Source organism: Xenopus tropicalis, chromosome 8 (genome assembly GCF_000004195.4).
Source record: "Xenopus tropicalis strain Nigerian chromosome 8, UCB_Xtro_10.0, whole genome shotgun sequence".
In the NCBI taxonomy this organism is placed as follows: domain Eukaryota; kingdom Metazoa; phylum Chordata; class Amphibia; order Anura; family Pipidae; genus Xenopus; species Xenopus tropicalis.
In genome coordinates, this window is record NC_030684.2 from 17,297,059 (window position 1) to 17,441,237 (window position 144,179).

At 43.5% G+C, this 144,179-nt stretch overlaps 1 long non-coding RNA gene across 3 annotated transcripts; it reads left to right on the plus strand.

Moving 5' to 3' along the window:
* Positions 1-12,788: 12,788 nt before the first annotated feature.
* On the plus strand, positions 12,789-14,670 carry LOC116406608. 3 transcript variants are annotated; one of them, XR_004219683.1, is made up of 7 exons: positions 12,789-12,813; positions 12,932-12,979; positions 13,855-13,890; positions 14,005-14,049; positions 14,160-14,198; positions 14,465-14,500; positions 14,631-14,670. It is a non-coding gene; the product is annotated as an uncharacterized LOC116406608 (long non-coding RNA). The 3 variants fall into 3 exon arrangements; XR_004219684.1 differs by lacking the exon at positions 13,855-13,890; XR_004219682.1 differs by having other exon boundaries at positions 12,796-12,979.
* Positions 14,671-144,179: the final 129,509 nt, after the last annotated feature.

Below are 144,179 nucleotides of genomic sequence, written 5' to 3' on the forward strand. Positions count from 1 at the left end.
AAGACGAGTGTTTAGGAATAATATTAGGGATTAATATCTATATAATAACATGGACTCTTGATCTTCTGCTTTTAAGGAGCTCAGAGGGGTTGTCTGCCTTGTGTCCCCAATAATAGTACTAAATATTTGTGACATATTTGCAATATATAAACTAGGGGTGTCCAGTCTGCAGCCCCCCTGATTTGTATAGAACTAGAACTGCCCTGGAGGGTTACAGGCTGGGGGGCATCAGCCAATTACCCCTTGATCAAGGATGAGCCTTGCAGGTGCCTCTTGCCTGTTTTTACTTGATGAAACGAGTAATTCTGCAGCTTTGCCAACCCGAGCTCCTACATGTACAGCGACACCTCCCAGATACCGACTATCCCTCCATTCCCAGGCACCGTCACTGGTTTCATTTCCCTCCTGTTTCTCTCTTTGTTCAATACTTCCCAGTAATATATCGTTACATATAAGGTGTAAGTAACTGAAATAACAGCACCCATTTAGTATGTGATGTATGGAGAGCCAGGTTTCCCTGGGAAATGATTTTCAGTCCCATTAAAGAAATATGGCCTATTCTCATAGCAGTAACCCTTCAGCATATAGTAACTTTTTATCAATATTGTTCCTTTGCTTTCTGGAACTTAAGAAAAACTATCCCAATGCTAAGTAAGAAATCAAATTGTTCCTTCCTAGGGAGGCAATTGGGATAGGCTGAGTACTGCAACCGCTAATACCCATAGGGCCAAGCCACCTTAGGAGACTTTTTGTGACCCTGTAGTATTGGCCACTTTTTGTGACCCTGTAGTATTGGCCACTTTTTGTGACCCTGTAGTATTGGCCAGTATTGGCCACTTTTTGTTTTTTGTGACCCTGCGGTCTCCACCCAACCCATGGCTTCCAACTCCTCCATCTCTATAACATGTACAGAAATGATTTACTAGTGAGGAATTGTGCCCAACACATACTAATATATGCAATATAAATGATACAAACAATTGCATTTTAAGATTTATTTGAACACTTTTTAATACAACTACATTTGGTGTAGGTTAAGGGGAATGGGAACGGGTGGGAAAGGGTGAGGGTTATATTAACTATTTTGTTTAACTACTGATTTAATAGATCTCCCACTCTTCAAGCAGACTGCACAAACCAAGGACTCGGGTGCCGTTTCTGGACATTTCTGAATTTTTTATGTTAATAATTATTATTAAGTGAGGACATGAATAGGTATGGGGTGGGGGTGGGAAAGGGTGATGGGGAGTCTATATTTGTATTTAGCAATATTTTTCAATTCTAACTGCCTTCTGCCTCAAAACATGTGCCATCCTGGAGACGGCATTGCCAAAATCCAGGTCTCAGTTGCTGGCGAGGTCAAGTTCTTCACATTGGCCCGACCCTACAAAGAGATAAAGTACGGTGAGTGACATTTTGGTTGGCGTACCCACTGTGGCCTCATCCTCTGCCTCTGTTTAACTATTTAAACTTATGTAAAACCAATGTTTGATATATTGATCATATGTTAAATACAACAATCTACAACGAACATTCAGACTGAAATTGTAGAATAACGGGGCCTGGAAATCATACAAAACTGTCTGACTGATCGAATAAATGGCCGATCGCCATAGAACGAATGTTATTGGAACGATAATTCGGAGCCCACACACGGTCTGAAAATGGTACAATTTTATTGGTGCGTGTACAGCCAGCTTTACATGTTTACATACTGTATGTACATATTGAGTAAAAAAAAATAAAAAATAAGGGGGGGTTTTATACAGAGGGACCAATCTTGGGGTCCAGACACAGAGAATCCCCTGTATAAAGCAATTCTTTTAGGCATCTTGAATGATCCCGGGACCAGAAGTACCTACACCTCAACGTATATACTTCATCAAATGTTAGCTGAATTAGGAGAAAAGTTTTAATATACAGGTAGGGGATCCGTTATCCAGAAACCCGTTATCCAGAAAGCTCCAAATTATGGAAAGTCTGTCTCCCATAGACTCCATTTTAATCAAATATTTCAGAATTTATCTCTGTAATAATAAAACAGTACCTGTACTTGATCCCAACTAAGATATAATTACCCCTTATTGGGGCAGAACAGCCCTATTGGGTTTATTTCATGGTTAAATGATTCCCTTTTCTCTGTAATAATAAAACAGTACCTGTACTTGATCCCAACTAAGATATAATTACCCCTTATTGGGGCAGAACAGTCCTATTGGGTTTATTTAATGGTTAAATGATTCCCTTTTCTCTGTAATAATAAAACAGTACCTGTACTTGATCCCAACTAAGATATAATTACCCCTTATTGGGGGCAGAACAGTCCTATTGGGTTTATTTAATGGTTAAAACATTCCCTTTTCTCTGTAATAATAAAACAGTACCTGTACTTGATCCCAACTAAGATATAATTACCCCTTATTGGCAGGCCCGAATTTGTGGCGAGGCCACAAAGGCCCGGGTCTAGGGCGGCACATACACAGGGGCGGCATGCCGCCCCGCCGCAAGCAAATTTTAACATTTTGCTCCAATACGGAGCAATGGGGACATCTCCCCACTGCTCCGTATGGGAGTTCTGAATTAGGCGCTTGTGCATGCGCATTAGCGGTCACGGGGGGGGGCTTGTTCACGTATGCGCAAGTTAGGCGCTTGCGCATGCGCATTCGCGTTTTCGCGGCAGGGGTGGGGGGGCGCCCCAAGTACAAATCCGGCCCTGCTTATTGGGGCAGAACAGTCCTATTGGGTTTATTTAATGGTTAAATGATTCCCTTTTCTCTGTAATAATAAAACAGTACCTGTACTTGATCCCAACTAAGATATAATTACCCCTTATTGGGGGCAGAACAGTCCTATTGGGTTTATTTAATGGTTAAATGATTCCCTTTTCTCTGTAATAATAAAACAGTACCTGTACTTGATCCCAACTAAGATATAATTACCCCTTATTGGGGCAGAACAGCCCTATTGGGTTTATTTAATGGGGATGTTCTTTTTTCCCATAAAAACAATCAGAGCACCAGAGGCCCCCCCTTTAGAGGAACAGAACTTTCATTTGAAGCAGCCTAGGGGGGTCCCCAATGTGGGGCCTTTCTGGTACTGGGGGCCTTGGGCAAATGCCGTCTGTACTGGGAAGCTACCACTGGCCCCAGCAGGGCATTTGGCTCTAAGGCTGCCTATCAGTTCTGTAATATGAGCCATAACATTACATGTATGGATTCCGTGTGCAGCAGGTACTTGGGGTTTCCAGTCGCGGGGCCCCGTCTCAAGCTTTGGGGGACAACAAAACTTTCACTAGATTCATCAAAGGGTTCATGGAGGATGATAATGTGTGGGGGCAACAGTGAGAGTGAGGGGCAGGGGGGGGATGTACAGGAGTTTGGTGGAGGGATAAGGATCATGGCTCCCAGCACAGAGTTTTGTTAAGGTTTAAAAACCCAGAGAAACCATTTTTATACCCAATTCTGCCTATTCCTACTAGAAGTCCCAACCTATTTGGGGGGGTTTACTGCCGTGTCCATTCTGGCCCGTTACTGCCGCAGGGCCCCTAACAGCACCATAGTTTATCCCTCAGTTCCTTGGGGATAGGGATGAAGGGATTTAGGCAGCAGAGGGCTGTTCATTTGCCAGTCTCTGGCTGCTCAGGGTCAGTAATACAATATATAATCACTTTATGGCAGGGAATGTAGAATTTCCTCTTTAGTTATAAAATGCTGTGCTGGCAGGCCTGCCTTGAGGAATCATGGGGTCCCATACGATTTAGCTAGCAGGCCCCTCCCACCCTGGGTACTCCAGCTATTGCTCCGCCTTTTTTCTGTGTCCCCTGGGACCCCAAATAAATAAAATGGCTTATTAATCAAATACCATGCTTACTGTGCCCCATAATGTATTAACTAGAGAACACACTAACCCTCTGCCTGTGAGATCCTGCCCCCCTGCCTCAGGGCCTCTGATTGAACTGCCCCAATGTCTCACTGCAATGGCAATCCTGCCTGCTATCTACTGCCCCCTAGAGGAACTAGATAGCAGGTAATGGTAAACAACAATTTTGATTTGTTATGGTGGTGCAAGAAATACTCTCCCATTGGCTGCAGGTTGCTCGTTTGTGTACAAGTGTGTATGAGTGTGTATATGTGTGTTTATGGGTGTGTATGAGTGTGTATGGGTGTGTGTATGGGTGTGTATATGTGTATATTGGTGTGGTGGGTGTGTATATCTGTGTGGGTGTGTATGGGTGTGTATATATGTGTATGGGTGTGTACATGTGTGTATGAGTGTGTATATGTGTGTATGAGTGTGTGTATGAGTGTGTATATGTGTGTATGGGTGTGTATATGTGTGTGTGTGTATGTGTGTGTATATGTGTGTATGAGTGTGTATATGTGTGTATGGGTGTGTATATGTGTGTATGAGTGTGTATATGTGTGTATGGGTGTGTATATGTGTGTGTATGGTGTGTGTGTGTGTATGGGTGTGTATATGTATGAGTATGGGTGTGTATATGTGTGTATGAGTGTGTATGTGTGTGTATATGTGTGTATGTGTGTATATGTGTGTGTGTGTGTGTGTGTGTGTGTGTGTATGGGTGTGTATATGTATGATGTGGTGTGTATATTGTGTGTATGGTGTGTATATGTATGAGTATGGGTGTGTATATGTGTGTATGGGTGTGTATATGTGTGTATGAGTGTGTATATGTGTGTATGAGTGTGTGTATGAGTGTGTATGTGTGTATGAGTGTGTATATGTGTGTGTATATGTGTGTATGAGTGTGTATATGTGTGTATGGGTGTGTATATGTGTGTGTATGGGTGTGTATATGTATGAGTATGGTGTGTATATGTGAGTATGGGTGTGTATGTGTGTGTATGTGTGTATATGTATGAGTATGGGTGTGTATATGTGTGTATGGGTGTGTATATGAGTGTGTATATGTGTGTATGGGTGTGTATATGTGTGTGTATATATGTGTATAGGTGTGTATATGTGTGTATGGGTGTGTATATGTGTATATGTGTGTGTATATGTATGAGTGTGGGTGTGTGTATATGTGTGTATGGGTGTGTATATGTATGAGTGTGGGAGTACTTATAGCATCATATAACCCATGTATATAAAGGTTTATGTAAATGCCCTGTAATTTGGGAAGGTCTTTAATGAACCTTTTAGAATTAAACCCTTTTGAACCTCTGCCAACACCACCTTTATCCTGCATTGGCCTCATACCTGCCCCCATGTTACCCTCTCCCTTTGCTGGGTGGAGCTGCCATACCACTTGCCTCTTCCATGTTTCATTGACACCAGGAAAGCAGAGCGATTTATATAAAGACACCCAGAATGATCCAGTGAATGAACACTCAGATGTGGCAGCAATATGGCAATTTACACTAATATGTCAGATGTGAGTGTGTTGCACAGTGTGAGCTTAATGCAGTTGGTCTGTTTAATAGGAAAATAAATCATGATCAAATTGAGGAATATTGGCCTAGAACATAATATTTGTAATTGGATAGAGAACTGGCTGAAGGATAGAGTACAAAGAGTGGTGGTAAATGGAACATTTTCTAATTGGGCCAGTGTGGTTAGTGGGAGTACCGCAGGGGTCAGTCCTTGGCCTTTGCTTTTTAACTTGTTTATTAATGACCTGGAGGTGGGCATAGACCAGTACTGTTCTATTTTGCTGATGACACAAAATTGTGCAAAACTATAAGTTCCATGCAGGATGCTGCCGCTTTGCAGAGCGATTTGACAAAATTTGGAAAACGGGGCAGCAAACTGGAAAATGAGGTTCAATGTTGACAAGTGCAAAGTTATGCACTTTGGTAAAAATAATATAAACGCAAACTATCTACTGAATGGTAGTGTGTTGGGGGCATCCTTAATGGAGAAGGATCTAGGGGTTTTGTTGATAACAAGTTGTCTAATTCCAGGCAGTGTCATTCTGTGGCTACTAAGCAATAAAGTGCTGTCTTGTATAAAAAAGGGCATTGACTCAAGGGATGAGAACATATTTTTGCCTCTTTATAGGTCCCTGGTAAGGCCTCACCGTGAGTATGCAGTGCAGTTTTTGGGCTCCAGTCCTTAAGAAGGATATTAATGAGCTGGAGAGAGTGCAGAGACTGCAACTAAACTGGTTAGGGGATGGAAGATTTAAACTATGAGGTGAGACCTGTCAGGGTTGGGGTTGTTTTCTCTGGAAAAGAGGCGCTTGCGAGGGGACATGATTACTCTGTACAAGTACATTAGAGGGGATTATAGGCAGTTGGGGGATGTACTTTTTTCCCATAAAAACAATCAGCGCACCAGAGTCACCCCTTTAGATTAGAGGAACAGAGCTTCCATTTGAAGCAGCGTAGGTGGTTTTTCACGGTGAGGGCAGTGAGGTATGGAATGCCCTTCCTAGTGATGTGGTAATGGCAGACTCTGTTAAGGCCTTTAAGAGGGGCCTGGATGAGTTTTTGGAAAAAGCAGAATATCCAAGGCTATTGTGATACTAATATCTACAGTTAGTATTACTGTTGTATATATATAGTTTATGTATGTGAGTGTATAGATTGGTTAGTATAGGTTGTGTGCTGGGTTTACTCGGATGGGTTGAACTTGATGGACAATGGTCTTTTTTGAACCCTATGTAACTATGTAACTACTATGAACACAACCATAATTCTAAATGGGATTATTTCTCATTATTGTAAGTCTAATATCCCCGTGACTCAAACAGGGCTATCCAATGGTGTCTGAACTTTTATGTTACCCCTCGGCAAGTCAGGGGTACGGGAATGATGGGAATGTTCAGCTGGAGGGGTGCAGCACTGATACACTGGGGGGGGGGGCATTAAGGAAATAATGGCAGAAATGGAGAAATCACTGGGTGGGACTCTGGGCCAGCACTTGGGGGTATCAGTCTTGGGTTTGTACTTATTCTAATATAAATGTCATTATGGGAGAGTTGGGGTTGGTGGGAGGAATGGGGAGCAGGGAGACTGCAACCTCTCGGGATAAATACACAGAAGGATAGAAAGGGATTTGGTACCAGATTCCTTCATATTCTTATTTCTCTCCTGTAAGTTACACTGTATGTAAGTGTCAGGGCTAAAGGGTATAGAGATACAAGTCTCAGAGCTGCCCTATTCCCAGCCTCCAACTGTCACTGCCATAAGTCTGATGGCTGCCAGTTGGTACCTGCCTGGGAGAGACCACGGGCTGAAGTAAGGGAGACAGTAATGACTGTGTCTTTTGGTTGCTAGGGTCCCACTTACTTTAGCAACATATACATGTGTGGCAAAACTTGCAGCCAATCACAGTAGGAACTAGAAAGGGAAGTTTGAGAACAAACTTCATGTTGGGTTGAAAAACATGAAGTCACTGATTGGGCTCCGCCCACTTTTTCTAACCTTGGACCCACAGTTATACCAGTAAAACAAACTGTGCAAAGTTTGGGGACCCTGTTTTAATAGTGTCTGAATGGCAGCAATTTAAATTTCCCCACTGAAAGTCAACGACATGCTATTGGCGGTTGGTGACTCCACCCCCTTTTTTCTAACCTGGAACTGCAGTTACCCAGTGACTAACTCTGCGAAGTTTAGGGGCCCTGGGATTTATAGTTTAAAGAACGGCAGCAATTAAAATTTAAACCAATAAAAGTCAATAGGTGAATTGTGATTGGTGGTTGGTGGCTCCGCCCCACTTTTTCTAACTTTGAATGGCAAATACCCAGTGACTAACTCTGGAAACTTTAACAACCCTGGAATTAATATTTAAAAATGGCATCAGTTTAAATATAAACCAATGAAATCTAATGGGTGGGAAAATGGATTGGCTGTTGGTGGCTCCTCCCACTTGTTTGGGAACCCTGACATAAATAGTGTGAGCAAGCAACATTTTAAATATAAACCAAAAAACTTTTCAAAACTAAAATTGCAGTCCCCTAGTGACCAACTGTGAAAACTGTGGGGACCCTGGTGTTAATACTGTGAGACTGGCAGCAGGCTGGATTTCCCCCATTGAAAGTCAATAGGTAAATCTGATTGGCTGTTGGTGGCTCTGCCCACTTTTTCTTACCTTGAACCGCAGTCACCTGGAGCCTAACCCTGCAAAGTTTGGGGACCCCAGTGTTATTAGTGTGAGGACTGGCAGCAGGTTGGATTTTCTGCCAAGTCAATAGGTAAAATCTGATTGGCTGTTCACATCTCCGCCCACTTTTGGGCATCCAATAATCATCCTATTTTCATTCAGCTGAGCCCATGACTGTGTGATTCAAGTTTGGGGGGTGTGGCCGTCACAGCTGTAAGATTGGCAGCAGTTTCAATTTCCCCATAAAAGTCAATTATTAAATTTGATTGGCTGTTGTTGGGCCCCTCCACTTTGGGTCATCCAACAAATGTTGCTGCTTCATTCGGGCAACCCCATGATTATGTTATTCAAGTTTGGGGGGGTGCAGCTTCAAGCTGTAAGTGTGGCAAGCAGTTTGAAAATCTTCCCTGTCAAAGTCAATGGGAAAATTGAGGGGTTCGGAGCGGCGCCACAGAAAAAAGACGGGGGGCGGGATCACTTAGAAAGCACAAGCAACCTGCTCCGCCTATAGGGCGAAGAAGTTGTGGGGAGTTTGGGTGTTGTACCCCTAAACCTGTAGGAGGAGAAGCATTTAGAAAATGGGGGGCGCTAAGAATAAGAAGAAGCGGAAGAATAAGCTAAAGTCGAAGAACAGTCTGTTGGGGTCAACAAAAGTCATAGCACCCCAATTCCGAATAAGCCGCATGGTTTGACACCTCATTCATGGGTCTACGACAGATGGTGGTTAATTGCCGCCTGCTGGCAACTCCTATAACTGTCACTGGCCTACGTGTCCCAGCATCCCCTATCAGAGCTGCAGACTGTAGCCCTATAACTGTCACTAGCCTACATGTCCCAGCATCCCCTATCAGAGCTGCAGCTGTAGCCCTATAACTGTCACTGGCCTACATGTCCCAGCATCCCTATCAGAGCTGCAGCCTGTAGCCCTATAACTGTCACTAGCCTACATGTCCCAGCATCCCTATCAGAGCTGCAGCCTGTAGCCCTATAACTGTCACTGGCCTACATGTCCCAGCATCCCCTATCAGGCTGCAGTCTGTAGCCCTATAACTGTCCACTAGGCCTACATTGTCCCAGCATCCCCTATCAGAGACTGGCAGCCATGGTAGCCCTATAACTTGTCACTGGGCCTACATGTCCCGGCATCCCCTATTCAGAGCTGGCCTGTAGGCCCTATAACTTGTCACTGGCCTACATGTCCCAGCATCCCCTATCAGAGCTGCAGCTGTAGCCCTATAACTGTCACTGGCCTACCTATGTCCCAGCAATCCCCTATCCAGAGCTGCAGCCTGTAAGCCCGGTATAACTGTCACTGGCCTACATATGCCCAGGCCATTTCCCCCTATCAGAGCTTGCAGCCTGTAGTCCCTATAACTGTCACTGGCCTACTGTGGTCCCCCAAGGCAATTCCCCCCCTAATCAAAGGAAGGCTGGGCCAAGGTCTTGGTTTAGTCCTATAACTGTCACTGGGCCACATGTTCCCCAGCATCCCCTATCAGAGCTGCAGCCCTGTAGTCCTATAACTGTCACTGGGCCTACGGTCCCAGCATCCCGCTATCACGCAGCTGCCAGCCTGGTAGTCCTATAACTGTCACTGCCTACATGTCCAGCATCCCCTATCAGAGCTGCAGCCTGTAGTCCTATAACTGTCACTGGCCTACATGTCCCAGCATCCCCTATCAGAGCTGCAGCCTGTAGTCCTATAACTGTCAACTGGCCTACGTGTCCCAGCATCCCCTATCAGGCTGCAGCCTGTAGTCCTATAACTGTCACTGGCCGACGATTTCCCAGCATCCCTATCAGAGCTGCAGCCTGTAGGTCCTATAACTGTCACTGGCCTACGTGTCCAGGCATCCCCTATCAGAGCTGCAGCCTGTAGTCCTATAACTGTCACTGGCCTACCATGTCCCAGCATCCCCTATCAGAGCTGCAGCCTGTAGTCCTATAACTGTCACTGGTCTACATGTCCCAGCATCCCCTATCAGAGCTGCAGCCTGTAGTCCTATAACTGTCACTGGCCTACATGTCCCAGCATCCCCCTATCAGAGCTGCAGTCTGTGTCCCTTGCCATCTGGTTGTCAGCGCCCCATTTACCTTAGTACCATTTAGTGAGGTGATCCAGCAGCCAATTACAGTTGGGCTACTGTGATTGGCTTGTAACCCATACAGCTAATCTGTACCATACAGACACTCAACAGGGGATACAGTTAAGGCAGCCCCATCATTCCCAACCCATTGCCCTTTATATTCCATGAAATCCAAATAAGTGCTGTAACCCTCCCCTTGCTTTCTATGGGATCCCCTCTATTTGGAGCTGCATTCTTGCTACTCCCCCCTATGTGCAGATTGATACCCCCGGCCCATGTATTGGTACATTCTGTCTAACAGTCAGGCTCTCAGTATCTCTTGCTAGTAATGATGGCATCAACATGGGCTGGAGCAAGGGATTGTGGGAGTTCTAGTAACAGAGCTCGGAATTACAGGCCGTCTCTCATAGACTCCATTATAAGAAAATAATTCAAATTTTTAAAAATGATTCCTTAAGATATAATTACCCTTATTGGGGGCAGAACAGCCCTATTGGGTTTATTTAATGGTTAAATGATTCCCTTTTCTCTGTAATAATAAAACAGTACCTGTACTTGATCCCAACTAAGATATAATTACCCTTATTGGGGGCAGAACAGCCCTATGGGTTTAATTACAGTTGAAATAATTTTTGTAGCAGACTTAGGTAGGAGATCCCAATTACAGAAAGACCGCTTATCTGGAAACCCAGATCCCGAGCATTCTGGATAATAGATCCTATACCTGTACATATACATACTGTATTAGCTCAATATAAACAGCACAATAATGCCCTGTATTGTTAGTTATTATATTATACATCCATATATCAATATCAACTGCCCAATAACCTTACCCCTGCCATTATTAGTATCAGTATTACAGCCCCCCCAGTGCCCATAACTCCTGTCAGTAATCGCATTGCTTGAGCCATTGTGATGTCACAGTGCAGGCAGCTGTATTGTGATGTCACAATGCAGAAAGCTGAGGTTGTTGCTAAGCAGCCTGGGATCGGCACATTCTTTCTTACGCGAGCAAGGTGAGTGGAGCTCCGTTACAAGGGGGGACATTATGGAAATAAAGGTTTAGGGACAGATTTATCAGTGTAACAAGTGGGGGAAGGATACACCCGCGCGACTGTATTTAATTCCCTACTACAGAGTGTAACATAGTGGGGGGGATATTTATTATAGAGAGCAATTTGGGAATAAGCCATATTTAAAAAGCTTTTCATGACATTCGCACTGTGAATAAAATTCGCTATTACGTTTGTACATTAAATGCGCCAGTCGCGTCCGGCTTTATACATATAAACAGGGGCGGGGCAAATATGTTCCCTGTGCCAATCATTTCCATTGTAAGATCCCAGGGGGAGGGGCCAATATAAATACAATACAGTATATACTATACATACAGTTTCCTTTCCCTACGGGGATTTATCACCCTACCAATTCTAATATATTTTATTGGATTCCACACCGTGTTTTCTTCCTTTTATTTATCTATATTGGTCGTCTTTTATCATTCGTAAATAGTATTATTTTTTTTTTTAAATTCAGAGGTTTACCCCTTATGTAATAAAAGCCACTAAGCACTGTGTGCAGTAACTCATAGCAACCAATACATTGTTTTGGCTTTGTGACCAGTAAATGCTGCTGATTGGTTGCTATGGGTTGCTATGGGGAAACGTAATTATGTTGGTTAGCGCCCCCCATTTTCTAAACGCTACTCCTCCTATAACTTTAGGGGTACAACACCCAAACTCCCCACACTTCTTCGCCTTATAGCAGAGCAGTTTGCTTGTGTTTTTCTAAGCGATCCCGCCCCCCGTCTTTTTGTGGCGCCGCTCCGAACCCCCCAATTTTCCCATTGACTTTGACGGGGAAGATTTTCAAAACTGCTGCCAATCTTACAGCTTTGAAGCTGCACCCCCCAAACTTGAATGGCATAGTCATGGGGTCAGCTTGAATGAAAAGATGATATATGTGGATGCCCAAAAGTGGGCAGGGCTATGAACATCCAATCAGATTTTATCTATTGACTTTCAATGGGGAAATCCAACCTGCTGCCATTCTCACAGTATTAACCCCGGGGACCCCAAACTCTTCACAGTTGGTCACTAGGGGATTGCAGTTTTATTTGTAGAAAAAGGGGGCGGAGCCACCAACAGCCAATCCGATTTCACCTATTGAATTTTGTTGGCTTAATTCCAGGGTTCCCATTGGGTGACTATGTATTCACGGTTACAAAAAGCCGACAGCCAATCACATCTCATTCAGTGGCTTCACTGTTTTTCAAACCGACATTAAAACACTATTAAAGAAAAGGGTTTGGTACAAGGCTCAAAAGTGGGGCCAAACTGTTTAATGTCTCTATATAAATAATAAATATAAATAAAAGCAACCAATCGGATTACTACCGTTTGCACCAATGATGTTTCTCTCTCTCCGCAGAAAGAATGGCAGCGAAAATGGCGAGGCGCATACTTCGAAAAGTATTTTGTTGCCTCCCACTTTTTAGAAAAGTAAGGGCCTTTGTTTGACTCTAATATCTCTGATTTGGGTTTGCGAATAAAAGTTACCGATTTCCCAACGCGATCGTTACCATTTATAATCCGACTTTATTCTCTTTGTTTTCAGAAACGAATTGTGAAAAGATAAAGAAGTTGTTATTCTGGTAAGGAGGGAACTGCCAAGCAAATATATTGTACCCATCCCAGTTTGCATTTCAGTATAATATCAAATACTTGGCTCTTTATTTCTATTAAATAAACTCTTTTCTTTATGTGAAACAGGTTCAACCAGAAGAACAACAACATCAACCCACTGAAACCATCTGCGAGGTAGCAAAACGGAGAAGCTGCAAAATATCTCTTTCCTCTTCTGTCTTCTTTCCTATCTATCTATCTATCTATCTATCTATCTATCATCTATCTATCTATCTCTCTATCATATATCTATCTATCTCTCTATCATATATCTATCATCTATCTATCTATCTATCTATCTATCTATCTATCATCTATCATCTATCTCTCTCTATCTATCTCTTCTCTCATCCATCCATCTATCTACCTCTATCTATCTATCATCTATCTATCTCTCTATCTATCTATCTACCTACCTATCTATCATCTATCTCTCTATCTATCTATCTATCTATCTATCTATCTATCTATCTTCTATCTCTACTATCTATCTATCTATCTATCTATCTATCTAATCTATCTCTCTATCTATCTATCTATCTTTATCTATCTATCTCCCTATCTATCATCTATCTCTCTATCTCTCTATCTTTCTATCTATCTACCTACCTACCTATCTATCATCTATCATCCATCGCTCTATCTATCTGCCCACCTGTCTCTTTCCTCTTCTTCCCTTTGGACACAGACAGGCGCATACACAGTAAAGGGAAAAAGCAGCTTTTCATGTGTAATTGGCTTTTACCCTACTGCGCCTGTACCTGCCAGTGTATGTAGGCTCCCATAGTTGTACTGCCCCCCTACATTATATATATCCGCTTTGCACCCCTATACTGGCACACACAGTCGGCTCTAGCCATGTGCCCTGCCACATACAATTAATAATCCATTTTAAATACAGATTAATGCAACTGCCAAACCCATAAGGTCACTAGAAATAGTTTTGAGCTTTTCCAGCAAAGAGCCGACTTGATCTCCCTGATCTCATTATTCTCTTTTCTCTTAACCAGCAACCAGTTCCACCTACTGGGAATGTTGTCTCTCAAGTAGCGAGAAATAAATTGTTTACAACTGATAAAAATATGAAGTAAAGTTGCTTGTTTTTGTATTATGAAAGATAAATACCGTATAGAGGCCTGATATCTCTGTCTCTTACGCAGGACAACCCGGAGCAGATTGTGGGGCTTGGAGATAACACCTTCCAAGTAAGTGGGAAAGGCAATAGTGGAAAGTAACTGGTTATTTTGCCCTTTATCAAATACATCATTACAGTAGTGAATGAGTTAATCACACTTTTTTTTAATTCTTTAACCAGGAACAAACAGAAGATGAAACTGGCGTGGATATTCACCAGGTAAGTTAAAATAGACAAAAAAAAAGTTCTTTAAAAAACCTTCCTTTGTATAAAGAATAATTTCTCTTTGGCTAAATAGGAGTATTCACCTGAGCCATCTGACTTTTCCAAATTCACATTTATTGATCTAACAAAGTTATCTATCTATCTATCTATCTATCGCAACTGCCAAACCCATAAGGTCACAAGAAATAGGTTTTAGCTTTTCCAGCAAAGAGCCGAGTTGATCTCCCTGATCTCATTATTCTCTTTTTTTCCTGAACCAGGAACCAGTTGCACCTACTAGTAATGTTGTCGCTCAAGTAAGTCGCAAGAAATACATAATATAAAACTGATAAAAATATGAACTAAAGTTGCTTGTTTTTGTATCATGAAAGATACGTTAAATACCGTATAGAGGGGTGAGGCCTGATATCTCTGTCTCTTACGCAGGAACCCCCAGAGCAGAACAGACAACAAACTTACATCTTTGATGAAGAACCTGAAGAATTTCATGGTTCTAATGAATCAGAGGAAGAGATAGAAAATGACGTAAGTGGAAAATAACTAAATCAGCAACAAATATAATAAGAATAATCCCGATATTGAATGACTTTGAATGTAAAATGTGTTTTTGTGTAATTGTATTTGTCTTTTTCTCTTAACAAGGAGGAACCTGATGAAGAACCTGAAGAATTTCATGGTTCTAATGAATCAGAGGAAGAGGTAGAAAATGACGTAAGTGGAAAATAACTAAATCAGCAACAAATATAATAAGAATAATCCCGATATTGAATGACTTTGAATGTAAAATGTGTTTTTGTGTAATTGTATTTGTCTTTTTCTCTTAACAAGGAGGAACCTGATGAAGAACCTGAAGAATTTCATGGTTCTAATGAATCAGAGGAAGAGCTAGATTATGACGTAAGTGGAAAAGAACTAAATCTGCAACAAATATAATAAGAAAATCCCGATATTGATTGACTTTGAATGTAAAATGTGTTTTTGTGTAATTGTATTTGTCTTTTTCTCTTACCAAGGAGGAACCTGATGAAGAACCTGAAGAATTTCAAGGTTCTAATGAATCAGAGGAAGAGGTAGATTATGACGTAAGTGGAAAAGAACTAAATCTGCAACAAATATATTAAAAAAAATCCCGATATTGATTGACTTTGAATGTAAAATGTGTTTTTGTGTAATTGTATTTGTCTTTTTCTCTTAACAAGGAGGAACCTGATGAAGAACCTGAAGAATTTCATGGTTCTAATGAATCAGAGGAAGAGTTAGATTATGACGTAAGTGGAAAAGAACTAAATCTGCAACAAATATATTAAGAAAATCCCGATATTGATTGACTTTGAACGTAAAATGTGTTTTTGTGTAATTGTATTTGTCTTTTTCTCTTAACAAGGAGGAACCTGATGAAGAACCTGAAGAATTTTATGGTTCTAATGAATCAGAGGAAGAGTTAGATTATGACGTAAGTGGAAAAGAACTAAATCTGCAACAAATATATTAAGAAAATCCCGATATTGATTGACTTTGAACGTAAAATGTGTTTTTGTGTAATTGTTTTTGTCTTTTTCTCTTACCAAGGAGGAATCTGATGAAGAAGAACTTGTTTATGAAGAAATTTATGAAGAAGTTTATGAAGAACTGTATGAAGAAGTTTATGGTTCTTATGAACTAGAGGAAGACTGTGACGTAAGTGGAAAAGAACTGAATCAGCAACAAATATATTAAGAAAATCCCGATAATGAATGCCTTTGAATGTAAAATGTGTTTTTGTGTAATTGTATTTGTCTTTTTCTCTCAACAAGGAGGAACCTGAGGAAGTAGAACTGTATGAAGAATTTTATGGTTCTTATGAATTAGAGGAAGAGGTCGATTATGACGTAAGTGGAAAAGAACTAAATCTGCAACAAATATAATAAGAAAATCCCGATATTGATTGACTTTGAATGTAAAATGTGTTTTTGTGTAATTGTATTTGTCTTTTTCTCTTAACAAGGAGGAATCTGATGAAGAACTTGTTTATGAAGAAGTTTATGAAGAAGTTTATGAAGAAGTTTATGAAGAAGAAGTTTATGGTTCTGATGAATCAGAGGAAGACTATGGCGTAAGTTGAAAAGAACTAAATCTGCAACAAATGTAATAAGAAAATCCCTTAGGATTTTCAATCAGACTCTTTTAACAAGGAAGCTCAAGGGGAAATAACGGCCAAGTGGCTGTGATGATGGCCACATTTGAGATTTCAGGTTTTTTGGGGATTTAAAAAATTCAAATGCTAATAAATCTGCCCCTCAGGGTGCTTTTAGGGCATTTTAATATCCAGGTGTAGGTGTTTAATTACTAGGGGTAATTACTACATAAATGTGGAGATATGCTAAATGGCTAGCTGAAATTACACCTATTATCTCACATTCATTTGTAGTTTCCTAGAATTGACTTTGTTAAACCAAAGATCTGCTCCGTAGCTAATATTATAACATTCTTCCCTTAGGTGCAAAACAACTGCATAAGACGAGTTATTAGAGACTAAGACCAACAATCTGCCCAAAGGAATTTCTATGATAGAATATTAACAGATCCAATGAAGAACGTATAAGCGCCAAAAAGGAATCTACCCCAGGCAGGATCTGTTACCAACCTGAAACTTGGCTCCTTCGATATGTTCCCAAAAGAAAAGGGAAGGGATGGAAAGGGTTGGGAACATCTGGAGCCAAAATGCATCTACTTAATGCTATGAACCAGTTGTGTTCAGAGAGGAGTTCCAGTGACAACTCTCAAACACTTATCTGCCTGATATTTTTGGATGTATATGTACTGTACATGTATATTATATTTTGCTTGAGAAAATGTATATTTTATAATAAAAGTTTTATAAAAAGAGAAACAAACTACAAAAATAAGGGTTTCTTTTTAATGAGAATTTTAATTTGGTGGCAGTGGACGAGTGTGGATATAATAGTGCAAATAGGGAAAGGAGGGATCTCTTTCTCTCTGTAACATAGTAATAGGTAACTTAAAGGTCCCCTTTATGCAAAAATTGGGATATGGTTAATGTTTTGGTAAATGCATATTCTTAAAATGTGAGCTCAGAAATCACCCAAATCTTAATAAAGTAAATTGCTGGTGGGAAAGCATACGTGGGTCTTGCTTTTCCAAAGTCGCCCGCAGTTTCCTTGTAAACAAAATGCTGCGTATGGTTTCCCACTAGTGGGTTACTTTATTGTCGATGGGAAACAGTCTGGGGTGGATTTGTTGCCCCAGTAGCCCAGATTTAACCCCGGATGACAAATCTCCCCACATGCCATTAGCCTTAAGTGCCGGGCATTCTATGTGGGGCAATTTGTGCTAGTGGTGTAACAACAACAGGGCTGCAAAATGCTCCTCAGAGGGGCCCGGCACGCACACAGCAGCCCCTGCCCGGCCCTCCATCCCCCCACGCTCATGCTGGCTGGGGATGGGGGATTTCTAACAACTATAGAGAAAACAGACCCCTATCCCACAGGCCCCCCCACATGCATGGGGTCTGCATCCTCTATAGCAGGGATCCTCAAACTATGGCCTGGTTAATTTACCCGGCCCCCTGCTGCATCCTCACCCCTGGCAGCGGAGAGAGAGGACTCAGCGGGGAGCGGGACAGGGGAGCTGAGAGGGAGGACAGACGGTGCTGGCAGAGAGAGGACTCATCATTGAGTGGGAGGGGGAGCTGGGAAGACAGACGGAGCGGAGGGAGCTGGAAGAGGGAGGACTCAGTGGGCAGCGAGAGGGAGTGCGGGGGCAGTGGGGGGGGGGTGGGGAGTGGTCTGTGGAAGAGAGAGGACGCAGCGGGTAGCGGGAGGGGGGAGCTGGAAGAGAGAGAATGCAGGAGTGGCCCATAGTTTGCCCCCAACAGTCTGAGGGACCATGGACTTGCCCCTTGCTTAAGAAGTTTGAGGACCCCTGTTCTATAGTTACCCCACTGGCTCGATGCCTCTGTATTTTTTTCAGAGGGTCTAAAGTTCAATAAAAATCGAGAAAACTTCCTAAACCCTCTCCCAAGCACTTGGATTGTTTTGTATTGAGCAGTGACTGCTAATGCAAAGCTGAAATTTCTATTTGGCCTTATACCCCCTTTACTTATACTGAGAGGAACAACTCACTTAGCAACTTAGGGACGTCTTATACTTAGCACTAGCCAATGGGGCAGTTATGTTGAATGAGCAAAATGATTGATATAGAACAATTTGCTTCCTCCATCTATTGCAGTTGTGGAACAACAGTTCCAAGGTGCATACCTCTGTTGTGGATGTGAGCGAGTTGCCACTTTAGAGGCTCGCGTTAGAGCTCTAGAGGAACAAGTTGCAACACTGCGTTCTATTGACAATCTTGAAAGAAGTCTCTTGCTAACTGAACAAGAACTAGCGGGGTCAGATAGTATGGGGGGAGGGGAGCAAGGAAAGGATGATAGGGCAGTAAGCTGGGTGACAGTTAGGAAATCGAGTGTGGGGAAAAGAAAAAGGGAGGCTGCTCCAGGGTTTGCGCATCCCAACAGATTTGCCAGATTGTGTGAAGAAGATGGGAGTGTGAACTCTGGACTGGCGGTTCTAGATGAGGCTGATCTCTCTAACAGCCGGGAGACCAGTTTCTCTAGTAGTGGTGGGGAGGAGAGCAGAGCTAGGCCTAAACAGATGGTGGTTATAGGGGATTCGATCATTAGGAAAGTGGACAGGGTAATCTGTCGAGCGGATCGCTTCAACCGGACAGTTTGCTGTCTTCCTGGTGCCAGGGTTCGGCATGTGGTTGATCGGGTCGACACATTATTGGGAGGGGCTGGGCATGACCCGGCTGTCTTGGTACATATCGGTACTAACGACAAAATGAACGGTAGGTGGGGGACCTTAAAGAGTGAGTTCAGGGATCTAGGCTCTAAAATTAAGCAAAGGTCCTCCAATGTCATTTTTTCGGAAATTTTGCCGGTGCCGCGTGCTAGTTTAGGGAGACAGCGGGAGCTTAGGGAGCTAAATCCGTGGCTAAAGTCTTGGTGTAGGAAGGAAGGGTTTGGGTTCCTAGAGCACTGGGCTGACTTTTCTTTGGGGTACAATCTATACAGCCCTGACGGATTGCACCTCAATGGAAGGGGGTCTACTGTGCTAGGGGAGAGAATGGTTAAGAGGCTGGAGGAGTGTTTAAACTAGACAAGGGGGGGGGTGGGTGAGCTAGATTCTTATGGGAGAGCTAGTGTAGATGGGGCAGTGGGACCAGTAAAGGGTTGTGGGGGAGGAGTGAGGGGGGCATATAGTTTATCAGATAAGGAGCTTCCATTGTTACAAGGGAAACAGACTAATTTTCACCTTAGCTCTAACTGTCCTTTAGCTAATGTAAGCATCAGAGGGAGAAGTAATAATCTCCGCTGCATGCTGGCTAATGCGCGTAGCTTGTCGGGAAAAATAGGGGAGTTGCAGGCTATTGCATGTATTGAAAATTATGATTTAATTGGTATCACTGAGACCTGGTGGGATGATAAATGTGACTGGGCTGTGAATTTAAATGGTTATACGCTTTTTAGGAGGGACAGAGGGATTAAAAAGGGTGGAGGGGTTTGTCTTTATGTAAAGTCAGATTTAAAGCCATGTAATAAAGACATTACCAATGAAAACGTTGAATCTCTTTGGGTAGAAATTTCAGTAGGGCTGAAGGTCACAAAGAAAATGATCATTGGTGTATGTTATAAACCACCCCGTATAGATGAGGGGGATGAGTCCCAGCTACTTTTGCAAATGGAGGAGGCTTCAAAATTGGGTCAAGTTGTTATTATGGGGGACTTTAATTATCCGGACATTGACTGGAGTAATGGGGTGGCTAAGTCAGAAACAGCTAGTAGGTTTGTAAATATGCTAAATGACAACTTTTTATTTCAGGTGGTTCAAGAACCTACTCGGAATGAGTCTATTTTGGACCTGGTAATATCTAATAATACTGAACTCATCTCTAACATTTGTGTGGGTGAGCATTTGGGACAGTGATCACAACATGGTTTCCTTTGAGATAATGCTGCAGAGACACCTCTATAAGGGAGTAACTAAACACTCAATTTTAGACGTGCAGACTTTGCCAGTATAAGGGCATCTCTGCAATGTGTCAACTGGGAAAGGCTTTTCATGGGGTTAGACACAGAAGGAAAATGGAACATCTTTAAAACATTGCTTTGCAAGTATACACAACAGTATATCCCCCTTGTAAGCAAGGAGAGGCATCGCAAAGCAAAACCTTTATGGCTGAATAAAAGAGTTAAGGTCGAGGTTGGTAAGAAAAAACGTGCTTTTAGGGCATTCAAGTTAGCTGGGACAGCGGAAACTTTCATCAGGTACAAGGAAGCAAATAAAGCAGCAAAAAAGCTATCAGGCAAGCTAAAATAGAGATGGAAAGGGATATTGCAGCTAGGAGTAAAAAGAATCCAAAATTATTTTTTAATTATGTGAATAGTAAAAAAATGAAGCAAGAAGGGGTGGGAACTTTATTATCACGGGGGGGTACGTTGGTTGATGAGAACGGGGAAAAAGCAGAAATTTTGAACTCTTATTTTTCATCTGTCTATACATCTGAGGAGCCAGATAATGAAGGCTTCCCTTGTAATATGCCCACTTCTAGTAATTTAGCTACTGACGCATGGGTCACTCAGGAGGAAATTCAAAATAGACTTGAACATGTAAAGGTAAACAAAGGTCCAGGGCCGGATGGGATTCATCCCAGGGTATTAAATGAGCTGAGCGCTGTGATTGCCAAGCCTCTTCACTTAATTTTTCAGGATTCGTTGAGGTCTGGCATGGTGCCGAGAGACTGGCGGATTGCTAATGTGGTGCCATTATTTAAAAAGAGATCTCGTTCTCAGCCTGAAAACTATAGGCCTGTTAGTCTGACATCAGAAGTAGGAAAGCTTCTGGAAGGGGTAATAAGGGATAGGATAGTTGAATACATTGCAGTTCACAATACTATTAGTTTGTGCCAGCATGGTTTTATGCGTAACAGATCTTGCCAGACTAATTTAGTCGCCTTTTATGAGGAGGTGAGCAGGAACCTTGATGCTGGAATGGCAGTTGATGTCATCTACTTAGATTTTGCTAAAGCGTTTGATACAGTACCTCACAGAAGGTTAATGATCAAATTGAGGAATACTGGCCTAGGACATAATATTTGTAATTGGATAGAGAACTGGCTGAAGGATAGAGTACAAAGAGTGGTGGTAAATGGAACATTTTCTAATTGGGCCAGTGTGGTTAGTGGAGTACCGCAGGGGTCAGTCCTTGGGCCTTTGCTTTTTAACTTGTTTATTAATGACCTGGAGGTGGGCATAGACAGTACTGTTTCTATTTTTGCTGATGACACTAAATTGTGCAAAACTATAAGTTCCATGCAGGATGCTGCCGCTTTGCAGAGCAATTTGACAAAATTGGAAAACTGGGCAGCAAACTGGAAAATGAGGTTCAATGTTGATAAGTGCAAATTTAAGCACTTTGGTAGAAATAATATAAACGCAAACTATCTACTGAATGGTAGTGTGTTGGGGGTTTCCTTAATGGAGAAGGATCTAGGGGTTTTTGTAGATCACAAGTTGTCCAATTCCAGGCAGTGTCATTCTGTGGCTACTACAGCAAATAAAGTGCTGTCTTGTATAAAAAAGGGCATTGACTCAAGGGATGAGATAATTTTGCCCCTTTATAGGTCCCTGGTAAGGCCTCACCTTGAGTATGCAGTGCAGTTTTGGGCTCCAGTCCTTAAGAAGGATATTAATGAGCTGGAGAGAGTGCAGAGACTGCAACTAAACTGGTAAAGGGGATGGAAGGGTTAAACTATGAGGTGAGACTGTCGAGGTTGGGGTTGTTTTCTCTGGAAAAGAGGCGCTTGCGAGGGGACATGATTACTCTGTACAAGTACATTAGAGGGGATTATAGGCAGTTGGGGGATGTTCTTTTTTCCCATAAAAACAATCAGCGCACCAGAGGTCACCCCTATAGATTAGAGGAACGGAGCTTCCATTTGAAGCAGCGTAGGGGGTTCCTCACGGTGAGGGCAGTGAGGTTGGGGAATGCCCTTCCTAGTGATGTGGTAATGGCAGATTCTGTTAATGCCTTTAAGAGGGGCCTGGATGAGTTTTTGAACAATCAGAATATCCAAGGCTATTGTGATACTAATATCTACAGTTAGTATTACTGGTTGTATATATATAGTTTATGTATGTGAGTGTATAGATTGGTTAGTATAGGTTGTGTGCTGGGTTTACTCGGATGGGTTGAACTTGATGGACAATGGTCTTTTTTCAACCCTATGTAACTATGTAACTATGTAACAGTTACACTCTGTACCCCTGATACCATCTTGCCTTACTATACTCACTATCCCACAGTTACACTCTGTACCCCTGATACCATCTTGCCTTACTATACTCACTATCCCACGGTTACACTCTGTACCCCTGATACCATCTTGCCTTACTATACTCATTATTCCTCAGTTACACTCTGTACACCTGATACCATCTTGCCTTACTATACTCACTATCCCACGGTTACACTCTGTACCCCTGATACCATCTTGCCTTACTATACTCACTATCCCACAGTTACACTCTGTACCCCTGATACCATCTTGCCTTACTATACTCATTATTCCTCAGTTACACTCTGTACACCTGATACCATCTTGCCTTACTATACTCACTATCCGACAGTTACACTCTGTACCCCTGATACCATCTTGCCTTACTATACTCACTATCCTACAGTTACACTCTGTACCTCTGTACCCCTGTACCATCTTGCCTTACTATACTCACTATCCCAGTTACACTCTGTACCCCTGATACCATCTTGCCTTACTATACTCACTATCCCACAGTTACACTCTGTACCGCTGATACCATCTTGCCTTACTATACTCACTATCCTACAGTTACACTCTGTACCTCTGTACCCCTGTACCATCTTGCCTTACTATACTCACTATCCCACAGATACACTCTGTACCCCTGATACCATCTTGCCTTACTATACTCACTATCCCACAGTTACACTCTGTACCCCTGATACCATCTTGCCTTACTATACTCACTATCCCACAGTTATACTCTGTACCCCTGATACCATCTTGCCTTACTATACTCACTATCCCACAGTTACACTCTGTACCCCTGATACCATCTTGCCTTACTATACTCACTATCCCACAGTTATACTATGTAACCCTGACATCATCTTGTCTTACTATACTTAAGAGGTCATATGACTTAATTGGTACCTAATGTGGTTAATATGTACCTAATGGGGCTATAAAACATACAGGGAGCCATAGATACAGAAATGAGGGCAACCAACCTACTATATACTGTAAGTATCTACTGTACTGTAATGATTGGAAGGAAGTAGAATATTGCTTTGCTCCAAAGGCCACAATGCAACAGCATGGCTAAAGCCCCTTCAGCAGCTCCGTATTATAATTATTCTTATTCTCTATAGCCGAACAGTCCCTCACTCTGCTGTGCTGTAACTATGCTAACTGTTCAGCAATAGCAACTAAGGATAATGAGAATACGGAGCTGCTGAAGCACAGATGGGTCAGTGAGCTCTAAAGAGAAATATGTGAGCCATAATGCGTCCCGCTCCCACTTTAATATGCCTTTCCCAGTGCCCCCTGTTTCTCACTCCAATGGGCTATGTGCCCAAAACCCCATAGCCAGTTTATCTGCAGTGCCAACATCATGTATAATGCCCACAGGGCACACAGCCAGTATTTATGCAGTGCAAACATTATGTATAATGCCCATAGGACACACAGCCAGTATATATGCAGCGCCAACATCATGTATAATGCCCACAGGACACATAGCCAGAATATATGCAGTGCCAACATCATGTATAATGCCCACAGGACACACAGCTGGTATATATGCAGCGCCAACATCATGTATAATGCACACAAGGCACAAAGCCAGTATATATGCAGTGCCAACAGCATGTATAATGCCCACAGGGCACACAGCTAGTATATATGCAGCATCAACATCATGTATAATGCCCACAGGGCACACAGCCAGTATATATGCAGTGCCAACATCATGTATAATGCCCACAGGGCACACAGCCAGTATATATTCAGCGCCAACATCATGTATAATGCACACAGGGCACAAAGCCAGTATATATGAAGAGCCAACATCATGTATAATGCCCACAGGGCACACAGTTAGTATATATGCAAAGCCAACACCATCTATAATGCCCACATGGCACACAGCCAGTATATATGCAGTGCCAACATCATGTATAATGCCCACAGGGCACACAGCCAGTATATATGCAGTGCCAACATCATGTATAATGCCCACAGGGCACACAGCCAGTATAAATGCAGTGCCAACATCATGTATAATGCCCACATGGCACACAGCCAGTATATATGCAGTGCCAACATCATGTATAATGCCCACAGGGCACACAGCCAGTATATATGCAGTGCCAACATCATGTATAATGCCCACCGGGCACAAAGCCTGTATATATGCAGCGCCAACATTATGTATAATGCCCACAGGGAACACAGCCAGTGTAAATATGCAGTGCTAACACCATCTATAATGCCCACAGGGCACACAGCCAGTATATATGCAGCGCCAACATCATGTATAATGCCCACAGGGCACACAGCCAGTATATATGCAGCATCAACATCATGTATAAAGCCCACAGGGAACACAGCCAGTGTAAATATGCAGTGCTAACACCATCTATAATGCCCACAGGGAACACAGCCAGTATATATGCAGTGCCAACATCATGTATAATTCCCACAGGGCACACAGCCAGTATTTATGTAGTGCAAACATTATGTATAATGCCCACAGAGCACACAGCCAGTATATATGCAGCGCCAACATCATGTATAATGCCCACAGGACACATAGCCAGTATATATGCAGTGCCAACATCATGTATAATGCCCACAGGACACACAGCTGGTATATATGCAGTGCCAACATCATGTATAATGCCCAAAGGGCACACAGCCAGTATATATGCAGCGCCAACATCATGTATAATGCCCACAGGGAACACAGCCAGTGTAAATATGCAGCGTCAACACCCTGTATAATGCCCACAGGGCACACAGCCAGTATATATGCAGCGCCAACATCATGTATAATACCCACAGGGAACACAGCCAGTATATATGCAGCGCCAACATCATGTATAATGCCCACAGGGAACACAACCTGTATATATGCAGTGCCAACATCATGTATAATGCCCACAGGGCACACAACCTGTATATATGCAGCGCCAACATTATGTATAATGCCCAAAGGGAACACAGCCAGTATATATGCAGTGCCAACATCATGTATAATGCCCACAGGGCACACAGCCAGAATATATGCAGTGCCAACATCATGTAAAATGCCCACAGGGCACACAGCCAGAATATATGCAGCACCAACATCATGTATAATGCCCACAGGGCACACAGCCAGTATATATGCAGCGCCAACATCATGTATAATGCCCACAGGGCACACAGCCAGTATATATTCAGCGCCAACATCATGTATAATGCCCACAGGGCACACAGCCAGTATATATGCAGCACCAACATCATGTATAATGCCCACAGGGAACACAGCCAGTATATATGCAGTGCCAACATCATGTATAATGCCCACAGGGAACACAGCCAGAATATATGCAGCACCAACATCATGTATAATGCCCACAGGGCACACAGCCAGTATATATGCAGCGCCAACATCATGTATAATGCCCACAGGGCACACAGCCAGTATATATGCAGCGCCAACATCATGTATAATGCCCACAGGGAACACAGCCAGTATATATGCAGTGCCAACATCATGTATAATGCCCACAGGGAACACAGCCAGTGTAAATATGCAGTGCTAAAACCATTTATAATGCCCACAGGGCACACAGCCAGTATATATGCAGCGCCAACATCATGTATAATGCCCACAGGGCAAACAGCCAGAATATAAGCAGCGTAAACACCATGTATAATGCCCACAGGGCATACAGCCAGTATACAGTATATGCAGCATCAACATCATGTATAATGCCCACAGGGCACACAGCCAGTATATATGCAGTGCTAACACCATGTATAATGCCCACAGGGAACACAGCCAGTATATATGCAGTGCCAACATCATGTATAATGCCCACAGGGCACACAGCCAGTATATATGCAGCACCAACATCATGTATAATGCCCACAGGGCACACAGCCAGTATATATGCAGTGCCAACATCATGTATATTGCCCACAGGGCACACAGCCTGTATATATGCAGCACCAACATCATGTATAATGCCCACAGGGAACACAGCCAGTGTAAATACGCAGTGCTAACACCATGTATAATGCCCACAGGGCACACAGCCAGTATATATGCAATGCCAACATCATGTATAATGCCCACAGGGAACACAGCCAGTATATATGGAGCACCAACATCATGTATAATGCCCACAGGGAACACAGCCAGTGTAAATAAGCAGTGCTAACACCATGTATAATGCCCACAGGGCACACAGCCAGTATATATGCAGTGCCAACATCATGTATAATGCCCACAGGGCACAAAGCCTGTATATATGCAGTGCCAACATAATGTATAATGCCCACAGGGCAAACAACCTGTATATATGCAGCGCCAACATTATGTATATTGCCCACAGGGCACACAGCCAGTATATATGCAGCGCCAACATCATGTATAATGCCCACAGGGCACACAGCCGGTATATATGCAGCGCCAACATCAAGTATAATGCCTACAGGGCACACAGTCAGTATATATGCAGTGCCAACATCATGTATAATGCCTACAGGGCACACAGCCGGTATATATGCAGCGCCAACATCAAGTATAATGCCTACAGGGCACACAGTCAGTATATATGCAGTGCCAACATCAAGTATAATGCCTACAGGGCACACAGCCAGTATATATGCAGTGCCAGCATCATATAATATAATAAGTATAATAATAAAGTATAATGCCCAAATAATACATTATGCCAACAGAAAGCAAAGTAAAAACACATGTACATTTCATGGCTGATGCCCTTGAATATATAGTGAAGGGAAAAGAAGAGCAAGTTGGTGGCACAGTGGCACTTTGGGGCTGGGAAAGAAGTGTGACAGAGAAAGAAGGTTACGTTTGGTGGGAGAGGTGGAAAGGAGTTATCAGAATAGCGGTCAGGGAAACAGTGAGTTTATAGGGAGGGCACTGGAGATTTAGAGAGAAGGTGGCATCAAGGGGTTAATAGTGCCATGTCTGGGGGCAGAGGCAAAAGAGGCTTTGTAAATGTGTAGCAGGAAATGATAAACTATTAATGGGTTAGGGCACCGGCACACAGGGCGTTTTCTTACCCACGATAAACTGAGATACCGCGGGCGAAGAAACGTCCCTAGTTCCCTTCTCACAGGCAATAATGGAAATCGCCGGTGGGGAAAACTACAATGCGCTTCCGCTTTCCTAAGTTGCCTCGCGGGGAATCTTTGGGCGACTTGAGAAACCGGAAGCAGCGCGTACGTTTCCCCCCAGTGATTTACATTATTGCCAATGGGAAAAGCATTTTCAGGAGAGCAGTAGCCGGCGGTAGCGCAGATTTACTGCGGGCGACTAATCTCCTAGTGTGCCATCATCCTTACCAGGGAGTTGGTAGGGGGCAGAGGCAGAGGGGGCTGAAGAGAGACAGCAGGGAGCAAACACACTGCTAAGGGTTAATATAGAGGGATTTCTCTCCATACTCACCCCTGCAGCTCCTCTCTGATCCTCCTTCTCTCCTGCTCATGGTATGTGCCCCCACCTGTATAGTCTGGCCAGAAATGGGCCCCTACCCTGATGTACCGCTCCATTAACTCCACACATGCTGGAAAGATCCTTGGAAAATGGGCAATAAACATTCCATTAACTCCACACATGCCGGTACGATCCTTGGAAAAAGGGCAATAAACATTCCATTAACTCCACACATGCCGGTACGATCTTGATCCTTGGAAAAAGGGCAATAAGCATTCCATTAACTCCACACATGCCGGTACGATCCTTGGAAAAAGGGCAATAAACATTCCATTAACTCCACACATGCCGGTACGATCCTTGGAAAAAGGGCAATTAGCATTCCATTAACTCCACACATGCCGGTACAATCCTTGGAAAAAGGGCAATAAGCATTCCATTAACTCCACACATGCCGGTACGATCCTTGGAAAAAGGGCAATAAGCATTCCATTAACTCCACACATGCCAAATTGTTGCTGGAAAATGGGGAATACGCAGTCCATTAACTCCAGAAATGCCTGAAAGACTGGGGAAATGGGAAATGAACACTTTGTTAACACCACACAAAATACACTAATTATACACACAGTGAGAAGCAGTGAGAACCATAGCTTCAAATCCATTAAATACACTGATCTCTGAAACCCCAGACCCCTTACCCTTCCAAAAAGCAGGTCTCCTGTAGGCTGCCTTATGTTTTACCTGAAGATCTCAGCATGATAGAGTTCAGAAAGAGTTCAGAAATCTTTTGTGTTGCCAAATGTTCTCAGTAGCCCCTCCTTGTGGTAGGCATGAGAATAGCACCCAAGCAGTAGAAACCCTGTTCCCTACACACCAATATTACAACTAAAAAATTAAAAATTTGTCAAATGCTAATTCTTGACATGCAGACGTGATGTTTTTTCGCATACAACTATTTTTTATTCTCATTCCAAACACATTAAAGTCAATGAGTGGTTTTTCGGATTCCTACCGCCAACTTTTTTTGCTGTGCAACTTTTTTCACACTCAAATCAGTCAATGGGCATTTTTTTCTCAATTTTACTATCGTGCCTTTTTTTTCACGCACTTTATTTTTAACACAACTATTTTCTCCAAATATATCAAAATCATTGTTATTTTTGTTGTGGTCAGTTTTTTCCCCAGTTTAACGAAAAATTTTACCAATTACGAAATGTATAATTTCACTGTGAATCCATGCCTAACGAATACATTTGCTCATCACTAGTGCCAATACCTTTCTTTAGATGGGAGCTCCTTTGGGTCGGGCCCTCTATAGCTATTGTACTTGTTATAGGTCGGTTTGTATGGTTTCTTGTATGTTTAATGTATACATGCATTTATTGTACAACCCTGCAGATATATTGGCGGTTTACAAATACATGTTAATAATACTTAATGCCCCCAAAACATGTAGGGTTAAGAAAAACAGAGCTATTTCCCATTTGCTCTGTTGCCAGGGTGCAGCAGCCAGCAGAATGAAGGGTCCCATTACACACCTTTACTTTAGGCGCTGTAACGAAATTGTTTCCCCGCCGCCTAGTATCACATTATAACAGAGTTCATTTATGAAAAACCGCCACGACAACTGACCCCTCCCCGACAGCAAAGTTTAATGCCTACCTACACCAGTGCCGGGCACCTCGCCCCTCCCCTGCGTGTGTTAATTTGCACATTTTTGTTCATTTACGGTGCGTGAATAAACCAGTATGTGCATAGGTGCAGTCACAGGGCCCAGGGGTAAAGGGGCGACAAAAGAGATACATTCCTAGTGCCCCCACACCATTGCACCCTCGGCACGTGCCTCTCTGCCTACCCCTAGTTCCAGCCCTGATCTGTTTCATCTACAGGGGTCCTACACATGGTGACAGGCACATTACAATGCCTTCAGTGTCCACCCCACCATCTCAGTGTGTATGACCCCCATATAAACAAACTTTGGCCACCTGAGGGCCACAGCAGATGGAAACACAATGTACTGGGGCTACCTCAGTCAACACCATAGTCCCGGCAATTACCAACTGGTAAGGCAGGGAGAAAAAGCTGAGCAAATTCCGACAACTAAAGTTGGAGGCAGACTCAGTGGGAGGGGGGTGCACAAATAGATATTGGGATAAAAGTCATAGTGAAGAGACTGACCAACAAGATAAAGAAAAGAGGGAAATGACACAAGGGACAATTAATACAAGGTATGTAGAATGGTTGGGGGTAGAGGCAGACTGGGCCAGCGAGGCACTGGGAGAAAACTCTGTGGGCCCCGCCACAGTGGACCTATTGCTTGGTCTGTGAGTAGATCTAATTGTAGGAGGTGCTGCAGCGGCAAAGAAGGAAGCGGTGCAACTGGGAGGAATGGGGGTATACGCAGGTACAAGTCCCTCTAACGTGCCGGGCTAAACGGAAGTGCTGTGCGCCTATAGAACCAAGGTAAATTAAGCCTGAATCCCCTAAAATATGAATGCCAGGGCGCTACTGGGCAGTTTGATACCCGGTATGCATAGCATTACATAAGGATCTGGCTTGTAGAGACTTAAATATCACAAAAGTGCATACAAATAGCCATGTAATAGTCACAACAGCAACAGCAAAATCAACACATTTTCAGAATATTATGCTGGGTAAAACCACAAATAAAATGTTGACTCAAGAAAACCTTGTATTTTAGGACAGTAAATCCTAAATGGGGTAAATAGTAAAAAAAAAACAAAAAAAAAAAAACTAAGAATTAATGAGTCGCAAGGTTTCCCTAAAATTAACAGCTTTGACAAAATACCTGAAAATCACCACAAAGCTTGCATGTTCCAGCACCCTATCTCCCTCATCATCAGGTGCCAAGATAAACCATCCTAAAACCAATGCCAGGGGGAAACCGAACAATGTGATGCCCAGTGTGCATAGAATTACCAAAGTATCAGATCTATAGAAACTCCAAAATCAAAATAGCGCAGTCCTTCTGTCCTTCTCCCCATCATCCACACACTTTGTATCCCACCTGAGTAACACTTTACTAACTGCCCCAACCAAATACTCCTCCCCATCACCCACACAATTTGTATCAGGGCTATAGAGCTAAAGACAGAAATACATGCACTACTGATTGTAACTCTTGTAACTATTGACTGTAACACATGCAACGGCTTATTGTAACTCCTGAGATACTATCAGACCGGCACTGCTGATTCTAACCTCTCAGTTAGTGACAGAATACCTGCACTGCTGATTAAAAAACTCCAGAGCTACTGACAGTAATACCTGCACTGCTAGTTGTGACTCTTGAGCTACTCACAGTAACATATGCACTGCTTATTTTAACTCACGAGCTACTAACAACAATACCTGCACTGCTGATTGTAACTTCTGAGCAACTGAGAGAAATACCTGCACTGCTGATTGTAATTCCTCAGCTACTGACAGAAATTCCTGCACTGTTGATTGTAACTCCTGAGTAAGTGGCATTAAAAGCTGCACTGCTGATTGTAACTCCTGAGCAAATGATTGTAATGCACTGCAGAGCGTAACTTTTGGGCTACTGACATGACTAAATGCACTGCTGATTACTACTGAGATGCACTGCTGGTTGTAACTCTTGAGCTACTGAACTTTATACCATTTTAAATAAATCTACTTTACAGATTTTGGATTTTACATCTACTACGCATCTGTGAGTCTGATGCCAAATGGACAATCTGGGCCAAATAGGGCTGATCTGACCATTGAGCCTTTCATTGGACCCCAGATACTGGAAGAAGAACAAGACCTTCCTCTTGTGCCACCATCTTACCTTAGGGCAGTGCTTTTCAGCAAGTCAGAATTATCAGTTCAAGCTCCTCTCAAAAGGTTCAACCTTTGACCGAGTCTCTCCATGAAGGTCCAACTTCTGGTCATTGCCCCGCCTCAGCTAAGGAAATAAGTACAGATATTGGAAAACATTAGAGTAATGTGAATACAATCACTGGGGGGCACCATCCAGTGATTCCACCTTTCCTTTTCTTTTAAGGGTATATATAACTTGATCTCTTTTTTAGGGAACAAGGGTGTCAGGTTAGTGATCCACAAACAAAAAATAATGGCATCTAAATGAAATAATATCCTATTAAATAAGTAATAAAGTCTGGGTTTCCTTGTCCTGTATACTTACCAATGCTGCCCCAGAAGCAAGGTTCTCACGCCTCATGGAGCTCTAGGAGATTCCTATCTTCCCCCTGTGTCTGAGTTGCTTTTTACCTGAGAGAACAATTCACTGACGTTATATACTCGGCTCATTACGGCCAGAACAGTAGAAGGGGAATACAGAATGTGAGCGCTAGAGTACGGTAAGGATCTGACTGATCCACTGCACAGCGCTACAGATCCCACAGGAAACGTATTTCCCAAAATACAAAGTAAATCAGAGACCCAGTCTAAGGGTAATGGCACAGGGGGAGACCCCTGCGGTACCTACAGTCCCCACCGTATTGGCCACTCACTGTAGCACCCAGGCATTTCCACGTGCTCACACTACAGAGCAAACTGCCATATCCTTTATGTTTCATCCATGTTGGCCTTTATATCATTTAGTTCTGTTAGCCCAGAGCAGGGGTCCTCACACTTTTTAAACAGGGGACCAGTTCACGGGCCCTCAGACTGTTGGGGGGCGGAATACAGTGTGCATCAGCGCGTCACACCGGCCCAAGTGTCTAAGGACCACGCTGAGGCAGACAGGTAGTAGTCAGGGGTGAGGACGCAGCGGGAGCCGGTAAATGACCTTGGCAGGCCGTATCTGGCCCACGGCCTATGGTTTGAGGAGCCCTGGGCTAGAGTCTTACTCGTGTCCTACTAAACTGTGTGCGGAACTAAAAACTTGCAGTCTTGAACTTTTTGCAGTTTCTATTCTAATAATTGCTTTGTCTGTTGTTACTTTATAATACAAAGAGCAATGAATATCCTAAAAAGTATATCCTTATAACTCCACACAAATTTTAACATTAAGTCCAGTGGATCTCAGGTGTCCAGGGTACATATAATTCATGTACATTGAGTATAATATATATATATAAAATCAGTAAAGTTTATTAATATGCCTCTTGCTCTAAAATACCCTACAGGGGGCCCTACAACAACAGTAACTCCTGTATAGACAAATACATTTTACACCAAACGAGAACCATTCCCAAAGAAATAAAATAATAAGTCACACAAATCAATCGGTTGGGATTGGGAGTCGCACCACTCAATAGATTTAATATCAACAGGTTGATATATTTTCTTTAAGACAAGTCACAGAGTCTCAGCGGGGGTATGTGAATCCACATGACATTCAATGATTATTAATAAGACTCCAAATTGATAATGCTTGTATTTGATGGTAACTAAATGGTTTTGTCAGACTTAAGGCATGGTGATCCAAATTACAGAAAGATCCCTTATCCAGAAAATCCCAAAGCATTGGATAATAGATCCTATCCCTGTGCTTCAGAATATGTGCGCTGGTATTTCCCCACTCTTTGAAGGTTTGAACTTCAAACTTAGTGACATCTAGTGGGAAAATAAGGGTAGTGCACAAATTGACTAACAGTCAATATTCTGCTAACACAATTAGAATACATGGGCATACTGCACTTAGGGGCCCATTCATTAAAGTATGATTTTTTTTTTTCAGAAAAAAATCATATTTTTTCCAATGTTTAATAACCATTCGTACCACAATAATATTGTTAAAATAATAAGACGTTCCGTAGGTACGTTCATTCTTCCACGAAAAAGTCGTATTTTTCGTACTTTTTCGTTACCCCATTCCAGCTTTGGTATCGTACTGTTTTTTTTAATGTTGTTTTTTTAAAATACATTACATTGGAACAGCCAGTAGAAGAAACCCCTGTAGTGCCCTGACACACTCTAAATTGCCATAGGTTTGTGTTCCTGCCACTGGTTAGGCTCATGTCACACAAGGCAACTTTGTCTCCCTGGGATATTTTAACCAAAAAGTGCACATGATCTTCTTCCACATCTACCAGTCACTTAACCCTTTCACCAACAGCCCGATTTGGTCACTTTGCAGGTATTTTCAATTGCCAACAGATTTTGAACATTTGTACACTCTTTAATTTTAGGGGGCCTTTCCTGGGGGGCATTTAAATTTAGCCAGGGTAAAAAACTATATAAATTTTTTTCAGGACAACTTCAAGGGAACGTAAAGGCAAAAATGAATAATTGCTAAACACATTCATTGCGCAGCGGGGAGCAATTTTGGCAGTACAACACTGATTCAACCTTTGAACATTGAAGCTCTGGAATTTTGTTTGTTGGGCATATCCCCCCTGCTTGAGCTCTGGTGTGCCCCCCACTAAGGGGCCACTGGCCGACCAGAACTTTCTGTTACTGGCCACCATAAGATTTGAGCGGGCCTATAGGCGCACACAGTAAGAGGCACGTCAGCACTATTCTTATTGGCAATTGGGAACAGCAGGGAACAGGGACTGCCTGCTAATTCACTTTGGCGCTGATATGCAACCACCAAATTTTTTCCCAAACGAGGGCAATTTGAGTGCTTCAGTCTTGTAAATGGTGGATACGTTTTAATCAGTATATATTGCAAAATTGTTCCTTATGGACTAAAGAATGCATATAGTAGTTATTATTATTTGCCTTTACATACACTTTAATATTAAAATAGGCTAGCATTTGGTGTAATTCCCCTTCTGCAACAAGAAATTGGCTTTAAAACGCCTAAACATAATTGTTATAGATCACAAACTCCCAGCAGCACACTGACCCATTCCTACAGCACTGCTCCAGTAAGCTGCACACTTCTGATTTCAAGGCCAAATGTTCCTCTAACAGTAGGTTTCCCCTAGCAAACCATACATTTCTGGAAAGAACACATTCTGACAAATCCAATATAGGTAATTGTGCATTTCTACTCCAATTTACCAAACTGCAATGCTTTCCTAAAATTATTGTTTTTGTTAATAAAAATGTGTGAACTTTTTTAAAAATGGTTTCAGTCTACAGCATCTTATCTCCCACAGGTCATTAGGTACCAAAATAAAACACCCTAAATATGAATGCCAGGGGTCCAATAAACAGTTTGATGTCCAATGTAGGTACATGGATAAATATGTGCCATTTAGGGGCCCCAAAATAAAAATAATTTTAGCTACTGGAAAAATAACACATTTATTGCATTTCATATACGCTCACCCCAGAAAGTCATATAGTTTTGAAAAGTACACATTCCCCCAAAACCAAAACAAGCGCACCTCTTTCAACTCCAACTATCAAAGCTTTCCTAGAGTTGGTGATTTTGATGACATTTCCAAAAATCCCCTCAAGGCTTCCACTCTGCAGCTTCTTATATCCCACATATTATTAGGTACCAAGATTAAATACCCGAAGTATGAATGCCAGGGGTCCTCTGAACAGTTTGTAAAGGCCCCAAGATGAAAACAAACTATATTTTTATATATTTATATATTATTCCCTCAAATCCATCCATCCAAATGTCTTTCTACTCCAAAGTACCAAGCCGCAAAGCTTTGCTAAAATCACCATAAAACTTCCACTCTGCAGAATCTTATCTGCTACATATCATTAGGTACCAAGATAAAACACTCTATATATGAATGCCAGGGGTCCTCTGAACAGTTTAATGCCCAACGTACAAAGGTTTATGAAAGTACAAGGCATAAAGAGACCCCAAAATATACCTTGGGCATACAAATTTCATGTTTTACATTTACACTAATTTGTAAACACACCACCAGGAAGATTAGCCGCCCGAGATAAATCTTCACTACCTCAGATCTCCCTGAAACACTTTCCCACCGGTTTCCTCACAAGGAAACTTAGAATGCTTCAAAAACCTCAGATGGCAGCACCCCCGGAATTATCAGGGGCGGCAAAAAACAGTTCCTGATAACTTTAAGAGCCAAATTTCCATTTCTTAATATGGAATTTCAGCTCTGCTAGTGTAGAGAGCTCTATTACACTCTCTACACCAGCGCTGCGCCCCCCTCTGGCGCTGTAAATGTAAGCGCAGGGGGGGCGAGAGGGGCAGCATCGGAGGCAAGAAACGCCCATGAGCAACATGTATGTTTTCCCACCAGAGAGTAACATTATCGGCAGTGGGAAAGCATTTTAAAGAAAGCGTTTGCCCGCAGTAGGTAAGATTTATTGCGGACAACTAATCTCCCCGTGTGCAGTCACCCTTAAATAATCTCTCCAAAATCGCAGACCTGTATCTGTAAGAGACCTGCTGTATGTACCCACATGTATAGCAGCCCCATGCAATAAACAGTAACGCCCCCCATGTTCCTTACTATACACTCTATCCAAATACTGTCTCACTGCAGTTTTCAACGGAAAAAGAGAAGGAAAAAGTGAAAGAAGGGAAATCTGCCAAAACACAGCAAATGTCATTTAGAAAAGTCTATTGTGGTTCAGCTATAAAATATGTCAATATAAAAAAATATAAATTTTAGATGGCTTTAGTTGAAAACTATTACAGACCAAATTGTTTTTTTTTATCTGTGAAAGGGTCACAATCCACAATGTGCAAACAAAAAACGCATTAATAATAAAACATGTAAAATAATAATAATTTTAAACATTTTCAGGAAACTTTGACACATTGCTCCCTGACACGTTTGGTCTCTTCAGCTTTATCCTGAGCATAAAAACATCGCTAATTCTTATTTCCAAATGATATAAAAATCCCTGAGCAAATGCCCTAAGCCGGACGTTGCAGGAAGTTGGTGCTAAAAGAAAAACCCTTCTGTGCCAATGTGCCACACACCCATGTGGTTTCCTCCTTGGTAGAGCAAACACGGCTGTAATAGCTATATGGGCCATACTAGGGAACCATAACTATAAATAACATTTTTTTTTTTGTGTAAATTGAATTACTCTCATCAGTTTCCTACCATCTCCTAATTGTTTCCCCCACCCCACATGAGAGACTTTACCTTTTCTGGTAACTGTATTTTTCTGGTTTTCTGCCCAAGGTTGTTAGGATGAATGTGGGGCGGTGGCTAAAGCAGAGGCCAGAGAACCCCCTCCAATCTGACCCTCTTTCTTCTTTTTCACAATACAAGGCAGAGGCCGGAACTTGGAACCAACAGAGAAAGCTTCCGGAAGTCTCCCTGCTGCAGTAATAAAAGTGAGTGAATGAAAGAGCAGCGCCCCCTGCTGTCCAAACCTGCTTCAGCTCTCCAGCGCTCCATAGAACTCAGTCGGGTGTGAAAGGCTTTCAGTGACTCTCATTCTGGGTTAAGCCCCGCCCCTCTGCTTGGGAATGTGAAATGGAACAGCCGGAAGCAGGAAGCGGAACTGGATTTGTGCTAAGAGGAGACTGATTTCAATTACCTGGGGGAGGTTACTAAATGGAGTAATGCATATTGGCAAATGAACCAAAGTGTATAATAATGTGTAATGCCTCAAACACCCAAAGCAAAATCAACTACAAAAAGCCCAAGATTGTAAAAATACATATATAATAAATTACAAAAATGTATTAAAGAAAACTGCTACTGGGTTTTATTGTGATGTGCTGCTATGTGAGTCTATAGGCCGGCACATGGGATGCCACTGAAGGAGGGGCGTATGATAGGCAGCACTGTCCCAGAGTACATTGGGGGCGGATAAATGTCTCTCCACAAGAGAAAGGGTAAATTAGACCAAATGTGTTTGTGGGAAACACACAGTCATTTAAAACAAATTGCACATAGGCTGCTCCTCTGCCCAACAGGTACAACTTCCACTCCCACTTAAAGGGGAGGCATGTCTCGTCACAAAATAATACAAAATCAGTTTATATATTATTTCCCCTAAATATTTCTTTGCAGGCAGGGATTAGTCTGTGGTTCTCCTTTAAGAGGAGAGGCTACCCATATAATTCATGTATATAATCTCTGGGTTTGGAAAATGATCCTCCCCTTTTCCCTCACTAGGGTTGTTCCCAATACACTGCTTACTAATGTTGCAAAGTCCTCAGAGAACTTCAAGAGAATATCAAAGTGCGTGTTATGTCTCCTCCAGACCCTGCAGACCAGTCAGGGTTCTCCTTTTTAGAATTTAGTTAATAACAATTTGGATAAGAAATGAGATTTTATCCGAGAGGCATTGCAGATACAAAGCGGCCATGTTACTAAGGTTCTGTTCCAAAGACCCACAGTAGGAGACCATTGCTTCTCCTCCACTCCTTGACCTTCAGATAAATCATTTGGAGGACAATTTTCATTGTTACCAAACTTGCCATAAATAAAGCCATTTCCTGAATTTAACATGCTGATTTGATGCGTTCCTTCTTCCTGGAAATGATGAGAGAAAAGTCTAAAATTGAATGAAGCTGCTGATCCCTGGAACGAGCACTGTACTTTGTAGCACTTTGAGGTAAAGGGAATCGTGAAGGAGAAGGTCTTTCTGGCGATGGCCACCCGATGATTGCAGGGTACATGGAGCTGTACTCAGTTTAGTTGGTAAGGCATTAGTACATCCAGCAGACTGGAGAGCTTCCTTGGTCTTATTCGGTGTAGGGTGGGAAAATGACTTGCCATTACGTGTAAATATCAATTTCAAGGGAAACCCCAGTGATAGCAGATCTTGTGAGATCTGGGGAACTGATCGATGTGCAGAAACTGAGATGGTAAATGGTAAAGCATTCTTGCAATTCTGACTCCAAGTGCTTATAAGATTCTGGAATTCCTCGTTTTCTTATCTCGACAAAACCTGTTCTCCAGGTATTCTAATTTCAATTGGAGGTTCAGAACCTGTTGTTTAATTCAATTACTTAATTAAGTCCATTTCCTGGGCCTCTAAAACCATTTTTGTATTGTCCATCCTTGATTCGAGTGTATCTGTGTGTCTTGCCAATTCTTTATCTTTCTCAGAAACAGTAGTGATTTGTGCAGTAGCCTTGTCCATTAATGACTGGAACACCCCTAGAACACTGTCAGATTGGTCCAAAGTTAGAGGACTTGTTTGAGTAGTTTGGGAAGTGGGAATTGCAGATTCCGTTTCCGCCCCATCCGAGTTGTGTGCAGATTGTATCAAACAACCAATTTGTTGCTTCAAGAAAGCGACAATTGGTTTTGTGGATCAAGGAAGGGAGAGGTTTGCTTTTTCTTTGATCATTAAAGATAAATGAAATTGTAATCCAGGAGAAAGTTAAGTGGCACAGTAATGTGGAGGAAAATACTTGTAAAGAGAAATATTTAGCTGCACAGTAATAAAACATCACCTTTCCAAGATTATTTGGTGTTATGGTGCCATCTTATGGTGAAGGAGTTGAACTACAAAAGTATTTGACAATACAGTCCACAACCTCACAGTCCCAAAATTACTGAATATAACAGTGCATTTTTAAAGTGTTGAGAAAAAGCTGAAAGCCAGTGATAGGTTCTCCAATATCATAGAGCGATTTGAGATATAAACCTTTCAAAGTGTTGTAGGAGATCTTAACGCCAATACGTCAGGTTATTAAACTCTTTATGCAGTTGTATTAGTCCAAGGGGCATATTCATTATAGTGTGGAAGCCAACATCACCAGTCATGTTGCCAATAAAACCAATTAGCAATTAGAATTTGAACGGTCAACTACAAAAACAAAGATCTTATTGGCTGCTATGGGCAACATCACCAGTAATATTTGTCTCCAATGTTAATAATTACTGCCCCAAGTGTAAGACTAATAACCTTATGACTTACAATAACCTTATGAATGCCATGGTCAGAACATAAAGTAAATCAGCCTATGCTTTCCCAAGTAGAAGCAACAAGGTCAATAAATTCATTCCAAGGCTTAATAGTTGCTATAGTTGCCTGGAGCTAAAACAAAAACAATTATGCCTCCATATAACTATAGAAAAAAGTCCAGAAAAATGGTAGAGAGGTTTTCCAAATGTCAATCAAATATACTTAAATTTGCATGTAGTTGACCGCTTAAAAGCTACAATGCTCAAAAAAGAGATAGGTATGTGGCAAAGCTAACTGGGCGGCCAGGGTGAGAGATTCAACAAGAATAATTAGAAGCCAAAACTCACAATTTCCCTGTGAGCTGAAAAGCCTTAAGTACGTCACACCAAGCCCTCCTGCCGGATACCGCGACTCACCATCCACACTGTAGGAGCAGAGTCAGGCAGAGATTTGCAGCCTCCAAATGGGCAGCAGGCGTCTCGCTCAGGAGTACTCCAAGTCCATCTCTGTAAAAGAAAAGGGACAGCTAGCGGGGGAAAAGGCATCCCTAATTTCACAAGAGAGACAGCAAACAGTCAACTCCAGTCAAGATTAACTGGCGCTCCGAGATCTGCGGCCTGCTTGCTGGGCGATGGCCATGCTCAGAAATACTTAGTACAAGTATTAAGTGAAGGGCTGTCATGTTCACTTACTAGAGTTTTTAATATCTTCGAAACAATTGTTGTTGTTTACTGCTTTGTTCAAAAAATAGCCTTAAGAAATATTTTTCTATATATATTTTTCATGCAGGGGAACTGGAGTTGTGAGAGTTGTGGGAGGATGTTCCCTTGCAAGAACAATGTAATAAGGAACTGATAGATACTACCAAGTTTAAGCATAAGAGCAACTTTATCCTGGGCAATATGGAGGGACACTTCTAGATCCAGTTGTTCTGACCCAGTACAATAAGGCACTGGGAAGGTTAATAACAGAAGCTGCTGACACAGCAAATAAGTTTCTCTTTGATGCTGTTCAGATTCCCAAAGCTTGCTATTGAACCGTATAAACGCACACTGATTTGCAGAATGCAGTACGCTAGACTCAGGGATAAACATTCCCCGTGTTGCTGCTGTTCAGTGCGTAACTGCATCTCCCACAGAGGCTTCTGGGAATCATAGTCGAACAACAGAAAGGCCAGTGACTGCTTGAGACCTGTGCCTGGGGAGAAACCTGTGTATCTGCCGGAAGGATGAAGAAGGCCTGCACAGAATGATGAGCACCATATAAAAACAATAAAAAAAATCTTACCTGACAACAATCTGCTTTCTGATTCCCAGCGTCCCTAAGTATATGTAGGGACCCATAGGGTTAAGCTCCCTATGGTGTTATCCCCTATCTTTAGTAATCTGTTTTGTTATAAGGCAGAGCCCTCTGATCTCAGGTTACTGTTATTAGGCTGCCCTCTATAGGTTTAGCCCAGGTTGACCACTCCCCTTGTGCAGACTATATAGTGTCTGGCACAAGGAAGTGTCTTCCTCTTTGGCTGCTGTTCTCTCAGGCTGCATGTCATCGGGCCTGAGACACACGGTCTCAGTAAAGAGAACTGCCAGTTTTGTAAGTCGGGGACAGGGCCCCGTGAATGAGAACTAGCCAGCACAGACAGGTTTACTTATAGCACCCTCTAGGAGTGGTGAGAGTAGTCAGATTATTTAGTAAGGGCAGTTAATAGCCCCAACCAGGAGTTGTAAAAGGGTTTAGTCCACCCCGGCTCTGTAGTCGTTCTTTAGGGACCGGTTTTATTAGACGCCAGGTACCAGTGTTAGGAGCTCTCCCCTGGACCACAGTCGGACGGAACACTCCCTTCTGAAAGGTCTATATCTCAGGTGTCAACTAATCCTCTGTGCATCCTCCAAGTGGGTTATTCTGTGCCTAAGTGTCACCTTTGTATTATCCACGGTGATCATACATTCTATACCAGGGGTCTCAAACTCGCGGCCCGCGGGCCATTTGCGGCCCTCGTTACAGTATTTTGTGGCCCGCACCAACACCTTCTCAAAAGCAATGAATGGATTGCGATTTTTATTGCGATTCAAGGGATAATGCAAGGCACGACGGGTGGGAGCTGCTGATTGTGGAAATGACGTTATGCCATCATAACAGTTATTATGGGAAGACGTTCTGTGTGCACAATTAGCTGCTAAGGAGCTAATTGTGCACACAGAACGTCTTCCATAATAACTGTTATGATGGCATAACGTCATTTCCGCAATCAGCAGCTCCCGCCCGCCGTGCCTTGCATTATCCCTTGAAAGCCAATTTTTTGTGAAATCCCTTATGCGGCCCAGCCTCATCCTGACTTTGCCTCCTGCGGCCCCCAGGTAAATTGAGTTTGAGCCCCCTGTTCTATACTGCTGTGTCTGTGAGTATACCCTGCTGCACTATTAAGCTACTACACCCTCAGCTCCATCTAATTCTCCCATATAGCGGAGGCTCACCCCTTTGTATTAAGTGTCGCAATGTAACCCATGCTCATACTATCACTACTAGCCTGGGTTTGGTAAATTGGGTCAGAAAAGCGTTACATATAGATGACAAGAAGCATTTTATGTTTAACTGTGGAGAGAGGCAAAACAGGTGTAAGAACAACATAGAAACTGGTTGGCATAGTTCTATCTGCAACATGTAGGCAGTTAACTTATGGGCAAACTTTGTCTTTAAGTGATAGAGCTCCTAATTTGTGTATGGCCACTCGGGAATTATTGGCCCTGCAAATTCATAGAACTGGGCAGCACTGCAACTAAAGCTCTGCAGCACCACTTGCCAATTCTTTAATACACATTGGGGCACATTCATCAAAGTACGAGTTCGAATCCCGAAATGGTAAAAATTTGGATTAAATACGATAATTTCTGATGATCGCAAATCGGAACAGTCATGGTAATATATTGTAAAATATTGTACATAAAATTTTCGTATCGAACGATCGTAAACGGCGGGAAAACCTTTCTGAATTTGATCCTTCAGTGCATGATTTTGGAAGCCTCCCATAGGACTCAATGGCACTCTGCAGCTCCAACCCGGCCCAAGGAAAGTCTCCCATAGGGCTCAATGGCACTCTGCAGCTCCAACCTGGCCCAAGGAAAGTCTCCCATAGGGCTCAATGGCACTCTGCAGCTCCAACCCGGCGGCACTCTGCAAAGGAAAGCCTCCCATAGGACTCAATGGCACTCTGCAGCTCCAACCCGGCCCAAGGAAAGTCTCCCAATGGCACTCTGCAGCTCCAACCAACCCAAGGAACGTCTCCCATAGGGCTCAATGGCACTCTGCAGCTCCAACCCGGCCCAAGGAAGTCTCCCATAGGGCTCAATGGCACTCTGCAGCTCCAACCTGGCCCAAGGAAAGTCTCCCATAGGGCTCAATGGCACTCTGTAGCTCCAACCCGGCCCAAGGAAAGTCTCCCATAGGGCTCAATGGCACTCTGCAGCTCCAACCCGGCCCAAGGAAAGTCTCCCATAGGGCTCAATGGCACTCTGCAGCTCCAACCTGGCCCAAGGAAAGTCTCCCATAGGACTCAATGGCACTCTGCAGCTCCAACCTGGCCCAAGGAAAGTCTCCCATAGGACTCAATGGCACTCTGCAGCTGCAACCCGGCCCAAGGAAAGTCTCCCATAGGGCTCAATGGCACTCTGCAGCTCCAACCCGGCCCAAGGAAAGTCTCCCATAGGGCTCAATGGCACTCTGCAGCTCCAACCCGGCCCAAGGAAAGTCTCCCATAGGGCTCAATGGCACTCTGCAACTCCAACCTGGCCCAAGGAAAGTCATGATACCGAAGCTTGAATGAATCCGAAACTTTTGTACTCTGCGCAACAATACGATTTTGTCGCACAAATTTTGTTGCAAAGTACAAAAAAGTCACGCAAATGTGCGAAAAAGTCGTGTAAAGTATGAAAAAGTCGCAGAAAATACCCACAGTACGAACCAATATGAATTTTTTGGATTCGGAGTCAATGGTACTTTGATAAATGTGCCCCATAATGTAAGTTTACGTTGAATAATTAATGCATACGTTGCCCCTGTCCCTATCTGGGAAGGACATGCCATGTGTGGGAATATTACAGAGAGGGCAGGTTTGGGGGCTGATTGGGGCATGCCAGGGTATGTAAGAATAAATAGTGCAGTGTAAGTGTCATTGCGCAGGACATACACTATACCTACATAGAGAATGACATGAACATATTTACCAAAGAAAGGATTTAAAGAGAGAAGTTGCACAAATTGAAGTAACACGTGTTAAAGGAAAACAAAGGGTTTAACCCCGGGGGCGCCAATTTGTCAGCATCACCCTCTGGCTTATTGACACAACCTTTATTATATTGCGGCTACACTTAATCATCATCATTTATTGGTTGATCAAATTTACCCTCGCTTCTCTGTGGAAACGCACTAGCAGAATGTCTTGACCATTTGGGGGCCTCCTCTCCTTATACAATAATCTCCTTTTCTGTCATACATACAATATAAAAGCTTCTCCCGGCTGTCTCACTACAGCATGTAGGTTCCCTACTAACCAACACCTGAACGCTCAGTCCCTAACTGCTGCACAATAGCCCAGGTTACTAACTCCAAATGCTACCTGCTTGTTGGGGCAAAAGACTGCCCTTGATACCCTAACAGCTACCTAACCAGCCCCAAGGTGGCACTGGCACACTGTGCTCCTACTTCCCCTGGTCTTGGCTAAGTGCAGCCCTCCTTACAGTCTCACAGCTGTCAAACTGACAGCACTGGCACAATGGGGGTATAGCATCTTATCCCAATAACCAGAAGTGACCTCACACACAAACACATTTCCAGAAGTGTCATCACGCGTATCCACAAAATCGCTGCTGAAGCGGAAATATTGTACCCCCATATGTGCAAATGCATCAAATGCCGCCACCAAATGCTTACTGCACATGCGTGCCCGAAATTCCCCAAAGGACATTGTGAGATAAATCGGGAGAATGCTGCTTGGGGACGGGAGAACGGGAGAGAGCCACCAAAATCTGGAAACTCCAGAAGAGTGACAGCTCTGCAGTCTAGACTAGACACTTCCTTATATAAGCTCCTATGGGAGGGGGTTCCCTACAGGCCAACCCTAAAGTGATACTGACATAAAAAAAAAAACAACTCTTCATAATATGAATTTATACTAAAACATAGCTCCCAACATTTGAAAAATGAAAAGAGGGACAAAAAGATTTGGCACAAGTAGCGCAGCAATTTTTTGACCACGCCCACTTTTGTGACCACGCCCCAATTGACACACCCCATTTTTTTTAAAAATACTCCTTTTATATAGTTGAAATGGTGGGCTATAGCAAATGTGCTATACCCTCATACTGTACTACCTAAGGAAAACAATATAGCAACTCCTACACATAAAATACAAATATAGAGAGAAGGCAGTCAGTTATAAGTGAGTTATAACTATGTATCAGTTTTGCCCCCATACACAGTGCCCCCTATGGCCTAATAGGCAGTACCCTTTTATAAGGCTGCGCCCCATGTGTACGTGTGACATCAGTAAAAGGGCCTGTCGCCGCCGCACAAGGATCCATACAAGAAGCTGAGCCGAACAAGGAGCAGGAGCGCCCGGCTCAAATCAGCGCATCCCTCCGTCCAGGCTAGTTCAATGAATGTCTATTACGTAAATGCGGGACATTCCTGGAACTATCAGAGACAGCGGGATGCGCTATTAAAAGCGGGACAGTCCTGCGCAAAGCGGGACAGTTGGGGGGTATGCTAAAAGTTATTTATAGGTCATGCAGATTATTTTCTACTGATATGTCCAGTCCTAAACCTGACTGTTCCTTCTCAATCTGTCAGTTATAGCGTCTAATGCTAACGGACTGGGAACATGGGTGATCAGATACAGTAATGAAAAGACAATCTTATTTCAAATGCAATGACTGCAGAAGTAGGACATGGAACTATTTAAGCCAAAGCTTAGGAACAAAGGTGCAGCACTCATAGGGCACATTTACTAAACCTCTAGCATAATGTCTGACATTGAAAGCAGACTTTTTCAAACTGTGGACCGAAAGCTCGAATTTATCAAATTGTCACACAAAAACCAGCATCAAAAATGGAAGGGACATCTGCCATTGACTTCTACAAGATATCAGATATAAATTTAAGCTGTCAAACTGTCAGATTTGGATTTTTAGCCATTTGCAAAAGTCACAACTTTTTTTTTCTGTGACTTTTAACCCTAAAAATCTGAAAGAAAAAAAAAATTGGGAAAAAAAAATCCCCCATATATCCCCCATAGAGACAGCAGAATTAGGAGAATGAGCCTTGGGTACAACTCGCAGTCTTGCACAGTGTCAGTATATGAATCCGGGACAGATCATCCCTCAACAAACAGCAGGTTTTTGCTGTGAGATTATTTATGGGGCATAGTGGTTTTATTAGGACCTTTTCCCTAGTCTATATTAATCAGATTAAACTACAAACTTTACTGGTACTATTTGCCATTAAACCTCTTTTTACCCCACCATGGGTACATACTAGTGCAACAAGTTATCAGTTTCAGCTCCATATAGCCCCTAAATGTCCAATGTCAAATGTTGAGATTTTCAGGGATCAAAATTAATTTCTTCTTTACAAAATGTATTCTCACCCTACAACACCCACAGGTTCCTGAAAATCTTACTCCGTTCTGCGGAGTTTAATGGGGTTATGTACTGCCCAGTAGCTGATTGCTTATGTTTCCCATGCAACCGGCTTATAAGGCACCGTCATTTTGCCATAAGAATGTCAAATAAGGGTAAAGGCACACCAGGAGATTTGTGCTGTAACATTTAAATGCTTTAGGTGGAGGCCATTATAGTCAAGGCCTTTGGCACTGTAGGCCATGGGTAAGCAGGCCCGGATTTGTGGCAAGGCCACAAAGGCCCGGGCCTAGGGCGGCAGAAGTTTAGGGGCGGCATGCCGCCCCGCCGCAAGAACATTTTTAAATTTATCTCCCATACGGAGCAGTCGGGACCTCTCCCCACAGCTCAGTATGGGAGTTAAAAAGAGCGCACTCGCGGCTGCGGGGGGGGGGGGGAGGGGGGGGCGGGTGGTTGTCGTGCACAGGTGGAGGGGGGGCACCAACAGGGGCGGTCTCGGGGTGCCCAGAAGAGAAATCCGGCCCTGTGGGTAAGAGCACTAGCAAAGCGCCACGCGTGACATTATCCGTACTCCTTTGTGCTATATTGGGCATATATTGGGCATTGCTCTGCCTTTTATGTCTCATCAAGGGAAGAGGGAGAATTTTAGGAACTAAAAAATAACGTAAAATGTCTTTTTCCCTCAAAAACATTTAATAAAAATTGATAGTACTGGGGAAGCAACAGTTACAGTGACTCCACAACAAAAAAGATGTGTCCTTTCCTCACAAGTAAAATAATATAATAGTCTCACTTGAAAGAAAAATAACATACACAAAAATCCTTTTATTAATCCCTAAGGGGCTGGACAGCTGGTTATTACCAATAAATAATTACAAATAATTGACATTTCTGTTTGGTACTAAATAACTGCACTTGGGCTGCAGCTCTGTGCGTTATTCCTGCTTCGGAAACAAAGCCACCTGTATTAGAACCGAGATGCCTCATTAGATCATTTACTGAGTTCCACATCATAGACACTCTAAGCTAAGTCTAGACCTTCAGATCTTGCTCGGGCATTCCGGATAAGGGGTCTTTCCGTAATTTGGATCTCCATACCTTAAATCTACTAAAAAATCAATCAAACATTAATTAAACCCAATAGGATTATTTTGCATCCAATAAGGATTATTTATATCTTAGTTGGGATCAGTTACAAGGTACTGTTTTATTAAAATAGGCAATCATTTTTAAAATTCTGAATTATTTGATTAAAATGGAGTCTATGGGAAACGGGGTTTCCGTAATTCGGAGCTTTCTGGATAGCGGGTTTCTGGATAAGGGATCCCATACCTGTACTATCTGCCATTGATATCACCATGCACCCACACAGTAGCAAATGCTTACCAGTTCTCAGTTTCTGACCCATTTTTTTATATTTTAACATATAAATGGTTTATTGGCGTGCTTCCTGTGGCTGTGTCTAACGGGTTGATTCCCTTTCAGGCTAACATTTAGTATGTTATAGAATGGCTTCTTCTTAGCAGCTTTGGATTGGTCTCCTTTATTTTTTTTCAATGTAATTTAATTGATTTTATTTAATGAAGAACAATATGCAGGGTAGTTCGGTGTCTGGTGTTTACGGTGTCTATTTCTTCTTCTGTTCTGTACTTTCATGGTGTTCGTATTGTGCAGTAAGCTTTTGTAGGGTGATCCCTAGCTTAGGAGAAGATAGTATTCTAGAGAAAACCCTGGTCTAGGGTGCTGAGTGAATTCCTCTAGATGTTTTGTCCTGTTTCATTTAATAATAGCGTATACTCCTTGGTGAGGTTCCCTAATAGTGCTGCTTGGGGTGGTGGGGTTGCTTATTTATCTGCCTGAAGCTACCAGTTTGTCCCAAGTTTGTAGCGCGTACATTAACTTTCTGTCATTTCTGTCTCTAAATACTCGTTCTTTCATTGGTAGCCACTGAATCGCCCAGAGTGGGGAGTGTGTTATTATGTCCCTTACAATCCCTTACATTCCCACTCAATCATTTCCCAGCAGGCCTAAACGGTGCGTTATAAGAGAACAGGGCTGTTAAATGAATAATACATGTACCGTGAGTGCAATAATATATATTATATATCTACAAGTTGCATAGCAATAGCTATCAAAATGTAGCCAAATCTGAATGCAATGGGCTATAGGCAGGAGAGGCAAACAGCTTATCTCTAACGTTCCTGTCTAATATCAATATTGTCTTTATTAGGTGCCTTGTCACAAAGAAATATGGATTTCATCAGATGCTCTATTTGTTGTCTCTTTATATATTTATTCTGCCACTCGCTATCACCATGTATTTAGCAGTAACATTAAAGGGAAGCCCCACTCAGAAACTCTTTTGTAGTGTTACAAAAACCCAATGGTTTTAAAGTTGTCTGTAAATGTTATGACAAAAAAACATTTCATGACATGTGACCAGAGATGACTTCACACACAGCAATGTGACAGTTGGGTTTGTCCGTTGGTTGACTTTGTGGCGAGAGGTAAGTCTGAATCCCCTCTGAGAGATTTTTTGCCAAATAACCCTTATTTTAGCTAAAAAAAGATGGGAAATAGTTGGGTGATGCCCCCCTAGACTAGCGGATGTTACTCCTCTCACAGATTTTAGTGAATTTGGAGAATTTTAGAGATGACATTAATCTTAGCGCTGGTTGGGAGACACAGACCAGGGTTTGGCAGTTTTGCAGGCAGCAAATATATTTTTTTTTTGACTGGGGACCCCATAAACATTTGGAGGCCATACAATACATACATTTTTCCTCCCAGTATTGACAGGCTCCTTAGAGTTCTGCCCCTTTGCCCCGGGTATCTGCCCTGCTCTCATGTAGCAACCTTAACATTTAACTGAATACGTTTCGATCACATCAAAGGCTCCTACCATAGAGCTTCTCTCCTTTGAAATAGAGCGATTTGAGAGATTGCGATTTTTTGCAGCGACTCTACGATCCTTGCGGAAGAAGATACAGAAGAAGACAACAAAAGTCTTTATAAAGACTACAACCCTCCACAGCAGAAGAACAAGAAGAAGAAGAGAAGGAACCAGAAAGTATTACAAGTAGATGAGGAAACAAGAGGCACATCCATGGAGTTCTACCCTAACTCTGATCTTTACTTGTTTATTTGGGGTCTCATCTTTAGATTAACCTAACCTTCCCAAATCTCTATTTTATATGACAGAGGCAGCAGAGATGGGCATGAGTGCCAGCAGCCGGCAGTACTACGAGTACCGCTATGGAAGGTAAGGCCCCTAGTGCTAATAAATACACATTGCTGTGGTATGTGGTAAGAAATTCAATTATTATTACTGAGGATTAAAGAAAACTGCTTAGACCTTAATGTCTTCTTGTTTCCTTTTCTGTAGATCTCATCATTAGATCAGGCTCCCTATTTGCATTAGAACAGATAAGAGGAGACATCAATGGCACTCTATGATCCCCACAACAATTTCGCTGACCGACTTCTACAGGTACATCAAAGCCCACCTAAAGGTCTATAGAGGCTAGGTCAAAATATTAAGGTGCAGTATAGAATCATCCTTCTTTCCCTTTCTTCTTTCTATGAACCCTAAATGATGGCTATTTAATGGAAAGGGCTGATGGATTGAAATCAATTGCAATTCTCAGATTTTGTGCAATGTGTGAAGCCCATGTAAGATGCCAACGCCACTTGTTCAGTGTGCTTCAGCGCCCGAGATATTAATGTGCACTCCAGGGATAAAGGTATAAATAAGTTCCAAACTAAAAGGCAAAAGGGATCAGATCACCTTCTCTCCTATCAACCGCAATTCTGCCTGGTAATTCCACCAGCGGTGCCTGCACTCCCTCCACCCACCAATCTAAATATGGTTCATACACAGAGCACCTTAAGGTGCTTGGTAAAAACTGCATTCCCTTTCATCCATCCCAGACTGCAGAGCCGGGGTCTGCAGGCTGCCTGGGGCCCAATGGAATGGTGGTATGCAGAATTCCCTAGTTTCCCTCACCCTGCTATCCCTTGATTATGGCAACATGAAGGCATTGATTCTGGGAGCAAATCCGATTGCCGTTAAGGAGTCAGGAAGGAATTTTTCCCTCTAATGAAGCAGATTGGCCAAAGCTTCTCAGAGGTTTTTTTGCCTTCCTCAGAATCAATGAAAAACACAATTTATTATTTGTATTATTAATAAAACTGTGATTTTCACAGATGAACCATCAAGCCGTGTGTGTGTCTTTATTCTGGGTATTGGGCTCATTTGGAAGGGGAAACACATAGAGGGGGAGAGACTGTGAGAATAGAACAAATCAGCAAAGTAGAGACCTGAAAAGTGAAAGAAGAAAGAAAGAGAAATGTACACATGTTGCTGCTTTATAAGAAACCCTGCTTTCCACTGTATGTGTCAGTCTGATTCCTTACACCCCCCAGCACTTCAGTACCTGTGAGTGACACACACCAGTCCTCCAGCGGGTATGGCTGCTCCACCAAGCATTCTCACACCGGGCTAACGGGCTGAGCTTCTGTTTATAATGGCCATTCTTGGCATCCTCCCATCATTCCCCATCATGGCATCCAGCCCTGAGACCAAATCACTGAAGGGTAAAATGCACAACACAAATTCATTGGGCAGATGAGAAGGTGCCTGTGGGTACAAAAACCTGCTCCTGTAGGGTTACTATGCAGCCATATTCCCTGGATACACATAATATTGCCAGGTGAGCAGTAAAGCACAGAACCCACCCATGTTATGGAACCCCCATACTGAGGGGAAGGGAAATCCTTCTGATTTCCGAAAAACAGGTAACTCTTTTGTATGTATCAAATCCATTCCCTTTTCAAAATATATGGACCCCTAGTCCTGCCGGTGCCATCTGAACCAGGTGCAACTGAATGAGGCACCGGGAAGCAGCAGCGGGCAGAACCCCTGTGGCACCGCGCCGTATACAAGAGCAGAATAAAGACCTTCCTAGCATTGCTGGAACAAACACCAGCATGGGGTAACATTAACATTTCCCTTTACCCCCTAAAGCTTTAAGCTACTGCCAGATGGGACTTATTACCCGCTGTGTGTGGCACCCAGGCCCATGCCAGCGGATTGGCTGATATTTGGCCTGCGTTTATTATACACCGGCTGAGAATCAGCCCCCCTAGCAATAGCTTCAATGGACAGCGATACAACCCAAACCCAACTCTTTCACTTTAATGTGCCAGCGTTGCCCCCCTGTCCCATCTCTGCCCCAAACTGACACACAATTCTGTTACCTTACTAACTCAGTTTTATAGAAGAGTAACACAATTACTGCTAGAAGTAAAGCTACAGAGGAGAAAGGGTTAATACTGTGCCCCGCGTGTGTATCCCAGTTTGTTACATGCTATTATTCCCCTCATTTAGTTATGAAGAATAGCCCCCAGTAATGTACAGAGGGGTAACAGCACAGAGTGGGATCCGCTCTCTGCTTGCCAATAGCGTGCCAGGAATCCGCACCACTGCCAGATATTTGCAGCAATGGAAACGATATTAAACCCCAACGCTGCTCATATTCAGACAAAATCGCCGGTGCTGCTACCTATGGGATTCCCATTACTAGCCGGGCAGAGCAGTTTATATACGGCAGTACAAGCAGACAAACAAGTGCCCGTGCCCTGGGCCGAGCATAGATGGAGCACACAAGTAGCAGCGTAGCGTGTTTTGGGGAGACCTGCACCTTTTTCAAGCATCCTGGCAACACTAAAATAAAGTCTAAGCAAGCAGCATTCACTTGCTCTGTGTGTGCTCCTTCCCATTAATACTATGTACTATGTATATAAAACATTGCCTTAAGGTGGATGCAGGGTACTGGGAGTTGTAGCACCAAAGCCACTGGAGCTGCAGGACCATTCATGCGAGTTCCCCCAAGCACAGAAGGTTCCTGCACAGCAGCAGCGGAAGGTAACATAGGTTCAGCAGAACAAGATGGCGTCAGTAGGGCAAGATGTTACCCACCTGCGTACCCACCCCATGTACAGCTTTGTTTGGGTAGCGCCATTGTACCCTGTGCAGGAGCTGAAGTAGGGTTTGACTGTACTACTAATATTTCTCTCCTATTCATTTTCCTTTCTCTCTTTCAAACCAAAATTGGGTTGCTAGGGAAAACTGGACCTAGCTATCTGTTGAAACTCCAAGACGCTCAGCTGAACAAAAAGCTAAATAGGAAAGCTAGAAAATAAAGACTAACTGCAAACTGTTTTGGAATATCCCTGTGTACATCACACTTAATGCTAATTTAAAGGTCAACTTCCCCCTTAATAACAGTGGAACAAATCTACAAGCGAAACCAAGAATGCCGCAGGGGTCATTTATAAGCGGCATACAAAGTGCCATTTTAATTTTAAGTAACCATGTTGTATTTTAGCCAAACACAGCATTTTTACCCCCTTACAATTCCACATGAGCCGGAGACACAACTGCGGCCCAATGGCGCCACCATCTGGAGAAAGCAGGTATGCGCTCAAACTGAGGTGCAAGTCCCGCTAACGTGCCGGGCTAAAGGGAAGTGCTGTGCCCCTACAGGGTACGGTACCACTGGAACCAGGAGCCAATACTTATAGCTGATAGGAACGTGTCACTATTACTTTTATCAGTGTGAATCCCCTAAATATGAATGCCAGGGCGCTACTGGGCAGTTTGGTGCCGGTATGTACAGCATTACATAAGGGTCCGGCCTACAGAGACTCCATCACAATAGCGCATACAATTATCCCATAGGTCACTTTAGCTACTGCAAAATCAATGCACTTACTGCATTTTATGTAGAGTAAAGTGACAAAAATATCCCCAAGTTTACCCAAGAAAGCCATGTATTTTTGGACACTACACGTTAGGGTGAATCTGAACGGGGTAACCATGTCTCTCTACTCCAAACTACTAAGTTGCAAAACTCTTCGTAAATTAGCGTTTTGAAGCAGCACCTAAACATCACGTTACAGCTTACATTTTACATCATTTCTCCTTAAAAATGAATGGCAGCGCCACGGGGCCCCGAACAGTTTAATGCCTAATGTGCTTAGGATTACAACTATACTCACTATCCCACAGTTACACTCTGTACCCCTGATACCATCTTGCCTTACTATACTCACTATCCCACAGTTACACTCTGTACCCCTGATACCATCTTGCCTTACTATACTCACTATCCCACAGTTACACTCTGTACCCCTGATACCATCTTGCCTTACTATACTCACTATCCCACAGTTACACTCTGTACCCCTGATACCATCTTGCCTTACTATACTCACTATCCCACAGTTACACCCCTCCATCTACACTCTGTACCCCTGATACCATCTTGCCTTACTATACTCACTATCCCACAGTTACACTCTGTACCCCTGATACCATCTTGCTTACTATACTCACTATCCACAGTTACACTCTGTACCCTGATACCATCTTGCCTTACTATACTCACTATCCCACAGTTTCTGTACCCCTGATACCATCTTGCTTTACTATACTCACTATCCCACAGTTACACTCTGTACCCCTGATACCATCTTGCCTTACTATACTACTACTACTATCCCACAGTTACTCTGTACCCCTGATACATCTTGCCTTACTATACTCACTATCCCACAGTTACACTCTGTACCCCTGAGGGGGTAAGGGGAAGTTTAAAAGAAAATTTAAAAATACTCAGTGGGGGGGGGGGGGCTCCTATGCCTCATTCTGCTAAAGGTGACTGACCAATTGTGTAACGGAGAAATTAACACTGCTGGGGGCTGATAAAAATGGGTAGGTAAGGTAAAGGTAGGGTGAGGTAAAACTCAGTGGTGTTGCTGACAGAGGCGTTAGTTGAAAAATGAATAGGTTAAAATCTGTGCAAGAGTTGAGTGGGTTCTGCGGCAGGACTTAATTGGTTAATATATTCCTAATGGGGCTAAAAAACATACAGGGAGCATAGATACAGATATGAGGGCAACCAACCTACTATATAAGTATCTACTGTACTGTAATGATTGGAAGGAAGTAGAATATTGCTTTGCTCCAAAGGCCACAATGTAACAGCATGGCTAAAGCCCCTTCAGCAGCTCCGTATTATAATTATTCTTATTCTCTATAGCCGAACAGTCCCTCACTCTGCTGTGCTGTAACTATGCTAACTGTTCAGCAATAGCGACTAAGGATAATGAGAATACGGAGCTGCTGAAGCACAGATGGGTCAGTGAGCTCTAATCTTATCAAGGGGTTAATAGTGCCATGTCTGGGGGCAGAGGCAAAAGAGGCTTTGTAAATGTGTAGCAGGAAATGATAAACTATTAATGGGTTAGGGCACCGGCACACAGGCGTTTTCTTACCCACGATAAACTGAGATACCGCGGGCGAAGAAACGTCCCTAGTTCCCTTCTCACAGGCAATAATGGAAATCGCCGGTGGGGAAACCTACAATGCGCTTCCGCTTTCCAAGTTGCCTCGCGGGGAATCTTTGGGCGACTTGAGAAACCGGAAGCAGCGCGTACGTTTCCCCCCAGTGATTTACATTATTGCCAATGGGAAAGCATTTTCAGGAGAGCAGTCGCCGGCGGTAGCGCAGATTTACTGCGGCGACTAATCTCCTAGTGTGCCATCATCCTTACCAGGGAGTTGGTAGGGGGCAGAGGCAGAGGGGGCTGAAGAGAGACAGCAGGGAGCAAACACACTGCTAAGGGTTAATATAGAGGGATTTCTCTCCATACTCACCCCCTGCAGCTCCTCTCTGATCCTCCTTCTCTCCTGCTCATGGTATGTGCCCCCACCTGTATAGTCTGGCCAGAAATGGGCCCCTACCCTGATGTACCGCTCCATTAACTCCACACATGCTGGAAAGATCCTCAGAAAATGGACAATAAAATTCCATAACTCCACATGCGTTGTTGGAAAATCCATTAACTTCTCACATGCCGGTACGATCCTTGGAAAATGGGGAATAAGCAGTCCATTAACTCCAGAAATGCCTGGAAGATTGGAAATGGGAAATGAACACTTTGTTAACACCACACAAAATACACTAATTATACACACAGTGAGAAGCAGTGAGAACCATAGCTTCAAATCCATTAAATACACTGATCTCTGAAACCCCAGACCCCTTACCCTTCCAAAAAGCAGGTCTCCTGTAGGCTGCCTTATGTTGTACCTGAAGATCTCAGCATGATAGAGTTCAGAAAGGGTCAGAAATCTTTTTTTGCCAAATGTTCTCAGTAGCCCCACCTTGTGGTAGGCAGGAGAATAGCACCCAAGCAGGAGAAACCCCTTTAGCTCTTATGAGACTTGGGCCCTTTTGGCTATTGGTGCCTACACACCAATATTACAACTAAAAAAATATATATTAGTTGGTCCAAGAATAAAAATTGAAATGGTAGAGTGAATTATTTGCAATGTAAAAAGTGTAATTCAGAAATAAAGTACCCCATACCTATCAAGTCGGAATCCTTTAGTAGTATAAATGAGGTGCCAACTAGTGATGAGCGAATATGTCCTGTTTCACCAAAATTAGCAAACCGGTAATTCTTGACATGCAGACGTGATGTATTTTTACGCGGGCACAATTTTTTTCCTACAGCACAACTTTTTTGTTGTGCAACTTATTTTTTCTCACTCAAAAAACATTTAACACTTTTACTGTTGTTTGGCAGATAAAGATTCTCTCTGGAGAGGCGCTGCAGAGGGTTTCTAGCGATGACAGCTCCCTGGGCAACGAGCCAGGCGGGCTGTCATGTCGGCTCTGACGTGATCGTCGCACGATCGCATCGCGTCTGCTGCTTGGTTCCGCTTCCTTCTTCCCCCAGCGCCGGCCCACTGACTTCCTGCACATGGAGGACTAGGACTGTAGCACAGAGGACCAGGCACGCTTCAGGACAGGACACTTACACACACTTACATACATTTACACACACATACAGCACACAATTTAGATATTCAAATATTCTGACTCATACTAATTACGCTGTCATGTGACTTATTTTGTTGTTTCACTGATTTGCACAATTTTTTTTTCTGTTGCATTTTTATCCCTTATTAGTGTTCCTGATCTGTTTTTAGCATGCTTTGCCGTGTTAGGGGGGTTACAGCACATAATACGCTGACAGGGGGCTCTGTGTGCAAAAGCTGGGTTGGCAGGCGAGAAATCCATATGCACAAAAATACAACTGATTTGGAAAGTCCCATGTCTCCTGAACGTGCCAATACCAAATACCAAAAAGAAATGCAACGAACAACAGTGCAAGTGTAAAACTGCAATAAAATCACAAAAATGAAAGACAATTGGGCAAATCAATGAAATAACAAAATGAATTATTTCCCAGCGTGGTTAGTGGTCAGAATACGTGCCTGCTAAGGGAAGACCCTCAGGTGCCTATATGGGGAATTAAATAACTTTCTGTTAAATCTGGCGGCAGAACAAAGGGCAGAACATTTCTCTGCAGGGATCGGCGCAGGCCAGGACAGCCGGACCCTCGGCACCTGAACCAATTGCTGTGGCTAAGTAATAATACAGCACAATGTAATGTAAAGGGTAAGTTCACCTTCAAAGCAGAACAAAAGCTAGTCCATCTTTAAGTTAACTTTCGTGGGTCATAAAATCTTCTGTTCTCATCAAGTTCTAGAGCAAAACACGGGAGCAGGGTCTGGGGGCCTCGGCACAGGAGCGGAAACCACGAGGGAGCGAATTTAAATTCATGTGGGCATAAAATCACAGCATTACACATTTAATATTATCCCCCTGTCCAATGGCTGTGCCTGTAATTCTGGTAACATCAAAGCTTTTTGTACCCTCATACAGTAGCGCCTCGGCCACACACCTCCTGCACAATGTCCAATTGCACTGCCCCGCCATGTACAGCTTTGTCTGCGTAGCGCGTTGTGACATTGTGCAGGAGTTGCGCGGCGTAGGCAGAACTGTATGAATTGCAGCACCAACTAAATCGGAAGGTACAAAAAGCTTTTATATCAGCAGAGTTGTGCAGCCGTTGGGCAGGGGGATACATCTCATTGGGTAACGCTGTGCTGATGTCCCTGCGTATTTACACTCGCTCCCTCCAGGTTTCAGTTTGGGGATTTTGGTGGTGTGTACTGGGCTCTCCTGAATAGCTGCGAATTGGGCACAAGCTACACGGGGCTGGTAAAAATGGGCCTGCAAAAATGAAAGGTGAGAGCTTAAGAGGCCAAAGGCAAGAGGAGAGGCACTAACATAGGGGGAGATGGAAAAAATAATACCAGCAAGAAATGGGCCGCTGACGCCCATATGCATAGGATTGCCAAAGTATCTGGCCTATAGCATCACAATAGTGCATACAAGTTGTCCCGCAGGGCACTACAGCTACTGCAAAATCAATACATTTACTGTATTTTATGTGGCGCAAAATGACAAAATATACATTTACCTTAAAATGGGGCACTTATGGGTAGTTATGTCTTACAACTCAAAACTTACATTTTACAGCACCCTGTCTCCCATATGTCATTAGGTAACAAGGATAAAAAAAGGGAATAAAAAAACAGCACATTTTTTGCTCGCCCAGTGAGATCAGCGGGCAGAAATGCAGTTAAAGTGAGGGAACACGGAGTGTTTGCTCCACTGCTCTGTTTTTTTTTGCAGGCTAAGAAAGCGGATCCACACCCTTACGCACCTCTGTAAAACTGCATTGAGAAGTACAGAATCCTCCTTCCCCGAGCAGGGATCGGCCTGAAAACACCAAAGCAGGAGTTTTTGGGCAGATGCAGTTTTACTGAGGTGCAGAAATACGGAAGGGATTCTCACCCTGCAGAAAAAACGCAGACTAAGAGCAAACGCTCCGTGTACCTTCGGCCTAAATTGTTTCACTGAGAATAAAATCTATTGTAATGAATTGGCCGTCTCAATACCCACCCATCTCTGTGCATTCAGTGCCAACACTCTATTGTATAGAGCCGCCGCAGTAAGAGAAGCGGTTGATGTAAATACGTACCAGCTAGGCTCACTGCTTGGGAAAGATTTTGCCCCATTCTGATTTCGGCACATTTGCTGCAGGCAGTTGTTTATTCAGATGGCGCGAGCGCCCCTCAGTGCCATACACAGAGCTTGATACGGCTGCCTGATGCACTTTTACTCAGTTGCCAAATACTGGGCTCTGTAGCTCCTTCCAAGTCATTGTTGGTCTCGGTGGTTTCTCTCGTTTTTTTTTGTTTCCATGATAAGAAGTCAGTGCTTTAAAGAAATAAAATTTCAGAAAACAACTTCAATGTAGGACTTGTGGGTCAGTAATGAAGAGAATAGGGCAGGGGTTTGAAGACTTGGGCAAGTTACTAGAACTAAATGACCTTAGCAACCAGTGAGTAGTTTGAATGAGAGGCTGGAATATGAATAGGAGAGGACCAGAATAGAAAAAGAAGTTAGGAAAAGTAACAATAACAATAAAACTTCAGCTTACAGAGCAACCAGTTGTTGGACGCTGGGGTACGTGATCCCCATTTGAAAGCTGCAAAGAGTTGGAAGAAGAAAAAGACAAATAGAATATAAAAAAAATGAATAATTAAGACCAATTGGAAAGTTGCTTAGAATAGGCCATTCATAACATACTAGAAGATAACGTTAACTGAATGCAGTGCAAAAAAAGTTGGGGGAGCACAGAGACCAGCGTACTCCCCATGAATACATTCTTCATTCCTGTCTTCAGCGGCACTGAGGGGGGTGGGGGACTTTATGTAATTAGATGACATAATTACTCTTGGAATGGGCCTAAGTACTGGGCTATTAACACATTTTTGAGAGTGAGTGCACACGTATTAATGTCATGGGGTGGGAAGCGCAGCAGCAAGAAGGGGGTAGGCAGAGGTACCTGCTTAGCACCCCCCCACACACACACATAGTTGCGCCCTAGGCAGGTACCACTTCTGCCTACCCCTGGTTCCGGCCCTAAAACATAGTAAATATGGAAAATCCGAAATGGGCAAATATGTCTTTCTACTCCAAACTAACCAGACTGTAAAGCTTTTCTAAGTTATTGGTTTTTATAAATATGAAATTAGTTAAAAAAACACCTCAAAGCTTCCAGTTTACAGGATCCTATCTCCTACAGGTCATTTGGTACCAAGATAAAAACAATCCTAATATGAATGCCCAGTGGGGTTGTGGTCAGATGGCAAATAAAACATATCAATATAAATGCCAGCGGGGGTGTGGCCAAGATGGCAAATAAAACATAGTAAATATAATGCCAGCAGGGGTGTGGCCAAGATGGCAAATAAAACATAGTAAATATAAATGAAAACATACTAACAGGAACCCAAACATTTCCCAAAGCGCTGACCAGGCTTGCAGACCAAGAAGACTATTCACCCTCCCTGGACTCAGTGCAAAGCATCGCGACTAAAACAATACCTGATCCTGAACACTCGGAGATTCTCTTAGTGATTAAATGGATTTACCCATCAATGACCGCCCCACTTGAAACTGTTTAAAGTGGACTCATCGTTTCAGCGTCAGGATTTTCAAATTCTCTGTGAACGCATGTCCAATGTAGCCCACAGACTGTCCATTGCTGAAGACATTATATAAGTTTATCACTGACACATCATTTACACTTTTTTATTGAGGAATTATCTATATATTGGCGCGGGTTTAGTTAACACAACACAACTACAGCAAAATACACTCATTTATGTGGATAAAGAGACACAAATCTGTTTACCCCAGAAAGCCACATATGTTGGGAAAGTACCTGTACATATTCAGGGAAATACAAAGGGGTAAACAACATGGTAGAATGCAATAAAACCAACCCAAGGAGAGCAGCAGCCAGAACCCAAGTTTCACTTGTTTCCCCAATTCGGTTTTACAGGCAACAAATATGCAGAGCTGAAAATGCAATAAAATGGCTAAAAACTGAATAACGCTAAAAATCCAATTGACATGAAATACAAAAGATACTGCATTAGTATTAGGGCAGTTTTTGAAGGCAAAATAACCACACAATAGTAAAATAAATAAAGCTAAACAATAGTAAAAGTGTGTGCATGTGGCAAATTGCACAGTGTGTGTATGTACAAGTGCTGTAAGTGTGCGACCCCCTCGACCCCCCAGAAATATATGTATACGTGTGTGTCACTAACTTGTATACAGGCTGGAGAGGCAGGAGGGCTGCTGAAACCAGAGGAGGGCCGCCATGATGCAGAGAATTGCAGGGGGGGCAAAGGCTGAAGGAACAGGAAGGTCCCTGCTGCCCAACGGCCCACTCTTTCCCCCAAAGGGAACTGTGATTTGGTGGGTTCCCTCAGTGCAGCAGCCACAGAGCAGGTAGCCATGCCCTCCCCACTCACTGCACAATCATGCCTCACACTCACACTCAGTCACACACTCACACACAGAAAAAAGCAGAATTAGCATCTCACCCTCCTGGAAGCAGCACCATTTTGTAGGATAATGTCTCACACACACACAGCATCATGTGACCAGGGTGGGGCTCAGAAAAGATACAAAGTAAAAAGTATGGGGGGGGGGCTGGTGCCTGGCAGAGAGAGAGCTGCAATGTTATCAGGAGACAGAGGCACAGAATCAGCACTTACTGCTGTCATTACTGCTCTCCAGTTGGGCATTTGCCCCGTCCCCCCCCCCCTATTTTCTCCCTCAAACAGGGCAAAAGCCTCAGGTCCCCATAATGGTGTTTAGGGTTCCTGCCACACAAGGCGCTTTCCTGGCTTGTGTATAAGCGCAGGCTGAGAAACCGCCCCTCCAGTTCTATCTGCTTCATGGCGCGTCTGTGCAGATTTTGGCGCAGTCAGTATCTACTTTCCTGCCGAAATCCGCTCCATGTGCCAGATATGGGTTCAGACACACCATAAAGCAGATCGTAGAAATTTTAGGAACAAGATTTAGAGCTCAAAATACAAACTGATTTGAAAAGCCTCATGTCTCCCAAACGTGCCAATACCCCAGGAAACCATATATTTTTGAACAGTACACATTCTGCCAAATCCAATGGGTAACCATGTGTTTCTACTCCTAAGTACCAAACAGCAATGCTTTTCTAAGTTTAGCAGTTTCCAAAAAAAAAAATGAAAATTCTAAAACATTGTCTCAAAGCTTCCACTTTCAAGCATCATATCTCCCCACATAACATTAGGTACCAAGAAAACACACCCTAAATATGAAAGCCAAGGGCCCACTGAACAGTTTGATGCCAATTGTGCATAGGATCACCGATGTATCTGGCATTTAGAGACCCCAAAAGTAAGTTAGTGCATAGATATTGCCCCTGAGATCACTTTAGCAGAGTGGGGGGGCAGGGCAGACCGGGGATCCTACCCCAGGGGCCCTGCAGGGTGCGTGTCCCGTAATCCCCCCCACAGGGTCCCCCACCAGACGTCCTCCCCTGAGCTCGCGTAAGTTTAATGCGTCGGGGAGGAACGGTCGGACAGGGGAGCACCAGGAAAGGGTCGGGTCTAGGCCAATAAACCATCCGATCCTTAAAAGAAATTGTTACCCCAGTCAAATTATAACAAAGCCATGGTAAGTAATCAGAGCAGCTGAACCCCCTCCGAAAGCAAACTAGAACGTTTATGTACCCAGTGTTCCCCTTTCCGACAACAGACTAGAATGTTTATGTACCCCAGTGTCCCCTCTCCGACAGCAAACTAGAATGTTTATGTTACCCAGTGTCCCCTCTCCGACAGCAAACTAGAATGTTTATGTACCCCAGTGTCCCCTCTCCGACAGCAAACTAGAATGTTTATGTACCCCAGTGTCCCCTCTCCGACAGCAAACTAGAATGTTTATGTACCCCAGTGTCCCCTCTCTGACAGCAAACTAGAATGTTTATGTACCCAGTGTCCCCTCTCCGACAGCAAACTAGAATGTTTATGTACCCCAGTGTCCCCTCTCCGACAGCAAACTAGAATGTTTATGTTACTCAGTGTCCCCTCTCCGACAGCAAACTAGAATGTTTATGTACCCCAGTGTCCCCTCTCCGACAGCAAACTAGAATGTTTATGTACCCCGGTGTCCCCTCTCTGACAGCAAATTAGAATGTTTATGTACCCCAGTGTCCCCTCTCTGACAGCAAATTAGAATGTTTATGTACCCCAGTGTCCCCTCTCTGACAGCAAATTAGAATGTTTATGTACCCCAGTGTCCTCTCTCCGACAGCAAACTAGAATGTTTATGTACCCCAGTGTCCCCTCTCCGACAGCAAACTAGAATGTTTGTGTAACCCAGTGTACCCTCTCCGACAGCAATCTAGAATGTTTATGTACCCCAGTGTCCCCTCTCCGACAGCAAACTAGAATGTTTATGTACCCCAGTATCCCCTCTCCGACAGCAAACTAGACATTTCAAGGGGGTGGGCCAGTGACATCAGGGTGTGGCCGGTGATATTTTGGGGCAGGTCTGTGCTATCAGGGGGCATTTGGAAATCCAAACAGGCAATGTTTACCTGGATAGCGCTTCTGAAAACAGGGCTGTCCAAGTAAAAATGAAACTGATGTCAACACTAGCGCTTGTTGGGGGTGTGAGGATATGAAGCCTGTAAAACAACCCATTTCCCCCATATACACAGAGCCCCTATGTAACCACCCACACACACAAGGGAAACTAACAGGAAAAAATGCCAGCATCATATTTCATACCCACAGAACAATTGCGAATATAATATTCTGCTCCGACATCATGAATTATGCCCACAAAGCTCAGAAATTGGAAATACTGTGTCAACGTCATATTTAAACCTCACACCGACATCATGAATTATGATTATTGAACAGTATAAATGCAATGCCAGCCTTAAATGTAATGCCCACAGGGTGCATAGTCAGTATATATGCAATGCCAATATCATGTATAATGCCCACAGGGCGCATAGAAATTATATATAAAGCGCCAACATCATGTATAATGCCCACAGGGCACACAACCAGTATATATGCAGCGCCAACATCATGTATAATGCCCACAGGGCACACAGCCAGTATATATGCAGCACCAACATCATGTATAATGCCCACAGGGCACACAGCCAGTATATATGCAGTGCCAACATCATGTATAATGCCCACAGTGCACACAGCCTGTATACATGCAGCGCCAACATTATGTATAATGCCCACAGGGAACTCAGCCAGTGTAAATATGCAGTGCTAACACCATGTATAATGCCCACAGGGCACACAGCCAGTATATATGCAGTGCCAACATCATGTATAATGCCCACATGGCACACAGCCAGTATATATGCAGCACCAACATCATGTATAATGCCCACAGGGAACACAGCCAGTATATATGCAGCGCCAACATTATGTATAATGCCCACAGGGCACACAGCCAGTATATATGCAGCACCAACATCATGTATAATGCCCACAGGGAACACAGCCAGTATATATGCAGCGCCAACATCATGTATAATGCCCACAGGGCACACAGCCAGTGAATATGCAGCGCCAACATCATGTATAATGCCCACAGGGAACACAGACAGTATATATGCAGCGCCAACATCATGTATAATGCCCACAGGGAACACAGCCAGTATATATGCAGTGCCAACACCATCTATAATGCACACAGGGCACACAACCTGTATATATGCAGTGCCAACATCATGTATAATGCCCACAGGGCACACAACCTGTATATATGCAGCGCCAAAATTATGTATAATGCCCAAAGGGAACACAGCCAGTGTAAATATGCAGTGCTAACACCATGTATAATGCCCACAGGGCACACAGCCAGTATATATGCAGTGCCAACATCATGTATAATGCCCACAGGGCACACAGCCAGTATATATGCAGCACCAACATCATGTATAATGCCCACAGGGCACACAGCCAGTATATATGCAGCACCAACATCATGTATAATGCCCACAGGGCACACAGCCAGTATATATGCAGCACCAACATCATGTATAATGCCCACAGGGCACACAGCCAGTATATATGCTGCACCAACATCATGTATAATGCCCACAGGGCACACAGCCAGTATATATGCATTGGTAACACCATGTATAATGCCCACAGGGCACACAGCCAGTATATATGCAGTGCCAACACCATATATAATGCCCACAGGGCACACAGCCAGTATATATGCATTGCTAACACCATGTATAATGCCCACAGGGCACACAGCCAGTATATATGCAGTGCCAACATCATATATAATGCCCACAGGGAACACAGCCAGTATATATGCAGTGCCAACATCATGTATAATGCCCACAGGGCACACAGCCAGTATATATGCAGCACTAACACCATGTATAATGCCCACAGGGCACACAGCCAGTATATATGCAGTGCCAACATTATGTATAATGCCCACAGGGAACACAGCCAGTGTAAATATGCAGTGCTAACTCCATGTATAATGCCCACAGGGCACACAGCCAGTGTATATATGCAGCGCCAACATTATGTATATTGCCCACAGGGCACACAGCCAGTATATATGCAGTGCCAACATCATGTATAATGCCCACAGGGAACACAACCTGTATATATGCAGCGCCAACCTGATCTGGAAACTGGCACTTATACTGTAATGTCACCCACTGTGACCTATAGCACTTATATTTGCCTATTTGTGTCTGTTAGTTACCCCTCCCATATAGATTGTAAGCTCTACGGGGCAGGGACCTCCTTCATCTTGTGGTTCTGACTCTTATTGCAACTGTACCTTGTATTTATTTGTATTTATTGTTGTACTTTGTATTTATCCATTATCTTTAACCCCCCTGTCTGTATTAATGAATTCTACTGTACAGCGCTGCGTACATAAGTAGCGCTTTATAAATAAAGATATAAATACATACATATATGCAGCACCAACATCATGTATAATGCCCACAGGGAACACAGCCAGTATATATGCAGTGCCAACATCATGTATAATGCCCACAGGGAACACAGCCAGTGTAAATATGCAGTGCTAACACCATGTATAATGCCCACAGGGCACACAGCCAGTATATATGCAGCACCAACATCATGTATAATGCCCACAGGGAACACAGCCAGTGTAAATATGCAGTGCCAACATTATGTATATTGCCCACAGGGCACAAAGCCAGTATATATGCAGTGCCAACATCATGTATAATGCCCACAGGGAACACAGCCAGTTTAATATGCAGTGCTAACACCATGTATAATGCCCACAGGGCACACAGCCAGTATATATGCAGCACCAACATCATGTATAATGCCCACAGGGCACACAGCCAGTATATATGCAGTGCTAACACCATGTATAATGCCCACAGGGCACACAGCCAGTATATATGCAGCGCCAACATCATGTATAATGCCCACAGGGAACACAGCCAGTATATATGCAGTGCCAACATCATGTATAATGCCCACAGGGAACACAGCCAGTGTAAATATGCAGTGCTAACACCATGTATAATGCCCACAGGGCACACAGCCAGTATATATGCAGCACCAACATCATGTATAATGCCCACAGGGCACACAGCCAGTATATATGCAGTGCCAACATCATATATAATGCCCACAGGGCACACAGCCAGTATATATGCAGTGCCAACATCATGTATAATGCCCACAGGGCACACAGCCAGTATATATGCAGCACCAACATCATGTATAATGCCCACAGGGAACACAGCCAGTATATATGCAGCGCCAACATCATGTATAATGCCCACAGGGCACACAGCCAGTATATATGCAGCGCCAACATCATATATAATGCCCACAGGGCACACAGCCAGTGTAAATATGCAGTGCTAACACCATGCATAATGCCCACAGGGCACACAGCCAGTATATATGCAGCGCCAACAACCGCGGGCGAAGAAACGTCCCTAGTTCCCTTCTCACAGGCAATAATGGAAATCGCCGGTGGGGAAACCTACAATGCGCTTCCGCTTTCCTAAGTTGCCTCGCGGGGAATCTTTGGGCGACTTGAGAAACCGGAAGCAGCGCATACGTTTCCCCCCAGTGATTTACATTATTGCCAATGGGAAAGCATTTTCAGGAGAGCAGTCACCGGCGGTAGCGCAGATTTACTGTGGGCGACTAATCTCCTAGTGTGCCATCATCCTTACCAGGGAGTTGGAACTCCAGAAATGCCTGAAAGACTGGGAAATGAACACTTTGTTAACACCACACAAAATACACTAATTATACACACAGTGAGAAGCAGTGAGAACCATAGCTTAAAACCCATTACATACAATGATCTCTGAAACCCCAGACCCCTTACCCTTCCAAAAAGCAGGTCTCCTGTAGGCTGCCTTATGTTGTACCTGAAGATCTCAGCATGATAGAGTTCAGAAAGGGCTCAGAAATCTTTTGTGTTGCCAAATGTTCTCAGTAGCCCCACCTTGTGGTAGGCAGGAGAATAGCACCCAAGCAGTAGAAACCCTGTTCCCTACACACCAATATTACAACTAAAAAAGTAAAAATTTGTCAAATGCTAATTCTTGACATGCAGACGTGATGTTTTTTCGCATACAACTATTTTTTATTCTCATTCCAAACACATTAAAGTCAATGAGTGGTTTTTTCTGATTCTTACCGCCAACTTTTTTTGCTGTGCAACTTTTTTCACACTCAAATCAGTCAATGGGCATTTTTTTCTCAATTTTACTATCGTGCCTTTTTTTTTCACGCACTTTATTTTTCAACACAACTATTTTCACCAAATATATCAAAATCATTGTTATTTTTGTTGTGGTCAGTTTTTGCCCCAGTTTAACGAAAAATTTTACCAATTACGAAATGTATAATTTCACTGTGAATCCATGCCTAGCGAATAAATTTGCTCATCACTAGTGCCAATACCTTTCTTTAGATGGGAGCTCCTTTGGGTCGGGCCCTCTATAGCTATTGTACTTGTTATAGGTTGGTTTGTATGGTTTCTTGTATGTTTAATGTATACATGGATTTATTGTACAACCCTGCAGAATATGTTGGCGGTTTACAAATACATGTTAATAATACTTAATGTCCGCAAAACATGTAGGGTTAAGAAAAAACAGAGCTATTTCCCATTTGCTCTGTTGCCAGGGTGCAGCAGCCAGCAGTATGAAGGTTCCCATTACACACCTTTACTTTAGGCGTTCTAACTATATTGTTTCCCCGCCGCCTAGTGTCATATTATAACAGAGTTCATTTATGAAAAACCGCCACGACAACTGACCCCTCCCCAACAGCAAAGTTTAATGCCTACCTACACCAGTGCTGGGCACCTCGCCCCTCCCCTGCGTGTGTTAATTTGCACATTTTTGTTCATTTACGGTGCGTGAATAAACCAGTATGTGCATAGGTGCAGTCACAGGGCCCAGGGGTAAAGGGGCGACAAAAGAGATACATTCCTAGTGCCCCCACACCATTGCACCCTCGGCACGTGCCTCTCTGCCTACCCCTAGTTCCAGCCCTGATCTGTTTCATCTACAGGGGTCCTACACATGGTGACAGGCACATTACAATGCCTTCAGTGTCCACCCCACCATCTCAGTGTGTATGACCCCCATATAAACAAACTTTGGCCATCTGAGGGCCACAGCAGATGGAAACACAATGTACTGGGGCTACCTCAGTCAACACAATAGTCCGGCAATTACCAACTGGTAAGGCAGGGAGAAAAAGCTGAGCAAATTCCGACAACTAGAGTTGGAGGCAGACTCGGTGGGAGTGGGGTGCACAAATAGATATTGGGATAAAAGCCATAGTGAAGAGACTGACCAACAAGATAAAGAAAAGAGGGAAATAACACAAGGGACAATTTAATACAAGGTATGTAAAATGGTTGGGGGTAGAGGCAGACTGGGCCAGCGAGGCACTGGGAGAAAACTCTGTGGGCCCCGCCACAGCGGACCCATTGCTTGGTCTGTGAGTAGATCTAATTGTAGGAGGTGCTGCAGCGGCAAAGAAGGAAGCGGTGCAACTGGGAGGAATGGGGGTATACGCAGGTACAAGTCCCTCTAACGGGCCGGGCTAAAGGGAAGTGCTGTGCTCCTATAGAACCAAGGTAAATCAGCCTGAATCCCCTAAATATGAATGCCAGGGCGCTACTGGGCAGTTTGATACCCGGTATGCATAGCATTACATAAGGATCTGGCTTGTAGAGACTTAAATATCACAAAAGTGCATACAAATAGCCATGTAATAGTCACATTTTCAGCATATTATGCTGGGTAAAACCACAAATAAAATGTTGACTCAAGAAAACCTTGTATTTTAGGACAGTAAATCCTAAATGGGTAAAAATTTTTTTTTTTTTTTTTACTAAGAATTAATGAGTCGCAAGGTTTCCCTAAAATTAACAGCTTTGACAAAATACCTGAAAATCACCACAAAGCTTGCATGTTCCAGCATCCTATCTCCCTCATCATCAGGTGCCAAGATAAACCATCCTAAAAACCAATGCCAGGGGGAAACCGAACAATGTGATGCCCAGTGTGCATAGAATTACCAAAGTATCAGATCTATAGAAACTCCAAAATCAAAATAGCGCAGTCCTTCTGTCCTTCTCCCCATCATCCACACACTTTGTATCCCACCTGAGTAACACTTTACTAACTGCCCCAACCAAATACTCCTCCCCATCCCCCCACACACTTTGTATCCCACCTGAGTAACACTTTACTAACTGCCCCAACCAAATACTCCTCCCCATCCCCCCACACACTTTGTATCCCACCTGAGTAACTCTTTACTCTCTGCTCCGACCAAATACTCCTCCCCATCCCCCCACACACTTTGTATCCCACCTGAGTAACTCTTTACTCTCTGCTCCAACCAAATACTCCTCCCCATCCCCCCACACACTTTGTATCCCACCTGAGTAACTCTTTACTCTCTGCTCCGACCAAATACTCCTCCCCATCCCCCCACACACTTTGTATCCCACCTGAGTAACACTTTACTAACTGCCCCAACCAAATACTCCTCCCCATCATCCACACACTTTGTATCCCACATGAGTAACACTTTACTAACTGCCCCAACCAAATACTCCTCATCATCACCCACACACTGTGTATCCCACCTGAGTAACACTTTACTCTCTGCCCCAACCAAATACTCCTTCCCATCATCCACACACTTTGTATCCCACATGAGTAACACTTTACCCTCTGCCCCGACCAAATACTCCTTTCTATCACCCACACACTTTGTATCCCACCTGAGTAACTCTCTACCCTTTACTCGTGCCAAAAACTCCTTCTCCCCCATCGCCCACACACTTTCTATCCAACCTGAGGAACTCTTTACCCTCTACCAAAACCGAATACTCATTTTCTCATTTTTACCCTCTGCACCGGCCAAATACTCCTTCTCCCCATCACCCATACACTTTGTATCCCACCTGAGTAACACATTACCCTCTGCTCCAACCAAATACTCCTTCCCATCACCCACACACTTTGTATCCCACCAAAGTAACTCTTTACCCTCTGCCCCAACCAAATACTCCTTCCTATCACCCACACACTTTGTATCCCACCTAAGTAACTCTCTACCCTTTACTCGCACCAAAAACTTCTTCTCCCCATCGCCCACACACTTTCTATCCAACCTGAGTAACACATTACCCTCTGCCCCTACCAAATACTACTTCCCATCACTCACACACTGTGTATCCCACCTGAGAGACACTTTACCATCTGCCCCAACCAAATACTCCTCCCCATCACCCACACAATTTGTATCAGGGCTATAGAGCTAAGGACAGTTAAACCTTCACTGATGATTGTAAATCCTGAACTAAAGACAGAAATACATGCACTACTGATTGTAACTCTTGTAACTATTGACTGTAACACATGCATGGCTTATTGTAACTCCTGAGCTACTATCAGACCGGCACTGCTGATTCTAACCTCTCAGTTAGTGACAGAATACCTGCACTGCTGATTAAAAACTCCAGAGCTACTGACAGTAATACCTGCACTGCTAGTTGTGACTCTTGAGCTACTCACAGTAACATATGCACTGCTTATTTTAACTCACGAGCTACTAACAACAATACCTGCACTGCTGATTGTAACTTCTGAGCAACTGAAAGAAATACCTGCACTGCTGATTGTAATTCCTCAGCTACTGACAGAAATTCCTGCACTGTTGATTGTAACTCCTGAGTAAGTGGCATTAAAAGCTGCACTGCTGATTGTAACTCCTGAGCAAATGATTGTAATGCACTGCAGAGCGTAACTTTTGGGCTACTGACAGAAATTTCTACACTGCTGATTTGTAACTCCTGAGCTACTGACATGACTAAATGCACTGCTGATTACTACTGAGATGCACTGCTGGTTGTAACTCTTGAGCTACTGAACTTTATACCATTTTAAATAAATCTACTTTACAGATTTTGGATTTTACATCTACTACGCATCTGTGAGTCTGATGCCAAACGGACAATCTGGGCCAAATAGGGCTGATCTGACCATTGAGCCTTTCATTGGACCCAGATACTGGAAGAAGAACAAGACCTTCCTCTTGTGCCACCATCTTACCTTAGGGCAGTGCTTTTCAGCCAGTCAGAATTATCAGTTCAAGCTCCTCTCAAAAGGTTCAACCTTTGACCGAGTCGCTCCATGAAGGTCCAACGTCTGGTCATTGCCCCGCCTCAGCTAAGGAAATAAGTAGATATTGGAAAACATTAGAGTAATGTGAATACAATCACTGGGGGGCACCATCCAGTGATTCCACCTTTCCTTTTCTTTTAAGGGTATATATAACTTGATCTCTTTTTTAGGGAACCAAGGGTGTCAGGTTAGTGATCCACAAACAAAAAATAATGGCATCTAAATGAAATAATATCCTAATAAATAAGTAATAAAGTCTGGGTTTCCGTCTCCTGTATACTTACCAATGCTGCCCCAGAAGCAAGGTTCTCACGCCTCATGGAGCTCTAGGAGATTCTATCTTCCCCCTGTGTCTGAGTTGCTTTTTACCTGAGAGAACAATTCACTGACGTTAATATACTCGGCTCATTACGGCAGAACAGTAGAAGGGAATACAGAATGTGAGCGCTAGAGTACGGTAAGGATCTGACTGATCACTGCGCAGCCCTACAGATCCCACAGGAAATGTATCTCCCAAAATACAAAGTAAAACAGAGACCCAGTCTAAGGGTAATGGCACAGGGGGAGACGCCTGCGGTACCTACAGTCCCCACCGTATTGGCCACTCACTGTAGCACAGAGGCATTTCCATGTGCTCACACTACAGAGGCAAACTGCCATATCCTTTATGTTCCATCCCATGTTGGCCTTTAATCATTTAGTCTGTTAGCCCTAGAGCAGGGGTCCCTCAAAACTTTTAAACAGGGGACCAGTTCACGGGCCCTCAGACTGTTGGGGGGCGGAATACAGTGTGCTATCAGCGCGTCACACCACCCAGCCCAATGTCTTAAGGGGCTAAGGACCACGCTGAGGTAGGCCAGGTCAGTAGTCAGGGGTGAGGACGCAAGCGGGAGCCGGTAAATGACCTTGGCGGGCCGTAATCTGGCCGCATGGCCTATGGTTTTGAGGAGCCCTGGCCCTAGAGTCTTACTCGTGTCCTACCTAAACAGTGTGCGGAACTAAAACTGCAGTCTTGAACTTTTTTGCAGTTCTTTCATAAATAATTGCTTTGTCTGTTGTTACTTTATAATACAAAAGAGCAATGAATATCCTAAAAAGTATATCCTTATAACTCCACACAAATTTAACATTAAGTCCAGTGGATCTCAGGTGTCCAGGGTACATATAATTCATGTACAGTATAATATATATATAAAATCAATAAAGTTTATTAATATGCCTCTTGCTCTAAAATACCCTACAGGGGGCCCTACAACAACAGTAACTCCTGTATAGACAAATACATTTTACCCAAACGAGAACCATTCCCAAAAGAAATAAAATAATAAGTCACACAAATCAATCGTTTGGGATTGGGAGTCGCACCACTCAATAGATTTAATATCAACAGGTTGATATATTTTCTTTAAGTCACAGAGTCTCAGTGGGGGTATGTGAATCCACATGACATTCAATGATTATATAATAAGGCTCCAAATTGATAATGCCTTGTATTTGATGTTAACTAAGCGGACTAGGATCCATATTAGTGGCAAAACAATCCTACTGGGTTTATTAAAACCTAAATAGTTATTTATTGGGTTTATTTAACGCTTAAATGGTTTTAATCAGACTTAAGGCATGGTGATCCAAATTACAGAAAGATCCCTTATCCAGAAAACCCCAAAGCATTGGATAATAGATCCTATCCCTGTGCTTCAGAATATGTGCGCTGGTATTTCCCCACTCTTTGAAGGTTTGAACTTCAAAACGTAGTGACATCTAGTGGGAAAATAAGGGTAGTGCACAAATTGACTAACAGTCAATATTCTGATAACACAATTAGAATACATGGGCATACTGCACTTAGGGGCCCATTCATTAAAGTATGATTTTTTAAAATAATAAGACTTTCCGTGGTACATTCATTCTTCCACGAAAAAGTCATATTTTTCGTACTTTTTCGTTACCCATTCCAGCTTTGGTATCGTACTGTTTTTTTAATGCTGTTATTTTAAAATACATTACATTGGAACAGCCAGTAGAAGAAACCCCTGTAGTGCCCTGACACACTCTAATTGCCATAGGTTTGTGTTCCTGCCACTGGTTAGGCTCATGTCACACAAGGCACTTTGTCTCCCTGGGATATTTTACCAAAAAGTGCACATGATCTTCTTCCACATCTACCAGTCACTTAACCCTTTCACCAACAGCCGATTTGGTCACTTTGCAGGTATTTTCATTGCCCAACAGATTTTGAACATTTGTATACTCTTTAATTTTAGGGGGCCTTTCCTGGGGGGGCATTTAAATTTAGCCAGGGCAAAAAAAACTATATAATTTTTTTCAGGACAACTTCAAGGGAACGTAAAGGCAAAGATGAATAATTGCTAAACACATTCACTGCGCCGCGGGGAGCAATTTTGCAGTACACACTGATTCAAACCCTTTGCACATTGAAGCTCTGGAATTTTGTTTGTTGGGCATATCCCCCCTGCTTGAGCTCTGCGTGCCCCCCACTAAGGGCCACTGGCCGACCAGAACTTTCTGTTACTGGCCACCAATAAGATTTGAGCGGGCCTATAGGCGCACACAGTAAGAGGCACGTCAGCACTATTCTTATTGGCAATTGGGAACAGCAGGGAACAGGGAAATATTTTCCCCGACGAGGGCAATTTGAGTGCTTCAGTCTTGTAAATAGTGGATACGTTTTAATCAGTATATATTGCAAAATTGTTCCTTATGGACTAAAGAATGCATATAGTAGTTATTATTATTTGCCTTTACATACACTTTAATATTAAAATAGGCTAGCATTTGGTGTAATTTCCCTTCTGCAACAAGAAAGTGGCTTCAAACTGCCTAAACATAATTGTTATAGATCACAAACTCCCAGCAGCACACTGACCCATTCCTACAGCACTGCTCCAGTAAGCTGCACACTTCTGATTTCAAGGCCAAATGTTCCTCTAACAGTAGGTTTCCCCTAGCAAACCATACATTTCTGGAAAGAACAGAATCTGACAAATCCAATATAGGTAATTGTGCCTTTCTACTCCAAATCACCAAACTGCAATGCTTTACTAAAATTATTGTTTTTGTTAATAAAAATGTGTGAACTTTTTAAAAAATGGTTTCAGTCTACAGCATCTTATCTCCCACAGGTCATTAGGTACCAAAATAAAACACCCTAAATATGAATGCCAGGGGTCCAATAAACAGTTTGATGTCCAATGTAGGTACATGGATAAATATGTGCCATTTAGGGGCCCCAAAATAAAAATAATTTTAGCTACTGGAAAAATAACACATTTATTGCATTTCATATACGCTCACCCCAGAAAGTCATATAGTTTTGAAAAGTACACATTCCCCCAAGACCAAAACAAGCGCACTTCTTTCAACTCCAACTATCAAAGCTTTCCTAGAGTTGGTGATTTTCATGACATTTCCAAAAATCCCCTCAAGGCTTCCACTCTGCAGCTTCTTATATCCCACATATTATTAGGTACCAAGATTAAACACCCGGAGTATGAATGCCAGGGGTCCTCTGAACAGTTTGTAAAGGCCCCAAGATGAAAACAAACTATATTTTTATATATTTTTATATTATTTCCTCAAATCCATCCATCCAAATGTCTTTCTACTCCAAACTACCAAGCCGCAAAGCTTTGCTGAAATCACCATAAAACTTCCACTCTGCAGAATCTTATCTGCTACATATCATTAGGTACCAAGATAAAACACTCTATATATGAATGCCAGGGGTCCTCTGAACAGTTTAATGCCCAACGTACAAAGGTTTATGAAAGTACAAGGCATAAAGAGACCCTAAAATATACCTTGGGCATACAAATTTCATGTTTTACATTTACACTAATTCGTAAACACACCACCAGTTTCAGGGTATTAGCACATAGGGAGATTAGCCGCCCGAGATAAATCTTCACTACCTCAGATCTCCCTGAAACACTTTCCCACCGGTTTCCTCACAAGGAAACTTAGAATGTCTTCAAAAACCTCAGACGGAAGCGCCCCCGGAGTTACCAGGGGCGGCAAAAAGCCGTTCCTGGTAACTTTAAGAGCCAAATTTCCATTTCTTAATATGGAATTTTGGCTCTGCTAGTGTAGAGAGCTCTATTACACTCTCTACACCAGCGCTGCGCCCCCCTCTGGCGCTGTAAATGTAAGCGCAGGGGGGGCGAGAGGGGCAGCATCGGAGGCCAGAAACACCCCTGAGCGACATGTATGTTTTCCCACCAGAGAGTAACATTATCGGCAGTGGGAAAGCATTTTAAAGAGAGCGTTTGCCCGCAGTAGGTAAGATTTATTGCGGGCGACTAATCTCCCCGTGTGCAGTCACCCTTAAATAATCTCTCCAAAATCGCAGACCTGTATCTGTAAGAGACCTGCTGTATGTACCCACATGTATAGCAGCCCCATGCAATAAACAGTAACGCCCCCAATGTTCCTTACTATACACTCTATCCAAATACTGTCTCACTGCAGTTTTCAACGGAAAAAAAGAAGGAAAAAGTGAAAGAAGGGAAATCTGCCAAAACACAGCAAATGTCATTTAGAAAAGTCTATTGTGGTTCAGCTATAAAATATGTCAATATAAAAAAATATAAATTTTAGATGGCTTTAGTTGAAAACTATTACAGACCAAATTGTTTTTTTTTATCTGTGAAAGGGTCACAATCCACAATGTGCAAACAAAAAACGCATTAATAATAAAACATGTAAAATAATAATAATTTTAAACATTTTCAGGAAACTTTGACACATTGCTCCCTGACACGTTTGGTCTCTTCAGCTTTATCCTGAGCATAAAAACATTGCTAATTCTTATTTCCAAATGATATAAAAATCCCTGAGCAAATGCCCTAAGCCGGACGTTGCAGGAAGTTGGTGCTAAAAGAAAAACCCTTCTGTGCCAATGTGCCACACACCCATGTGGTTTCCTCCTTGGTAGAGCAAACACGGCTGTAATAGCTATATGGGGAACCATAACTAACATTTTTTTTTTTTGTTGTAAATTGAATTACTCTCATCAGTTTCCTACCATCTCCTAATTGTTTCCCCCACCCCACATGAGAGACTTTACCTTTTCTGGTAATTGTATTTTTCTGGTTTTCTGCCCAAGGTTGTTAGGATGAATGTGGGGCGGTGGCTGCAGCAGAGGCCAGAGAACCCCCTCCAATCTGACCCTCCTTCTACTGATTTCTTCTTTTTCACAATACAAGGCAGAGGCCGGAACTTGGAACCAACAGAGAAAGCTTCCGGAAGTCTCACTGCTGCAGTAATAAAAGTGAGTGAATGAAAGAGCAGCGCCCCCTACTGTCCAAACCTGCTTCAGCTCTCCAGCGCTCCATAGAACTCAGTCGGGTGTGAAAGGCTTTCAGTGACTCTCATTCTGGGTTAAGCCCCGCCCCTCTGCTTGGGAATGTGAAATGGAACAGCCGGAAGCAGGAAGCGGAACTGGATTTGTGCTAAGAGGAGACTGATTTCAATTACCTGGGGGAGGTTACTAAATGGAGTAATGCATATTGGCAAATGAACCAAAGTGTATAATAATGTGTAATGCCTCAAACACCCAAAGCAAAATCAACTACAAAAAGCCCAAGATTGTAAAAATACATATATAATAAATTACAAAAATGTATTAAAGAAAACTGCTACTGGGTTTTATTGTGATGTGCTGCTATGTGAGTCTATAGGCCGGCACATGGGATGCCACTGAAGGAGGGGCGTATGATAGGCAGCACTGTCCCAGAGTACATTGGGGGCGGATAAATGTCTCTCCACAAGAGAAAGGGTAAATTAGACCAAATGTGTTTGTGGGAAACACACAGTCATTTAAGACAAATTGCACATAGGCTGCTCCTCTGCCCAACAGGTACAACTTCCACTCCCACTTAAAGGGGAAGCATGTCTCTTCACAAAATAATACAAAATACTGTTTATATATTATTCCCCTAAATATTTCTTTGCAGGTAGGGATTAGTCTGTGGTTCTCCTTTAAGAGGAGAGGCTACCCATATAATTCATGTATATAATCTCTGGGTTTGGAAAATGATCCTCCCCTTTTCCCTCACTAGGGTTGTTCCCAATACACTGCTTACTAATGTTGCAAAGTCCTCAGAGCACTTCAAGAGAATATCAAAGTGCGTGTTATGTCTCCTCCAGACCCTGCAGACCAGTCAGGGTTCTCCTTTTTAGAATTTAGTTAATAACAATTTGGATAAGAAATGAGATTTTATCCGAGAGGCATTGCAGATACAAAGCGGCCATGTTACTAAGGTTCTGTTCCAAAGCCCCACAGTAGGAGACCATTGCTTTCTCCTCCACTCCTTGACCTTCAGATAAATCATTTGGAGGACAATTTTCATTGTTACCAAACTTGCCATAAATAAAGCCATTTCCTGAATTTAACATGCTGATTTGATGCGTTCCTTCTTCCTGGAAATGATGAGAGAAAAGTCTTAAATGGAATGAAGCTGCTGATCCCTGGAACGAGCACTGTACTTTGTAGCACTTTGAGGTAAAGGGAATCGTGAAGGAGAAGGTCTTTCTGGCGATGGCCAACCCGATGATTGCAGGGTACATGGAGCTGTACTCAGTTTAGTTGGTAAGGCATTAGTACATCCAGCAGACTGGAGAGCGTCCTTGGTCTTATTCGGTGTAGGGTGGGAAAATGACTTGCCATTACGTGTAAATATCAATTTCAAGGGAAACCCCAGTGATAGCAGATCTTGTGAGATCTGGGGATCTGATCGATGTGCAGAAACTGAGATGGTAAATGGTAAAGCATTCTTGCAATTCTGACTCCAAGTGCTTATAAGATTCTGGAATTCCTCGTTTTCTTATCTCGACAAAACCTGTTTTCCAGGTATTCTAATTTCAATTGGAGGTTCAGAACCTGTTGTTTAATTCAATTACTTAATTAAGTCCATTTCCTGGGCCTCTAAAACCATTTTCGTATTGTCCATCCTTGATTCGAGTGTATCTGTGTGTCTTGCCAATTCTTTATCTTTCTCAGAAACAGTAGTGATTCGTGCAGTAGCCTTGTCCATTAATGACTGGAACACCACTAGAACACTGTCAGATTGGTCCAAAGTTAGAGGACTTGTTTGAGTAGTTTGGGAAGTGGGAATTGCCGATTCCGCTTCCGTCCCATCCGAGTTGTGTGCAGATTGTATCAAACAACCAATTTGTTGCTTCAAGAAAGCGACAATTGGTTTTGTGGATAAAGGAAGGGAGAGGTTTTGCTTTTTTCTTTGATCATTAAAGATAAATGAAATTGTAATCCAGGAGAAAGTTAAGTGGCACAGTAATGTGGAGGAAAATACTTGTAAAGAGAAATATTTAGCTGCACAGTAATAAAACATCACCTTTCCAAGATTATTTGGTGTTATGGTGCCATCTTATGGTGAAGGAGTTGAATTACAAAAGTATTTGACAATACAGTCCATAACCTCACAGTCCCAAAATTACTGAATATAACAGTGCATTTTTAAAGTGTTGAGAAAAAGCTGAAAGCCAGTGATAGGTTCTCCAATATCATAGAGCGATTTGAGATATAAACCTTTCAAAGTGTTGTAGGAGATCTTAACGCCAATACGTCAGGTTATTAAACTCTTTATGCAGTTGTATTAGTCCAAGGGGCATATTCATTATAGTGTGGAAGCCAACATCACCAGTCATGTTGCCAATAAAAACCAATTAGCAATTAGAATTTGAACGGTCAACTACAAAAACAAAGATCTTATTGGCTGCTATGGGCAACACCACCAGTAATGTTTGCCTCCAATGTTAATAATTACTGCCCCAAGTGTAAGACTAATAACCTTATGACTTACAATAACCATATGAATGCCATGGTCAGAACATAAAGTAAATCAGCCTATGCTTTCCCAAGTAGAAGCAACAAGGTCAATAAATTCATTCCAAGGCTTAATAGTTGCTATAGTTGCCTGGAGCTAAAACAAAAACAATTATGCCTCCATATAACTATAGAAAAAAGTCCAGAAAAATGGTAGAGAAGTTTTCCAAATGTCAATCAAATATACTTAAATTTCCATGTAGTTGACCGCTTAAAAGCTACAATGCTCAAAAAAGAGATAGGTATGTGGCAAAGCTAACTGGGCGGCCAGGGTGAGAGATTCAACATGAATAATTAGAAGCCAAAACTCACAATTTCCCTGTGAGCTGAAAAGCCTTAAGTACGTCACACCAGTCCTCCTGCCGGATACCGCGACTCACCATCCACACTGTAGGGAGCAGAGTCAGGCAGAGATTTGCAGCCTCCAAATGGGCAGCGGGCGTCTCACTCAGGAGTACTCCAAGTCCATCTCTGTAAAGAAAAGGGACAGCTAGCGGGGGAAAAGGCATCCCTAATTTCACAAGAGAGACAGCAAACAGTCAACTCCAGTCAAGATTAACTGGCGCTCCGAGATCTGCGGCCTGCTTGCTGGGCGATGGCCATGCTCAGAAATACTTAGTACAAGTATTAAGTGAAGGGCTGTCATGTTCACTTTCTAGAGTTTTTAATATCTTCGAAACAATTGTTGTTGTTTACTGCTTTGTTCAAAAAATAGCCTGAAAGAAATATTTTTTTACATCATGCAGGGAACTGGAGTTGTGAGAGGGATGTTCCCTTGCAAGAGCAATGTAATAAGGAACTGATAGATACTACCAAGTTTAAGCATAAGAGCAACTTTTATCCTGGGCAATATGGAGGGACACTTCTAGATCCAGTTGTTCTGACCCAGTACAATAAGGCACTGGGCAGGTTAATAACAGAGGCTGCTGACACAGCAAATAAGTTTCTCTTTGATGCTGTTCAGATTCCCAAAGCTTGCTATTGAACCTTATAAACGCACACTGTTTTGCAGAATGCAGTACGCTAGACTCAGGGATAACATTCCCCGTGTTGCTGCTGTTCAGTGCGTAACTGCATCTTCCACAGAGGCTTCTGGGAATCATAGTCGAACAACAGAAAGGCCAGTGGCTGCTTGAGACCTGTGCCTGGGGAGAAACCTGTGTATCTGCCGGAAGGATGAAGAAGGCTGCACAGAATGATGAGCACCATATAAAAACAATAAAAAAAATCTTACCTGACAACAATCTGCTTTCTGATTCCCAGCGTCCCCAAGTATAGATGACTAGAAGCATTTTATGTTTAACTGTGGAGAGAGGCAAAACAGGTGTAAGAACAACATAGAAACTGGTTGGCATAGTTCCATCTGCAACATGTAGGCAGTTAACGTATGGGCAAACTTTGTCTTTAAGTGATAGAGCTCCTAATTTGTGTATGGCCACTCGGGAATTATTGGCCCTGCAAATTCATAGAACTGGGCAGCACTGCAACTAAAGCTCTGCAGCACCACTTGCCAATTCTTTAATACACATAGGGGCACATTCATCAAAGTACGAGTTCGAATCCCGAAATGGGAAAAATTCGGATTAAATACGATAATTTCTGATGATCGCAAATCGGAACAGTCATGGTAATATATTGTAAAATATTGTATTGGCGATCCAAAAGTCACAAAATTTTCGTATCGAACGATTGTAAACGGCGGGAAAACCTTTCTGAATTTGATCCTTCAGTGCATGATTTTGGAAGCCTCCCATAGGGCTCAATGGCACTCTGCAGCTCCAACCCGGCCCAAGGAAAGTCTCCCATAGGGCTCAATGGCACTCTGCAGCTCCAACCCGGCCCAAGGAAAGTCTCCCATAGGGCTCAATGGCACTCTGCAGCTCCAACCCGGCCCAAGGAAAGTCTCCCATAGGGCTCAATGGCACTCTGCAGCTACAACCCGGCCCAAGGAAAGTCTCCCATAGGGCTCAATGGCACTCGGCAGCTCCAACCTGGCCCAAGGAAAGTCTCCCATAGGGCTCAATGACACTCTGCAGCTCCAACCCGACCCAAGGAACGTCTCCCATAGGGCTCAATGACACTCTGCAGCTCCAACCCGGCCCAAGGAACGTCTCCCATAGGGCTCAATGACACTCTGCAGCTCCAACCTGGCCCAAGGAACTTCTCCCATAGGGCTCAATGACACTCTGCAGCTCCAACCCGGCCCAAGGAAAGTCTCCCATAGGGCTCAATGACACTCTGCAGCTCCAACCTGGCCCAAGGAACGTCTCCCATAGGGCTCAATGGCACTCTGCAGCTCCAACCCGGCCCAAGGAAAGTCTCCCATAGGGCTCAATGGCACTCTGCAGCTCAAACCCGGCCCAAGGAAAGCCTCCCATAGGGCTCAATGGCACTCTGCAGCTCCAACCCCGCCCAAGGAAAGTCTCCCATAGGGCTCAATGACACTCTGCAGCTCCAACCCGGCCCAAGGAAAGCCTCCCATAGGGCTCAATGGCACTCTGCAGCTCCAACCCGGCCCAAGGAAAGTTTCCCATAAGGCTCAATGGCACTCTGCAGCTCCAACCCGGCCCAAGGAAAGTCTCCCATAGGGCTCAATGGCACTCTGCAGCTCCAACCTGGCCCAAGGAAAGTCTCCCATAGGGCTCAATGGCACTCTGCAGCTCCAACCCGGCCCAAGGAAAGTCTCCCATAGGGCTCAATGGCACTCTGCAGCTCCAACCCGGCCCAAGGAAAGTCTCCCATAGGGCTCAATGGCACTCTGCAGCTGCAACCCGGCCCAAGGAAAGTCTCCCATAGGGCTCAATGGCACTCTGCAGCTCCCATTATTGGGAGGGGCTGGGCATGACCCGGCTGTCTTGGTACATATCGGTACTAACGACAAAATGAACGGTAGGTGGGGGACTTTAAAGAGTGAGTTCAGGGATCTAGGCTCTAAGATTAGGCAAAGGTCCTCCAATGTCATTTTTTCGGAAATTTTGCCGGTGCCGCGTGCAAGTTTAGGGAGACAGCGGGAGCTTAGGGAGCTAAATGCGTGGCTAAAGTCTTGGTGTAGGAAGGAAGGGTTTGGGTTCCTAGAGCACTGGGCTGACTTTTCCTTGGGGTACAATCTATATAGCCCTGACGGATTGCACCTCAATGGAAGGGGGTCTGCTGTGCTAGGGGAGAGAATGGTTAAGAGGCTGGAGGAGTGTTTAAACTAGACAAGGGGGGGGTGGGTGAGCTAGAATTCCATGGGAAAATTAGTGTAGACGGGGTAGGGGGACTAGCAAAGGGTTGTGGGGGAGGAGTGAGGGGGGCATATAGTTTATCAGATAAGGAGCTTCCGTTACAAGGAAAGCAGTCTCATAATTGCCTTAGCTCTAATTCTCCCTTAGCTAATGTAAACATCAGAGGGAGAAGTAATAATCTCCGCTGCATGCTGGCTAATGCGCGTAGCTTGTCGGGTAAATTAGGGGAGCTGCAAGCTATTGCATATATTGAAAATTATGATTTAATTGGTATCACTGAGACCTGGTGGGATGATAAATGCGACTGGGCTGTGAATTTAAATGGTTATACACTTTTTAGGAGGGACAGAGAGATTAAAAAGGGTGGAGGGGTTTGTCTTTACGTAAAGTCAGACTTAAAGCCATGTAATAAAGACATTACCAATGAAAACGTCGAATCTCTTTGGGTAGAAATTTCAGTAGGGCTGAAGGTCACAAAGAAAATGATCATTGGTGTATGTTATAAACCACCCCGTATAGATGAGGGGGATGAGGCCCAGCTATTGTTGCAAATGGAGGAGGCTTCAAAACTGGGTCAAGTTGTTGTTATGGGGGACTTTAATTATCCGGACATTGACTGGAGTAATGGGGTGGCTAAGTCAGAAAAAGCTAGTAGGTTTGTAAATATGCTAAATGACAACTTTTTATTTCAGGCAGTTCAAGAACCCACTAGGAATGACGCTATTTTGGACCTGGTGATTTCTAATAATAATGAACTCATCTCTAACATTTGTGTGGGTGAGCATTTGGGGAACAGTGATCACAACATGGTCTCCTTTGAGATAATGCTGCAGAGACAGCGCTATAAGGGAGTAACTAAAACACTCAATTTTAGACGTGCAGACTTTGCCAGTATAAGGGCATCTCTGCAATGTGTCAACTGGGAAAGGCTTTTCATGGGGTTAGACACAGAAGGAAAATGGAACATCTTTAAAACATTGCTTTGTAGGTATACACAACAGTATATCCCCCTAGTAAGCAAGGAGAGGCATCGCAAAGCAAAACCTTTATGGCTGAATAAAAGTGTTATTGTCGAGGTTGGTAAGAAAAAACGTGCTTTTAGGGCATTCAAGTTAGCTGGGACAGCGGAAACTTTCATCAGGTACAAGGAAGCAAATAAAGCAGCAAAAAAGCTATCAGGCAAGCTAAAATAGAGATGGAAAGGGATATTGCAGCTAGGAGTAAAAAGAATCCTAAATTATTTTTTAATTATGTGAATAGTAAAAAAATGAAGCAAGAAGGGGTGGGAACTTTATTATCACGGGGGGGTAAGTTGGTTGATGAGAATGGGGAAAAAGCTGAAATTTTGAACTCTTATTTTTCATCTGTCTATACATCTGAGGAGCCAGATAATGAAGGCTTCCCTTGTAATATGCCCAGTTCTAGTAATTTAGCTACTGGCGCATGGGTCACTCGGGAGGAAATTCAAAAGAGACTTGAACATGTAAAGGTAAACAAAGGTCCAGGGCCGGATGGGATTCATCCCAGGTTATTAAATGAGCTGAGCGCTGTGATTGCCAAACCTCTTCACATAATTTCAGGATTCATTGAGGTCTGGCATGGTGCCAAGAGACTGGCGGATTGCTAATGTGGTGCCGTTATTTAAAAAGGGATCCCGTTCTCAGCCTGAAAACTATAGGCCTGTTAGTCTGACATCAGTAGTAGGAAAACTTTTGGAAGGGGTAATAAGGGATAGGGTACTTGAATACATTGCAGTTCACAATACTATTAGTTTGTGCCAGCATGGTTTTATGCGTAACAGATCTTGCCAGACTAATTTAGTCGCCTTTTATGAGGAGGTGAGCAGGAACCTTGATGCTGGAATGGCAGTTGATGTCATCTACTTGGACTTTGCTAAAGCGTTTGATACAGTACCTCACAGAAGGTTAATGATCAAATTAAGGAATATTGGCCTAGAACATAATATTTGTAATTGGATAGAGAACTGGCTGAAGGATAGAGTACAAAGAGTGGTTGTAAATGGAACATTTTCTAATTGGACCAGTGTGGTTAGTGGAGTACCGCAGGGGTCAGTCCTTGGGCCTTTGCTTTTTAACTTGTTTATTAATGACCTGGAGGTGGGCATAGACAGTACTGTTTCTATTTTTGCTGATGACACTAAATTGTGCAAAACTATAAGTTCCATGCAGGATGCTGCTGCTTTGCAGAGCGATTTGACAAAATTAGATAACTGGGCAGCAAACTGGAAAATGAGGTTCAATGTTGATAAGTGCAAAGTTATGCACTTTGGTAGAAATAATATAAACGCAAACTATCTACTGAATGGTAGTGTGTTGGGGGTTTCCTTAATGGAGAAGGATCTAGGGGTTTTTGTTGATAACAAGTTGTCTAATTCCAGGCAGTGTCATTCTGTGGCTACTAAAGCAAATAAAGTGCTGTCTTGTATAAAAAAGGGCATTGACTCAAGGGATGAGAACATATTTTTGCCCCTTTATAGGTCCCTGGTAAGGCCTCACCTTGAGTATGCAGTGCAGTTTTGGGCTCCAGTCCTTAAGAAGGATATTAATGAGCTGGAGAAAGTGCAAAGACGTGCAACTAAACTGGTTAAGGGGATGGAAGGGTTAAACTATGAGGTGAGACTGTCGAGGTTGGGGTTGTTTTCTCTGGAAAAGAGGCGCTTGCGAGGGGACATGATTACTCTGTACAAGTACATTAGAGGGGATTATAGGCAGTTGGGGGATGTTCTTTTTTCCCATAAAAACAATCAACGCACCAGAGGTCACCCCTTTAGATTAGAGGAAAGGAGCTTCCATTTGAAGCAGCGTAGGTGGTTTTTCACGGTGAGGGCAGTGAGGTTATGGAATGCCCTTCCTAGTGATGTGGTAATGGCAGATTCTGTTAATGCCTTTAAGAGGGGCCTGGATGAGTTCTTGATCAATCAGAATATCCAAGGCTATTGTGATACTAATATCTACAGTTAGTACTAGTGGTTGTATTTATAGTTTATGTATGTGAGTGTATAGATTGGTAGGTGTGGGTTGGGTGTGCTGGGTTTACTTGGATGGGTTGAACTTGATGGACACTGGTCTTTTTTCAACCCTATGTAACTATGTAACTATGTAAGTGCCATAGTATCAAAGAATACCTCAAGGGAAGAACGAGCAGGATCGGAAGGAGGCAGTCTAAGGGCCCAAACCTGGGGATCCCCCACTAGAAGGGTCATAACAAATTTTACTTTTTCCACACCAGAAGGGAAAGAATGAGGGAAAAAGCTAAGAAATAATTTACATGCCTCTTTGAAGACGAAAAATTTGGACCTGTCCCCAGAGAATTTCTCAGGAAATGCAATTTTAGGCTCCTGGGGCCTATAGGTGTTACCTCCCATAGCAGATGCCCCCACAGAAGGGGAAAAACTAGGAACAGGCTGCTGCTGCTGCGGAGATTGCGAAGTCTCCAGCTGGCGGGTTAGGTTGTGAAAACCCTGCAGGAGATAATTCTGCTTTTGCTCCTGATCCTCCAAACGCTGTAGCAGGGCAGTAAGAAGCGCTTCAGTAGTAGCAGATGGAGTGGGGGGAGCAGCAGCGGACTCAACGTGATCTTGGTCCTCCATGGCCCGTGATAATGTCACGGTCGGCACCCAATACCAGAGCTAGTGCCAAGCACCCTGGTCTCAGCTCGTGCTTCACCAGTAGCGTGACCGCCTTTGGCTTCGGGAGGAGCCCTCAGCTACTCGGATGCCACCTGGACTTATACGAGAGGTGCAAAGCAGGAGTTCTGGCTAGCAATGGGGCATGACTGTAGAAAATCAGTTAGGCCAAAGATCACGGTACAAAATAGGGTTAAACAAGGTCGTCGTCAGGCAGCAATCAAGGATAGTCAGACAGGCAAGGGTCAAACCGGGTAATCAATACAGCAGGATGAGACGAAATCGTAGTCAAAGTACAAGCCGGGGTCAGATATGGATAATCAGAATAGTCAGGAGCAAGCCGGGTCAAAACACAGGAAGGCAACAAGGCAGGATACAGAAACGAAGTGTACAAGGCTCAGAAAAGCACCAGGATCAAATCCTATCACGGGCAATGAATCTAATACAAATGGCCCTTTAAATATTTTGAATTTCGCGCCTTTGCGCGCTGACGTCATGACGTCAGCGCGCATGCGCCTTTAAGATGCGGAAGTGCGCGCGCACCTAGGAGAGAGCCGGCACAGGGAGCAGACGGCGCGGCGGGCGTCCCCGCCGATGGCAGCGCGGCGGGCGTCCCCGCCGTGCCGGTAAGGCACTTTTCCTTACAGATGTACTTTATAGGAAACTGGTTAAACTTTAAAGGTAATGTTAATTTAGGAACAAAACAAGGACAACACTATCCAGAGCCCTAAAGAAACAACATGGAGACTAATTGCTAACCTGCTATTATGGGTTGGTGCTTTTTAATCAACATGAACCAACACACGCACATCTTCTAGCTTTTAACTATTCATTACTCTTATTTTCAAGATCTTTAGCAAAAAGATTGAAAACAAATCTATACATCCTCTGAACAAGCTCAGTGAGTATCAGATACCAAGAAAGCAACTAAAACTGTTAGCCCGATAATATAGAACCACTGTAGAACTAAAACAAAGACAACTGATGACAGAACATATGGGCTCTAGATGTGGGGAAGAGCAGGGCAATTACAAACGGATCCAATGTTTACCCCTTTTTTATGTAAACTCCTCTTATCTGTGTCTGTTCAACTGTCCAAACTAATTGCACTTTTCGTTCCACTTTTCTAGAAATGATTGAATGTGACGATAATAGCTTGTATACGAGCTAACTATAACACTTTTTTTGTAACTGTTACAGTAAAAGCTCACAAATAAAACAAAGTTCAGGTTAGAATATTTCCATTAAGCAGACCTATAGGAAAGGAAAAAAAAAATATATATATATATACACACATATACTGGTAAGGGCTATCTGTAGAAGATAGTAGAGCAGATACTGGGTATGGGTATGGCAATTTAAAGAAGGGGGGAACCAGAGAAGTAACAGTTAAGCTGGCCATACACGTGGCGATCTCACGATGTTTCGTACGACCGTCGGTCGCACGAAACATCGTCAGATCCGCCACACACCATTCAGGGCTGAATCGGCAGGTAAGGAGGTAGAAACAATAGGATTTCTACCTCCTTCTGCCGATTCAGCTCTGAAGGGAGAATTTTGGTCAGGCGCCTTCTATGGCGCCCGATCAAAATTTTCTAACTTGGCCGATCGGCGAGCCGACCGATTTCAGCAGCTTCCTGCGATATCGGTCGGCTCGCTGACATGCCATACACGCACCGATTATCGTACGAAACGAGGTTTCGTACGATAATATCGGTGCGTGTATGGCCACCTTAAGAGTCAGAAGGGTGTTTGGGCAGATAAGGTAGAGGAGATGGGGAGAGTAAAGGTTGTGATGACAAATAGGTTGTGAGCAGAAGAGATAAGGAGAACAACAGAGTGAAGGATAACAGATTAGAAAATGAAGGAAAAAGAACAGAAAGATACTGCAAAAAAGGGTTTGAAAAGAGAGAAGAGGGTGGAGAGCTTGCAAATCTTCCCTCTTTACTCCTTAACACATCACTATGTACCAGTTTATAATAGCAACCCTTAACTAACAAATAGAAGGACTATCAGCTTCACATCTCTGTTGGATGAGTACACTGGCAGTTGAAGGTATGAACAGTTGAAGCATAAAGTCCGACATCCATTCTTCCTACAGACATCTAAATCAAGAGGGAATTTGGAAATTCAAATATGTTTTCATTGAACACCAGCATAGAGTGACTGCACTGACCACACTCACATATACACTGCAGTATTAATAACCCCTACTGCTCACATTGCGCAGTGTAAAAAAACAACACTTGTGTTCTGCACTGATAGCCCTGCATATACACCTGCATACACTGTAATCAAAACTGCTACACATACTGCATACATTGCATATATTCTGCTGAGTGTACCTACATGTACATGGCCATTTACTGAAATGACAACCTCTGTATATAAACCTACTCTAAGCAAAGCAGCATGATTTGTACAGGTATCAGACCCCTTATCCAGAAACCCATTATCCAGAAAGTTCCGAATTACGGAAAGGCCATCTCCTATAGACTCCATTATAAGCAAATCATTCTAATTTTGAAAAATGGTTTCTTTTTTTCTGTAATAATAAAACAGAACCTTGTATTTGATCCCAACTAATATATAATAACAGGTCCCACACCCGTACTCAAAGCATCTTGGCATATACACCTGCATACACTGCCCACATGGCACCTGTACCCATAAACCTACACATGTTGCACTGAAAATATCTTTACTCCATTCCTTTCACTCTCCACTCCTGCATATACTGACTTGGCAATTGAACAAACTGCACAGAAGCTGCATACTGTATATCAGCTGCAACACCAGGTATAATGTATGCCATACATACGCCAGATTGTGGCCATTTCTGCACTTTGCATGCTGCGCTCAGATTCACAAATGAACCCTATGGAATTCCTCCAATTAGTTTATACCAACCTTCATACACAGCATTCCGTTCTTTGGTGTATGAACAATATGCTTACAGTTTAAATGCCAACCCATTCCTGAATTCTCTGTTCCACCTCTTGCATTCTACAACCTCCACATGGGAAAAAGGAGCTACATAAAGTGCTTGATAAGCCTCTCAGAGGCAGAAGGCAGGTTTAACAACTTGATCGTGACAGGAGAAGATGGAAAAATGTAATACAAATGTAAAACTCATACATACATGGGACCTTGCCAAACCAGTGAATCTGCCTTTCTGTTGCTTGTAGAGAGGCTTCAGAGATAATTCTGCTTTGAATAAAAGGCCTTTGTCTTCTCTTTACTGCCATAATTCTGTTTGTATTCTCCCAAAACACTTATGTCAGGCGGTTAATCTCTTACAGGGATGCATAAGGGCGAAGACACATGGAGCTACTTAGTAGCAGCCAGAAAATACCATAGATAATACTGAGAATTGAATCTGCTAAAACACACGTAGAGACAATTATCAGCATTGTCCATTTTTGTAGTAGCTCCATGTGTCTGCACCCTTGGGGGCCTAGCAGGTAAATTAAAGGTAAACATGGCAAACACTGGGAGAGCCAACTATGAGAACTGTCCCTTAGGTTTGCTAACCGGCTGACCGCCCAAATAAACCAGAAAATGTACCCGGCATAGATATTCCCCTGTAACCAGGACTATTCCTCTAGAAGACAAAAGCGATAACTAAATGTAAAATGGAAGTAACAAAACATCATTTACCAGACTGCAAAACATTTAATAAGCTCTAAATTTTGTGCCTAAAGAAAATCTGTGTTTTGCCACCATGCGCCATCCGACGCAGCAGCGAAGCTAGAACCAAGGTGCAGCTGCCACGAGGCCAGTTAAGTGGCAGAAAGAAAACTCCTGGTAACTTTAACTTTTAACTGGAAATTCTGCTTTTCTAGTGCAGATAGTGAAATTACTCTCTAGTGATGCGGGACTCCCCTAGATCCCTCCAGCGCAGAGGGGCGGCATCACAGGACAGATTCAAGGTGAAAATTGCCCCTGGCTAGAACCCTTTGCCAGAGACAGCAATCCAGAGAGCGTGCAATATGGCGGTGGCTCCCCACGCTCAGAGTACGATTTTGAGAGCTCTCCCCCACCCACACAACCACTACCAGAACAGGCAGTACAACTGATATTAACAGCAATTGCTCTGCGGGCAATACACCAGGCCATAATGACCCCGGGTACCTTAGTGCAGGGACACACAGACTTATCCAAAAGGTAGGGTGCCCCAGGCAGACTGGGACTATCCCAAGCCTCCTGCTTGTTATTACTGACAATTGGAAGGCACCCCAACAACCAGTGCTCACTGCTGGATATCCCTTGGCATCTGTCCCAGACTGTAACATGCAGTATCCTGATTGGGATTTAGCCACACTCACTTGCCGACTTGACCACCATGATATATCAACCTCCATGGACAAGATACTCCGTTAGGAAGGGACCAATCACACACATGCTCAATATACTTTTCACCCATGGTGACCCATTAGCTGACTGTACTGGCACCCAAACATGCACTTATACCTGAAATGAATGGCCATTATTTGGCAGCTTTTTAATGGGTAGGAGCCCTCACTACCTCCCATAGGACCAATCCACAACTTCTACAGGACTATCTGGAGCATAATTTAGATTAGTAGACTAATCTCCCTAGTGTTAACAACACATTTACAATTACAGGGAAAAGGCCTTTCCCAACTAGGGGTCGGCACGGAGGGACAGGGACAGTTATTTTGGGGGAAAAAATTGCTTTGTTTTCCAATACTGGTGATTAAACTGTGTGAAGATTGAAATCCCAAGAACTGGTATAAATATATTCATATTAAGTTTACTATGCTAAGGTCACTCAATTAATGAAAGGCACTGCATGTCACTGCACAATGTGTCATTGTCAAACCGAGCAGGAGAGGAGCCCTTAGCGCTCATATCTTGGAACTTAAGGGGCATAAATTCCAAATTCAAACAATCTCTAATCTTCCATTACATTACAAAATATCAGCCCCATATCCTGCTACTTCAGGAGACCCATCTCGAGGGACAATGCCTACTGGCATTAAAAAAGCCCTTGGGAGGCTCATGGCTATCACGCCCCCTTATGCCAGAGGCACTTCTATTTTGATTAGAAAACACATACCTTTTAAACTTCACTTCATGACTTACATACAGACCCTCAGGGCAGATTTGTAGCCCTTTCATGTACCTTAGCTATCCAGCCACTGACCATAACAAGTATATATGTACCACCAACCTTTCAGCTCCAGGCAATGCAGCAGATAAGGCAAGAAGCTACAGGATTCCCAGCAGCCCCACTAGCAGCCTGATAGGCAATCCCACACCCTGATGGACACTATACTGTTACTTTGGGCCTCACCGACATCTGATAGTGGAAAAATCTATCCACATGGGCCTATTCCTGCCAATCCACTAAGTATAAACACACTAACCAGAATCAACCTAGCCTTAGCTATTTCTCACTTACACAGACTAGTGGACCAAATACTATATGGTCTGGTCTGCCCATACAGTTCCTCCTTAAGATAAATATAATACCAGCAGGCAGATCCCAAATTTGGAGCCTTAGTTCACCGTGGCTATGCGAGGCGATCTCTAAGGAGCCTCAATGGACTTCTGGGACACGAATAACAACACTGCAAGCCCTGACGTAGTCTGGGACGATTGTAAGGCTACAATTACGGGGACATTACTTGGTGCAATAGCTGGAGCGAGAAGAGCGGCCAATCAAAAAGGGAATGATGTCCAATGATTTCTTTCAGAGGCAGACCCCCACACTGCCTCATCCACTGAGGAAACAGTACAGTACCTACAGCCTAAGCGGGATGAGCTTGGCAGGGGACAGGTTGACACCGAGCTGTTAAAATATGAGTGCTTGCCAAAGCCTAGCAGCCCTTCTCCATATAAAATAGCCATAACCATGAGAGACACCCCTCCTCCACGTTAGCGGCTGGAGGGGACTCCAACATACTTCTGGATCCACACTTAGACTGCTCGGCCAGACACCCCGGTATTCTGACATGATGTAGAGAACTGCCACACTGAAAAGGACTATACATTCTATTTACACAGACTTAATACTTATTGGAGAATAGATTATATTTTTATTTCCCATAATTCATTACATCAAGTCGTAAGCAGTCAGACTCTCACTAGAATGTAGTTAAACCACTGGATGTAGCAGTCTCTATAAAATTGTATGAAAATTCTAAAAAAATTCACCTCAAAGATTCCACTTTCAAGAAATTTTTCTGCATTTTTGTGGGGTAAAAACACACAAAACAATACACTGACCCACCCAAAATCATATATTTTTGGAAGGCACATATTTGGGAGAATTCCCAATGGGTACCCATGTCTTTCTACTCCATTGCTTTCCCAAAATTGGCGGTTTTGATGAAATCCCATCATAGCATTAGCATAGCTGGTTAGCGCCTTTCAATAGTTATTAAACATTGGACACTAAGGAATACTCAAATAACTTTTGAGTTTGAAGGGCGCATTTAAATGCAATAATAAAAAATGCAAAGCGTGCCGGTTTGTGGCCCCTGGAGGTTCAAACTGGAGAGTGAACTAAACTTACCAGAGCCAAAAATGTTTTACAATTGCAGAACCACATTTGTGCTTTACGTATTATTCTAGGATTGCAAACTATTATATATAGGTGGAACGGAAAGAGCTGTGGAGACACGTACTTATGTGTAACTTATGCATAACATTCATGAATCACATTGTGAATATATATATTTATAGCTCCAACCCTGGAAGGCTAAAGGTTACTGTTCTCGAGCATATTTAACATAAAAAGCTGAGACAGAGAGAAAAGCTGAGACAGAGAGAAACGTTCTGGGATTACCCTTTAATTCACTGGCCATTTACCTTACTGGGATAAATGTATATGTGCCCCATCCATAGTACTAGTGCCCATATCAGCCTGGGATTTATTATGTTGCTTTGAAAAACTGTTCTTCCACTTCAGCTTATTCTTCAGCCCATTCTTAGCGCAGCCCATTTTCTAAACGCTTCTCCTCCTACAGGTTTAGGGGTACAACACTCAAACTCTCTACACTTCTTCGCCCTATAGCGGAGCAGGCTGCTTGTGCTTTTCTAAGGGATCCCGGCCTCCGTCTTTTTGTGGCGCCGCTCTGAACACCCCAATATTTCCATTGACTTTGACAGGAAAGATTTTCAAACTGCTGCCACACTTACAGCTGTGAAGCTACACTCCCCAAACTTGAATAACATAATCATGGGGTCGCCCCAAATGAAACAGCGACATTTGTTGGACAACTCAAAGTGGAAGGGGCCAACAGCGGCCAATCCAATTTCACCCATTGACTTTAATGGAGACATTTAAACTGCTGCCAATCTTAGAGCTCTGGAGCCAAACCCACCAAACTTGAATCACATAGTCATGGGGGAAACCCATACGAAAAGGAGATTTTTCTTGGGTGCCCAAAAGTGTACGGAGCTACCAACAGCCAATCAGATTTAATTCACTGAATTTCATTGTTTAACATTTAAAATACTGCCATTCTCACACTATTTATGCCATAGACAAATGAAGCAGCATTTGTTTATCCCTTTCTGGTCGCTGGTACTGATGATTGAAGCAAAAATAATCTAGCGAAATGTTTTTACCCAAATCTAACAATCATGTTGTTTCTGCTACATTGTTTCACAGTGTTTCACGACATGTGACTTCACCCCTAGAAATGTGACAGTTGGCTTTGTCCGTTGGTTGACTTGTGACGAGAGGTAAGTCTGAATCCCCTCTGAGAGATTTTTTGCTAAATAACCCTTATTTTAGCTAAAAAAAGATGGGAAATAGTTGGGTGATGCCCCCCTAGACTAGCGGAAGTTGCTCCTCTCACAGATTTTAGTGAATTTGGAGAATTTTAGAGATGACATTAATCTTAGCGCTGGTTGGGAGACACAGACACAGGATTTGGCAGTTTTGCAGTTCTGCAGCAAATATATCCTTTTTTTTTTTGACTGGGGACCCCATAAACTTTTGGAGGCCATACAATACATACATTTTTGCTTCCAATATTGACAATGCTAAGGTACAGATGGCAGTTATATTATTTCTGTTCATGGGTGAGTGGAGCAGATGCAGATACTGGGGTAGAGGAACAAATTAAATACAATGATACAAGGGGCAATTTGGGGTAGTAGCCTGGGGCGTGTTTCCCAAAATTGCCCCCTGGCACAACAGCTAACAAAATTAGCCTGACAAGCAAAAAAAGGGGGGGGGGGCATTTTAGGCAACTTTGCATGATTAATGGTAGCTTGGGGAGTGGAGTCAAAGTTCCCAAAAGTGCCCCTGGCACCAAAGCTCCCCAAATTGCCCCCATTATTTGCTCTTGTTTGGGGACAAGCTTATCATGAAAGTGTCTGTTGGAAATATGTCAGTGTGTTTCCAAATTACATTTGCCCAACAGGCAGGAAGGAGTGGGGGTAATTTTTTTGCCACTGTCACCTAGTGCACTCATCAGGGGGTAACACTGCAGAGGGGCCTATTAGTTATGGGGTCTGGAAAACAAAATCATGTATTGTCCTATATGGCACAAGGGGGCTGGATATTACACCTGTGCTGGGCCACAGAGGGAGTTAAGAGCTGAGAAACAGAAAATCATAATCACTGTCTCGCTGACCCTACACCCGTGCTTAATTAGCTGTCCCTGAACTACAAGTCCCAGAATCCCATGTGGCTGAGCTGTAGTTCTAAGGCAATGTGTATTTCATATTTTTTGTTTACTTAATTGTGCTTTTCAACATTTAGACCATTTACACTACCTCTCTCTGGCTGTAACTGACAACTTTCATTTGGGTGCTAGGGTCCCACTCTTCCTAGCAACGGTCAGTAGCACCAGCACTAGAGTGTATGATGGGTAAAGGAGGGCCACAACAGAAAGACAAGTAGCACAAATCAGAAGAATAAATACCTAGCATTAGGATTCCTTACGTTAGGGGTGCAGGGGCACTGATCAGAGCAGAGTTGGCTATGGGGAGCAGGCACGTTGGGTATGTGCAGGGAGAAGCATGTTCCATTGGAATACTGAGATGATCCCTGCATTTATGGGACTGGGAAATCTCAGTGCATGATGGGATCTGTAGTCATGTCACAAGCCAGCCCTGACATTATAAGCAATACAATGCTAATGGCTTGACCTCAGAGTGCATCATGGGAGACGAAGGCCCTTTACACAAGCCAGTGAGGAAAGTCTACATTCTCGATGACCATCATATTTGTTAGCTAAATAGCACACACAAGAGCTGTCAGGCACCTTTACATCCAATTATAGTTTTAAGAAATTGAAAACCTGATAGTTATTGGACTTATAGTTTGATTCCTTCCATGTCATTTTGGTATGGGATATTGGTGAGCTCATATTCTTATATATGATAGAGGGGGTTATGCACTGTATCCCTGGTTGCTCTTAGAGCCTTTTGAGGCCCCTGAAATGTTAAACATGAGCAGTTTTGCAACTCTGCATTGATATTACCTGGTCCCAATGGGCCCCCTACTCTCCTGCGGCTCCAGAAGTGGCAGGGCCCTCTGCCCCTAGTATTCTCCTGCTCACAATCCCTTGTATCTCTTTTCCCCTATAGTGTAAGTTATTGAGAGCGATACAGAGAATCCAGAGAACAACAGCGACATCGGCGATACAGAAGGGAGAAGCAGTGAGAACGAGAGAGAAGAAGGGAGAAGATTCGAGTGGTTCTCAGCCCAGAGGATATTTACATCTTCCTAATTGGGGTCCTCTGGACAAAGGTACTGGTCCTACATTTCCCCCTCTATAATATGAGTACGATTATCTTTCCCTATTGGCTATAGGAACTGTCATGCTCCTTATTATTATTTCAGCTATTTTCATATTTCCCACCTGTAGATCTGTAAGTAAGATTTGAGCTGGGTTCCCACAGTGCAACAGTCACACTGCTGTCATTCCAGGGGTTTCCCAACTAACAACAACTGGATATCTAGGGGCCAGAATGGCAGTATTGAAAGATTAATTAAAATGAGAAGAGTTACAATTCCTAGCCACCCATGTAAAGGGATATAAAGGAAGGTAATGCTATGTGAGCAAAATAAATCCCCTTTTAATAAGATTGTTTAACAATAACACAAGTAATAATCAACCCACAGAGTTCAGTTGTGTTTTGGTTGCCAGGTTTTGTGACCCGACAACCACAGAGCATAATCACTTGTATATTGGAAATACGCAAAATAGCAATACTTCATATATTCTTAACAAGCAATTTTTGGGAGCGCATCCTGTCAGGAAAATGATGCACAGTGCTGCCACTTTGTCACCCTAAGCAATGATACAAACCGCAGCGCCACCAAACCAGCACCCCGTGTTATATCATTTAGTTCAGTTGGAGGGTTATTGTTCCTTTTCATACAAAGTGTGAGCATTGGGGGGCAGAGGATGCTGGAAGTTGTAGTTTTACTGCAGCTACAGAATGACACTGTGCCTAAACTCAACTGAACATTTAGTTGGACATATAATTGTCTTGCAGGGGTTATGGCCATTGCAGTGTGACTGAGCATTAGACATAGCGGGACTGGGATTTATTGAGGGGCTCATACACTAGCATACATAGTCAATAGCAGTAATGTATAATATTTAAACATACGTTTTTACCTTTGGCAGCGGAAGCTGTGAAATGATTGGCTGATCTGACTAGTCCTGGCTTAAACCAATGGGATAAGAAGTCTGATCATTTCATTACTGCTTGAGCTTGTAGGTTACCAGCAGCTACAAACAGTTGTATTATTTATCCCCACTAAAGCAGAGACTAATACCAACCTTTCTTTCCTGATACAGGACATTCAAGATGGGTGCCAAGCTGTGTAACATCTTACATCAGCAGCGTCACACTGAGGTAAGGCTGATGGAAATATAAAGCCATTGTTTCCTGCCTGAGGATGAGAGGCCTTGCCCCCAGATATAAAGGGGAACTGTCACTGCAAAGAGAAATTCCTCTGCTTACAATAAATATTTAGTAACCCTGTTTGTATTTCTCTGCTGTTCTCACAAATATGTTTAATAGTTGAATATTCATTATAGTTTGGAGGCGTTATTAGCACTTCATTATTTTTTCCATTCTCTATAGACCGACGCCATCGATCAGTGTTTTGATGTCTCCGAGCCCTGGGCAAGGCCTTGCCTTTTGGATACGAGACACCAGCTGGTGCGGGACATCCAGAAGGAGATGCGCATAGCAGCGGGGGCGCAAAAGATGTTCCGGGCCAGCAAAGGCAAAAAGGCTAAAGCCCAGGTGAAGGAGCTGAGGAACAGCAGTGAGAAAAGGGTGAAAGCCCTTTACTCCTCTCTCCTCAAGCTCAATGCGGAGATCGCTCGGAGGGAAGCGGAGAGCACTCAAGGTGAGCTATAACAATCTCTGGTTTCTTTCCTATTGTCATTATATGGGGAACCCGTGTGGCATCAGCAGATCCACTAAATGGACATTAGCCTGAGCCCCACAGGACTATAAATGAATTTTTGTTGCTTTAACATGTATATTTAAAACCAGTGATTATAGACAGCATTATCTCAAATCAGCAAACAGCCCATAAGCCTTTACCTGGTACCATTCTACCATGTGAACAGAACCACGGGTGGTTGAATTTGTGTTCCTAAGCAACCTTAGGTTTAATCATATCTTTGAATTTTTATATTTGAAATTCCTTATATCTATCAAACTTGTGTTCTATATTTTCAGATGCAGTACCAGAGACGACGGAGGCTACAACTAACAACAGTGTAGCATTCCCAGCAGAAAAGGACACTGGGCCTGAGGTTCTGGTCATTTTAGACCCGACCAGCGACTCTTCCCAAGTGAGTACATTACACTGACATTGCACTCATTTCTTGGGCAGAACAAAAACATTGCCCTTATTATATCCTTGTGACCCCACATTCACTGACTGCTCACCTTGTGCCCCTTATTTGTTTGCAGCACCATCCTGATGCTTCTTCTAAAGAACCGGGGCCAGAGAAAGAACAGCCCCAAGTTCCACCTGATGACAGGTAAGGATTTTTCAGAACAGATTAAAAACCTGCCCCCTACTTTCATCAGATAAGAGCAATACAATCTTAACAATAACTGAACCATTCTTCTAATTAAAGTGAAGTACCTGCAGAGGAAATTGTTGGCGCAGAAGAGGACAAATGGTAAGATACACATGCATTTGGCTGGGAGATTCCACAATCCTCAGTTCAGTAGCACAGTGCCATCTATGAGATATGGGTAGGGATGCCGCAGTATTGGGGAATACAAAGAATCAAGCAACTAAGGGAAGCCATAGGGTAGCTTACAGGTAACCAATCACTAAGCAAGGGATAAAATTTAAGTAGAATGAACATTAACCTGTATTATACTTACAGTGACTTACCAGCACAAGAGGAGGAGGTTCAGGGAGAGGCGGAATCTCTTTTTGCCGAGCCGGAACAACAGCCTGAGAATGAAGAGGAAAGGTAAGATCACGCTGTATGCGCAAGGCCGCAGGTTAGCTTGCTTTCTACTATTACTGTACACTTGCATTATAATGATCTTTTACCTAATTTACCTTATTCCAATAGCGACGTGCAAGTGCATGGAGAAGACTCCTCTGAAACATCGAAGGACCCTCACCCTGGTGATTACTGCCCAACTCAGGATTGCCAGGCAGAGGAGCCATCAGAGGAGACACAAAGCACTCAGTAAGACAAACCCTCAATACTGAAAATGAACACTTACATTTTATATATATATATTTTTTTTTTTTGCACAAAACAAAATTCCTGTTTCTTCCGTTGCAGAGAGCTACAGTTCTGCAGCTTTTCGGCAAGAGACTTTCGCCGGATAAAAGTTTTAGGCAGGGGGAGTTTTGGCAAGGTAATTAATTCAGTCTCTAATTAGAACTTAGCATTAAATACAGGGGAACATTCAATGTTACTAAACCCACTCTCTAATTCCAGGTTCTACTTGTTGAGTACCTTCCGGCAAATATATACTGTGCCCTGAAGGTACTCAAAAAGGAAGACATAAACACCTTCGAAGAATTACAACGGTGAGCTCATGATTCCAAAATTCTCCATTTTATATACTTTTCATTTCTCGTGCCTTCCCTTCACCCAGTTGCTTTTGTTACCATTATATTTGACTCTACGCTGGACTCATTTGCTCTTTTATCTTTCAGCATTTTAGCCGAAAAGGAAATTGGGCAGACGGTGAACCCAGACAACTTCATAGTGGATTTATATGCCACATTTTCCACCAAATTTCATCTTTTTTTTGTCATGGAGTTTGTTGCAGGAGGAAGTCTGAGAACCCATCTGGACACCTGTGGGCACTTCGACCTAGAGAGGGCTAAGTAAGTATAAATTAGGTGAATATTTGGGCTTTTATACATACAGTCTATCAGTTACAGGAGACTGAAGAGCAGGGGAGGATGAGAGAACTGGCAATTGTGCTACACTAAATATTAACGTTCATAAATAAAGGCACCATATAGTGATCAAAAGTATTTTCCTTATCCTTGCAGGTTCTACGCTGCCTGTATACTCCTAGGCCTGGAGGCCGTACACATGAAGGATGTTGTTCACAGGTAAGAGTTTATAAAGGGCTAGGTACCTTTAGTGGTGAGTACAACCTGGAGTTTAATACCTGCTGCAAGTTAGCAGCAGTGCAGCTACAGGTTCAAAGTTACTTCTTGGAAGTCTAAGGGAAGGAAATAGGACAGGAGGCAGAGTTTTTAAGCTTGGCTTTTGACTCTATGCTATGTCACAGCAGTTTTAATGTGTCGTTATAATATTTCCATTTTGTTTCAATGCAGAGATTTAAAGCCAGGAAATCTCCTTATGGATAAGGACGGCTATATAAAGATTGCCGATTTTGGCATAGGCAAGACCGGTAAGGGACGCCTTGTATTATTATCGAGCACAAAGGGGACAAATTTTGGGTTTCCTCTGGCATCAATCACTTACAATTTGACTTTTTTGAAGGAATTGGATATGGAGACCGAACAGGCACCATGATCGGGTCTCTAGCTTACATGGCACCAGAGGTACTGAGGAAAGAGATGTACACAAGAGCCGTCGACTGGTGGGCTCTTGGAGTCATCACATATGAAATGCTCCTTGGGAAGGTAAGCGCAAACTGCCACTGACCAGTTATAAGGGGAAGTGACATACAATTAAATATTGTTATTTATCTAACCTCATAAAGCACTCTTTATAATAAACCTGGCCCTTAATACATTCTTATTCAACATTCCAGAAACCCTTCACTGGATATGACGGGGACTGCATATGTGACTCTATTGTCGGGGTTGAGCCACTCTTCCCCGAGTCTCTCGATCCAGTAGCAGTAAGCTTCATATCAGAGGTAAGTAGCGCTGACCTATCAGTTTATTACAATCAGATCAGTGACCACTTTCTAAATCTCTGGAGTTCCCACAATGCTTCTGTACGTGTAACTGCCATTTTCTGTTCTTGTAGCTCTTGAACAAGAATCCCGAGGAGCGACTGGGTTCTACCGAAGGAGATGCAGCTGATGTAGCCGAACATCCCTTCTTTAATGTAAGTCCTTTGTCTGTATTATCATAATCATTCTAAGATCTTCTGGCTATACCCTCGGATACTATCTGCGAGGTACAGTCCTCTCATATCCTCAGCTTTCTGAAGAACCTCTAATAATGAGCATTTTTATGGTGCATATGTTGCAGAACATAGTCTGGGATGACATACTAGAGAGGAAGGCGACGGCTCCGTTCATACCCAGCCTCGACGGACCGGAGGATGTCACCTATTTTGAAGAGGAGTTTACTAAACTGCCAGCCGATCTGACGCTGCCGAAAGGACCTTCTGCCGAAATGGAAATTCAGATCCAAGAAGCCTTTCAGGACTTCACCTATTCGGCATTTTAAGTCACAATACAATCATAGGTAAGAAAGGGCCCGAGTACAAAGACAAGCAGCACAAATACAAAGAAAAAATGTTTTTCATTAGGATTCCTTACATTATGGGGTACCGATCACAACACAGCTGGTTATGGGAAGAAGGCACACTGGGTAACTGCAGGAAAAAGGGGAGTCTTTGGGAATATTGAGGTGATCCCTGAGATAATTGCAATTCTGCAATTACGTGCTATGTGTAAGCACAAAAAAAAATAAAACATGTAAATCCCATGCAGCCAGAACCTGTTGAGCTGCCAATGAAAAGCATGGGAAGTGTATCCCTTAAGCGTTACAGTGTTTTTACAGTAATATCACTTGCTAAGATGAAAAATGCGAGGATTGAGTTTGAAGTTTGAAGTTTAATCTTTGGTTTTTGCAGACGGGTCTCGGAAGCATTCAGAAAAGGCACCTCAAACAACACCAGCAGCAGTTTCCTAAAATTCCTAACACTGCTGTACCGCCAGTTAGGTAACTCCTCTTCAAAATCCCAGTTCCACCAGTGATGACCCTTCCTTAAGCTACCTCAGTTCCACCAGTAGCATTTTCAGGTTAAGACCAGCAATGCATCTCCTTCGTTCCACCAGCCGCGTCTTCTCTTTCACACACCTCAGTTGTGCCTTAATTCCATCTGCTGTAACTTCACCAGCAGTATGTCTATGAAGATTTTCCTTCATCCAGGTCATGGTATATCTAGTATAAATAAATTTGAAGCAACTGGACTTGTTTAGTAATCATTGAAGACGTTTCACTACTCATCCGAGCAGCTTCTTCAGTTCAACTGACTGGTATGGGAAGTCCTCAGCATATATACTCTTCCACTAATCCAATCACAATGGCACTATGTAACTCTTCAGAAAGGTGACATCTGAAACTCACAGAGGTGTGAATGCTGTGGAGTTACTTTGAAAGGATTACCCAAGTATCATGCAACTCTTCAAACAGGTGTTACTTGTTAGAGTTGCATGAATGGATGTGTGAAGAGTTCTGAAACTGCCGGGGTACAGATGTTAGAACAGCATTGTATGTAGCAGACATGGCTCAGCATAGGAGGGCGAACACTACAGGCCAGGACTCTGCTGTCTTTCTACACCTAAAAGACAAGGGACACTCCTTTGAAAATAGCAATGTCCAAATTTTGGACAAAGAAGACCGCTGGTTTGAAAGAGGTGTAAAAGAGGCCATTCATGTCAAAGTGGAGAAACCATCCCTTAACAGAGGCGGGGGACTTCGACACCATCTGTCTGCTACATACAATGCTGTTCTAACATCTGTACCCCGGCAGTTTCAGAACTCTTCACACATCCATTCATGCAACTCTAACAAGTAACACCTGTTTGAAGAGTTGCATGATACTTGGGTAATCCTTTCAAAGTAACTCCACAGCATTCACACCTCTGTGAGTTTCAGATGTCACCTTTCTGAAGAGTTACATAGTGCCATTGTGATTGGATTAGTGGAAGAGTATATATGCTGAGGACTTCCCATACCAGTCAGTTGAACTGAAGAAGCTGCTCGGATGAGTAGTGAAACGTCTTCAATGATTACTAAACAAGTCCAGTTGCTTCAAATTTATTTATACTAGATTCACCAGCAGTGTATGCCCTTACTTCCGCAGCAATTCCACCAGCAGCTTATGCCCATCCTTCCACTTTAATTCCACCAGCGATGCCTCCCTTGCCAAATACTGCCCTTCCACCAGTGGTGCCTCCCATGCAACAATTCACCAACAGTGCCTCCCATGCCACAATTCACCAACAGTGCCTCCCCTGCCACAATTCACCAACAGTGCCTCCCATGCCACAATTCACCAACAGTGCCTCCCCTGCCGCCCACCACACTTCCGCCAGCAGTGCCTCACCTGCCACCCACCGCAGTTTCCCCAATGGTAACTTCTCTTTCAACAAGATATGGCATCATAAACATGAGCTACTCAGTAGGCTCTGCATTCCTTTCCACTCCATCCCTCAGACTGCAGAAGCCGGGGTCTGCAGGCTGCATGGGGTCCAATGGAATGGAAGGGAATGCAGCTTTCACTTGTAGTTTCATGGCACCCATGTGTATGCTGCCATATCTCTGTTTGCCTCACCAGCAGTGCCTCCCATTGCATTCCACCAGCAGTTCCTTTTCTTTCGCTTAAGCTCCACCAGCAGTGCCATCCCTTACACTCACCACAGTTCCACCAGTGCCTCTTGTTTCAATCATATATGGCACCATAAAAAGAGCGCAGGTAAGTACTGCAAAATCATTCACTCCACACAAACAGACATTCAGTCCACACACACACGCATTCACTCCACACAAACACACTATAATCACTACAGAAACTTGCACTTTTAATGCCCGTCTCCTCTATTCAGGAGGCTCCTCCAGTCAGAAGTCTCGCTCCATAGGCTGCACTTCATCAGTCCCTTGCCCTGCTGGGTTCTGGAGGGAGAGAGAAACTTTCCCACAGTACACAGTCTGATAGTCAGTGCATGGGGACTGTCAGGTATAACCAAGAGCTGTGCCGGGGAAAGCTGCTCTGTCTCTCCAGAAACCAGCTCCCCAAGGGACTGTCGGGGACTGGAGCGCAACCTGTGCTGAAAGCCTCCTGACTGGAGAAATCCCACGCATAAGTATTTTCTGACTTACAAACTGAACAGGACAGGCTTCTCTGACTTTTTCTTCCTCTGACCTACCCCACACATATCAGCACACTGGCACAGATACACATTTAGATAATAAGACAAACACTTTCATCCCACTGACATGACTGTCTTTCCTCCCCCCCCACCAAAAAATGCCCTTATGACATACCCACACATGCACCCCTCTACATATTTACACACACACACGTGAGTCACAGCTGACAGCAGGGGCAAGCAGTACCATACTGGGGAAGGATCATCAGGGGATACAGCTGAATATCCCTGCAGCGGGGACAGAGACAGTACAGGGAAGTGGCCGACACCAACCTCAGGACACAGAGCAGCACATCATGATCCATATTTCATCTGGTTATTTATGTGTATTTCTACTGAATATTTCTCCATCTGTCGCTCTGTCACTCATGTCACTTAAAAAGGAATATGGCTAAATACACACAAGTACCTTTATGCCACTGAATGGACCCTGCATTCGTTTTCACCCCATCCCTCAGACTGCAAAAGCCGGGGTTTGCAGGCTGCCTGGGGTCGGAATGGAATGCAGCATTCACCTGTGGTTTTAATGGCTGCCATATTCCCATCTGTTTCCCTTCCTCTCAACACAGATCCACCAGTGGTGCCTCTTCATTCACCCACAATGTGGCTTTATACACAGAAGCACCCTTACGCTACTTGGTATACGGTGCTTTTCTTTCCACTCCATCCCACAGACTGCAGAAGCCGGGGTCTGCGGGCTGCCTGGGGTCCAATGGAATGGAAGGGAATGCATCATTCACCTAGCAGCTAATGGTGCTCATGTGTATCCTGCCATATTGCTTTCTTTTTCTCTCAACCTGCTTGCCCTGATTCATCATGGCGCATTGATCCTGGGAGCATATCCGACTGCCGTTAAGGAGTCAGGAAGGAATTTTCCCTCATGAAGCAGATTGGCCCTTAGCTTCTGATAGGGTTTTGCCTTCCTCAGGACCAAAAAGCCCAACTTTTATTACCAATAAAGCTGTGACTTACACAGATTAAACACAAAGCTGCTGTGTGTGTCTTTATTCTGGATATTGGGGAGCTGGGGGTTAAATTATTTGGTAGGGGTAACATACACAGGAATAGAGATGGTGAAAATAAATTAAATGAAGAAATACGGAAAAGTTACAAAAAAAATCCACATGATCAAAGCTCTAGCAGTGTCAAAGCCGAGAATAACAGGACAATTCCAAGATGCTCCACTCACATCTTGGTCTAGTTTAACCTACAAGTCAAAGTTCTGTGCACATTCAGGCTCTGGAGAAATCTAGTTCACCCTAAAAAGTAATTGGCCAGTTACTTAGATCCTCTGCATACACTGGGGCATATGATTGGGAGACTTCAGCCTGGAAGTGTGCAATGGCGTACTGGCCAACAGCTAGCAAGTCAATGGGAATCTCAGATGAAGAGGCAAATAAGGAGGACAGGGGTCTAAAAAGAAAGCTAGCACAAAAGAAGGGTAGGGTTAAGTGAATAAACAGAAACAGGAATGTAAACGTTTGGAAAGCATGACTACGGTTTGGGCTTGATGGGAAAAGGTGAAATTAAGAGCAGTTTGTGAAGAAAGAAGTGAAAAAAATAAAGAAAAATTGGTTAAATCTCCCCTGAATGCCTTCCCACCAGCAATAAAGTAAATCGCTAGTGGGAAGGCATATGTGGCGCTTCGTTAACACTGCCAGTCGATGTTCGGCCACTGAACAGATTGATCTCCAATGTGCAAAGGTTCATCAAAATACACGGCACTTAGAGACCCCAAAATACACCTTGTGTTTTATTGATTGTTTTAGTAGACTTAAGGTATGGAGATCCAAATTAGGGAAAGACCCCTTATCCGGAATACCCTTGGTCCCAAGCATTCTGGATAACCGGTCCTATACCTGTATTTTTGAAAGGTGCACATTCAGTTTTTGGAATTTGCCTCATTTATCTTGCACAATGTCTTACATGCGTTCAGTGTTGGACTGGATCAGCGGGACCCCGGAAACACATGGTGGACCCGGGCCCTGCCCGGGCCCTGCCAACCCAGTCCTGCTCCCAGGGCCGCCGTGCAGTTGGGGGCAATCCCGGGTCTGGTGACTGTTTAGGTGTTAGGGGGGCCCGGGCGCCCTGCACTTACTGGATTAGCTGGGCCTCCCTGCTGTCAGTGAGCTGCACACCTCAGAAGGGGGAGCAGGAGCTCCGGTGCCTGCATGTCCTGTACTCTACACAGCTTTCTGTACTATGTAGGGGAAAGTAAAAGCCACACAGGGATTGGATAGGCTGGAGGAGAAGTTCAAACTTCCCCCATCCAATCCCTCCTTGGCTCTACCGGACTTTCCCCTACACCGGAGCTCCTGTCCTCCCATCAAAAGTATTGCAAAATGTAAGAGCGCACACCTTCTCTTGTAATAAATAATGGAGGTGCAAAGACATTGGAGAAAACCCATTTAGTAACTCCAAAAATAATCAAAAGAGCAAAAATTATCTGCACACTCAGAAAAAGTAAATGCCAAAAGAAAATTTATTAAATACAAAATCACATCATGAGAAATATAGCCCAACGCGTTTCAACCCAGTAAAGGGTCTTCACCAGGGAAAAAAATGAAAAAGGGGCAGAAGGAAATCATTCTCACAACAGAATATATACCCTTGCCTCTTTACCCAGGACATTGCGCTATTTTGCACGCTGCAGAAAACCGCCTCACCGCAAAAAGTCTGCAGCTCACTAACAGCAGGGGGGGGGGGCAGCAAACAGAGTACGTGGAGCACTTTGTTACAATTTGCCACATTTATCTTGCACAAGTTTTTACAAAGGCAAATCTCCCAAAATATGAATGCCAAAGGTCTACTGAACAGTTTGATGGGCAATATGCATAGATTTACCTACGTATGTGTTATGTACGGACCCCAAATGAATGAATTTTCTAACCTGCAAACTCAGCTTTTGCAAACAGAGTCCCCTGACAAGATATTATTGGGCCGGCTCTGGGGGACGAGAAAGGGAAGCATTAACAGCAGACACTACGGGTGATCAACCTGACAGCCCCCTTGGTTAGAGGGTTAGGGGGTTAGGGGGGCACCGGACTCTCAGCAGCAGCAGCAAAAGCCGACAGTGCTGAGAAAGAACCCTTTACTGCTAAGCATACATGTACAGGTATGGAATCCCTTATCTGGAAACCCATTATCCAGAAAGCCTGAATTATGGAAAGCCTGTCTCCCATAGACTCCATTTTAATCAAATAATTCACAATTTTAAAACTGATTTCCTTTTACTCTGTAATAATAAAACAGTACCTTGTAATTGATCCCAACCAAGATATAATGATCCCTTATTGGATGCAAAACAATCCTACTGGGTTTAATTAATGTTTTATGGATTTTTTTAGTAGACTGAAGGTATGGAGATCCAAATTACAGAAAGACCCCTTCTCCGGAATACCCTTGGTCCCGTGCATTCTGTATAACGCATCCTATACATGTACTATAATATGTGCTTGGCAGATAAAACCTTTTCCGGCAAGTATGTATCACATTGGTCCTTGGCAGGAAAAGGGTCAAAGGTGGAATCTTGTGGAAAAAAACATTAAACAAAGTGGCTGGCCGGCCTACTAATTACAGTACATCATTTGTAAATTATAACATTTCATTAAAATAACATCACTCCATTTAACCCCCCAGCAGTTTATATAGAAACCAAGTTCATAAGAGCAGTGCCCCAAACTGTAGCCGGATTGGCAAAAAGGTTTTTATAAATACTGTAGTATATAGTGAGCAGCGCCAATCCCACTCAGCGAGGGCTAACCTGTACAGACTCTATATAATCATTCCATCTCCTTATTTTATGGGCAGAGCAGGGTGATACTTAGTTTCCCAATCACAACAGGACCAATTTCAGGGATATTTAACAACCGGGCTCAGTTCTTTTCCCTCAGTAATGTAAGCACTTAAAGGGGTAGTTCAACTTTGAATTAACTTTTATTCTGATGTAGACATTGATACTCTGAGGCAATTTGCAATTGGTGTTCATTTTTATGGTTCTTCAGTTTTACCTTTCTTCAATAGCTCTCTAGTTTGGAATTTCAGTAGCTATCTGGTTGCTAGGGTCCTGTTTACCTTAGCAACTATGCAGTGGGTCAAATGAAAGACTGAAATATAAATAGGAGAGAGGTTGAATAGTAAAATAATAAAAATAACCATATTAATATATTTGTTAACACACAGAGCAATAGTATTTGGCTGTCGGGGTCAGTGACCCCCATTTGAAAGCTGGAAAGATGTAGAAGTGGAAGGCAAATAGTGTGAAAAATATAAAAAATAATTAATGAAGACCAAGGGCAAAGTTGCTTGAAATAGGACATTCTATAAGATACTAAAAGTTAATGTAAAAGTGACCGTTAACTATCAGGAGTTATCAGCCTTCTCACAACACTGGTCCCAAAAGGAATCGTCTCACCAAAATGTCTCGTTATTGGGAATCTATAGTGATCCTGAGTGGATCTGAATAGTTCAAGCCAGGCCCAGGGGGAACTTCGGGACCAGACCTGATTTGAGTATTAATTCAAATCCAAGAGTGACTTACTCACTGTGGGCAAGAATCGTAACAATCGTATATGCCTAGTGGTGGATCTTATGGGAAGATGAGTACGTGCACCAACATTTTAATAGGTATAAAACAGCACGTTTCGCTGTCAATGAGAAGCTTTATCAATGCACTTCAGTATAACATCACAAGATAATCTGCATCAGCTGATATGAGACTGAAAGCGAGGCACCGCTGATCATCACTTCCTGGTGCAACAAAAAATAATCCAAACAAACTTCTGGATACTCCAACATATTAATTGTGTAAAGTCACCTTTATTACACATTTGAACATGTCTTGCCACAAAGCCCTTGGGTTCCCCCTAGATATGTCCCCCCAGTGCGCCAGTAATCTTGTGCCCAGACTTCTTAATGTCTAACCCATGTAACTTGCCCCACAGGAACACTGCAGGGCACAGATAACACCCTTAGTTACACATGTAACAAGGGACCAAATCTTATACAATCTCCCAGTATCAGGGTTCCTAAAATCCTTACATCTCATCATATCGTTACCTGCTGTACAGTTCCTGCAGGACTGAGAACCTTGCACCTTAGGAGTATGTGCAGTAAGATAGTTGGAGCCAACGAAAAAACTACATCTCTCTCATAACTGGGGGCAGGACAGACTGCCATAGATACCTGCGTACTCACTACTGTTCAGAACCCCATCATCGCTTGTTTATACAAGATATTCTTATATGTCAATCATGTTGAGAATATGGGCAAGGGTTAAATACAAAACACACAAAAGCTTTGCACCAACACAAATATATTTCCAATAAAAGGCAATCTTTATTAATATCAACCACAGGATATTTGGAACAGACTGCATTAAAAACAAAAAATACGCCTGATCCCTCCCCCAAACCAAGTAAATATCAGGGCATATATATACGCACCCTCAATCAAGATCACAGCTATGAACATGCCGTTACACACGGTTGCAATATTGCAATAATCAAATAAATAAAAGCCACATGCCCCCACCACTCATCTTATAAACCTCCCTATAACTGAATCAAACATAACATGAAAAATACCCAGTGCCACAGTAAGTGGGGGCACAATTATCTCAGTACAATAGCTCAGAGGCAGGTGTAACATAACTGGGGGAAGGTGTCCGCTCACTCCATACATATCGCTGCCCGCGCAGCTTCGTCAGGAGTAGCAAGCGCCACACTGAACCGACTATAAGTAGTAAATGTGAGGGGAGTGTAACCCACGGGTTAGCAAAGTGTGCCCCTTTGGAGTATCCATGTCAGCAGCGCACACATTCTATCTGTGCATGTACGTCCTGCGCGAGAATATTCTGTGCATGTACGTCCTGCCAGGGAATATTCTGTGCATGTACGTCCTGCCAGGGAATATTCTGTGCATGTACATCCTGCCAGGGAATATTCTGTGCATGTACGTCCTGCCAGGGAATATTCTGTGCATGTACGTCCTTCCAGGGAATATTCTGCACATGTACATCCTTCCAGGGAACATTCTGCACATGTACATCCTGCGTGGGAATATTCTGTGCATGTACATCCTGCCAGGGAATATTCTATGCATGTACGTCCTGCCAGGGAATATTCTGTGCATATACGTCCTGCCAGGGAATATTCTGTGCATGTAAGTCCTTCCAGGGAATATTCTGCACATGTACATCCTTCCAGGGAACATTCTATGCACGTACGTCCTGCCAGGGAATATTCTGTGCATGTACGTCCTGCCCGGGAATATTCTGTTCATGTACGTCCTGCGCGGGAATATTCTGTGCATGTACATCCTGCCAGGGAATATTCTGTGCATGTACGTCCTTCCAGGGAATATTCTGCACATGTACATCCTTCCAGGGAATATTCTGTGCATGTACGTCCTGCCAGGGAATATTCTGTGCATGTACGTCCTGCCAGGGAATATTCTGTGCATGTAAGTCCTTCCAGGGAATATTCTGCACATGTACATCCTTCCAGGGAACATTCTATGCACGTACGTCCTGCCAGGGAATATTCTGTGCATGTACGTCCTGCCCGGGAATATTCTGTGCATGTACGTCCTGCCAGGGAATATTCTGTGCATATACGTCCTGCCAGGGAATATTCTGTGCATGTAGGTTCCATCAAGCGCATGGTGTATATTACTGTGCAAGCTCCAGCAGGATATACAGTGTGTGTCTGTGTGTCAATTGTACCACAATATCCTATTAGGCGCATACAGGCACTGATATTCAATCATTTAAAGGTCAACTTCCCCCTTAATAACAGTGGAACAAATCTACAAGCGAAACCAAGAATGCCGCAGGGGTCATTTATAAGCGGAAGTGCGGCATACAAAGTGCCATTTTAGGCCAATTAACGTAACCATGTTGTATTTTAGCTCAAACACAGCATTTTTACCCCCCTACAATTCCACATGAGCCGGAGACACAACTGCGGCCCAATGGCGCCACCATCTGGAGAAAGCAGGTATGCGCTCAAATTGAGGTGCAAGTCCCGCTAATGTGCCGGGCTAAAGGGAAGTGCTGTGCCTCTACAGGGTACGGTACCACTGGAACCAGGAGCCAATACTTATAGCTGATAGGAACGTGTCACTATTACTTTTATCAGTGTGAATCCCCTAAATATGAATGCCAGGGCGCTACTGGGCAGTTTGGTGCCGGTATGTACAGCATTACATAAGGGTCCGGCCTACAGAGACTCCATCACAATAGCGCATACAATTTATCCCATAGGTCACTTTAGCTACTGCAAAATCAATGCACTTACTGCATTTTATGTAGAGTAAAGTTACAAAAAAATCCCCAAATTTACCCAAGAAAGCCATGTATTTTTGGACAGTACACCTTAGGGTGAATCTGAACGGGGTAACCATGTCTCTCTACTCCAAACTACTAAGTTGCAAAACTTTTTATAAATTAGCGTTTTGAAGCAGCACCTAAACATCACGTTACAGCTTACATTTTACATCATTTCTCCTTAAAAATGAATGGCAGCGCCACGGGGCCCCCGAACAGTTTAATGCCTAATGTGCATAGGATTACCACTATACTCACTATCCCACAGTTACACTCTGTACCCCTGATACCATCTTGCCTTACTATACTCACTATCCCACAATTACACTCTGTACCCCTGATACCATCTTGCCTTACTATACTCACTATCCTACAGTTACACTCTGTACCCCTGATACCATCTTGCCTTACTATACTCACTATCCCACAGTTACACTCTGTACCCCTGATACCATCTTGCCTTACTATACTCACTATCCCACAATTACACTCTGTACCCCTGATACCATCTTGCCTTACTATACTCACTATCCCACAGTTACACTCTGTACCCCTGATACCATCTTGCCTTACTATACTCACTATCCCACAGTTATACTCTGTACCCCTGATACCATCTTGCCTTACTATACTCACTATCCCACAGTTACACTCTGTACCCCTGATACCATCTTGCCTTACTATATTCACTATCCCACAGTTACACTCTGTACCCCTATAAGGGGAAGTTTAAAAGAAAAGATTTAAAAATACTCAGTGGGGGGGGGGCTCCTTTGCCTCATTCTGCTAAAGGTGACTGACCAATTGTGTAACGGAGAAATTAACACTGCTGGGGGCTGATAAAAATGGGTAGGTAAGGTAAAGGTAGGGTGAGGTAAAACTCAGTGGTGTTGCTGACAGAGGGCGTTAGTTGAAAAATGAATAGGTTAAAATCTGTGCAAGGTACTTAAACTTAATTTCAACTGTAAATGGAAAAAAGACCATATAAGATATCTGGGAATACACCTCACACCCAACTATGCTTCTCTATATAAGGAAAACTATGCTCCCCTCATAACCAAGACACTCAAAGATCTTAATACATGGGACCCCTATACATTATCATGGCTAGGAAGAATCGCTACAGTGAAGATGGTCACCCTACCGAGGCTTCTTTACTACTTTGAGACACTACCGGTGCAAGTTCCTCTCCCCACACTCAAAATGATACAAAAAAGAATAACAACATTTATTTGGTGCTCTAAGAAACACAGAATCTCCCACAAAATCCTAAGCACCCCCATCCCGCATGGGGGTCTAGGAGCCCCTGACATACACAAATATTATCTGGCATCCCATTTACGACAAGCTGCAGCATGGTCGGACAGGGTACACTGTGGGAAGTGAGTGACCGTAGAAAACGATAATGTACAGCCATATACTATCTCCTCACTACTATGGAACATAACTATACCCCCAGACATCAATGGAAAGCTCCTAAATTCCATAAAATGGACTCTTTCCATATGGAAACAGACAAAAGCCCCCCACAACTTTATACAGAAGCCATATAGGCTTACCCAGTGTTTTTCAACCTTTTTTGGGCAAAGGCACACTTGTTTCATGAAAAAAATCACGAGGCACACCACCATTAGAAAATGTTAAAAAATTTAACTCTGTGCCCAGCAGCAGTGCCCCCCTAGTACATTGGTGCCCAGCAGCAGTGCCCCCCTAGTACATTGGTGCCAAGAGCAGTGCCCCCCTAGTACATTGGTGCCCTGCCTACGGCACACCAGGCAACATCTCGGAACAGTGGTTGAAAAACGCTGGGCTAACCTGTCCTGTACGGCCAGTCTGGTTTAAATAAATATATTGTTTCAATGCGTTGGATAGTTTTATTATAAACACGACACATCATCATTTAGTATTTATACATTGTTTCATATATTTCTGCCACCAGCAATGATTCACAATGATTCGCAACTTTTTTCAGATAACACACAAGTTAGTAATAACATATTAAGAGAAAAGGGCCGTTAAATGAATGTATTGAATGAATGAATGAATATTGAATGTATTGTATGAATGTACCGTGAGTGCAATAATATATATTATATATCTACAAGTTGCATAGCAATAGCTATCAAAATGTAGCCAAATCTGAATGCAATGGGCTATAGGCAGGTGATGCAAACAGCTTATCTCTAACGTTCCTGTCTAATATCAATATTGTCTTTATTAGGTGCCTTGTCACAAAGAAATATGGATTTGATCAGATGCTCTATTTGTTGTCTCTTTATATATTTATTCTGCCACTCGCTATCACCATGTATTTAGCAGTAACATTAAAGGGAAGCCCCACTCAGAAACTCTTTTGTAGTGTTACAAAAACCCAATGGTTTTAAAGTTGTCTGTAAATGTTATGACAAACAAACATTTCATGACATGTGACCAGAGATGACTTCACACACAGCAATGTGACAGTTGGTTTTGTCCGTTGGTTGACTTTGTGGCGAGAGGTAAGTCTGAATCCCCTCTGAGAGATTTTTTGCCAAATAACCCTTATTTTAGCTAAAAAAAGATGGGAAATAGTTGGGTGATGCCCCCCTAGACTAGCGGATGTTGCTCCTCTCACAGATTTTAGTGAATTTGGAGAATTTTAGAGATGACATTAATCTTAGCGCTGGTTGGGAGACACAGACCCAGGGTTTGGCAGTTTTGCAGTTCTGCAGCAAATATATCCTTTTTCTTTTGACTGGGGACCCCATAAACATTTGGAGGCCATACAATACATACATTTTTCCTCCCAGTATTGACAGGCTCCTTAGAGTTCTGCCCCTTTGCCCCGGGTATCTGCCCTGCTCTCATGTAGCAACCTTAACATTTAACTGAATACATTTCAATACATTTTTCCTTGCAAAGCAATTGGCACAGAAATGAATGGGGTTGATCTTTTCCCATCAGCCTGTACAGCCCCCTAAAAGCACTGTGACACCAGGACCCACGCTTGGTTGGCAGCGCTGTCCGGAGCCCTTCTTTGCACCAAACTTTTGTATCTCTCCCAATCAAATTCTTCATTCTATTAAAGCTTCTAATAATTGGTGCTACTGGTTATTTATAGAGCAGCAAACATATTCAGTAGCGCAGTACAACTGGGAGGGATACAGAAAGGGAACCCTAGTATATACTGCTATAAATGGCAGAGAGGATCACAAGAGCTCACGGTCTCCTCTCTCTCCTGAAATAGAGCGATTTGAGAGACTTCCAGTGATTTGCAGCGACTCCTACCATCCTTGCGATATAGAAGAAGATACAGAAGAAGACACACAAAAGTCTTTTTAAAGACTACACCTTTTCTCCACAGCAGAAGAACAAGAAGAACCTGCCGGACCCATTGTGGTTCACCTGGTAAGGAACCAGCATTTTTCCCTCTGCAATATGTATTACATAGTAGATGAGGTTAAACAAGAGGCACATCCATGGAGTTCTACCCCTAACTCTGATCTTTACTGTGTTTATTTGGGGTCTTTTAATTTGACATCTTTAGATTAACTCTAACCTTCCCAAATCTCTATTTTATATGACAGAGGCAGCAGAGATGGGCATGAGTGCCAGCAGCCGGCAGTACTACGAGTACCGCTATGGGAAGGTAAGCGCCCCTAGTGCTAATAAATACACATTGCTGTGGTATGTGGGCTAAGAAATTCTAATTATTATTACTGAGGATTAAAGAAAACCTGCTGGAGACCTTAATGTCTTCTTGTTTCCTGCATTTCTGTAGATCTCATGGTGGATCCCCCCTGATCGGGACATCTTCGAGATCAGGGATTTTGAAGATCCACGGGCGGGTCCCTATTTGGAGTGCATTAGGGAACAGATAAGAGGAGACATCAGGATGGCACTCTATGATCTGTGGATGGCCAGAGATTGTGTGAAGATCACAAAGTGGTGGCAATTTCGCCTGAAGGCCGACTTCCGAGGGGACTACAGGTACATCAAAGCCCACCTAAAGGGCCTCTACAAAGACCTAGAGGCTATCAACAAGGTCATCCTGACGCGGAACAGCGAGAGATATTAAGGTGCAGTATAGAATCCATCCGTCTTTCCCTTTCTTCTTTCTATGCTGTTTGCTGAAATGGAAATATTCCCTAAATGATGGCTATTTTGTAATGGAAAGGGGCTGATGGATTGAAATCAATTGCAATTCTCAGATTTTGTGCAATGTGTGAAGCCCATGTAAGATGCCAACGTTGTGGGGAAAAATACCCACTTGTTCAGTGTTTTAATTTTGCTTCAGCGCCCGATTTGATATTAATGTTCCCCTAAGTGTAATAGGGTTTCTCCAGGGATATCGCTTGCTAAGGTATAAATAAGTTCTTTTGTTTGATTTTTGCAGGTGGCCCTCGGAACTAAAAGGCAAAAGGTAAGATCCGCCCAGATCCACCTTCTCTCCTATCAACCGCAATTCCATCAGCGGTGCCTGCACTCCCATCCACCGTAATTCCACCAGCGGTGCCTGCACTCCCATCCACCGTAATTCCACCAGCGGTGCCTGCACTCCCATCCACCGTAATTCCACCAGCGGTGCCTGCACTCCCATCCACCGTAATTCCACCAGCGGCGCCTGCACTCCCATCCACCGTAATTCCACCAGCGGTGCTCCCCCTTTCATCTAAAATATGGTTCATACACAAGAGATCCTTAAGGTGCTTGGTAAAAACTGCATTCCCTTTCCATCCATCCCTCAGACTGCAGGAGCCGGGGTCTGCAGGCTGCCTGGGGCCCAATGGAATGGTGTGTATGCTACCATATTCCCTTGTTTCCCTCACCCTGCTTCCCTTGATTATGGCAAGCAGGGTGAAGGCATTGATTCTGGGAGCAAATCCGATTGCCGTTAAGGAGTCAGGAAGGAATTTTTCCCTCTAATGAAGCAGATTGGCTCAAAGCTTCTCAGAGGTTTTTTTTGCCTTCCTCAGAATCAATGAAAAACACAATTTATAATTTGTATTATTAATAAAACTGTGATTTTCACAGATGAACCATCAAGCCGTGTGTGTGTCTTTATTCTGGGTATTGGGCTCATTTGGAAGGGGAAACACATAGGGAAGTTAATGAAAAGGAAAAGAAGAAAGAGAAATGTACACATGTTGCTGCTTTATAAGAAACCCTGCTTTCCACTGTATGTGTCAGTCTGATTCCTTACACCCCCCAGCACTTCAGTACCTGTGAGTGACACACACCAGTCCTCCTGCGGGTATGGCTGCTCCACCAAGCATTCTCACACCGGGCTAACGGGCTGAGCTTCTGTTTATAATGGGCATTCTTGGCATCCTCCCATCATTCCCCATCATGGCATCCAGCCCTGAGACCAAATCACTGAAGGGTAAAATGCACAACACAATATTCATTGGGCAGATGAGAAGGTGCCTGTGGGTACAAAACCTGCTCCTGTAGGGTTACTATGCAGCCATATTCCCTGGATACACTGAATATTGCCAGGTGAGCAGTAAAGCAAAGAACCCACCCATTCCCTTATCAAAATATATGGACCCCTAGTCCTGCCGGTGCCATCTGAACCAGGTGCAACTGAATGAGGCACCGGGAAGCAGCAGCGGGCAGAACCCCTGTGGCACCGCGCCGTATACAAGAGCAGAATAAAGACCTTCCTAGCATTGCTGGATACAAACACCAGCATGGCGTAACATTAACATTTCCCTTTACCCCCTAAAGCTTTAAGCTACTGCCAGATGGGACTTATTACCCGCTGTGTGTGGCACCCAGGCCCATGCCAGCGGATTGGCTGATACTTGGCCTGCGTTTATTATACACCGGCTGAGAATCAGCCCCCCCGGCAATAGCTTCAATGAACAGCGATACAACCCAAACCCAACTCTTTCACTTTAATGTGCCAGCGTTGCCCCCCTGTCCCATCTCTGCCCCAAACTGACACACAATTCTGTTACCTTACTAACTCAGTTTTATAGAAGAGTAACACAATTACTGCTAAAAGTAAAGCTACAGAGGAGAAAGGGTTAATACTGTGCCCCGCGTGTGTATCCCAGTTTGTTACATGCTATTATTCCCATCATTTAGTTATGAAGAATAGCCCCCAGTAATGTACAGAGGGGTAACAGCCCAGAGTGGGATCCGCTCTCTGCTTGCCAATAGCGTGCCAGGAATCAGCACCACTGCCAGATATTTGCAGCAATGGAAACGATATTAAACCCCAACGCTGCTCATATTCAGACAAAATCGCCGGTGCTGCTACCTATGGGATTCCCATTACTAGCCGGGCAGAGCAGTTTATATACGGCAGTACAAGCAGACAAACAAGTGCCCGTGCCCTGGGCCGAGCATAGATGGAGCACACAACTAGCAGCTTCATTCTACTTATACTTTATTGTAGTTTGGAGCGTGTTTTGGGGAGACCTGCACCTTTTTCAAGCATCCTGGCAACACTAAAATAAAGTCTAAGCAAGCAGCATTCACCTGCTCTGTGTGTGCTCCTTCCCATTAATACTATGTACTATGTATATAAAACATTGCCTTAAGGTGGATGCAGGGTACTGGGAGTTGTAGCACCAAAGCCACTGGAGCTGCAGGACCATTCATGCGAGTTCCCCCAAGCACAGAAGGTTCCTGCACAGCAGCAGCGGAAGGTAACATAGGTTCAGCAGAACAAGATGGCGTCAGTAGGGCAAGATGTTACCCACCTGCGTACCCACCCCATGTACAGCTTTGTTTGGGTAGCGCCATTGTACCCTGTGCAGGAGCTGAACTAAGGGTTTTACTGTACTACTAATATTTCTATCCCATTCTTTTTCTCTCTTTCAAACCACTATTGGGATGCTAGGGAAAACTGGACCTAGCAACTAGCTGTCTGCTGAAATTCTCCCTAAATATGAATGGTAGCACCATGGGGCCCCCAACAGTTTGATACTAAATGTATATAGGATTACCACTATACTGTACCCCTGATACCATCTTGCCTTACTATACTCACTATCCCACAGTTACACTCTGTACCCCTGATACCATCTTGCCTTACTATACTCACTATCCACAATCCCACAGTTACGCTCTGTACCCCGGATACCATCTGCCTTACTATACTCACAATCCCACAGTTACACTCTGTACCCCTGATACCATCTTGCCTTACTATACTCACTATCCCACAGTTACACTCTGTACCCCTGATACCATCTTGCCTTACTATACTCACTATCCCACAGTTACACTCTGTACCCCTGATACCATCTTGCCTTACTATACTCACTATCCCACAGTTATACTCTGTAACCCTGATACCATCTTGCCTTACTATACTCACTATCCCACAGTTACACTCTGTAACCCTGACATCATCTTGTCTTACTATACTTAAGAGGTCATATGACTTAATTGGTACCTAATGTGGTTAATATGTACCTAATGGGGCTATAAAACATACAGGGAGCCATAGATACAGAAATGAGGGCAACCAACCTACTATATACTGTAAGTATCTACTGTACTGTAATGATTGGAAGAAAGTAGAATATTGCTTTGCTCCAAAGGCCACAATGCAACAGCATGGCTAAAGCCCCTTCAGCAGCTCCGTATTATAATTATTCTTATTCTCTATTGCCGAACAGTCCCTCACTCTGCTGTGCTGTAACTATGCTAACTGTTCAGCAATAGCCAGTTTATCTGCAGTGCCAACATCATGTATAATGCCCACAGGGCACATAGCCAGTATATATGCAGTGCCAACATCATATATAATGCCCACAGGGCACACATCCGGTATATATGCAGTGCCAACATCATCTATAATGCCCACAGGGCACAAAGCCGGTATATATGCAGTGCCAACATCATGTATAATGCCCACAGGACAAATAGCCAGTATATATGCAGTGCCAACATCATGTATAATGCCTACAGGACACACAGCTGGTATATATGCAGCGCCAACATCATGTATAATGAACACAGGACACACAGCTGGTATATATGCAGCGCCAACATCATGTATAATGCCCACAGGGAACACAGCCATTATATATGAAGAGCCAACATCATGTATAATGCCCACAGGGCACACAGCCAGTATATATGTAGTGCCAACATCATGTATAATGCCCACAGGGCACAAAACCAGTATATATGCAGCGCCAACATCATGTATAATGCACACAGGGCACAAAGCCAGTATATATGCAGCGCCAACATCATGTATAATGCACACAGGACACAAAGCCAGTATATATGCAGTGCCAACACGTCTCCGGTGGGAGCAGGAATTTTTTTTGTCAAAAAGAAAGATGGTTCATCAATGACATTTTTAGAGATTTCCTGGATCTTTTTGTTATAGTCTACCTGGATGACATCTTGGTATTTTCTTCTTCACTGACTGAACATCGTATTCATCTTAGGAGAGTGTTTTCCAGACTACGCACGCATCAATTCTACGCAAAAATTGAGAAGTGTGAATTTGAAAGAACTTCCATCGAGTTCCTTGGGTTTATCATTTCCACTGAAGGTATATCCATGGATCCTTGCAAGATCTCATCAATTCTGGAGTGGCCTACTCCTGGAACTCGGAAAGCTGTCCAAAGATTTGTAGGATTTGCCAATTTTTATCGCAAATTCATAAAGAACTTCTCTAGAGTGATTGCACCTATTACTGCTCTTACCAGTACTTCAAGAAATTTTCTCGCGATGCGCAAGGCACTTTTGGGGACCTCAAGGGAAGATTCACTTCAGCACCAATTTTGATCCACCCTGATCCTTCCCTTTGTGGTGGAGGTGGATGCGTCCGAGGTTGCTTTAGGGGCTATTTTGTCTCAAAGAATGAAGTCCCTTGGTCATCTACATCCTGTAGCTTTCTTTTCCAGGAGACTGTCTTCTTCAGAAAGAAATTATGATGTCGTGGATCGTGAGCCCCTAGCCATCAAGGCTGCCTTTGAAGAGTGGCGTCATTTCCTAGAAGGGGCACTTCATCCTATTATCGTTTTTTCCGATCACAGAAACCTGGAATATCTTCGATCTGCCAAGCGTCTTCATCCTCGGCAAGCCAGATGGGCGTTATTCTTCTCCAGTTTTAATTTTCATGTGACCTATAGACCTGGTACTAAGAATGGGAAGGCCGATGCTCTCTCCCGTATGTATGATGAGCTTGAGGAATCTGCAAATCAGGATGGGACAATACTGAAACCTTCAAATTTTTTGCTATTGCATTCCAGACTTCTTACCCAAATCAAGGCGGCTTCGAAAGAACTACAATCCACTGACTTATGTCTCGCCATGAGGGTCTTTTTCTTCAGCAGGACAAGATTGTGGTTCCCTTATCAGTTCGCACAGAGGTACTGAAGTTTGTGCATGATCATCCTTTGGCTGGACATTCTGGTATTCACAAGACCATTGACCTTGCTTGATGTTTCTTTGTTTGGAACGGTATGGTTAATTACTGTGCTTCTTATGTCAGGTCATATGAGACTTGTGCTAGATACAAGGATATTCACTCTCGGCCAATTGGCCTATTAAGACCTCTTCCAATTCCTGACCAGCCCTGGGAGTCTATTTCCTTGGATTTTGTTGTAGACTTGCCTTTTTCGTCCAGGAATAATACTATATTTGTAGTCGTTGATTGATTGACCAAGATAGCACACTTCATTCCGTTAGCCAGATTACCATCTGCTTCTGCTACAGCTGACGTTTTTATAAGGGAAATTTTTTGTCTACACGGCCTACCCAAAAATATTGTATCTGACCGTGGAACCCAGTTCACTTCATGATTTTGGAAGGCCCTATGTAGTGGGTTAAAGATTGGTCTCTCCTTTTCTACGGTCTTTCATCCACAAACCAATGGACAGACGGAAAGGACCAATCAGACTTTAGAACAGTATTTACGTTGTTTTTCTACGCATTTGCAGGATAATTGGTACTCTATTCTTCCTCTAGCGGAGTTCTGCTACAACAATGCTATCCATTCTTCCACCAAGATGACTCCCTTTTTCTCTAATTTTGGGTTCAATCCAACCATTCTTCCAGATTTACCTAGGGAGATTCAAGTTCCTGCAACTGCTGATAAGCTTTCTTTTCTAAATAATAATTTCAAGCTGCTTCAGCAGTCTATTCATGTGGCTCAGAGCAGATATAAAGAATCTGCAGATAAGAGACGTAGTCCTGATCCAAATTTTAGGGTGGGAGATTCTGTTTGGCTTTCTGCTTGGCATATCAAGTTGACGGTTCCTTCCAAGAAGCTTGGGCAAAGATTTCTGGGTCCATTTCCCATTTCAAGGAGGATTAATCCAGTGGCTTTCAAGCTTAAACTTCCTCCAAGTTTTAAGATACATCCGGTTTTTCACGCCTCCTTGTTAAAGCCAGTTGTTCCTAACACTTTTCCTGGTTGTTGTTCTCCACTTCCTAAACTGTCTGTGTCTGTGGCTGGATCAGAGGAATTTGAGGTACAAGATATTTTAGATTCCAGAATTCACAGGAACTCCAGTATCTTGTCAGTTGGAAGGGGTTTTCTTCAGAAGAAGATTCCTGGGAACCAGTGTCCAATATTCATTCTCCCCGATTATTGTCCCGTTTCCATAAGACACATCCGGAAAAGCCTGGTTCAGTGCGCACCCAGAGGTCGCACCTCGGGGGGGGGGGGGCAATGCAAGGTGCCTACCTGTAGGGCGCCTACTGCACAAGCGTGGTATCAGGCATCCGGCGCTTCCGGGTCTCGGCGGCGTAATGACGTCAGCCAGCGCGCGCACAGACAGTCAGCATGCGCGCCCACAGACGACCGTGCGCGTTTGCGCAGTGCACATAATTAGACGCCGGGTACATTGTTGCATTGCGAAGTAATCGCTACTGTTTCCTGCAAGTGTATTACTGAGCCCTTTTTCCTGATTGCCTTCCTGATTCTTTGACCCTGCTTGTTCCTGGATTTTCTGCACCTGACTCCTGTTGACCTCGGCCTGAATTCTGGACTCCGCTACTCCTCCACCAGCCCTGACCTTCGCCTGTCTGACTTCGTCTCCGCTTAACGTCTATTGGTACCACGTCTATTATCTGTGACCGTTTTCAAGACCTCGGCACAGATCTACCGCGGCACTCTTGCCACTCCTCCACTGCTACAGCCCCATTACCATCCCTGGGTGCTGCTACCTGTGGGAGGTGCAGGTGAGGCTAACTTCCACAACTTCTGGCTCCCGCTAAGGTATTTCGTGACACTTTACATATGATACACAATCAGAATGTTATGTACAAGCAACAAATGACTCCAGTGCTATAGTATAGTGTGAGTGTATTTGTGTATGTGAGTGTATATGTCTGTATGTGTGAGTGTATATGTGAGTGTATGTGTGTATATGTGAGTGTTTATTCCAGTCTGGTAGTTTCTATGATATTAGCAGCAATGGAAATAATATAAAACCCCAATGTTGGTTATTTTCCCACAGAAGAGGAAATCGCTGGTGCTGCTACTTTCCCGGGATCCCCATTACTAACAAGGCAGGGCATTATCAGTTTTTAGCAAGAAGACATAATGTCTGTATTTGCCCCATGTGCTGTAGGCCTAAGGGTAGGGACCTACACAGACAATAGGGAGTAGGAGTCCTCCTCCTACAATCTGGTTCCCTTGCTCGCTCAGAACCTGAGCGGAACAGATGCGGACACCTTTGGAGGGACTGGTTTAAAGCATTATGATGGCTTTTAAATTGTGAGTGTGGCAATTTTTAAATCTATATATTAATAAAAAGGTTTTATGCTATATAGCACTCCTGTTTTATAGAATTTTAAGTCTGCTGTTTGAATAAAAATGGAATTTATTTAAGGCAAGAAAGTTCTTGAAGTCTGTGAGTACCCACTTCGACCATACAGAGTGCCCCAAAGTTAAAGATCAATTACACCACTTTCTATCTGCATGAAAAGGGTGTAGGAACACATTCTTTCCTGTATCTATAGTAACACAGAAAGGTGGAATAGCCCTACAAAGAATACTGCACCATATTTAGATTTTTTTCTTTTTTCCTGGCTTTATATACTACAACCTATTGATCGCTCAGAACCTTGGCAAATGTTCTGGGTTTTGGGTTACCGATCATGACACTTACCAAATTTATATTACTGACTTTGTAAAAAAACTCCCTGGTGCTTGGAATACATGCCCTGGCATAGATACTAAATTACTTGTGAAACAGGGGACTGGGCAATGTACATGGATCAATCCTCTGCCTTTTCTATGCTTGTAGCTAATTTGACCAGATCACTTGCACCTCCATTGCACTGGTACATTATACTAAGCCTTGGAGTGCTCCCACAACCCCCCTTTTTGTGAATTATTTTGAGTTATTCTGTTGGAAGTATGGCCAAACGTCCATACAGTTGTAGCACCTCCAGTCCCCTCCCTTTTGGTAGCCTCACTCAGGCCTTACACAGTAGAATTTTTACAAGATAGAAAAAAAGCAAACAAATGCTATATGCTATATAAACCCCCCCAGAGTTACAAAACATGTAGCCAAAGAAATGCCCTAGGGTTTCGAATGTAACCAGCTGCCCAGGATATTTTCCTTTATTTCATTTATCCGCATTCGGATTTTTTTGTTTTAGAGTTTTTTGAAACCACAATGAAACTCATTCCCATAAATGTCAGTCATTTATTAGAAAATCCAAATTTAAAAAGAACAAACGGAAAGACCACACATTTCCCATTTTAATGAAATTAATGAAAATGTTGCAATTTGTCTAGGGAAACTCCTCATTAACTTCTACAGAAAATCCACAACTCTTAGATGTACAGGTATGGGACCCGTTTGACATAAGATAAGGGATCTTTCCGTATTTCAGATCTCCTACCTTTAGTGTGCTAAAAAAATATTTAAACAGTAATTAAACCCAATAGGATTGTTTTGGCTCCAATAAGGTTAATTATATCTTAGTTGGGATCAAGTACAGGTACTGTTTTATTATTACAGAGAAAAGGGAATCATTTAACCAATAAGGGGTAATTATATCTTACTTTTATTATTACAGAGAAAAAGGAAATCATTTTTAAAACTGAATTTTGATTAAAATGGAGTCTACAGGAGATGGCCTTTCTGTAATTTGGAACTTTCTGGATAATGGGTTTCCGGATAAGGGGTCCGATACCTGTATTAGAGTTTTAGCTAAAAAAAAAACCAATAAATCAAGGAAAAAAATATGAAAGCTAATAAATTCCCCTCTTAATACAATTTGATATTTCTGTTATGTTTTTGGAAAGTAATATACATGTATTTTGCAGGTCATTTTTTACTGAGAAAAAAGTCTGGGAAGAATCTTCCACTAAATATTATAGGAAACATGGTCTGCCATCAGGCCTGGAGCTGTCAAGAGCTTGATAACATTCTGATTTCTTTAACTTTTTCATTGGAACTAATGTACCTTATGGATGGGCCTTTTTGGTGGTGTCCCATGTTGGGGGGCTTGTAAGGGACTGCTTATTTGTTTTCAGGGCCAGAACTAGGGGGAGGCAGAAGAGGCAGCTGCCTAGGGTGCAACAATGGGGGACGCCAGGCATGTACCTCTCCTGCCTACCCCTAGTCCGTGCTTCCTTGTAATGGCTTCCCCACTTGTCATTGCAGGGTAATGACCCCCCATGGCACACACACGGCGGTGAGGTTGCTGGGGCAAGGTGGCTGACTGGGTTGCCTAGGGTGCCCAGTCGGCTTGGCCCTCCCCTGACAGGTAGAGTCCATTCAGGGCCCTGTGAGTTCTGATGGGGGCCCTGGTTCTAAGGATGCTTTTGTTTGTTTTTATGTGAATCAGTAAGGGCGAGCTTGATTGGTCACAAGTCTCACCATGCAGCCAAACACTATCACATATGTACCTGAGTATGTGATTGGCTGCCAGTTACTGGCATACCATGCATTATGACTGTGTGCAGCTCTGATTGGCTGAAAGCTGTTAGGGAAGGTGACTTCATGTCTCGTGACAGTGACAGTTATTTCATTTCTGGTTTCAGAGGTAAGTGCAGCAGATACCAACACTGGGGCAGGGGGGCATATTAAAAACAACAATACAAGGGGCAATTTGGGGTGGTTTGGCACCAATGATTTATAGTAGCTTGGGGAGTAGGGCCAAAGCTCCCAAAATAACCCCTTTGGCTCCAAAAATCCACAAATTGGCCCCCGTTGCCTCCTTTTGCCTAGGCAGATGCTTGTCATGAAGCTGTCCATTGGAAATGTCAGTTTGTCTTTCCAAATTACATTTGCTTGACAAGCAGGAAAAGGGGATTCATTTTAGGCAACTTTGCATTTCCCCCAAAAAGCATCCATGGGGGTACAGGGGGTACAACTTCAGGGGGGACAAACCAATGATGGGGTCTAAAACCTGGACTACGATTCCCAGCATCCTCTGTGGTTATAGTTCTAGGGCAATGTGTGTTTGGTGTTTCTTGTTTACTTGTTGCTGCTTTTGAACTGTTAAGCCATTTACTCTGCCTCTCTTTAGCACTTAATACCAAATGTCATTTGGTTACTAGAGTCCCAATCATCCTAGCAACAGTTATTGGTCTCAGCACTAGAGTGGATGGTGGGTAAGGGAAGCCATGAGAAGAAAGACAATGGTACAAATCAGAATAAATGCCTAAAATAAGGATCCCTTGTGTTATGGGTGAAGGGGAACTTATCAGAGCAGGGCGGGTTATGAGAAGCCCCCACGGGCCCACTACACTCCTGGGTCTTTTGAGGTAACAGCGTCATCTGCCCCTATTACACCCCCCCCCCCCCGGCAGTAACATACATCGTTAGGGTAATAGCAAAGCGGGTGATTCAGGATGGTTTGCCCCCCAAGTGATTTAAAACTCAGCATGTAACCAACAAAATGACCCCCGCTCATGAAAACCTTTTGTATTATTATTAAAGCTGTTGCTGATTGATATTACTGGTTATTGAGCAGGAAACATATTCAGTAGCGCAGTACCACTGGAATTAATACAGAAAGGGAACCCCAGTATGTATTGCTATGAATGGCAGAGAGAGCCCGACTCACAAGAGCTTACAGTCTCTTCTCTCTATCTCTCTCCCCATAAAGTGAAATATCCGAGCGATTTGAGCAATTTGAGCGACTCGAGCGATTTTCAGTGACTCCCAGCGACAAAGAAAAAGATAAAGAAGATGACGCAGAAAAGTCTTTTTAAAGACTAAAACTTCCATCAAGAGCAGAAGAAGAAGAAGAAGAAGAAGAGGAAGAAGAAGAACCTGCCGGCCCCTTGTGGGTCATCTGGTAAGGAACCTGTATTTCCCCCTCTGTAATATGTATTATATAGTAGATGAGGTTAAAAAAAGATACACATTCATGAAGTTTAACCTTTTTGCCTAAATAAAACCTGTATAACTGCTGGCTGATCCAGAGGAGGGTGGGGGCCCTGACAGGAATAATGGTCTGATTTCTGCATCAAATCAAATGGGAAGAGATTGCTTGGAAATGGGCAGGATCTGGGGGGGGGGGCAAGGGCTTGTGTTAGTGTAATGGAACAGGCCTGGGTAGGGCGGGGGTACAAGCAAACTATATACATAAGCCTTTGTTTTTAATTGGAACCCCAGTTTCTGGTTGAAAAGGCTTATTATTAAAAAAGGAGTAAATGTGCTGCTGTTATTACAGTACCCCTATATCTGTTCTTTATTGTGTTTATTTGGGGTCTGTATTTTAATATTACATCTTTACATTAACTCTAACCTTCCCAAATCTCTATTTTATATTACAGGGGCAGCAGAGATGGGCATGAGTGCCAGTAGCAGGCAGTACTATGAGTACCGCTATGGAAAGGTAAGCGCCCCTAGTGGTAATAAATACACATTGCTGTGCTATTTGGGCTAATTGTCACTCTCATTATTATCACTGGGATTAAACTTAATGTCTTCTTGTTTCCTGCATTTCTCTAGATCTCATGGTGGATCCCCCCTCATCTGGATGTCTTCGAGATCAGGGATTTTGAGGATCCACGCGCAGGCCCCTATTTGGAGGGCATTAGGGGCCAGATAACGGGTGACATCAAGATGGCCCTGTACGATCTGTGGATGGCAAGGGATTGCATTAAAATAACAAAATGGTGGCGATTCCTTCTCAAGGCCGAGTTCCGAGGGGACTATAAATATATTAAAGCCCACCTAAAAGGCCTCTATAAAGAACTAGAGGCTGTCAACAAGGCCATCCTGATGCGGGACAACGAGAGATATTAAGGTGCCGTATAAAATCTATGCTTTTCTCTCATCTTTCTATGGCCCTTCAAACATATTGGAAAAGGCACCTACTGACAGCACCACTACCAATTTCCTGGGTACCAAGTACAGTTGCACCTCTGTCTAGGTACCCTCATTAGCAGTAGGTAAGAACAACCGAATTCTACCAGCTGTGCCTCCACTACTGCCCAACACATTCCACCAGTGGTGCTACCCCTTCCAGCCGCCACTATTCCACCTGCGGTGCCCCCTACTCAATCCATTATATGGTTTTATACATAACAGCACCCTTAAGCCACAAAGTCATTTGCATTCCTTTTCACTCCACCTCTCAGGCTGCAGAAGCCGGGGTCTGCAGGCTGCCTGGGGTCCAATGGAATGCTGTATTCACCTTGTGGCTTATAGGTTCTCTGTGTATACTGCCATATTGCTGTCTTCCCCTCTTTCTTCCACCAGCGGTGGCCCCCTGCTTACACTGCAGTTCCAACAGCAGTGCCTCCCCCTTTATTCCTTTTCACTCCATCCCTCAGACTGCAGAAGCCGGGGTCTGCAGGCTGCCTGGGGTCCAATGGAATGGAAAGGAATGCACTATTCATCTAGCAGCTTAATGGTGGCCATGTGTATTCTGCTTATTCCCTGTTGTTTCCATCACTCCCATTTCCTTTAAGTATGGCGCATTGATCCTGGGAGCAAATCCGATTGCCGTTGAGGAGTCAGGAAGGAATTTTTCCCTCTAATGAAGCAGATTGGCCAAAGCTTCTCAGAGGTTTTTTTTGCCTTCCTCAGGACCAATAAAAAAGCGCAATGTATTATCTTTATCAACAATAAAGCTGTGACTTACACAGATTTACCACCAAGCGGCTCTGTGTGTTTTATTTTGGTAACTGGGCTCATTTTACAGGGGTAACACATTGAAGAGGAGGGAGTGGGAGAAGTCCTCGTGCGGGTATGGCTGCTCCCCAGAGCATTCTCATACTGGGCTCACAGACTGAGGTTCTAATGGGCATTCTTGGGATCCTCCCACCATTCCCCATCATGGCATGAAGGCTGTATGCTCAGTGCCCCCCACTGGCACATACAGGCATGGAAAAGCTGAGGGTAAAGATAAGATCATTTATAAAAGAAACCAGAATTGAATGTGATACTGACATGTGAATGTATCACAGAGCAAATCCTTATAAAAGGGAAATAAAAACAGACGTCTGTGACTGTTTCTCACTGCATAGAGATATTGCCCATATTGTAATATACTTAGTATGAGGAATGGATCCCATTCACCCACAGTCTGGCTCATCCAGTGCCCCCCCATAGGGAATGTAATGCACATGAGCAAACTGGCTCTGCCCTTCCCTCACTCTCCAGCCCTGAGCCCCAATCACTGAAGGGTAAAATGCATTATACAATATTCATTGGGCAGATGAGAAGGTGCCTGTGGGTACAAAGCCTAAACCAGTCCCTGTAGGGTTACTATGGCACCATTTCTCCTGGGTACACAGAATATTAGCAGGTGAGCAATAATGACATTATGGAACCCCCGTACTGAGGGGAAGGGAAATCCTTCTGATTTCTGACACACAGGTAACTCTTTTATATGTGTCAAATCCATTCGCATTTCATAATATATGGATCCCTAGTCCTGCCGGTGCCATCTGAACCAGGTGCGTGTGAATGAGGATAAAGGTACCAGGAAGCAGCAGCGGGCAGAACCCCTGTGGCACCGTGCCTTATACAAGAGCAGAATAAAGAGCTTCCAAGCTTTGCTGGATACAAACACCAGCATGGGGAGACATTACAACGGTTCTGGGGCCTCAGGGAAGTTACATATAGAACTTGCCCCTGAGCGTCTGCAAAATCTGGGTGCCCAGCCTAGTCTCCTAGTAGCACCCACACAATAATCTGATACATTGCTGCACTGTAGGGACATTCAGCATCCAATCATGTTTATCTTCTGCTGTATAATATTAAAGGGGTTGCTCATCTTTGAGTAAATATCTATTATAATGTAGAGAGAAATATTCTCAAATAATTTGCAATTGGTCTTTATTTTTATTATTTGTACTTTTTAAATTATTTCAATTTTTGTTCAACAACTCTGCAGTTTGCAGTTACAACAGCTATCTGGTTGCTAGGATCCAAATTACCTTAGCAACCAGGAAGTTTTTGAAATTTTGTAGCAGCAGACAGGAGGCAGGTACAGAGTGCACCATAGGTCGGACATAGAATCCCTGACAAGTTCCCAGTAACATGAAATAAAGTCTCCCAGTCTCTTATTGGCACCTAAAGAACCCATCTACAAACCTGCAGTCTGGGCTCACAGGGAGCAAGCAGCGGGGAAAGCAGGGGCGCAATGAATACACATGCACCCACTCTCATGAAACCACTCAAATACAGATGTGTGTGTGGCTCTTTATTGGATGAGACTGTCATTTCTCAGAACCTCTAATGTTTTAGCTTAAAGGCCACCTATCATAGCAACATCGATCCCTTACCGGAGGAGTGGGTTATAAGAGCCCACACAACGGTCGGAGGCAAATAATATTTTAGCCAGAAAACTCTTTTGACTTAAGAACAGGCAAGTAATTGGCTGATCCTGTGTCACATGTACAAGTGCATAATGTGCTGACTGGGACTCTCCCCATTATGCACATGAGTAATTCTCAACATGGCGGCAGGACGCTTCCTAGGGGCAATATCTGCCCAAAATAGTATTGTCCCCAAACCAGAATGAATGTGATTAGCCCACACGTTGGGCGGATTACCGTAATATATATTTCAATGATAGGTGCCCTATAAGTGAGCTGCCTATTGCAGAGAGTAGGGATACATGTGTAGAACTATACAAATACCAGCCGGGGATAACTACTTACCCAGCACGGCCTGTCTCTCCTTGGATGCACTTGTGCTCAAGCTCTTCTACTCACTCCTTCAGCTCCACTCTCCCCCTCCATCAGGGCAGGCAGACTGGAGATAAAATCAGATGAAAGCTCCATGTTACAACATCATATCTCCCACACACCCTCCTGTACAAGATCAAACAACCAAAAATGAATTCCAGGGTTTACTGAGCTGTTTAATGCCCAATATACATGGATCAATAGCATATAAAGGCCCCACAATGAAAAGAAAACTTATGTACAAATAAGCACCTTCAACGCATTGTGTCATAAGAGCCTACAAAAGTATGATATATATTCACAAAGGACACATTTTCCAAAGGTTAAAATGGGTAGATATATCTTTCTACTTTCTCGGCTGGCTATTCAGCATCTCAAATAACCAAAGCGTAGGGCTGTAAAATGGGCTGTGCATTAAAAATAAGGCCTCAGGAGTGAAAAGGAAATACGGCTGTAACTCACCCTTAAAAAGAAATATTTAGTCATTTTCAGTATGGCAAAGTCCCAAATGCTACTTCTGGCATTCACCACTCACAGCCCCCCCCCCCCAACCAAACAACTCCATAAGCAAACATTGCTTGGCTAAATGTTGCTTATTTACATGCTTGTGTTTAATACATTTCTCAAAAAATAAAGGCAATGCTTAACCAACACAATGTAACTCCAAGTCAATCGCATGTTTGTGGCGGTAATGTGACAAAATGTGGAAAGTTCAAGGGGGCCGAATACTTTTGCAAGCCACTGTATATGCAGCCGCCAACATCATGGTATTAATGCCCACAGGGCACACAGCCAGTATATATGCAGTGCCAACATCATGTATAATGCCCACAGGGCACATAGCCAGTAATATATGCAGCGCCAACATCATGTAAATGCCCAAATAATATATTATGCCAACAGAAAGCAAAGTAAAAACACATGTACATTTCATGGCTGATGCCCTTGAATATATAGTGAAGGGAAAAGAAGAGCAAGTTGGTGGCACAGTGGCAGTTTGGGGCTGGGAAAGAAGCGTGACAGAGAAAGAAGGTTACGTTTGGTGGGAGAGGGTGGAAGGGAGTTATCAGAATAGCGGTCAGGGGAAACAGGGAGTTTATAGGGAGGGCACTGGGGATTTAGAGAGAAGGTGGCATCAAGGGGTTAATAGTGCCATGTCTGGGGGCAGAGGAAAAGAGGCTTTGTAAATGTGTAGCAGGAAATGATAAACTATTAATGGGTTAGGGCACCGGCACACAGGGCGTTTTTCTTACCCACGATAAACTGAGATACCGCGGGCGAAGAAACGTCCCTAGTTCCCTTCTCACATGCAATAATGGAAATCGCCGGTGGGGAAACCTACAATGCGCTTCCGCTTTCCTAAGTTGCCTCGCGGGGAATCTTTGGGCGACTTGAGAAACCGGAAGCAGCGCGTACGTTTCCCCCAGTGATTTACATTATTGCCAATGGGAAAGCATTTTCAGGAGAGCAGTCGCCGGCGGTAGCGCAGATTTACTGCGGGCGGACTAATCTCCTAGTTGTGCCATCATCCTTACCAGGGAGTTGGTAGGGGGCAGGGGCAGAGGGGGCTGAAGAGAGACAGCAGGGAGCAAACACACTGCTAAGGGTTAATATAGAGGGATTTCTCTCCATACTCACCCCCTGCAGCTCCTCTCTGATCCTCCTTCTCTCCTGCTCACGGTATGTGCCCCCACCTGTATAGTCTGGCCAGAAATGGGCCCCTACCCTGATGTACCGCTCCATTAACTCCACACATGCTGAAAAGATCCTAGGAAAATGGGCAATAAGCATTCCATTAACTCCACACATGCCGGTACGATTGTAGGAAAAAGGGCAACAAGCATTCCATTAACTCCACACATGCCGGTACGATCCTTGGAAAAAGGGCAATAAGCATTCATTAACTCCACACATGCTGGTACGATCCTTGGAAAAAAGGCAATAAGCATTCCATTAACTCCACACATGCCAAAATATTGGTAAAAATGGGGCAAAAGACGACCATTAACTCCACACATGGCGGTACGATCCGTAGAAAATGGGCAATAAGCATTTCATTAACTCCACACATGCCAAAATGTTGCTGGAAATGGGGAATAAGACGACCATTAAACTCCACACATGCCGATACGATCCTTGGAAAATGGGCAATAAGCATTCCATTAACTCCACACATGCCGGTACGATCCTTGGAAAAAGGCAATAAGCATTCCATTAACTCCACACATGCCGGTACGATCCTTGGAAAAAGGCAATAAGCATTCCTTTAACTGCACACGTGCCGGTACGGATCCTTGGAAATGGGGAATAAACAGTCCATTAACTCCAGAAATGCCCTGGAATATTGGAAAATGGGAAATGAACACTTTGTTAACACCACACAAAATACACTAATTATACACACAGTGAGAAGCAGTGAGAACCATAGCTTCAAATCCATTAATACACTGATCTCTGAAACCCCAGACCCCTTACCCTTCCAAAAAGCAGGTCTCCTGTAGGCTGCCTTTTGTTGTACCTGAAGATCTCAGCATGATAGAGTTCAGAAAGGGCTCAGAATCTTTTTTTGCCAAAATGTTCTGAGTAGCCCCACCTTGTGGTAGGCAGGAGAATAGCACCCAAGCAGGAGAAACCCCTTTAGCTCTTATGAGACTTGGGCCCTATTGGCTATTGGTACCTACACACCAATATTACAACTAAAAAGAAATATATATTAGTTGGTTCAAGAATAAAATTGAAATGTAGAGTGAATTATTTCCAATGTAAAAAGTGTAATTCAGAAATAAGTACCCCATACCTATCAAGCCACAATTCTTTTCAGAAGTAATAAATGAGGTGCCAACTAGTGATGAGCAAATATGTCCTTTTTTGCAAAAATTTTTGAGATGGAGATGTGGGGCAACTTTTTTTTTTTGCGCACAAATCTTTTCATTTGTTGTGTAACATTTTTTTCTCACTCAATAAACATTTAAGTCAATGGACACTTTTTTACTCCTCAAATTTACATTGAGCTTTTGGTTTGGTTTTTTTTACGCAACTTTGGTTCTCCAAATACATTATAATCAAATTTCTTTTGTAGCAAGTTTTGCCCCAGTTTCAAGGAAAAATTTCACTATGGCGAAATGTGGCGAAATGTGGAATGTTACTGTGAATCCACATGTAGCAAAAAAATTAGCTCATCACTAGTGCCAATAGCTTTCTTTAGATGTGAACTGGAGAGGGACATGGAAAGCTCTAGCTATGGCTCTGCAAGGCCCCGGCTCTTCTATAAAGCACAATAGCCTTATTGTACCCCAACATTCCAGCATTCCCAATGCCCGTCATACTTTTTTTGCATCCGATGACTCTGTCTCTGGCCTTATCAGTTACCTTCCCTTCATGCCAACTCTGTCCTCCTTCTTTCTGTGACCTGTCAGCACCCCACAATGCACCACATTAAATCCGCAGGTCTGTCCCATCTTCCTCTTCCCTCAAAAATGAATAAACTCCCTAGCGCAACATTGCGGGTTCTTTCTTGCCTGGACTTGGAACAGTAGCAGGAAGGTTGTGTTGAGGCAGAACTTTGCTCTGAATGGGTGAGTGCCACAGGGTAGGGCTAAACCCTGCTTTTGGATTCAGGTTGCATCCCGCTAACTCTACATTATAAGTTATATAACGGGTACCTGTTCCAGAATCAAGAATTAGTGTGTAGCCATATCATTTTTTAGCCCCCACTTTCTGCCCCGTGTACCTGTGCCAGCATCCAGCATTAGTGTGTAGCCATATATATATTTAGCCCCCACTTTCTGCCCCGTGTACCAGTGCCAGCATCAAGCATTAGTGTGTAGCCATATATATATATTTAGCCCGCATTTTCTGCCCCGTGTACCTGTGCCAGCATCAAGCATTAGTGTGTAGCCATATATTTATTTAGCCCCCCCTGCCCCGTGTACCTGTGCCAGCATCCAGCATTAGTGTGTAGCCATATTTTTATTTAGCCCCCACTTTCTGCCCCGTGTACCTGTGCCAGCATCCAGCATTAGTGTGTAGCCATATATTTATTTAGCCCCCACTTTCTGCCCCGTGTACCTGTGCCAGCATCAAGCATTAGTGTGTAGCCATATATTTATTTAGCCCCCACTTTCTGCCCCGTGTACCTGTGCCAGTATCAAGCATTAGTGTGTAGCCATATATTTATTTAGCCCCCACTTTCCAGTACCTGTGCCAGCATCCAGCATTAGTGTGTAGCCATATATTTATTTAGCCCCCACTTTCTGTCCCGTGTACCTGTGCCAGCATCCAGCATTAGTGTGTAGCCATATATTTATTTAGCCCCACTTTCTGCCCCGTGTACCTGTGCCAGCATCCAGCATTAGTGTGTAGCCATATATTTATTTAGCCCCCACTGCCCCGTGTACCTGTGCCAGCATCCAGCATTAGTGTGTAGCCATATATTTATTTAGCCCCCACTTTCTGTCCCGTGTACCTGTGCCAGCATCCAGCATTAGTGTGTAGCCATATATTTATTTAGCCCCCACTTTCTGCCCCGTGTACCTGTGCCAGCATCCAGCATTAGTGTGTAGCCATATATTTATTTAGCCCCCACTTTCTGCCCCGTGTACCTGTGCCAGCATCCAGCATTAGTGTGTAGCCATATATTTATTTAGCCCCCACTTTCTGCCCCGTGTACCTGTGCCAGCATCCAGCATTAGTGTGTAGCCATATATTTATTTAGCCCCCACTTTCTGCCCCGTGTACCTGTGCCAGAATCCAGCATTAGTGTGTAGCCATATATTTATTTAGCCCCCACTGTACCTGTGCCAGCATCCAGCATTAGTGTGTAGCCATATATTTATTTAGCCCCCACTTTCTGTCCCGTGTACCTGTGCCAGCATCCAGCATTAGTGTGTAGCCATATATTTATTTAGCCCCCACTTTCTGCCCCGTGTACCTGTGCCAGCATCCAGCATTAGTGTGTAGCCATATATTTATTTAGCCCCACTTCTGCCCCGTGTACCTGTGCCAGCATCCAGCATTAGTGTGTAGCCATATATTTATTTAGCCCCCACTTTCTGCCCCGTGTACCTGTGCCAGCATCCAGCATTAGTGTGTAGCCATATATTTATTTAGCCCCCCAAGGGCACACAACCAGTATATATGCAGTGCCAACATTATGTATATGCCCACAGGCACACAGCCAGTATATATGCAGTGCCACCATCATATATAATGCCCACAGGGCACACAGGCGGTATATATGCGTGCCCAAACATCATCTTTAATGCCCACAGGACACATAGCCAGTATATATGAAGTGACAACATCATGTATAATGCCCACAGGGCACACAGCCAGTATATATGCAGTGCAACATCATGTATAATGCCCACAGGCACAGCCCAGTATATATGCAGTGCCAACATCATGTATAATGCCCACAGGGCACACAGCCAGTATATATGCAGCACCAACATCATGTATAATGCCCACAGGGCACACAACCAGTATATATGCAGTGCCAACATCATATAATGCCCAAAGGACACCAGCCAGTATTATGCAGTGAAACATCATATATAATGCCCACAGGGAAACACGCCAGTATATATGAAGAGCCAACATCATGTATAATGCCCACAGGGCACACAGCCAGTATATCTGTAGTGCAAACATCATGTATAATGCCCACAGGACACATAGCAGTATATATGCAGTGCCAACATCATGTATAATGCCCACAGGGCACACAGCTGGTATATATACCGCGCAAACATCATATAATAAATGACCCACAGGGCACAAGCCAGTATATATGAAGAGCCAACATCATGTATAATGCCCACAGGGCACACAGTTAGTATATATGCAGTGCCAATACATCTATAATCGCCACAGGGCACACAGCCAGTATATATGCAGTCGCAACATAATTTATAATGCCCACAGGGAACACAGCCAGTATATATGAGGAGAAACATCATGTATAATGCCCACAGGGCACACAGCTGGTATATATGCAGTGCCAACATAATCTATAATGCCCACAGGGCACACAGCCGGTATATATGCAGTGCCAACATCATCTATAATGCCCACAGGGCACAAAGCCGGTATATAATAGCATAATCATGTATATAATGCCCACAAAACACATAGCCAGTATATAATGCAGTGCCAACATCATGTATAATGCCCACAGGACACACGCTCGGTATATATGCAGCGCAACATCATGTATAATGACCACAGGGCACACAGCCAGTATATATGAAGAGCCAACATCATGTATAATGCCCACAGGGCACACAGTTAGTATATATGCAGTGCCAATACCATCTATAATGCCCACAGGGCACACAGCCAGTATAATATGCAGTGCCACAATATATTATAATGCCCACAGGGAACACGGAGTATATATGAAGAGCCAAATCATGTATAATGCCCACAGGGCACACAGCCAGTATATATGTAGTGCCAACATCATGTATAATACCACAGGGCACACAACCAGTATATATGCAGTGCCAACATCATATATAATGCCCACAGGGCACACAGGCGGTATATATGTAGTGCCAACATCATGTATAATGCCCACAGGGCACCAACACAGTATATATGCAGTGCCAACATCATATATATGCCCACAGGGCACACAGGCGGTATATATGCAGTGCCAACATTATATATAATGCCCACAGGGCACACGCCAGTATATATGCAGTGCAACATCATATATAATGCCACAGGGCACACAGGCGGTATATATGTAGTGCCAACATCATGTATAATGCCCACAGGGCACACAGCCAGTATATATGCAGTGCTAACATATGTATAATGCCCACAGGGCACACAGCCAGTATATATGCAGCGCCAACATCATGTATAAAGCCCACAGGGCACACAGCCAGTATATATGCAGCGCCAACATCATGTATAAAGCCCACAGGGCACACAGCTGTATATATGCTAAAATCTGGTGGACATCTACAATGGAAAAATTGACCGCACTCATCCACCACAAAATGGACATATATGAAAAAATATGGACACCCTGGACCGAAAACCAAAACAATCGACCAACTAACCATATCTAAAAACGGACAATGCCAAGGGAAAATCCCAGACGCTACTAAATAAAAGGAAAAAGAGAAAAAGAAAAAAGACCACCCAGATGAAAACGGCAAGGCGAAGTCCCCCCCCTTTACCTCTAACCCTCAATCCAACCCCTATTCTACTTTCTTTAACCCCATTGTTCCACATATTTTGTAGCATCCTCTCTTGTTGTAAAAAACTAATAAAACAAAGTTTAAAAAAAAAAAAAGCCACTTTGGGTAAAGTTTTGTAAATGGCCCCCCCTGGACTGCTCCAGAAAAACCACTCTTTTTCAACTGCCCCATCGGTGATCGGGGTACACAGACTATTGCATGTGTCAGTTGGATCTCCCCTCTGCTCTACATTTTGCAGCAAGTAGTCTGTAGGAACCTGAGCCCCTTCTCCCAAGGATTCTCCCTTCGTAAAGGATTCGGCCCAATACCGAACCCAATCCTAATTAGCATATGCTAATTAGGGTTTGAAGGGTTAAATCTCAAAAAAATTTCTGCTTCCGTGTTTACATGTAAAAAAGCCACATGATTTTTCGGATTCGCATTTGGTCCGGCCAGGAACGTGGATTCGGCTGAATCTAAATCCTGCTGAAAAAGGCAGAATCTTGGTTGAATACTGAATCCTAGATTCGGTGCATCCCTAGAAAATACTGCCTGATGGAAGGTGCCCAAACACATGGGTATCATCTAGCATTTTAACTTTTTGTGTTCTTAATGACATTCTATTCTAAACATTTACTAGATGTATGTGGGCAACAGAAAGAGTAGAGCCGTACCAATTTAGCAAAGAAGTCTCACAATCTGAGAAGCACTGAGCTTCCTAATATTACCTAAGGAATATACAATTGAGCTGTAATTAGCATCGTTGTATGCCCATTAAACTGCTCCCAGATGTCTCTTTCTTGGAAATAATCCTTTGCCTAAATGGCTTACATGATCAATACCTCCCCCACCGATCAGATAATCCTGGTGCTGGATTTTGTTCCAAATCTCTAACAGATTTCCGTGCGTCATATGATTTGTCAGGAATCTATATTTGCCCAGGCAGCAAACACAGCAATATCGCTCACCTTTTTTAGCTGAGGAAGAATGCCTAACGGGCAAAAACAGAGCCAGGCACCCCGCCGAGCTTTAGGCCTCCATTGCCTGCTGTAATCTGCTTCTTCTTGTGCTTGTGCGTTTTAGCTGGTGTGCAGCCAGGGCTAGGCGCGACGTACCAAGAGCCGTGCAAAAAAGGACCTTTCGAAGACCAGAGACAGCCTGGGTTGCAAGAATGTGGACTGCAAAGACAAACAATATATATTTCATTATAATAATCAGCTATGGATTTTGGAAATAATAAATGTGTCTTGTGACTTTGTGGCAAGCAAGACAAGGGTACTTCAAGGTCAAAGCTCCTAATGCTTCCCACCCAAGCATTCAGAAAAGTACGCATTACGTAAATGTGTGTGTATATATTATATATATTCATGTAAATGCAGCCACTTGCTTTGACCTCTGCAGTTTCCAGGAGATGGGGTGCAGTGACAAAACTAAGGATGCACAAAACCACTACAATACCATATTGATCACTAGTGGCTCAACGGTTAGTATATTGCCTTGTAGTGCTGGGGGTTTGATTTTAACCTGGGCAATAACTGCAAGAAGTTATATAATCTCTCTTCATTCTAAACTGGCAATCTGTGGGTTCTGGCAAATGCCAGAGGGGCTTCTGTAAGATGCCATAGACTGTCACTATTTATTGGGCCTGTGGGCTGTTTTTATTTTGAATCCCAATCCAGACCTGTCTCTGTGTGTTTCCTCAGGGCACTCTGCTTTCCTCCCACACCCCCAAAATATACTGGATGGCTAAATGGCCCTTGATAAAACTGACCCTAATATAATAAGGACTTTATAACTAGGGCAATGGTTGGAAACTGTGGGTCTTGAGCCACAAGCGGTCTTTAGCCCCTTCAATTTGGCTCTTTCAGGTGCGGGTTCGCACATACAGCCATATATTTATTTAGCCCCACTTTCTACCCGTGTACCTGTGCCAACAGCATTATGTGTAGCCATATATTTATTTAGCCCCCACTTTCTACCCGTGTACCTGTGAGCATCGCATTAGTGTGTAGCCATATATATATTTAGCCACTTTCTGCCCCGTGTACCTGTGCCGGCATCCAGCATTAGTGTGTAGCCATATATTTATTTAGCCCCCTTTCTGCCCGTGTACCTGTGCCAGCATCCAGCATTAGTGTGTAGCCATAATTTTATTTAGCCCCCATTTCTGCCGTGTACCTGTGCCGCATCCGCATTAGTGTGTAGCCATATATTTATTAGCCCCCACTTTCTGCCCCGTGTACCTGTGCCAGCATCCAGCATTAGTGTGAGCCATATATTTATTTAGCCCCCACTTTCTGCCCGTGTACCTTGCCAGCATCCAGCATTAGTGTGTAGCCATATATTTATTTAGCCCCACTTTCTCGCCGTGTACCTTGCCAGCATCCAGCATTAGTGTGTAGCCATATATTTATTTAGCCCCCACTTTCTGCCCGTGTACCTCTGCCAGCATCCAGCATTAGTGTGTAGCCATATATTTATTTAGCCCCCACTTTCTGCCCGTGTACCTGTGCCAGCATCCAGCATTAGTGTGTAGCCATATATTTATTTAGCCCCCACTTTCTGCCGTGTACCTGTGCAGCATCCAGCATTAGTGTGTAGCCATATATTTATTTAGCCCCCACTTTCTGCCCCGTGTACCTGTGCCAGCATCCAGCATTAGTGTGTAGCCATATATTTATTTAGCCCACTTTCTCCCGTGTACCTGTGCCAGCATCCACTTAGTGTGTAGCCATATATTTATTTAGCCCCCACTTTCGCCCGTGACCTGTGCCAGCATCCAGCATGTGTGTAGCATATATTTATTTAGCCCCACTTCTGCCCCGTGTACCTGTGCCAGCATCCAGCATTAGTGTGTAGCCTATATTTATTTAGCCCCCACTTTCTGCCCGTGTACCTGTGCAGCATCCAGCATTAGTGTGTAGCCATATATTTATTTAGCCCCCACTTTCGCCCGTGTACCTGTGCCAGCATCCAGCATTGTGTGTAGCCATATATTTATTTAGCCCCACTTTCTGCCCCGTGTACCTGTGCAGCATCCAGCATTAGTGTGTAGCCATATATTTATTTAGCCCCACTTTCTGCCCGTGTACCTGTGCCAGCATCCAGCATTAGTGTGTAGCCATATATTTTTTAGCCCCCACTTCTATCCGTGTACCTGTGCCAGCATCCAGCATTAGTGTGTAGCCATATATTTATTTAGCCCCCACTTCTTCTGTACCTGTGCCAGCATCAGCATTAGTGTGTAGCCATATATTTATTTAGCCCCACATTTTCCCGTGTACCTGTGCCAGCATCCAGCATTAGTGTGTAGCCATATATTTATTTAGCCCCCACTTCTATCCGTGTACCTGTGCCAGCATCCAGCATTAGTGTGTAGCCATATATTTATTTAGCCCCACTTTCTGCCCGGTACCTGTGCCAGATCAAGCATTAGTGTGTAGCCATATATTTATTTAGCCCCCACTTTATCCGTGTACCTGTGCCACATCCAGCATTAGTGTGTAGCCATATATTTATTTAGCCCCCACTTTCTATCCCGTGTACCTGTGCCAGCATCAGCATTAGTGTGTAGCCATATATTATTTAGCCCCCACTTTCTGCCCTGTGTACCTGTGCCAGCATCAGCATTAGTGTGTAGCCATATTTTTTTTAGCCCCACATTCTATGCCCGTGTACCTGTGCAGCATCCAGCATTAGTGTGTAGCCATATATTTATTTAGCCCCCACTTTCTATCCCTGTACCTGTGCAGCATCCAGCATTAGTGTGTAGCCATATATTTATTTAGCCCCCACTTCTATCCGTGTACCTGTGCCACATCCAGCATTAGTGTGTAGCCATATATTTATTTAGCCCCCACTTCTATCCCGTGTACTGTGCCAGCATCAAGCATTAGTGGTAGCCATATATTTTATTAGCCCCCACTTTCTGCCCCGTGTACCTGTGCAGCATCCAGCATTAGTGTGTAGCCATATATTTATTTAGCCCCACTTTCTCCCGTGTACCTGTGCCAAATCCAGCATTAGTGTGTAGCCATATATTTATTTAGCCCCCATTTTATCCGTGTACCTGTGCCAGCATCCAGCATTAGTGTGTAGCCATATATTATTTAGCCCCACTTTCTATCCCTGTACCTGTGCCAGCATCAGCATTAGTGTGTAGCCATATATTTATTTAGCCCCCACTTTCTTCCCGTGTACCTGTGCCAGCATCCAGCATTAGTGTGTAGCCATATATTTATTTAGCCCCCACTTTCTGCCCCGTGTACCTGTGCCAAGCATCCAGCATTAGTGTGTAGCCATATATTTATTTAGCCCCACTTCTTCCCGTGTACCTTGCCAAATCAAGCATTAGTGTGTAGCCATATATTTATTTAGCCCCCACTTCTATCGTTACCTGTGCCAGCATCCAGCATTAGTGTGTAGCCATATATTTATTTAGCCCCACTTTCTGCCCCGTGTACCTGTGCCAGCATCCAGCATTAGTGTGTAGCCATATATTTATTTAGCCCCCACTTTCTGCCCTGTACCTGTGCCAGCATCCAGCATTAGTGTGTAGCCATATATTATTTAGCCCCACTTTCTGCCCGTGTACCTGTGCCAGATCAAGCATTAGTGTGTAGCCATATATTTATTTAGCCCCACTTTCTCCCGTGTACCGTGTCAGCATCAGCATTAGTGGTAGCCATATATTATTTAGCCCACTTCTGCCCCGTGTACCTGTGCCAGCATCAGCATTAGTGTGTAGCCATATATTTATTTAGCCCCCACTTTCTGCCCGTGTACCTGTGCCAGCATCCAGCATTAGTGTGTAGCCATATATTTATTTAGCCCCACTTTTGCCCCGTGTACCTGTGCCAGCATCCAGCATTAGTGTGTAGCCATATATTATTTAGCCCCCACTTTCTGCGTGTACCTGTGCCAGCATCAGCATTAGTGTGTAGCCATAATTTATTTTAGCCCCACTTTCTGCCCTGTACCTGTGCCAGCATCAAGCATTAGTGTGTAGCCATATATTTATTTAGCCCCCACTTTCTACCCGTGTACCTGTGCAGCATCCAGCATTAGTGTGTAGCCATATATTTATTTAGCCCCACTTCTGCCCCGTGTACCTGTGCCAGCATCCACATTAGTGTGTAGCCATATATTTATTTAGCCCCACTTTCTCCCGTGTACCTGTGCCAGCATCCAGCATTGTGTGTAGCCATATATTTATTTAGCCCCACTTTCTGCCCCGTGTACCTGTGCCAGCATCCAGCATTAGTGTGTAGCCATATATTTATTTAGCCCCCACTTTCGCCCCGTGTACCTGTGCAAGCATCCAGCATTAGTGTGTAGCCATATATTTATTTAGCCCCCACTTTCTGCCCCGTGTACCTGTGCCAGCATCCAGCATTAGTGTGTAGCCATATATTATTTAGCCCCACTTTCTGCCCCGGTACCTGTGCCAGCATTAGTGTGTAGCCATATATTTATTTAGCCCCACTTTCTGCCCGTGTACCTGTGCCAGCATCCAGCATTAGTGTGTAGCCATATATTTATTTAGCCCCCACTATTCTTCCCATGTACCTGTGCCAGCATCAAGCATTAGTGTGTAGCATATATTTATTTAGCCCCCATTTCTGCCCGTGTACCTGTGCCAGCATCCAGCATTAGTGTGTAGCCATATATTTATTTAGCCCCCACTTTCTGCCCCGTGTACCTGTGCAGACATCCAGCATTAGTGTGTAGCCATATATTTATTTAGCCCCCACTTCTCATGTACCTGTGCCAGCATCCAGCATTAGTGTGTAGCCATATATTTATTTAGCCCCCACTTTCTACCCTGTACCTGTGCCAGCATCCAGCATTAGTGTGTAGCCATATATTTATTTAGCCCCACTTTCTGCCCCGTGTACCTGTGCCAGCATCAAGCATTAGTGTGTAGCCATATATTTATTTAGCCCCCACTTTCTGCCCCGTGTACCTGTGCCAGCATCCAGCATTAGTGTGTAGCCATATATTATTTAGCCCCACTTTCTGCCCCGTGTACCTGTGCCAGCATCCAGCATTAGTGTGTAGCCATATATTTATTTAGCCCCCACTTTCTGCCCCGTGACCTGTGCCAGCATCCAGCATTAGTGTGTACCATATAATTTATTTAGCCCCCACTTTCGATCCCGTGTACCTGTGCCAGCATCCAGCATTGTGTAGCCATATATTTATTTAGCCCCACTTTCTGCCCCGTGTACCTGTGCCAGCATCCAGCATTAGTGTAGCCATATATTTATTTAGCCCCACTTTTGCCCGTGTACCTGTGCCAGCATCCAGCATTAGTGTGTAGCCATATATTTATTTAGCCCCCACTTTCTGCCCGTGTACCTGTGCAGCATCCAGCATTAGTGTGTAGCCATATATTTATTTAGCCCCCACTTTCTGCCCCGTGTACGCTGCCAGCATCCAGCATTAGTGTGTAGCCATATATTTATTTAGCCCCCACTTTCTGCCCCGTGTACCTGTGCCAGCATCCAGCATTAGTGTGTAGCCATATATTTTTTAGCCCCCACTTCTTCCCGTGTACCTGTGCCAGCATCCAGCATTAGTGTGTAGCCATATATTTATTTAGCCCCCACTTCTGTCCCGTGTACCTGTGCCAGCATCAGCATTAGTGTGTAGCCATATATTTATTTAGCCCCCACTTCTTCCCTGTACCTGTGCCAGCATCAGCATTAGTGTGTAGCCATATATTTATTTAGCCCCCACATTCTTCCCGTGTACCTGTGCCACATCCAGCATTAGTGTGTAGCCATATATTTATTTAGCCCCACTTCTTCCCTGTACCTGTGCCAGCATCAGCATTAGTGTGTAGCCATATATTATTTAGCCCCCACTTCTATCCCGTGTACCTGTGCAACATCAGCATTAGTGTGTAGCCATTATTTATTTAGCCCCCACTTCTATCGTGTACCTGTGCCAGCATCCAGCATTAGTGTGTAGCCATATATTTATTTAGCCCCCACTTTCTGCCCCGTGTACCTGTGCCAGATCAAGCATTAGTGTGTAGCCATATATTTATTTAGCCCCACTTTCTATCCGTGTACCTGTGCCAGCATCAGCATTAGTGTGTAGCCATATATATATTAGCCCCCACTTTCTGCCCGTGTACCTGTGCCAGCATCCAGCATTAGTGTGTAGCCATATATTTATTTAGCCCCACACTTCTTCCCGTGTACCTGTGCCAGCATCCAGCATTAGTGTGTAGCCATATATTTATTTAGCCCCACATTCTATCCCTGTACCTGTGCCAGCATCAGCATTAGTGTGTAGCCATATATTTATTTAGCCCCACTTCTTCCCGTGTACCTGTGCCAGCATCCAGCATTAG